This window comes from Kogia breviceps, chromosome 7, assembly GCF_026419965.1.
Source record: "Kogia breviceps isolate mKogBre1 chromosome 7, mKogBre1 haplotype 1, whole genome shotgun sequence".
NCBI classification, from domain to species: Eukaryota; Metazoa; Chordata; class Mammalia; order Artiodactyla; family Physeteridae; genus Kogia; species Kogia breviceps.
In genome coordinates, this window is record NC_081316.1 from 24346349 (window position 1) to 24468763 (window position 122415).

The following is a 122415-nucleotide window of genomic DNA, read 5'->3' on the forward strand; positions in this document are numbered from 1 at the left end:
ATAGGGAGGGTGGGGGGGAGACGCAAGAGGGAGGAGATATGGGGATATATGTGTATGTATAGCTGATTCACTTTGTTATAAAGCAGAAACTAACACACCATTGTAAAGCAATTATACTCCAATAAGGATGTTAAAAAAATTTTTTTTTAATTTGTTGTTTGACCTGCATCTAGGTGGAAGATCAGAAGATGTGCTTGTTCTGGCCTGACTCTCCTCAGGTCTACTCCCTACTCTTTTGCCCTCTCAGCCCCCCTTCCTTTCTGCTCTCTTCCACTTGGTCTGATGTCTGAGGGTGCGTGAGTTTCCTAGGCTCCTATGTCAGCCAGCTTCAGTGTGGATCAACCAGTGGGGGTGCCAGCAGGAGAGCGGAGGGAGGAAGTGAGAAGCCAGGGTATTTCTTCCCACTTTCTGCCCTGGGCATGCCTCCAGAGGCCACTTCGTTTCCTCCATGGTTCCAGCCCCCTGCAGACCAGCCCATCAGGAATTCTGGTAACATTACCTCCTCCTTTTCTTTCTTCAGCTTATACATACCAGGGAACTTCTGCTTTTGCTAACCTTTAAGTTACCTCATCATCCTTTATTTGGCTTTAAACATCTTCCAACATTGGGGTGGCCCATTTCCTACATTAAATTCCCTCTGTTGAAAACAGCTGAGTTTCTGTCTTCCTGGTTACTTTCCAACTGATACAGGAGGTAACTAGCCTCTCCTTTCCACCAGTCAATATTATAATTCTTTGTCTACCATGCCCATCAAGGAGTTTGTCCTTTTCACAGCCTGTTCATCTCGCTTAAGCCCACAGAATCCCTGAGATGTTGACAGATCAGGGATTACCACTTTCATTTTACAGAAGGGGGAACAGATCTAGAGATGCTAGAGATATATCAAAGTTGCACAGCTAGTTAACTAAACAGCAGAAGCTAGAATCCAGATGTCTTGTGAGCTGGTGGTAATCTCCCTATGGCACTCAGGCCCTTCTCTTTCTCTCCAACTCTTATTACCACTAGAAGACATTCTTTAGGGGTCAAAATAAGGATTCATTTGGGTCTCATTTGCACTTGATGAAAAGGTGCTATAGCTATGCAAATTACACACACAAACGAGTTCAAGGGAGTATTCATTTCTATTTTGGTCTTTATAAGAATATTTTGCATTTATGTCAACCAGGTTTGTCAGCATTCTGTAAATCCTAGAACAGTGTTTCACAAAGTCAGAATTATATGGGGGAGAGGGGTGTTTCTGATAAAATCTCAGATTCCTGCCCTCCCTCCCACTGAAATATAAAATCTGGGGAAGAGTACAGGGAAAGTGTATTTTCATCTAGCATTCCAGGTGAGGCTGATGAAAAACATTTTGAGGACCACTGTTCCATGAGATAGAAAGTTGTCATTGTTCACAGAAGAGAAGGAGAGATCAGCAAGGTGATGACAGGTCTGGTTTGTGGCCAATCTAAGACCCAGCCCCTCAGGCTTCCATCCCAGATAAGAGGTACCACTTATGACACCCTACTGTGTGTCCAGCTTAGTCTCAGACACTGCCTGGGTATGGATCCAGTTACTCTTCACAGCAACCCTATGAAGTAGCTGTCATAGCTCCTATTTTACACATGAGAAATCTGAGACCCAGATTAAATAAGTGCCACTGGGTCACCCAGCTATGACTCAAATTCCAATCAAGTTCTTCATGATTCCAAAGTCAGGCTCTTGTCTGTCCATGTCACCCTTCCCAGAATGGAGCCCATTTCATCTCCAAATTATCATGGGACAATTATACACTAAACTGGCTCTGTATGGGTCATCCTAATTCTATTCTCCATGGGGTCTGGGTTTCTTACTGCTCGTTCCTGAATGAGGCATCAGTGCAGCTGCAAAGAGGGCAGGTGAATGGCATCCAACGCCCCTCCTAAACCACCAGGTGATAGGAAGGGATCCTGGCAGGTGAGATGCCCAGTGGTCTCTTGATTGTCCTTCTCAAGTTTTTCCAGGGGCTTTTGGAAGCTCATCTACCCCTGCACTTGGCTCAGAAGCTTCTGATTTTGCCCCAAACTAGTAGGAAACAATCAGAAAGCCTGAAGCAGCAGATGCCTGCATTAATCTATCCACAGAGGCCCCAGGGGAAGCAGCCCAACTGTTGTTCTTATCACAAAATGTTTTAAAAATTAATAACATGAATGGGCAAGTGTGCAAGCACAGGGTGCTTGACATCTGGATGATCTTGCATCATCTGAGCTGCCTTTTCTATTTCCTAAGACATTGCTTTACATGTCTAGTCACCATTCTGTTGACATAGCTATTTGGATCAGCCAGGCTAATGAAACTGCCAGATAGAGACTGAGTAAGGTGGGGCAGGGCTGGGGGATTCTCAGATCAGGATGATCACTCAAAGGGTGCAGAGAGGGCTGCTGACCTGTAAGAAAATGTCTGATGCTTCCCCACAGCTTCAGTGTTCTCTCTTTATCCTTTCCAACAGCTGCCGGACCCCAACCTGCCCTGCTTAGTTTTATATGCACATCTCAGCAGACATTTGCCATATATATGAGACTGTCCTGGCTAGCTTTAGAAAGTAAAAGCCTGAGTTCAAATCCAAGGTCAATCACTTACTACCTGTGTCCCCTTGGACATGTTCAATAACCTCTCTGAGCCTCAGTTCACTCATTAGTAAAATGAAGACAATAATAGCATGTTAAACTTTTAGAAATGCTGAAGGAAAAACATTTTTTTAATTGTGTATGAAGCAGTTATCACAGCACCTAATTCAACAAATATATCTTGAGTGCCTTCTACGTGCCAGACACAGTTCAAGGCCCTGGAAACAATTGTGGTGAACACAAAACATAGTCCCTGCCCTCACAGAGCTTATAAACTAGTGGCAGAGACAGACAGCAAACAAACAGATACATTTACAATATACCATAGCTTGGCAAGAAGTGCTGTGAAGGAAAATAAAGCAGGAGGAGTTGGTAGAGAGAGGCAAAGGGTAGAGCAAATGATGTTATTGATGAGGTGGTCAGAGAAGATATCTCTGCAGAAGTGACATCTGATAAGAGGTGTGAATGAGAAGAAGGGATAAGACAGATGGATATTTGGGGCAAGAGCATTCCAGACAGAATGAAGAGCAAGGGCAAAGACCCTGAGACTGGAGCATGTTTCCTTATGTAGGGAAAAGCACAGAAGTGAGTGTGGCTTGCGAACCATGGGGAAGTTTAGGGAAGAAGTCAAAAGGCAAAAAATAACTGAGACATATGCAAATAAGCAGGTAGGTAGGTAGATAAGACTAAATTAATTTACTTTTCATAATATCTTCCTATCTTGGATTGAATAATGCTAGGTACTATGACAGACAAAAAGATGAACCAGACAGAGAATTTACCTTTGATGAACCTTGAACCATTAGTCTACTGGGGGAGAAAATACCTAAATAATTAGAAAAGAAAATAATAAATGTCATAAAAGAAGTATGGTAAGAAATATAGGAGCCTGAAAGAGAGAGTCTTTGCCTCTCATAGTCACTCTCATCACCAGAAACTTGGAGAGATTAATGAAAGAAATGACAGTTACATGAAGACTGTAAAACACACAGGGAACTCTACTCAATACTTTGTAATGGCCTATATGGGAAAAGAATCTAAAAAAAGAAAAAAAAGAGTGGTTATATGTATGTGTATAACGGATTCACTTTGCTGTACACCTGAAACTAGTACAACATTGTAAATCAACTATACTCCAATAAAAATTTAATAAATAAAAAATTTCAAAACCTGTAAAACAATGATGCTTGCCATGCTTAAAGAAATAAAAATTGAATTTAAAATATTTCAGCAATCAACTAGAATAAAATCATTGTAAATTTGAGAGAAGAATCAAATAGAAATTCTAGAATTCTAATATTTAAAAGCTGAATAACTTTTAAAATATTAAGTAAAAAAGTAAAAACTCAACAGATGGGTTTAATAACAAATTCAATAGAGGTAGATATGGAGAGAATTAGTGAACTGAAAGGTAGATCAGAAGAAATTACCAAGAATGAAGCAGAAAGAAACAAAATGATGGAAAGTACAAAAATGAGAAGAATACAGTGAGCAGATTTAACATGTTTTTTTCAGGAATAGTGGGAGGAGAAGTTAGAAAAAGGATAATAGAATAATGGCCTAAAAATATGGAAGTTAGGGGAAAAAAAGAGCAGAAGTTAATGAAATGAAAAAATTACAGTTAACCATATTAAAAAGGTCAAAATTTGGCTCTTTGAAATGACTGATAAAATTGATAAACCTTTGCTGTAACAGATCAAGACAAAGAAGGGGAAGGGCACAAATCAATAAAGTCAGTGCTGAAAAAAAAAATCATTACATATGCTGCAGACATTGGCAAGATAGTAAGATGATATTATGAACAACTCAATGTCAATAAATTTGAAAATTTACGTGAACTAGACAAATTCCGAGGAAAACACTACTTACCAAAACTAACAAAAGAAGAAATTTAAAAATCTTAATAACTCTGGAACTATTAAAATAATTGATATTTTGATTAAAAATAAACTTCTCATGACAAAAATGTTTCTGAAGGCTTCAAGCAAACTTGATGAACTATTTAAAGAAGACATAATGCCAAGCTTATACAAACGCTTCCAGAAAATAAAATTAAAAAGTGAGGACACTCTCCATTTTATTTTACAAGGCTAAAGTAATCTTGATACCAAAACTCAGCAAGAACAGTATGAGAAAAAAAATCACAGGCCAATTTTACTCATGAACATGTGAAAATATCCTAAATAAAATATTAACAAGCCAAAGCCAGCAACATATAAAAAGGAAACACATCCTATCCACCTTTGGCTTATTCCAGGGTGCAAGAGTAACTGTTGCTAACCAATGTAATTTGCCACCTTAACAGATGAAAGGAGGATGGAAACAACCCAAGTGCCCATCAACAGAGGATGTGGTATATATATACAATGAAATACTACTCAGCCATTAAAAAGAATGACATATTGCCATTTGCAGCAATGTGGATGGACCTAGAGAATATCATTCTTAGTGAAGTAAGTCAGACAGAGAAAGACAAATACTATATGGTGTCACTTATATGTGGAATCTAAAAAATAATGCAAGTGACTCAATATACAAAACAGAAACAAACTCACAGACATAGAAAACAAATTTATGGTTACTGAAGGGGAGAGGGAGTGAAGGAGAGACAAATTAGGAGTATGGGATTAACAGATAACAAACTATTATACATAAAATAGATAAGTAACAAGGATTTACTGTATAGCACAGGAGATTATATTCAATATCTCAGAATAACCTATAATGGAATATAATCTGAAATATATATATATAACTGAATAATTTTGCTGTACACCTAAAACTAACAAAATATTGTAAATCATCTATACTTCAATTAAAAGAAAAAGGGGAGGAATCATACAGTCATCTCAATGTAGGCAGAAAAAAGCATTCGTTAAATTCAATATCCATTCTTTATTAAAAATCATAGAAACTAGGGGCTTTGCTGCTGGCGCAGTGGTTGAGAGTCTGCCTGCTAATGCAGTGGACGCGGGTTCGTGCCCCAGTCCAGGAGGATTCCACATGCCACGGAACGTCTGGGCCCGTGAGCCATGGCCGCTGAGCCTGCGCGTCCGGAGCCTGTGCTCCACAATGGGAGAGGCCACAGCAGTGAGAGGCCCACATACAGAAAAAAAAAAAAAAGTCGTAGAAACTAGAAAAAGGGTAGCACTGAAATAATCTAGTAAAGAGTATCTACTATGAAACCTATATCAACTAATATATTTTAAAATGAAACTTGGATAGCAACAAAAAATAATGAAACTTGGAAAATATTCTTTTTGAGGTTGTGAAGGAACAAGGATGCTTACTGTCACGACATGTCCTGGAGGTCCCACACAGCAAAGCAAGGCAAAGAAATAAAAGACAGGAAGAAATAAAATTGTTATTATTTGTGGATTACATTATCACCTACATAGAAAATCCATGGGAATCTGCACATCATTTTTAGACTTTAAGAAAGTTCCACAGGTCCTGGATATAAAGTCAACACAGAAAAATGAATTAAATTTCTATTCACCAACCCCAATTTTTTATGTTGAAAAATAAATTTAAAGATAACATTTACATTAGCATTAATAAATAGGAAAACACCTAAAAATCTAACAAAACGTATGCAAGACCTCTGTGCAAAACATCCATTATTGAGAGAAGTTAAAGAAGACCTGGGTTAATGGAGAGAAATTTTATGTTACTGAATTGGAACACTCCAAATTTTAGATGTCAGTTCTCCCTTGAGAATTGTGCTATGGAATTAAATTGAGCTATGGATTCAATAAAATGTCACAACAGGATTTTTAAAGAACTTAACAAACACTTTCTAAAATTTATATGGAATTGCCAAGGTCCAAGACTAGCCAAGATCTTCTTAAGGAGGAAACCCAGGGTTGAAGGACTTGCTCTACCAGGTATTGAGTCTTACTACCACAGCAGAGTAATTAAGACTGTCATTTTCATTCAAAGGTATGGATGGAGGAAGATGTCACTAGTGTCTGCCAGTATCTGGGTGTCCTCTTCTTCCAGCCACGTGGCAGACAGCACTTCGGGGCCCCTTACAGGTGAGTATAACTCTCTGACTGGTTCTGGCAAATGAGCTGCAAGAGGAAGTGAATGATGGATGACGTTTTCATTCTGAGTCAGTGAAAAACTCAGCATGAAACCTCAGCATATCTTCTCTGGATGGAGAGTGCTCCCAGTGATGCAGCCAGTTCACTTCATTCAGGACAGTTGCCCTGATGCATCTCCTGCATCACCAGTGACCTGCTAGTGAAGAAGATATAACTTCAGTATGTTAAGCCATGAGATGTTGGGGTTGTTTGTTAGCAAAACAAAGCATAGACCATCTTATCTTGTCCAACATACAGACAGGCTAATGGAACACAAGAGCACCCAGAAAGATAGCCACCCACTATGCAATCTATTGTGTAGACAATTGATTTTTCAGCACAAAGTGAAATTGCAGAGTAGTAGAGAAAGAATGGTATTGGGACAACTGGATATCCATTTGGAGAAAAAAATAGAACTTGTCCCTACCTCACACCATACACAGAAATCAATTCCAGGTGGATTCCCAACGTTATTTGAAAGGCTACACTGTAGAAAGATTTTAGAAGAAAACATGGGTGGATTCTTCATAACTCAGGAAAAGATTTTCTGAATAAGAAACAACCAACTATGAATGAAAAGATAGTTAAATTGTGTTCTATTCAATTTCGCAAGAAAAAAAAGTTTTGTTAAAAAAGAAAATAGGGCTTCCCTGGTGGCGCAGTGGTTGAGAGTCTGCCTGCTGATGCAGGGGACACGGGTTTGTGCCCCGGTCCGGGAAGATCCCACATGCCACGGAGCGGCTGGGCCCGTGAGCCATGGCCGCTGAGCCTGCGCGTCTGGAGCCTGTGCTCCGCAACGGGAGAGGCCACAACAGTGAGAGGCCCATGTACCGCAAAAAAAAAGAAAAAAAGAAAATAGCAAAAGGGAATGCCTAAATGTTAATAATAGCTATCTCCAGGTGATTACATTATGGAGTGAATTTATTTTCCTATTTTGCTTACCTCTTTTTTCCAAATAGTCTATGATGAATATGGATCTCTTGTGTAATGAAAGAGAAAAAAAACAATAAAAATTTGTTACTTTTTGTTTGTGTGTTTACAATCAAGAAGAGGCAATCTGTAAGTTGAGGATATAGAATAAGAATTTTCCAGGCCTTACTCTCATTTGTTTGTTAAGCCAAAGGAACGAAATCCTAATGGCAGCGTATTGGGCAATGTGGCAGGTGGGTGCAAGAGGGTCACTGTGGCTTTTCTTACGACTCCATTTAGCTACTAGAACATTATCAAGGCAGCCTGATATCACTTTTTTTTGTACTTTAAATTTATTTTCTTTATTTTTACTTTATATTGGAGTATATTTGATTTACAATGTTGTGTTAGTTTCAGGTATACAACAAAGTGATTCAGTTATACATATATATGTATCTATTCTTTTTCAGATTCTTTTCCCATTTATGGTTACCAAAGGGGAAATGTGAAGGAGAGGGATAAATTAGGAGTTAGGGATTAACATATACACACTACTATATATAAAATAGATAATCAGTAAGAACCTACTTTATAGCACAGGGAATTCTGCTCAATATTCTGATATCACTTTTTTTTTTTTTTTTTTTTTTTGCAGTTTGCGGGCCTCTCACTGTTGTGGCCTCCCCCATTGCGGAGCACAGGCTCCGGATGCATAGGCTCAGCGGCCATGGCTCACGGGCCCAGCCGCTCCGCGGCACGTGGGATCCTCCCGGACCGGGGCACGAACCCGCGTCCCCTGCATCGGCAGGCGGACTCTCAACCACTGCGCCACCAGGGAAGCCCTGATATCACTTTTTACAAGCCTTTCTGATGTAGATTCACAATCCCTATTCCTGGAGGGAGGTGCCCTTGGGAGACCTCCTTCCTTCTCCCTCTTCCATTTCTGTCTCCCTTCTCTGATAGGAAATATGTTTTGACCCAAGTGTCTTTCACAGACTTTATCAGCCCTGGAGATGCAAGGCCTCTGGCTCCACCCCAGGTGACTGTCCATCTGGCTTCCCAGTGATGGACACTGGAGCCTCCCTCTTCTTTTGGTCATGCCACTCCAGGCTCTTTGTAAAATCTTTATTAGACACACATTTGACTCTGACCAGCCTGAATATAAAGACCTTTTAAGATCTAAAATGCATGTACAGATACTTATTTTCACTCTTGGTTTTTATAGTTTTACTGGCTCTCATTTATTCATTGAACATTTACTGGACATGGGCAGGAAATTCATCATAGACCACGGATCCTGAAGCCCTGGGAATTCACCTCCTATATTCTGGAGCCTGGCAAAACATAGAATGGGAACGTGAAGGATGAGGGTCACTCCAGAGACAAAGAGCCATCAACAGGAGGAAATGGCAGGGCCCTCGGGATAACTGGGCTTTAAATGGATGCAGAGATTCTAAAGTGCCTCACAATGGTCATGAAGAAGGTTCTGGAATAAGGGTGGGCAGCTCGTGGGAAGGGCATTAATAGCAACCACCTTCATCAGCATTATTGGTATTTACTGAACACATACTATGTTGCAGAAATTATGCCACGTGGGAATTCTCTGGTGGTGCAGTGTTTAAGAATCCACCTGCCAATGCAGGGGACACGGGTTTGAGCCCTGGTCCAGGAAGATCCCACATGTCACGAAGCAACTAAGCCCGTGTGCCACAACTACTGACCCTGCACCCTAGAGCCTGCGAGCCACAACTACTGAAGCCCGCACTCCTAGAGCCTGTGCTCTGCAACAAGAGAAGCCACTGCAATGAGAAACCTGCTCACTGCAACGAAGAAGAGTAGCCCCCGCTCGCCGCAACTAGAGAAAGCCTGCTCGCAGCAACGAAGACCCAACGCAGCCAATAAATAAATAAACAAATAAATTTATTTTTAAAAAAAACTTAGTACTGTGAATTACTTTTTTAAAAAAAGCAAAGAAATTATGCTACGTACTTTATATAATCATCTCATTTAATACTCACAGCAACCCTGGGACGTATATTATATTACCTTCATTTTGAAGATGAGGAAATTGAGACTAGTAGAGGTTAGGTAATTTGCCAGAAGTCCCATGGTTCCAAGGCGGTGGTGTTGAGCCAGGAATCCACATCTGTCTAATGGGAAATCCTTGCCTCTTTTTCTGACAGTAACTCCTGCTGGGGCACTGATTGTTATTCATCTATTTCAATTTCACACCCTTCTGAGGGAAAGCAAGAAGCTTGATTTCTGAAGGCCTTTTGTATTTGACATCAGTTTCTTTAGGACAGCTTCCTGTATTTGAGACATTGTCCCCTGAGAGGTGGGGCCAGAGCAGTGCCTGTGGCAACAGGCTGTCAGGAGACCCAAATGAGATCATGCATGCAAAACGCTTGGGACAGTGCAGTACAGAGGGGAGCCCTCCGTATACTGGCTTTCACCCCTATGTTGTTCCCTCAGGCCCCAGGACTGCCAGTTATCCTTGCCTTTGTAAACAGTGGAAAAGACTTCCAAACACAAAGATTCTAATGATTTCTTGGATTGTGGTGCCAACAACTTTCTTCAGGAGCATTTCTCGCCATCCCATGCATCCACATTCTGAGTGTCCTGTAGGTGTGACACTTGCCACCAAGTCCCTAAGCCCTGAGCTGGCTTGCTATCACTGAGCCTTCATTGCACAACAGGAAATGGGTGAGATAGTGATTGGTGCTCGGGTAAGAAACTCCAATAGTTTCTATATCAGATCCTATAAAAGACAATGTTAGGAAGCAAAACATGGAGGCTTAGATATCAAATCCGGAGGCAGGCAAATCAGAGTGGGAACGTTGATCTGCTCCTTCCAGCTGTGTGAACTTGGGCAGTTACTCAACCTCTCTGAGCCTCTATAACAACTAGATAGTAATAACTACCTCACAGCTTTGTTAGGGAGATTACTATATGATATAATGATGTCAGATGCCTAATACAGTCTGGTCCATAGGAAACAATGAACAAATAAATACTCGTTATTTTATTATTAAATGCAGACCAAAAACGTCAACAAACTCTACTATGAGATTTGTTTTTCAGGTTCATAAATAATTACCTTAAATGACTTTTCTTCCCTCCTGGATCAGTCTGCTGTTTGATGTCTTTGAACAAGTCGATCTGTTGTTCAGTGCCGTGTGCCTGGCGTGCAGAGATGCAGGGGCTTGACCAGCCAGAGGCCAACAGGCTTAACGAGCAGTGCTAGCTGAGCACACAAGAGACATTTGAAAAGTCTATTTGAAATGTTTAAGTAAAAAGAAATTTGGGGGCTTCCCTGATGGTGCAGTGGTTAAGAATCCACCTACCAATGCAGGGGCCATGGGTTCTAGCCCTGGGCCGGGAAGATCCCACTTGCCTCAGAGCAGCTAAGCCCCTGGGCCACAGCTACTGAGCCTGCGCTCTAGAGCTCACGAGCTACAACGACTGAGCCCGAGTGCCACAACTACTGAAGCCTGTGCACCTAGAGTCCAGCTCCGCAACAAGAGAAGCCACCGCAATGAGAAGCCTGTGCACCTCGATGAAGAGTAGCCCCCGCTCACTGCAACTAGAGAAAGCCTGAGTGCAGCAATGAAAACCCAACACAGCCAAAAATAAATAAATAAATAAATTTTTAAAAAGAAATTTGGCAAGCAGGCAGAATCAGGAGAACTGACTGGCTCGCTCAGGGCCTCAGTTTCCCTATCCGTATGAGAAGGGGGCTGGACTGCATGCTACTGTCTTGCACTTCTGACCTTCATAAGTAAAGCAGCCTGATTCAACGAGGATCATCCTACAGCCACTCGTGTGTGCATCAACTTCTAGTCCTGCACGGCCTAGGAAAACTTGGCATCTGAAGCCCTTCTCTGGGTGAAGGGCTCACACAAGCCCACAGTTAGGGCATATCTCCATTGCCCCCTAAGCCTCCCTAGGACCCACCAATTCCAGCATCTCTCAGTTCCCACCGTATGCAACCACAAAAGACAAAATTCCAACCGGAGTTCCCAGAAGTAGAGAGGAGAAATCTCTAAACAAGGGGTTTGTTGGTTTCCAGCATAAACTGCCCAAAGTGTTCAGAAGAAATTTCCTTCTTTCCTCGACAGCTTTGGAAAATCATTCTTTTGCATGTTCAGAGGAGAAAAAGCTAGCAACATACGAGAAACTTGACTGCCCCGGCCCACCCCGAGTGAAAACTTGTTTGGGGGCTAAGGAAACATCGCCACCTGGTGGAATGATATTAAAATAACCAGACAGAGTGATGGGTTTCTAGTCTCCAAATAGGTGGAGTCCCAGAAAGAGCTACAAGGGTCCTTAGAGGTTGGACCCAATTTCTTTACTTTACTGAGCAATGGAAATGTTGAACAGAGATGGTTTGTGAATGTTGAGGCCAGAACTCAGATCTACCGACCCTTTATGTGAATAATTATCTTTACCACCCCCTGCAACAGATAACTTACCTCATACTTTAGCCCCAAATGACTTAACAACTGAGGTTAGCACAGTCAGGATTATTTTCATCCTGCATGTTTCCTCTTGCTTCTTATCAACTTTATGGAGGCAGAAGAGGAAGACCAGAGGAGTTGCAACGGGCAACTGGCATAAAGAGAAGACAGCTCAGATACCAGGGGGAAAGTGCATAGATTGATTTGGGACCTGAGAATTCTGCTGTATATTTTATGTTTCTAACTGAGAAGTTAGTAATTGTAATGGAGCTTGAGTAATCTACTCATTCTTTTAACTGGGCCAGAAACAGATATAAGCTATAATAATGCAGGATGTTTTCACGTCTGTTTGGAATATTTGGGTCCTAAAGACAGTATGTTCAGTGAGTCGAGTATAGAAAGCCTCATTATTTATACAAAGTGTGAAAACCCATCATCGTGTGAATGGAGCCATCTTATTATAGGCACAGTTATTTCCATCTCTAATATTTGCCCATCACCTTGCAGTTCACTACATGCTTCAGTCTATTTTAAATGGTTTAATTTTTACAAGCACCCTATGGTGGGCATAAATGGTCATTACCGAGGAGAAAATAGAGGCTCAGAGAAGTTAAGCGATTTTCCTGTGATCACACAGCTACCGGTGGCAGCAAAGGGACTTGGAAGAAGGGAAGAAATTTAATATTTAACCTACAGTGAGGCAGGGGAGGTACACGTGCTTCCGACACTTCTGTCCATGGTTCCTCCGCTTAACAAGTAGAAAGACAGCATTCCTCCAGCCTGACCGCTACAGAAGCACCCAGTCTTCCCATGGCTACCACATCCTATTGTTATTTACTTGGCTGTGGAACACACTGGAGAGCCATATGACATACGTTTTCATTTAAAACTGACTTCGAGGAATTTTGCCAAATATCACAATCTCTCCTCTGTGAACAAGTAACATAGCATAATCCCTTACTATCCCAGAGGCTGCCAACTGGGGTCCACAGGACTGTCAGGCGGGCTTTCCACTCATTCACCACCTAAACCATTTCAAGTAACCCTATTGTAAATGCCCTGGCAAAGAGGGTTCTTTGTGCCCTATAAGTACAGCATCCCCTCTGCATGGTCCTCTCCCCTAAACATCAGGACCCAAAGCTCAGTCCTCAGACCACTTCTCCTCGGTGTCTAATCTCCCTCTATAAGTGGGATAATTTCGTCTCATGCCTTTAAATGCCACCTATATACTGATAATCCCTAAATTTATTCCCACCACCCCAGCCTCTCCCTCTGCTTTCCAGACTCATATATGCAGCTGTCTACTCAATACTTTAATGTCTAAGACATCAAACCCAGCATGTCCACATCCAAACTCTTGGTTTCCCCCAACCCAACACTCTCCTTTCACAACCTTTCCCATCTCAATGGAAATCTCTTGTATCTAATTTCTCAGGCCAAAACCTTTCAAGTCTTCCCTGGATTCCTCTCTTCCTCTCAGAATCCATGGCCCATCTGCCTTCACAGCACATCTAGAATCTGCTACTTCTCACCACCTCCATTGCTACCTTCACCTGGATTATTGCAATAACCTCTCACCTGGTCTTCCTACACAGCAACCAGAGTTATCTTTTTAAGATGTAAATCAGAGCTAACACCCCCTTGCTCCAAACCTTCCAAGGAATTTCCACCTTGCCCCATGGTTACTCCATAATCTAGCTCCACTCACCTCTCTAACCTGACCTCCTACCACCGTTCCCTTTCTGCCACTATCTTCTAGAAACGTAGGGATGTAAGAACAGGGGCTTCATTTTAGCCCATGATGTATGTAGCCCAGTGCCGAGACAAGGTCTGGATCATAAACGATACTCAATAAGTATCTGTTGAAACACAAATGCCTTCACCCTCTGTCTGGTTCATTCATTAATGCCATCAGTCCAGAGCCTGACCTAATTCCTTCCTACTGCATTTTCACTCTCTCTCATCTTACCCCGTGCTCCATGGCAAGGAGTCCTGGGATGCCCAGGGGCTTTGCATTAGCTCCTCTCACTCCAGCTCAAGGGCTGTTATGAGAGCACCCTTCCCTTCTCTTCAAGGTACCGTTTCTCAATGACTATCTTCCCATTGGCAGTTCCACCATCACAACACTTCAAGGTGCCAGACGGTAGAGCTGACTGGGGACCGAGAACCCACTGCTTCTGATGATACACCAGGAGTGCTCAAGTATCAGCCAAGACCATAAAGGCAGGAGCTGAAGGTGCTAGATAAGTATGGTTTCTTGATCCCTTTCCCCCGAAGTCTCTATAACACCTGCCTCACCTCAGCCACATCTGTGAGGTTTAAATAAAGAGGAAAGTGGGAGGGAGGGTAAGAACTAAAGCCAAGAGAGAAAAGAAAAAGTTTATCTTGAGAAATGAGCAGCAACACGGTGCACACGTGGACTGGGGTTACGTCCTTGGAGAAGACAGTCACCTCTTTGCTGAGAATGAGGGGCATTGACAGCCCAGAATTCCAAAGACACCCCTCACGCCTGAAATATGACCAGACATTCAAACTCTACAACCTCTGGCTCTAATAAGAATCCTTTTTTAAAATGCAAACACCCCCAGGCTTATTCAAACAGTCAACCGTTAATCATTTACAACTTATTGTAAATTGTTGTCCGCTGTTTGATATCAATTCTACTATGGAAATAAGAGTATTAACGGGAAAGGGATTGGGGCTGCGCAAGAACAAAACAGGTCTGGCAAAACAGTGAGGTCCCTGGTCAGCCAGAGGGTCATTAAAAGGACACGGGACACCTTGGGAACCAAGTGGGCTAGAAAGAAGGAAGGGGCTTTCTCCTAGAGAGAGAAAAACAGGCTGAAAAAAGAGATGTCTGGGCACTGAAGGGAAGCAATCATACCAGCTCATGATAACGGATCACTAAATGATCAAAGACTTTGCGAGCCCCTTGTTAAACACAACAATTAACAAAAATAAAATTATATAAATGTATAATTAAATACATTATATTTAGAAGCCAAGGTAGTGAATACTCAAAACTCATCTGTTCTTAATTATTTTACACATTTTCCTGTTACACGTGCTCTTGACGTTATTTACGTCTACTACAGCTGTAGTGTGAGGACAGTTTTCAGCAGCGTGTTCTGCACGTCTCCCCCCAACTCTGTATTTAGTGATGCGTTGGTAGATTGAATCAGCCATGATGAGAGGTTTTACACCACAGAAATCAGCAAACAGTATAGATCAAGGCTTGATTTATTCTTTTGTTGACTGCCTACACCTGGGGTTAGCAAACTATTTTGTTAAGGGCCAAATAGTAAATATTTTCGGCTTTGTGCCCATACAGCGCCTGTCTGATCTACTCACCTCTGCCGTCGTAGGGCACAAGCAGTCATAAACAATATGTAAAATCCATGGGCGGGGCTGTGTCCCAATAAACTTTATTTACACAAACAGGTTAGGGGCCAGATTTGGCCCTCAGAACATGGTTTACTGATCCCTGGTTAAGACTTTTTAAAAAGTGATGGAGAAATGTTAATAATGCAGATTAAAATTTAAAATGTGTCTATAGCCAATATGTATATGAATAGCACAAAAAATTGAGGAAATGTTCTTGCAATATTTAAAAACTATCATCCACTTCAGCAAAGTTGCCTATGTCATTGACCAATGATTGATGGCCCAACATACAGCTATGCTGTTTCACTTTCCTTTTACTTATTACATAAAGGAAAAACCAATCCACATTCATGTAGGAACTGCACTTGCTTATCAACTAGAATAATAGAGTGGCTACACTCTGGATACAAGAACCCAGAGCAAAAATCAACAAAGGCATTCTATAGAAAACCATTGGCTGTAAAGAATTTACAATAAAGAGTATTATATCGTTTGCAATCTGTAAATTGTGTTTATGCATTCTTTATGTCAATAAATATTTACCAGCACACCAGTGAACACCACTTCTTCCTGTACTTTAAACTATTCCGTTAAAGCCTGGGCCCAGTAACACAGGGTTTTACAACTTTGGAGAACAAATCATGTACCGTAAGCAACGTTTGTTCTTTTCCCCCAGTTCATCCCTGTCTCATCCTTCTGGAATCTCAGAGAAGGTCCCCAAGGGACACAGTCCAACTTCCCAAGTCATCCACAGGGACTGGTTAATCTAGAAGCCATGAGGTCTGCAGGGTCCTGCACTCCCTTCCCACGTTGAACCCCAAAGATTCCATTGGAAATGCATATTCTCAAGTTCCTACACACTCCTGGGAAAATACTATTTTCAAACCAAAATTGGATACATGTTCTGAAAATGGCTGTTCCACATGGAAACTAAGGATGTTGTAGGAAATTTTAGTCATGTGATCATATTCTTGGACTGCATAGCTTCTGGCTCCGTGACTAAGACATTCATTAATGAGATGGTTTTAAAACACTGACCAATAAATCCATGAAGATCAATTATTTAGGAGAATATTTAGACTTTTAAAAAATAAAATAATTTCAAATGTGTTACTATTGTTCCTGAGGAAGACAATGTCTGGCCAGGACAGAGAATCAGGCCAGTCTAAGAGGTGTGGTAAGTCTATTTAGGAAAATGTCCCTAGCTCCAGGGTCATGAAAGCTATTTCTGGGTATAGTGCAGTCAAACGGTCAAGAACTGTAGCTCTGGAATTATGATCCTAAGAACCGTGGAAGATTCTAGAGCTTCTGTAACTTCCTCATGTTAATTTTGTTTGGGGACTCTGTTTACATTCCTATGGCCTGTCTCAGGATATGTGTGCTCTTAAAGGCAGTGACTATGTTTTCTTCTGATCCCCTAAATGACTGACAGATTGCACAGCATAATGTAGGAGCTCTATCACTGCATAAGGGAGAAAGGGATTCCTCGTCAGCAGGTGACAACTTAGCATCCCCAACCACTGAACTGCAGCAGGAAGTGTGCAGGTGCCCTGCTCACAGTTGCACAGAGAAAAGAGCAGCTTTCAAGCATCAGAAAGAATACTGGCTTTGTCCCCTTAAGAGCTGGGTTCAGAGCTTGGCTCTGTTCTGTGTGACCTTGAGCAAACCTCTTCCCAAAGAGCTCCTGGATACCTCCACTTCTCCACCAGCACCCCTTTAACACAAGCAGCTGGCCCCTAGACTGTGATGTCTGGAAGAGCCTTTCTTTGGCTCGCCCCACGTCTACTCCTGTCCCCCCAATGCAGTGTCCCCACAACAACCAGAAGGAGTTTTGACACCCCAAATCTCACTCCATTCCATGGCTTTCCATGGATCCAAACTCTTCATTGCCTCCCCGCGACCTCAAAGATAATGTGCAGATTCCTTTCCAGAGTACACGGACCCTTCATGATCTGCTCCCTGCATTGGTCCCTGGCGGGCTTTCGGCCACACCATTCCACTCTTTGCTCTGGGCACACTGGCCTTTCAGCTCCTTGCTTATGTGAGCCCCTTCCGGTCTCCCAGGCTTGCCTGTGCTCTTCCTTCCCTCTCTCCCGTCCTCGCACCTCATTTCATCCAGTTCACTCTTACTAGCTTACAGACCTAATGTATTGCTTCCGGAAAACCAGCTCTGATTCCCCAGACTAGGACACAGCATCTCACATGTCTTTTCTCAAATGGATTTACTACACTATTTATAAAATTATTTGTTTCATGTCTGTCTTCCTTGTCTAGACTAGAGGCTCAAAGAGGCCAGGGACTTGTGGGTTTGCTGCCCACCCCCAAAGTATCCTCATCAGCTAGAACACAGTAGGTTCTCAGTAAATATGTTGAATGAATAGCTGGAAGAGCTTTATTCTTTGAAACTGTTTCCTCATTTACAAATGGCAATATTGTCCACTTCAAAGGACTGTCATGTGTATTACTTTAGATAACTCATGATATAGCATTCACAGGGTGTCCTGTATATAGTAGACACTTAATAAATGTTTGTTGAGTGACTATAAGCACTACAGCTTCTAAAGTAACACTTCTTTAAATGGTCATAGTAAGAAGAGTAGACTAGTAATTAGCACTTGTGAAGGTTTCTTTATTTGGTGATAATACAACTTTAACCTTGGTTATTGAGACTAAGCTATTATTAAGACAAGTGCTCTTGATTGGCACTTGTTGGGTGTGGACTATGGCTTTGTGTTGGACCAGGACATTCATAATGTTGCCCTGGGGAATGCACTCACCATGAGCTAGGGGATAGACAGAAAGGGGGCTGTCTATGGTTGGGAAGTGCAAGGAGAATCCTTATGTACACACAAAGACACAAGGATGCTTCCAGGCTGGTGACTTCAAAAGTCAGCCCAGGACTCGAAAAATATATCTTTCACTCTTTCTTAGAAAGTTCATAGGTGGTGAGTTCAAACAAAGCAAAGGAATAAACCCAAGAAACAGAAAGACGTGGAATTCAGGACACAAGTAATCCAACACAGGAAATGGGAGATTGGAATTCCTGGGAAGATGGAGGGAGGGGAGGTTGGGAGACCCAGAAGGGCAGTGGAGGCACCAGCAGGAATGGCCACTGGAGCAGGGTGGAGAGGACTGGGAGAGGTGTCAACAGGGGAAAGGTAGAGCTGACAGACTATCTGATGGGAGGATCTTATTGAGAGAAGAGTTAGAGAAAAGAATTGGGGGAAAATTTGGTGATAGGTATTTAGAAAACCAAGCAAAGGGAAAATGAGGTAATTGTGAACTCCGGGGTGAGGTAGGGGTGAGAGTGGAGGATGAGGAGTAGTAAAAGAAGGATTATGTGCTCCTAATACATAATGGGGCTCAGCTGTGAGACAAAGGAGGAGACGGGAAAAACACCTTTTGAGTGATTTATTTCCAGTTTTCTGTCTTTACCAACCAAAAATAAAAATTGTCCATCTTTATATTTTAAATTGGAGGAAAATAAAATCAACTTTTTACAAAATTTTTATTGGAGTCCAGTTGATTTACAATGTTTTGTTAGTATGAGGTGTACAGAAAAGTAAATCAGTTATACATATATATATATCCACTCTTTCTTAGATTTTTTTCTCATGTAAGCCTTTACAGAGTATTGTGTAGAGTTCCCTGTGCTGTACAGCCAGTTCTTATTAGCTATCTATTTCTATATATTAGTGTGAATATATCAGTCCCAATCTCCAAATTAAAATCAACTTTTTGAAACCTAAAAAAGAACATCAGACTTGAACAGGAAGAGAAATTGGAAAGCATGGCCTGGAGAGAATTTGTAGAAAGGGAAAGGAGATTTCCCTTTGGTGATGAATTTCCCTATGGTGATGGATTGAGTGCATGAGGATATGTTTGACCCAGAAGAACTTCTTCCTTTCTCCCACATCTCTATTCACCAGCACCTCATCCTTCTAACATTCAGGTCCCCCAAATTACAGGGCCCAGGGTGCTCTCCACACCCCCCCCCCACAGTCCCAGCACTGAGTCAGTGGGTAACGTGTGTGCATTTCCTTCGTTTCTGACACGTTGCCATCAACAGAAGTTACAGTGCACTTTGTGCCTGTGTAATTCTCCTTTACAGCACCCAGCTCAGGGCATGGGCAATTAGGTACTAAAAAAATCTAATGAAGATGCAACGGAAAGGTAATAAATCTGCAAGGTTAAACATGTGGATTGCTGAGTCTCCTAGACCTGGGTTGAATCCTAGTTCCACACCTACAAGCTGCTGGCTGCAGGACTCTGGGCAAAAACGTCCCTCTCTGAGTTTACCCATCTATAAAGAGGAGTGTAAAAGAGCCTCCATCACAGCGTTGTTGTGTAGATTAATTGAGATAATGCTGAGTGCCTGATGTCGTAAATGTCCAATAAATACCAACAATTTAAATTATCTGCACTTATTTGTGGTATGAATACAGGGAAATCCCCACAACTGATGAGTCTTGTCATGCATACCTTTGACACACTCCACATTAGCAAATATTTTTAACTAATATTTATTTTTTATTTTCAGAATTTTTGGAAACATAGTTAATGGTACTAAAAGGCTTACAAAAACAAAAACCATAGCAACAAAAAACAGAAAGCCCCTTCCTGTTCCCCTACTATCATCTTCCAAGTCCTGTTCCCAGAGGCAAACACTTCCACCTCTTTTAGCTTTTCTTTGGGTATTTGTATCCTTTTTTTTTTTTTTTTCGCTGTATGCAGGCCTCTCACTGTTGTGGCCTCTCCCGTTGTGGAGCACAGGCTGCGGACATGCAGACTCAGTGGCCATGGCTCATGGGCCTAGCCACTCCGCGGCATGTGGGATCTTCCTGGACCGAGGCATGAACCCGTGTCCCCTGCATCAGACTCTCAACCACTGCGCCACCAGGGAAGCCCTGTATCCATTTAAAAAAATAATTTCCCTACTTTAGGTTAAACCAACAATCAGCATTTGTATTTTAATGACTATGAACGTATTTATTTTTCACCCATTAGCCAAGTAGTACACTATGATTGCATTTCCTTTCTTGAAAGCTTTTTTGGTGTTGTTTTCTAGGAGTTAAGCATTGCCTTCTTTACTTTTCATTTGCTTGGTTTTCTTTGTATCTTTTATTATTTTTTACAAATGTTCCGACATATCTGTTATACACATTTTAAATACTACTTCTGAATGTTGAAGTTGATCAGCTATTCCTTTTGTTCCTTCCCCTAATGCTGTCCTTCTGGAGCTGTCCATCCTTGCCAGTCTGGACATGTTCTCAGGACCCCTCTGGCTGTGCCCTGTACTGTGTGGTGTCCCCGTTTTCCTGAACCCATTTCTTCCACTTTCTTGATTCATGTCCTTGTTCTGATGAAGTGCATCTTCCAATACTTTCTGAGACTGGGTGCACAGGAGGCAAAATTTTAGTCCTTATATGTCTGAGAGTATTCTAATTCCTCCCTCACATTGCATCACAATTGGTTGAACTCGATATAGAATTCGAGGTAAAAATCATTTTCTCTTAGAAATTTTAAGGTATTGCTCCTTTTCTTTCAGTGTTCAATATTTCTATAGAGAAGTCTGATGCCATTCTGAGTCTAAGTTTTTTGTATGTGACCCATTTCTCTCTCTGGAAGCTTTTAAGACCTTCTTGTCCTAGAATTTCATAAGGATGGGTTTCAAAGTGGTTTTATCCAAAATCCATTTCTGGGTACATGGTGGGTCTTTTCAATCTGGAAATCCATGGCCTTTTGTTCTGGACACTTTTCTTATAATATTTCTCTCTTCCTTTCCTGTATTCTCCTTCTGAAACTTCATTTGGTCACACACAGCATCCAGGGTTGATGCTCCATGTTTTTTTTTGAAATCTAAAGTTTTGTTGTTTAGACATGATCTTCTAACCTTCCATTTCATTTTTTATTTTTATTTTGTTGTACATGTTTTAAATTTCCAGGAATTATTTCCTCTTCTCTGATTAATATTTCTGTGGCAACTTGTACTTTTTTCAGAGCTCTATATCCTTCTTTCTCTCTCCAAAGGACAATAATCATAAGATTTTTGTTTTAAAACCCTATTTTTTCCCCTGACGTTTCTTTGCTATTTACACTACCAGATTCTTCTTCCTCTTTACTTATTTTATTCTCTTGTTCATGTTGGAAGTTTCATCAAAAGTGATCCTGGGGCTTCCCTGGTGGCGCAGTGGTTGAGAGTCCGCCTGCCGGTGCAGGGGACGCGGGTTCGTGCCCCGGTCCGGGAAGATCCCACATGCCGCAGAGCGGCTGGGCCCGTGAGCCATGGCCGCTGAGCCTGAGGGTCCGGAGCCTGTGCTCCGCAGCGGGAGAGGCCACAGCAGTGAGAGGCCCGCGTACCGCAAAAAAAAAAAAAAAAAAAAAAAAAAGTGATCCTGTCTTTCCATAATTAAGACTGAGGTACTGTGACAACTGATTAGAAGCTCTGGGTTCAAGGTCAGGCCTGACAGGTGGGCACCCCTGGAAACTGATCCAATAGTGAGCTGCCTTTTCACTGGGGAGCTCTCAAAAACAAGGATCTGGATGTTCTCTCTTGGACAAGTCAGTTTCTCTGGAAAGGACTCTACCAGTCTTCTGCTTGGGGGCAGGCTGCAGGTGCTGATCTAAGCCTGGCTGGGAGTGTTCCAGAAGAAGTCAGGGTCTCACGTATTGTCTTACCTTTCTTCCTCATTTTCAGGATGGGATCTCACCCTGCACTTGGCCATCTCTAGGTCTCCCAGTGCAGAGTAAGGGGACAGGCTACAAAGTCTCCTGAATGCTTGGCACGGGAAAAACAAAAAAAGACCTTGGCATCCAAATTCTCTATATTCTGAATTTCAACCAATTCCCCTGTTTATTGCTACTTACCATAGCACCTGTTATCGCTAAGCCTCAGCCTTTCTACAGTTCTGACCAGTAAAGTAGCTTCTTTCTCCACTGGTACCACCCTCCATCCCCACCCATTCCTCATTCCCTCTAAAACACTTGGGTTTTTTGCTTCCTCTGCTCTGGTAAGTCAATTGCTGTTTCTCCAAATGTTTTCCATATTCTAAAATTTGCTGAAATGTCTTTTCCAATGATATCTCCTCTTCCACCTTTCTCTTTGTCTTTGTTTTATTCTATTCCTTTCTTTAAACTGAGGTAAAATTGACATAACATAAAATTCATTTTAACTATTGTAGAGTGCACAGTCCAGTGGCAATTAGCACATTCACAATGGTGTGCAACGATCAGCTCTATCTAGTTCCAAAACATTTTCATCATCCCAAAAGGAAAGCTTGCACCCATTAAGCAGTCACTCCCTATTCCTCCTTCCTCCCAGCCCCTGGAAACCACCAACCTGCTTTGCATCCCTATGGATTCACCTATTTGGGATTTTTCAAACAAACAGAATCATACAATATGTGACCTTTTGTGACTGGCCTCTTTCACTTAGCATAATATTTTCAAGGTTCCTTGTTGTAGCTTATAACAATATTTTATCCCTTTTTATTCCTTCATTTTTTTGTCTTTTTTATATTTCCTTAAATAATATCCCTTTGAATGTATATACCAAACTTTTTTATCCATTCATCCGTTGATGGACATATTTCTATTTTTAAATTTCTTTCCCATCATGGGGTGGGGGGGTTAGAGTTGAGAAGGGAAGATGGTAAATGTGAGTGGTAACTCTGCCATGTTTAGCCAAAACAATGCTGCTAAGCATTGATGCAACTTCCATTCTATCAACTAGACAGGAGCTTGGCTTTCATTTTCACCTCTGTTTAAAAAGTAAGCTCTGAGACCAGTCCTTGTTAGAGTAACCATCAAAAGGCTGTAGTCCATCCATCAAAATCACAGGTACAAAATGTCTTCCTCTTCCCTGGCCTGGGATCTCTCAGCCAGCTGAGGAAACCCCCAAAAATGTTTGGGAAGGCAATCCCAAATTGTTTGGGATAGCATGACTGTTTGATGATTAGATAAGTGTGTTTTGACTCCAAGAATATTTAAAATTAAGTATAGAACTGATAAAGTATTTCAAATCCATAGAATAATATTTTTGTATACAAGAAGAATTCGTTTGTATAGCAGAAACTAACACACCATTGTAAAGCAATTATACTCCAGTAAAGATGTTAAAAAAAAAAAAAAAAAGAATTGTGAAATGGTGAGAATGAGTCCATTGTAACAGAGCATTTGCCTAGAAAGTCATTTGCTTAGAAAGTTGGTGCTGGTAGTTGATGGGGGATGGGAGGATACATCTTTTGACCCTGGGCATGAGGAGTGGAGAAAAAGTTGGTCTGCACAGAGAGAGAGAGAAATTAGAGACGAGCACCCATGGTGCCCCAGAGACTCCTATGTGACAGCACATATAAGTTCCTGATAGATTTGTAACTCCTGGCTCTAAACCCTTATTCAGTCAAGCAGTGCCCCCTACCTTTCTGTTCCAGGGGATTCCCCATTCATTCTTTAATAAAATTATCTTTTTCCTTTGGTTAAAAAAAAAAGAATTCATGTATAGTTGTTATATTAAGAACATATAATCTCATTCTACAGAATCATATACTCCATTCCCTAGAACTGGAGCCAGGTAATTCTAAAACTTGGGCAACATCCCATGTGGAGAATTGGTAGGAAGAGATAAGTATATATTCTTAGGTGTCATTGCTCATTTTCAGAATATCTTAGGTGGATACAAAGTAATCTATAGAAAAAAAATTAAAATAAAAGGTTATGGGGTTTCCCTGGTGGCACAGTGGTCAAGAATCCGCCTGCCAGTTCAGGGGACACCGGTTCCAGCCCTGGTCCGGGAAGATCCCACGTGCCGAGGAGCAACTAAGCCCGTGCGCCACGGCTACTGAGCCTGCGCTCTAGAGCCCACAAGCCACAAGCACTGAGCCCGTGTGCCACAACCACTGAGCCTGCGCTTTAGAGCCCGTGCTCCGCAACAAGAGAAGCCACCGCAATGAGAAGTCTGCGCACGGCCACGAAGAGTAGCTCCCGCTTTCCGCAACTAGAGAAAGCCCGCCCGCAGCAACGAAGACCCAACGCAGCCAAAAATAAATAAATAATTTTTTAAAAAAATGTTATGAGGTGCTACCGTAACGTAATTTGCTAAAGAGATTAATTCCCAAGTCAGTATCTGGAACAAAAGCGTTCAGTGTGCTTACATTGAAATGTTAACCTCAGACTCTTGAATTTCTTAAAAATATAAAATCTGAACCACTCCTGGAAAAGATGGGACATACTTCCCTAAAGCCCAGCCAACAAGGGTAATGGAAAAAAAACACAAGCCCCCAGAAAAAGAGCTTAAGGCAAATTCTCATTTCAATTCAGCCTTATATTTTGGCGCCACTGGGCATAGCACTAACCTTCCTTTGTTCTGATTTTGCAAAGGAGAAAGTTGTTCCTCTGTAAGCTTTCTTGGGATTCTGTGCCAACGGGGATTCAGCCCTTCCCAGGAGGCCTCTCAGATCACTTGGGAAGCAGAGCTGGTGGCAGATTTCCTGGACAAGTTTAATTCCAGGAGCCCCTGCCCGACCACGTTTGGGTACTGGCCCCAGGTTTGCACCACTACATGAGCTTGCTCCCTACCACATCTGCCCTCTCTCATGACAAGAAAGTCATGGGCACAACTTGATCAAGTCCAGAAAGAGCCATACTGTAGGTTTCTAGTTCTCTGCTCGCCGTCCTCAGGGGTTGAGAGGCAGGTTCCTTGAGGTGAGTACCAAATAGCCACTGGCAGAGGAATAGTCCTGCAGTGGGCTGAGTTCCAGTCCATCTCCTGGGCCTATGTGCAGGCAAGTGCAGCAGCAGGCTTGACAGAGACAGAGACAGGAACATGAGAGGTGGGCCCGGCAGCAAAACATCAAGGCAGAGAGGCCAGGAAGAGAAGACAGGGCAAAACAAGTTAATCGGCATATTTGTTGGGTGGTTAGGGGAAGGGTTCTTAGGAAAGACAAGTGCAAGTATTGATGGTGTAACTCCAGAAGGGATGGTAGAAAGGGCTTCCTCTCTGGTCATATTCATCACCCCCAATGTGACCATTCCCGTAACCATCATCATACCATCACCACCATCCCGTCATCCCTATATCATCGATACAAACAAAACGGAATGAGCGATGACCTGTACACTGTGCTGTTGATCACATCCAACATGACCATCCTGGTAAGTGTCATCATAGCATCAATATCAACACCGTCATCAGCACCACAGCCCTTGGATAAGTGTCGATGTGTGCATTATGCTGTGGTACTCTGTAAAAAGAGCAAGAAAAACCTAGACCCAGCCCGGCCCTCTAGGACTGCATTATCACTATTATTATTATTAGCCCAAATGAATCAAATGTTTACCATGTCCCAGGCACTGTGTAAGAATTAAACCTTACAAAACCCTGTAAGGTATTCATGCCCTCTTCTTACAGAGGAGAAGATCGATTTAGAGAGGTTAAGTGGTGTGTCCAAGATCACACAACTCAGGAGTAGTGGAGCCACTGGATATGACCCTGGATTTGAATCCCGGGTTTCCAGCTTTACGACTGACACCTCGCTATGCTATATATTGCCTTCCACAGCCTTCCCCGGTGGTCTTCAAATTGAGGTAAACACAAGAAGATCCACTGAGGGTAGCAGGAAAATATTAGAACTGCTATTCATTTTTACTTATCATTTCATCCTTTAGTTTCTATTTTATATGTGTTTTGTAACACACTTAATTTACCACCATAATAGAGTATAGGTACAACTTATAAATAAATAATTCATATATGGATACATGCTTCATTCTTTACTGATAGAAGTGTGAAGTCAAAAAAGCTTGGAGACCACCCACCTGGACAAAACTAACACGGCTAACGGCATAGTTAGGCAAATAGAAAATTAAATCAACTGGACCTGAGTGTACCTCTGGGGAAATGCATTCAATGCGTACAATTCTGAATCATGATCATAATTGTATTCTGCAGAATTAAAGTCTTGATTTCAACAAGAGACTAAAAATTAGGGCATATCCTCTTTAATGGCCCCTCTTTAAGTGTATCATACAAACTGAGTTCCTATTACTAATGCACCTGTTTTAGAAAGAGTAAACATGGATTAGTTGTCTAATACTTCAATTAAAGAGATATAGGATTAGTGGTCTAGTAAATGTTTTAATTAAAGAAATATCGTTTCATCCCTTTCTAGGTCTTCTTTGAAAATGTCCCCAATTTTTCTTCATTTAAAAAGCAGATGTAGGGCTTCCCTGGGGGGCGCAGTGGTTGAGAGCCCGCCTGCCGATGCAGGGAACGCGGGTTCGTGCCCCGGTCCGGGAAGATCCCACGTGCCGTGGAGTGGCTGGGCCCGTGAGCCATGGCCGCTGGGCCTGCGCGTCCGGAGCCTGTGCTCTGCAGCGGGAGAGGCCATAACAGTGAGAGGCCCGCGTACCGTGCAAAAAAATAAAATTAAATTAAATTAAAAGTAGATGTATACTTTTAAAGGGAATGTTTTTGTTTTGTTTTTTGCGGTACGCAGGCCTCTCACCGTCGTGGCCTCTCCCGTTGCGGAGCACAGGCTCCGGACGCGCAGGCTCAGCAACCATGGCTCACGGGCCCAGCCGCTCCGCGGCATGTGGGATCTTCCCGGACCGGGGCACGAACCCGCGTCCCATGCATAGGCAGGCGGACTCTCAACCACTGCGCCACCAGGGAAGCCTGGGAATGTTTATCTTTTAGAGATACATAGTACAATACTTGGGTGTGAAATGACACACGATGTGCTTCAAAATAATCTGGAGTCAAGGAGTGGATGGGGATCAGAAGAGACAGAATTGAATAAGAGTTGATGACTATTGAGGCTTGGAGTTGGATATCTAGGGTAGATTAGTTAGATCTGCCAACTTCTGTGTATGTTTTAGTTCCATAATAAATAGTCAAAATGTTTTTAAGGAGAGTTACAACTTGATTTTTTTCTATTGAGCACTGTCAGAGTCAACAACTCAGTTGAGAAAGGAGAATAATGATCAAATGTGGATTTCACAGAAATCATTATACGCCCTTTCATGTCTTCATGAAGTCATGACTTTGTCTAGTAAATGTGCATTCATCGTTTGCTATTGTGTTACAATCAACCTCACATGAGGATACAATTAAAAGGAAAAAACGTTAAAAAAAAATCATTGCATTAGCTGTGCAGGGAAAAACTCAGAAAAGAAACAAACTTCATGTATCATTGAAATGAATGTCCTTTGAAGACACTTTACAGCTGATATTGTTGGTGTGGGTAACAATGATAGGGCATTTCACACACAGATGATTGAGTTAGAATCTGGTTGGAATCTGAATGTCATCACTCAGGAGCAGCAAGCAGTTTGAAGGACCCCAGACGACATCTCGAGGGAAACACAGTGAGATGCAAACCAGAGTTCCCAGAGGGACAAGAACTGACAAATGGTGACCACTCTGCCATTGATATTAAACCACAGAGCAGCTCACCTGCGTGTTCATCAAATAATGCAGAGAAGGCAGGATATGACAGTGTTCACCATAGCCCATAGCTACCGAAAGATCAGGAAATCACTCCCGAAGGAAACACTCACCTGTTAGCCTTACCACACTGCTCCAGGAAACCAGAGCCATCCCTGCCAAGAGGCCTCGAGCAAGAGTTCTTCTGGTGTTCAGTTTCCAAGCCCTCTTCGATCCTTCGTGTTCTGAGTAAGAATTTCCACACTGAGGGCTCATTCCAATTACACCCCAAGATAGTATCAAAATGATAGGTAAAAATAGGCTTGGCTTTCTAGTTCAGCAGCCAAAGCACACAGTGCTACAGGGAGAGAATGGGCTGATTGGGATCTCTCGCCGTTGTGTCTTCCTGGAGAGCAGCTGAAGGCAGCTGGAGAAGTGTCATCAGACTGTGCTACCGAGAAAGCACTAGGGGAGAAGCACGGGCATGCTCATTGTGACCTGGGTTTTCCTGGGAAGGGAGAGGATGGGTCTACCTCTCCATGACATTTTTTTTTTTTAATAAACTTATTTATTTATTTTTGGCTGTGTTGGGTCTTCGTTGCTGCAAGCGGGCTTTCTCTAGTTGCAGAGAGCAGGGGCTACTCTTCATCACCGTGAGCTGGCTTCTCATCATGGTGGTTTTTCTTGTGTGGAGCACGGGCTCTAGGTGCGTGGGCTTCAGTAGTTGCGGCACATGGGCTCAGTAGTTGTGGCTCACGGGCTTAGTTGTTCCGCGGCATGTGGGATCTTCCTGGACCAGGGATTGAACCCGTGTCCCCTGCATTGGCAGACAGATTCTTAACCACTGTGCCACCAGGGAAGTCCTCCATGACATTTAAGACAGAACAAAAGAGGGTATGGATGAGCCAGGCTGACGTGAGAAAGATGAAGTTATTGGGCCCAACTGGTGGACTGTACAGTGGCAGAGCCCTGGAATCATGACAACTCCGAGATGGGAGAGATTTAAAATGTCACTAGTGTCAACCTCTGCCCTCAAGGAGAAGCCAGGGGATGGTTTAGAGCGGGGGGTATTTTAGACTCTCCATAACCTTCATTAACAAACCTCCAGGTTGTCCCAAATTAAATACACAATCTAAAGAGAAAACAGGACTTGCTCTGCACATGCTTCTTCAAGGAACACCTGTCATTCCTTATGAAGAGATCAACATCCTAAAACATGGCCTATCTAGGAATTTGGGAAGCACCCTTGCCCATCCCACTCTCCCAGACAGTTAACGCTTGAATTGACTCTACAAATGGTCAACATCCTTAGAGAAAAGGACCTCACAGCCCCCAGAGGAAGCCCACACCAGCAGTGAATAGCACCATCTGAAATTTTTTTTCCTGGCCATTTGGTAATAGAGATCATGAATATAAAAATGTTCTCATTCCTCTTAAGCGAGTAATTAGTTTCTTGAATCTGCACCGAGGAAGCGAGCCTCAATATAATCCACAACATTCTTTAAAATAGCAAATGACTGGAAACTATGGGAGGTTAATAACGGATGTAGCATCCACTCAATTTGATAATGTTCAGCCGTTAAAAATATGTTCATATAGAGAATGGAGCAATATGAAAAGATGCTTATAATGTAAAAATGTTAAGAAATCAGGATGCTGAAGTCCATATTCACTAGGCTCAATTTATAATTTTTAAGAAGACCTGTTCACAAAAATGGCTAGAAATGATTCCACTTACATGGGGCATCTAGAATAGTCCAATTCATAGATACAGAAATAGTGGTTATCAGGGGCTGGGGAAGAGCATAATGGGGGAGTTATTGGTTAATGGATACAAAGTTTCAGTTTGGGTTAAAGAAAAATTATGAAGATGAATGGTGGTGATGGTTGCACAAGAATGTGAATGTACTTTATGCCACTGAACTGTACACTTAAAAATGGTTAAAAAGGTAAATTTTATGTTATGTATATTTTACCACAGTTTTTTAAAGGCACAAGAATATGACTAGAAGGAAATAAACAAAAAATTAAGAGAAGCTGTATTTGAGTGGGAGAACTTTGTGTGGTTTTTTTTCTTATTTTGAGTTTTCTGTGTTCTTTAAATGTATACAAGGACAAGCAATGATAAGGAATTCACAGCCAAAGTTTTAAACAGGAATAGGGAGCAGGCTTCATCTCAAACGTCGAGGCTGACTGATGGAGGCTGCACAGAATGCTGCATTGAGAAGGATCTGGGGCTCCCGTCCCAGTGAGCAGGAAACGGGGTAAATGTGCTAAGGTGTGGGGAGGGGGCAGCCACTGGGCCAGGCATTTGCCAGTCCTGGCCCAAACTCTCATGGAAATTACTTTTCCAAAAAACAGAAGTTGCCTAGGCCACACGAGTCTTAGGCAAAATCAAGAGGAAGATGAAATTCAGCAAACCAAGCTTCCTTCTGACATTTCCCTTCTCCCAGTCTCTAAGCACCCAGATAACTGTTCTTTCACGAATATTTCGGAGCCTGCATTTCCTCCAGGGAACTCATGACAAACAATTTAAAGGATTCACACTTCAAAAGAAATCAAAATGTCCTTCTAAGGAGCTGAAGAGAGGAAATTGGGACCACTAGTCAAAGGGAAGAGCTGGGAGAAGGAATTCGGCTTACTCCTATCGGTGGTGATGAACTCTGGCTCCAACAGAAGGAAATGCCTGAATCTGAAGAAAGGGGGAATTAGTGTTTCCACTTCCTGATTCTACCAGCCCTAACTCTGACTTCCTTCCTCCGTTACAAGCATAAACACAAAGATCTTTCGCAAAATCTGGAGGAACTGAGTGGAGAGCCTCAGGATCTACAGAGACCTAAGTAGAAGCATCACATTGGGCCCAGAGAGAAGTCACGTGGTCTTTTTTTCTGGGTTTACTGCCTTCCTCCTAGAAGCTACAACTAATTCACCTAAACCTCCCCAGACCTAGGCTCCAGGTGCCAACAAGGATGGAAGGACAGAGAAGGAGACCCAAACAATGGAAGAAGAATGAATTCTGTGTAGCCAAAATGTAGGTATCAGCCTTCCAAGGGTTTTCCAGTTGTGTTCCATTTGACTTCATCCCACATAGAGAGATACCCCTCAAAACCTCTCTTCTTTCTCAAAGTCCCAAAGATTGCCATTCCAAAGCAGCTGGCATTAGGTCTCTGGCAGCCCTGCTCTGGCCTCAGAAGCCTACTGCACATGCAGGTACATCTGGGAGTGGGAGAAGGGAGACACAGCAGAAGAGGAGGGGGCCGGACAGCTAGAGGCCATCTTCCTTCCTTCATCAGGATAGAAGCTTGGAAAAAAGTCGGAAGAACTTAGACAAGCCTCTCCCTTTTCATGTCTGAGGGGGCACCAAGTCAGTCGAAGGTGAAACTCAAGCTCATTACTATGAAAACTAGATCAAACAACGGGGAGAACTCATCAGGGGAGAGCACCATCTCTGGTCTTGCCACACATGCTTACTTTATTCAGGAAATTGAGCCCAGGGTCCTTGATGACCCTCTACACCCCATTCGGAACCAAAGGAGTTTGGAGGCTACCCTTACAAACCTCTAGGTCCCTGGACCTACTTCTCTGCCCTCCAAGGTAAGCTAAGACATCTAGTAAGTGATAAGAAAAATGGATGAACCAATAGTTGACTCTAGGCCTTCAAGGCTGCATGGTCCACCCAGGGATAGACTTTTTTGTGTAAGACCTCAGCCGGTGACGGCAAAAGGCTAGTCCCCCTACCTTGCCATGGAGGCAGCTGATTTTATCAAGGCTTAGAGCTAAATCGGCCCCACCCAGGGATACTCTGTTACCCCTGAGCCGATCCTAATCCGCCCAGTCAGGACATGTTGCCTCTACTGGGCCATCCAACCCAGCTCTGCCCTTCCCAGCCTGGTTACTCCTCATCCCTGTACCCCCAGGGAGAGGACGACACGTACACAGCACAGGAGAATTGCACGGATTTTAGGTCAGGCCGATTCTGGTATAAATCACGGCTCAGTCATTTTTGGCTGAAAAACTCAGCAAGTCACTTAACCCCTCTGTGTCTGACACTGTAATAGGAGGATAATAACACCCACCTCACTGGCATTCTATTGGGTTGGCCAAAAAGTTCCTTTGGGGTTTTTCGTAAGATGTTAACTTAAGTGCCCAGAATAGTGCCTGACAAAATAGGAACTCAATACATGTATGTTGTGCAAATGAATAGGATCTTTGTAAGGACATCAATAAATAACTTATGTAAAGAGCCTGATTTGGGAGTAGATGCTCAGTAAATGGAAGTAGTGATTACTGTCTAGTTGATGACGTTGCTGAATATAATAGAGAGTAAAAGCCCCCGAGCCTGGCTTTTACAAATTCATGGGGTGCTTGGCTCGAATGTTAAGGGCCATTCTCCACCAGGCCCTCAGCTCCTGATGAAAGGTACTTTTTTCACATCCTCCCATGCAGTTGTTGGAGACTTTGCCCTGCTCTCCTGCTTGGCCTGGCCTGTCCTATTCCTACCTCCAACCCAGCTCTGACCCAAGCCTGACCCCAAAGCCTCTGCAGGACAACAGAGATCCCATCTGGCTGCCACGGGAACGGCTGTCTCATCTTCATGTAAAAGTCAGGACTTTCCTCTCCTTCCCCTCTTCTTGGCTCCTTCATTTGGCACCTGGACCACTATTCATTAGCCAGTCCTACTCAAAGGCCACGGCTCCTTCTTGGAAACTGCACAGACCTGAAAACAAGGGGCCCAAACCTCTCTGCCAACAGGGACATTGCACAATGCCAGCACTGTGTTCCAGGTGAAGGGAACCCAGTTTCAGAGAGGAGGGCAGGCACTCTCCCCTACACTTGGGGAGACCGCGTGGATGTTTAAGTGCCTCTCATTCAAAGGGACAGATTTGGTTTTGAAAACCTGAGTGTCCATCGACAGATGAATGGATAAAGAAGATGTGGCACATATATACAATGGAATATTACTCAGCCATAGAAAGAAACGAAATTGAGTTACTTGTAGTGAGGTGGATGGACCTAGAGTCTGACATACAGAGTGAAGTAAGTCAGAAAGAGAAAAACAAATACCGTATGCTAACACATATATGTGGAATTTTTTAAAATATGGTTGTGAAGAACCTAGGGGCAGGACAGGAATAAAGACACAGATGTAGAGAATGGACTTAAGGATACGGGGAGGGGAAAGGGTAAGATGAGATGAAGTGAGAGGGTGGCATGGACATATATACACTACCAGATGCAAAATAGTTAGCTAGTGGGAAGCAGCCACATAGCACAGGGAGATCAGCTCGGTGCTTTGTGACCACCTAGAGGGGTGGGATAGGGAGGGTGGGAGGGACACACAAGAGGGAGGGGATATGAGGTATAAGTATACATATAGCTGATTCACTTTGTTATACATCAGAAAGTAACACAACAATATAAAGCAATTATACTCCAATAAAAATGTTAAATAAAATAAATGAGAGTGTATTCAACATAAAGAAAAAAGAACTTCAGACAACCCTGGCTTCAACTTGGACGTGCCTCTCCATGCCCACCGTCACCACACCCACAGGACAATCTTTTTTCAGGGGATAATAGGTGGTTGCTATATTTGTATAATATGAACAGTGTCAGGAAGGAACCCACCCCAGAGATATGACCTCCTTGGATGCCTGGGATTCCACTATTAGTGATTCACTCCTTTGGGTTGAGCACCACCCACTCTCTGGCTGTGCTAGAAAACACAAATTCTCCTGGGAGAGGGTAACACATTAAGTTCCTAACACATGGAGTGAATAAGTTCATTAGACATTTTATTTCCTCCTGATAGGAGAGATATGAGGATGCTGGGCCCATTAGCCCATAGGATGCTGGGTCGGGGTGGGTATTGTAGGAATCAGAGAGGAGGGAGAGATTTGCAGTCAAACTTCATTAGCATCACCTAGAGTTAGGCCCACTTGCTCCACCAGAAAGCAGCTGGCTCTGGAGCTGTTGATTTTCATGAGTTACTTGCCAAAGGATCCAAAGAGACAACATACAAAGGATTAACTCTGTACCCCCATATGAAATCGGTATTTGACAAATTATTTCACCCTTCCTGTGAATGGAAAGATATATTTGTCTGGGGGGAGAGGGCTGGTCTGTGCCTGTCCCTCATCTTCTGGGAAAGACAGGTCAAAGAAATCAGGTTTCTCCTCTACTCCTTATTAGAGCATAGGCCCTCCTCTGCCCAACCAAGCCACTGGGCCCATGGATACTTCACCACTGCTGTGGAAGAGAGGACTGAGTACAGGTGTTTGAGAACTGCTCAATAGGGACCTGCTTTCTTCGTCCCAAGGCTGTGAGAGTTTGACTTTTTTTTTTTTTTTTTTTTTTTTGCGGTACGTGGGCCTCTCACTGTTGTGGCCTCTCCCATTGCAGAGCACAGGCTCCGGACAGGCAGGCTCAATGGCCATGGCTCACGGGCCCAGCCGCTCCGCGGCATGTGGGATCTTCCCGGACCAGGCTACGAACCCGTGTCCCCTGCATCAGCAGGCGGACTCTCAACCACTGCGCCACCAGGGAAGCCCCCAGAGGCTGTGAGAGTTCAAAGAGCCTCTTGCTTGGTGTTGATTCTGCTCTGCTTCCCAGCTCTGTAAATTCTCTCTTGTAGACCAGACCCTGCTCTGGGCCTCAAGAGGCTGACCTCTAGGGACTGCATTACCAGCCTCCTTTGCCCTCTGCCTTCAAGATACACTCAGCCAATGGGAGGTGCTGGCAGGAGATTGGGAAGCAGGAGAAGAGAGAGGCAAGCGATTTATTTCCCCCACTCCCTCCCTACTGGCCAGGGTTGTGGCAGTAGCTGAACCCCCTGAGCTATGGTCACATCCTGTAAGGCAGACTCTCTCCCATGGTTCCAGAGCCCACAGGGGTCATCTACCCAGGAGTGGAAAAGACTGCTCATTCTTGCTAGTCCCTGGGTGCACTGCCAACTCTTACTGGACATCATCCCTTTACTTCCCCTCCACCAGCATGCTTGTAAGGACCAAATGGGATTCCAGATGCAGTTTCTTCACCAATACTTGCTGAAAGATGAAATGCCCATGAGAAGAAGCTCCCCTTTGGGAGAAGCCATGTAGATCCGAATCAAAATCAACCTATGCTCAGCCAGTCCATTCCCAAGACTCCTGGGCTCACCCTGGATGTCCAGATTCACTTTCTCTATAAGCAGAAACACTTCCTCCTTCTGGAGCAGGTATTTTGAGGAAGATTTCTTCTCCTTTGGTTTCTTATGTTCATTTTCGTCACTTCTTTGATCAGTGGGAATTTCCCCTGGAAGTCTCCATGTTGGCTGAGCCAAGGAGTAGTCAATCAAAGATGGTACACTTTCTCAAAGAAGAACAAAAAAATACACAGAAGCAGGTTTGTCCTCTTTAGCCTCTTTCTTTTCTTTTCTTTTTTTTTTTTTTTTTTGTGGTACGCGGGCCTCTCACTGTTGTGGCCTCTCCCGTTGCGGAGCACAGGCTCCGGACGCGCAGGCTCAGCGGCCATGGCTCACGGGCCCAGCCACTCCGCGGCATGTGGGATCTTCCCGGACCGGGGCACGAACCCGTGTCCCCTGCATTGGCAGGCGGACTCCCAACCACTGCGCCACCAGGGAAGCCCATGTGTTGTCATTTTTAAGGCATTCTCAGAAACATTGCTCTCAGGATCATAATATGTTAGAGGGAAGAGATTGCAGCAATCACCCAGTGAGGAAATCTGGCTCAGAGAGGTTAAGCCACTCACCAAAGATCACACCACTTCCACATCTGTGTCCATCCCTCTTGATAATGATGCTTCTTCCAAGAGAACCCTGGGTTTTCTTAAAGCATCAGTTCATAACGTCACCTGACTTCCCCTCCCCCTTATTCACCACAATCCATTTCCAAAATTGAAATTAAGGCAGAGGTGGGGATGTTGACAAAGTGCAGGGTTCAAGACAATCAGTCTGGTTTGCTCTAACTGAGAAGTGGCTTTGAGCGAATAGAGGAGCTGGGGTTCAGGGGGCAGTTTGCAAGGAATGGAACAAGTCCAGCCCTCAGAATTGTCCTTTTCCTCTTTCTACCCCCTTGTCTGTAGACTACTATCTGGGCTCATCATAACAGATCATACAAAAGGCTTTCAATTCATTATATCATTTGAGCTGCTCAACAACCCTGAGGTAAGAAAAGATTACTATCACCATTTTAAGATGAGGAAATATCAGCTCAGGGAGGTTAAGTTACTTGTCCAAGTTCCCACAGCTAGTAAGAGGAGGAGACAAACTCCCAAGCCTTCTCGTATCAGGATCAGTTCTCCTTCTCCTGCACTGAGGCTTGTGGAGAGAAATGTGAGGGATATGGACTAGATGAAGCCAAAGTAGCCTTGGCATTGACCCAGCCTGCTCCAAGCCACAACCTCAGCCTCCACCACTGAGTTCTGTGGATGACTTAATTACTCTTTGTTAACACCAGCCAAGATGGCTGCCAAGTTCAAGAGGCAGCAGGTCGTTTTCTGCTTCTGACTGCCCGGGGCATCCTGGGAGTGGTAGCCAGGCTTTAGTGGTGGGGTCTGGAAGGAGAGTAGAGCTCCCTTCTGACCACAGAAAGCTGTAAGGCACATGGCCTGGCCACAGGACAGAGTTGGGACAACACTGTAACTCGGGGAGCTTACGGTGTGGTGACCAACACCATAAAGTCCCACTCGCGCTATAGGTCCAGAGGACACAAAGGAAGAAAAAAAGAGAGGGAAATAGAAGTGACGGGTAAATTCCATTTTACAACTCCTTTATCACTTAGCCTGGTTAATATAAAGGGTGGTACTCGGGTTCAAATCCCAGCAACATCATTTTCCGGCTCTTACCTGAATCTGTTTCCACATCTTCGTAGGGATGCTGGGCGGACCTGAGATGTTGTATGTGTACATATCTTTGAGCACTATATTCCAGGTACTCAGTACTATGTATTGATTGCCTCCTTTAATCCTAAGGGCTCTGTGAAGTAGAAACTGTTCTATCCCTATTTTACGATGAGGACAGTGTCTCAGCGAAGGTAATATGCCCAAAGCACACAGCCAAAAAGTGCTAGAACTGGGAGGATGAATGTCAGCTGATAGTAACAATTCTAATTCTAGCCTGCAAGCCCCTTGAAAGCAGACATCAAAACTTGGGTTTAGTTTTTTTAATTATGAAATATTTCAAGCAGAGGAAAGTGTATAATATGACAAATGCCTGGGTAGCAAACACTCAGCCTAAGAAATAAAATGTTAAAATTAAAGTCTCTGCACATCTCTCTAATCCTTTACCTCCTCACCCTCCCCAGAGAGAATGAGTCATTCATTCATTCAACAGTGTTTATTAACTACCCACTCCACCCCATGAGTGGCTTCTAGATGCTGAATTGTTTTAAGCATTTTCCTGGATGGAGAGTTCATCATTTACATCCCTGTTCTATACTTTTACCATATATTCAGATATTCATTAGCAATATTTGATATTTGTTTCATGGTGTGAAACTTTGTATAAACAGTAAAACATTTCTAAATCCTTCTGAAATATCATGTCTTGATCATCTTTTTTCTCTTTGAGAAAAAGAGAGACAGAGACAGAGAGAGACCATCCATATATTACATTAGTCATAGCAGTAACAATAAATGCATGAAGTTGAAGTGAAAAAACATATTCCTTCTTAAGAAAAGAAAAAAATAGGAGCTTCTTACTTTATCCTGAACCATCTCACTTCAAATGAGCTTATCAATAATTTGGTGAAGGTATAGGTGTTATGGGAGCTGATACTGCAACCTGTTCTAACCAAAATCCAAACTAAGATCACATTGGAAAGTGATAGTGATAATAACACAGCATTACATTTGTACAGTGTGTTGTCTTTTTTTTGTGTGTGTGGCACGCGGGCCTCTCACTGTTGTGGCCTCTCCCGTTGCGGAGCACAGGCTCCAGACGCGCAGGCTCAGCGGCCATGGCTAATGGGCCCAGCCGCTCCACGGCATGTGGGATCTTCCCGGACCAGAGCACGAACCCGTGTCCCCTGCATCGGCAGGCGGACTCCCAACCACTGCGCCACCAGGGAAGCCCGTGTGTTGTCATTTTTAAGGCATTCTCAGAAACATTGCTCTCAGGATCATAATATGTTAGAGGGAAGAGATTGCAGCAATCACCCAGTCCAGAGGGTTTCAGAGTTCATTTTACCAGCAGAATATATTTTTTCCAAACTAAATCTTACCTAGAATACCTCTGCTTTAAATGAGTGGAGAGTCCAGAGACTTTTCCCCAACTCAGCCTTCTCCTCACATCCTCTGATCCTTGAGACAACTGTGGAGACCTAAGGCTCTAGAGAAAGATCTTGATTACACACTTTACTTCACAAATAGAGACACCAAGGTGACCAAAAGGGGGAACAGAGCTTGCATCCACTGGTTCTCTACTATATGTCCAACGTGCATTTCTCATTTAATCCTGCCAGCAGAGGTACAAAAACACAACTAGCCCAAGATCATACAGTTGTATTTTAAAAGTCCACAGGACTGCCAATAAGTGCAAGGCAGAGTTAAGATTTAAAATCAATCTTGGGACTCCAAGCCCAGCAGCTCAAAACTTGGAGTCAGACACCCCACTACAGCCTCACTTGTCTTCACTACAGTCTAGCTGGACAGATATTTCTGAGTTTTTCTTTCAAAAGTAGGCTCAGTCCAAAGAGACATTTGTGACCTTATTGGATGCAGTTGGGTGACAATGTGGCTGCCCTGGAGGCCAAAATAGGTCAGGCCCTTGGCAAAGATGTGATATGGATAATCTGCCTAAAGCCCCCTTCTCCCCTTCCTTGGGCAGCCCCCTCCACTCCCTTCCAGCCCCCTGCCCTACATCCCCAAGACTCCATTGCTGATCTATAGGATCCACGGACACCAGTTTTCCTCTCCTTTCCCCAGTGCGTGGCATCAGTCCAACTCTCCCACACCTTGATCACCGCTCACTGAAAGAGCTCCAGTGTAATACAAGATTACTTATTGCCTTAACTTATGTTAAATATGCATATCATCAAAGTAGCACACAAAGGGTAATATTACTGGTAGAAATTTTAGGTGCCAGATTAGATCCGTGAGAGAGATTTTTATGGAGAAGGAAGTCTTTTTCTGATTCCCCAGTAATGCCACACAGATAACTAGATTATAGTTCCAAATCCTTTCATATGCAATGTGTTCAGATTGGCATTTGAGGATCCCTGGAGTCTTTCTTTTAGGGCCTTTCACAGAGGGAAAGGGAGATTTAGAGGCAGGCTCACCCTGACTTCGAAGACAAGTACCTCCTCTTTTTACCATGAGTGATAGCATGCATTCATCAAATATTCCATGTGCTCCCGTATATTTCCCAGTCTGCCTTCCAGCTAGGCTGGGGCCCTGTGACTAGCTCTGGCCACCGATCATGGGCCTAATTGACATGTGCCACTCCTGAGCTAAAGCAGTTAATGGCTGACATGTCTCTTCCATCTCTCTCTTCCCCTGCCTCAATGTCTTGAAGGTCATTTGTTCTAGATGGTGCATCTATAAGAAAGAGAAGGGCTAACCAGGCTGCACCAGACATTTGATGAGTGAGAAATTAATGTTTATTATATTGTCATTGAAATGTTAGGGTTGTTTACTACTGCAGCATAGCAGAGCTTATCCTGATGAAAATACACCATGTAAAATGACATTTGAACAGTGCTTGTGCTGAATAGGATTGTTGGCACTAATTCTCCATTCCCTGTAACTTAGGAGCTAGAAAAGAAAAATCTGCATTTCCCATACACCCTTGAAGGTATGGTTCTAGAAGCAAATTAGGTTTCCCCAATAATGCCCTTGTGTGAAGTAGCAATATGATTGAAACATGAGTGTTTAGAGGCATTTCAGCCACTGGACTCCTTATTCCAGGGTCCAAACATCGGCTTCATGGATGCCAGAGGCACTTGTGGTGAAAACAGCTGGGGCATCAGCTTTCTAATCTCTGGATCATAGGATGACTTTGAGATAGTGTAGTGGTACCCACCGGACTTCCACTCCTCCAGACCTTACAACAGTTCTGTAAGTTCTTAATCCCCTGAATTGAATCCATTTCTGCTTAAAATACTCAGTCTGTTTCCTTAACTGAACTCTGACTGAATCCATGTTACTTTAAAAAGTTTGAATCCCTTTGGGAAAAGATAATATGGCAACAAGGAAGATGATGTAGAGCATTCCAAAGACTCAAACAGGGGAAAAGGCAGATTCTTCAAGATCTCAGAAGTTTGGAGAAAAAAATATAGTAAGATGAATTTTCACAAAACCATGAGTTCATTTTAAAAACATACCATCAAATGATTTAATGCAAATTCTTCACTTTATAAATGAAAATGCAAAGGATGCCCAGAGAAACTAAGTACTTTCTCCAGGGTGGCACAGCCAGTAAAGGCAGAACTGTGGTTCAAATTGAGGTCCCCTGAATGCAGATCCTACTAACCACTTTCCAGACTCCATCAGGAGGCCTATCCACCAACCCAAATAGCCAAAGCAATATTAAGAAAGAAAAAGAAAGCTGAAGGCATCACACTTCTTGATTTCATATTATATTACAAGCTACAGTAATCAAAACAGTATGGTAGGGATTCCCTGGTGGCGCAGTGGTTGAGAATCCGCCTGCCGATGCAGGAGACACGGGTTCGTGCCCTGGTCCGGGAAGATCCCACATGCCGCGGAGCAACTGAGCCCGTGAGCCATGGCCGCTGAGCCTGTGCGTCCGGAGCCTGTGCTCCGCAACGGGAGAGGCCACAACAGTGAGAGGCCCGCATACCGCAAAAAAAAAAAAAAAAAAAAAAACAGTATGGTACTGGTATAAAAACAGATACATATACCAGTGGAACACAACACAAAGCCCAGATATACACCCATGCATATATAATCAACTAATCTTTGATCAGGGTACCAAAAATACACAAAGGGGACAGGATGGTCTCTTCAATAAATGGTACTGGGAAAACTGGATATCCACATGCAAAAGAATGAAAATGGTCCCCTGTCATACACCACTCACAAAAATTAACTCAAAATAGATTAAAGTCTTGAACGTAAGACCTGAAACCATTAAAACCCTATATGAAGTCATAGAGCAAAACTCCTTAACACTGGCATTGGCAATGATTTCTTGGATAGGATACCAAATGTTCAGGCAACAAAGGCAAAAATAAACAAGTGGGACTACATCAAACTAAAAAGTTTCTGCACAGTAAAAAAAAAAATCAACAAAATGAAAAGGCAACATATCAAACTGGAGAAAATATTTGCAAACCATATATCTAATACAAGTTGATATCCAAAATATATACGAACTCCTACCACTCAATAGGGAAAAAAAAAACAGAACAAAACAACAACGACAACAAATCTCACACACACCCACAATACTCTGATTTTTAAAATGCACAAAGGATCTGAAGGGACACTTTTCCAAAGAAGACATGGCTAACAGGTACATAACATCACTAATTATCAGGGAAATGCACATCAAAACCACAATGATATATCACCTCTCAAATGTTAAGAAGACTTTTATCAAAAAGACAAAAGGTAAGTGTTAGAAAGGACATGGGGAAAAGGAAACCCTTGTGCACTGTTGGTGAAGATGTTAACTGGTAGAGACATTATGAAAAAAATATGGGTTCTTCAAAAAATTAAAGATAGAGCTACCATATGATCCAAAACTCCCACTTCTGGGGATATATCTAAAGGAAATGAAATCAATATCTCAAAAAAGTATCTGTACTCCTGTGTTCATCGTAGTGTTACTCACAATAGCCAAGATAAGGAAACAATTTAAGTGTCTGTCAATGGATGCATGGATAAAAAAAGATATGTTATGTATATACAATGGAATATTATTCAGTCACGAGAAAGAAGGAAATCCTGCCATTTGCAACAACATGGATTTACCTAGAGGACATTATGCAAAGTGAAATTAGTCATATAGAGAAAAATAATGTATGATCTCACTTATATATGGAACCTTAAAAAAAAAAAATCAAACTCATAGAAACACACAGTAGAGTGGTGGTTACCAGGGACCTGGTAGGGGTGGGCACAGATGGGAAGAGGCTGGTCAAAGGTTACAAGCCTTCAGTTATACAATGAATAAGCTCTGGAGAGCTAATATACAGCATGGTAACTATAGTTAATAACACTGTGTTGCATAATTGAAGTTTGCTAAGAAAGTGGACCTCAAGTGTTCTCACCACACAAAAAAAAGTTACTATGTGAGGTGATGGATATGTAAATAAACAGAATCGTGGTAATCATTTCACAAAGTATGTATATGTCAAATCATCACGTTGTACACTTTAAACACATACAATTTTATTTGTCAGTTATACCTCATTAAGCTGAAAAATTTTTAGGTCCCCTGAGACTCTGACCACAGTTCCTTCTGTTGTTTAAGGCCAGCTTTGAGTCCTTTACCACTGGGGACCCACCTGAGTGTTAAAGAGGACCAGGTGTGCAATTGACACCTGCTCAGAGCAGAGGAGAGTCTGCCACACGCTCGCAGCACTTCGGATTGTGAAAGACATGCTTGAAATGAAATCTAATGATTGGTATTCGCTCCCATGGCAGGGTTTAGAAATATATACAGTCCTCATAAAGAGCAGCCATTGCAAACCAAAAGCCTGTTAAGTGCCTAGAGATTTTATTTCAGAGCTAACAACCTGAGTTCCTCAGATGTCTCCGGTAACGACGCCCCGCGTGACCTCGGGCCTCTAAGCTTAAACACCTTGTGCCTCATTTTCTCTGTCTGTAAAAGGGAGATAATGACACTAGCTGCTGGATCATATTGGAGATCCCCAGATCAAAGGGGCTCTGCCTGGACCAAACAAGATGATGACGGTGTTTACCATCATTAATGTTGTTATTATTATTGTTGTTTGGGGTGGCCTCGTTGCAGCCCAGGAAGTAGGCATGACTCCCAAGGCTGATTCAGCTCCAGGGCAGAATGAGGAGGCATTTTAGCGCTGCAGAAGCCATTGACAGAGAGACAGCCCACTTTGTCGACATTCCGTGATAGCATATTCCTAGGCTCCCCACAGGGTGACCCCATGTGGTCCCTTGAAGCTGAACCACACCTAGAACATCTCCAAGCGGTAAATACTTGTCTTTGGAGAAGGAAGCCAGTGAGGAAGCCCCCATCATTTCTTGCGTTATATTGTCCCCGTCATCACACAGCCAGCTAAAGAGCCCTGGGATCATACCCAGGAGGCTTTAGATTGAGTCCCAGTTTCACCAACTAGAACAGAGTGGCTTTGAACACGAGCCAGAATTTCTCAAGATATTCATTCCCTGATTATAAAATAAGGATGTTAAACTAAAGTAATCCCTTGGTCTCTTACTTCTGATATTTAGTTACCCTGAAAATCATGACAGAGGAGTCTGCCCATATAAGGCTTTGCCTGGCACATTTCTCCAGAGGCTGTTGGTCCCTTGCCCACACTCATGCAGTCATGGTCTAAGTCTAGGGCAAGGAAATATACTGAACTTGTTCTGAAATTTACCAGCACACCAGGGACTCAAAATAGAAAGCTAAATTCTAAGTACTGGTAGACACTTATTGTGATTTTCAACGTATGCTCATGCAAGACCATGGCCTGCCTTTATGTGACCTACGTACAAAAGGTGCCCCATTTGGGTGGATGAATTTGAAAAACGCCTCCTCTGGGTGCATGCTGCTCTGTGGACACATGGCTTATAACCAGACTATACTCTGTGCAGAGAGAAAGGTATCCCTATCCCCAGGTGGGTACTGTGCTGTGCAAGATCCCAAGTCTTGATGAGTAGAACATGAGCTGGATATCAACTCCCAAGTGCCTTGGCTAACACTTTTGTGCAGTATACACACTACATGACTGTACATGGCAGTCGCAGATCTGTTGACTCCTCAGGGTTCCCTGAGCCCTCTCACGAACCTCAGAGGGTTGATGGGTAACATCTTCCCCATCCCACCAACTGCTTGTACTTGCTTTACATGATATGGGCCATCCTTGAAATATTTTATCTGAACAAAATGGGACTTTAAAAAGCCTGATAGTCACTATGAATATATAACAAAGAAATAAATAAAAGGAGCTTTTCTTGGAGATATGCAAAGGCTCAAATCTAGAAAAAATATTTTCTTAGGTCATGATAATTTAGAGAAGTATGTATAGTTGGTAAGAATTTTCAGGCAACGTGAACTCAGGACTGCACAATTCCTTTCTTTTTTCCCCCCTCTTTCTCTAATTGGATGTACTTTCTGCCTGGGATCTCTATTCTGGCCAATGTAGAATTATTAGTCTAATTACTTTAAAATAAACTAAGTCAAAACCAGTGGTTTTTAACAACCATTTCAGCTCAGTGTGTGTGTGCACGTGTGTGTGTGATAGGAACATCACCCTTTGTACAGTGTAAGAAGGAAGTTACCTCACTGTCTGCATCTGCTTGGTCCCATGCTGGCCTCTGGTTTCAAGTGTAACACATCTCACCTGGTTCTTACTCACATCCCATGCTGGCAAATTTTCTGAGATGCAACTCCTCATCAGAGGCCTGAAGCATCACCCACCCTCCATCCTCTGCCAGGGGGGTCCACACGCATTTGGGCAAGGACCACTTGTAGGTGTCCCAGCTCTCATTTCTTGTTTTCTCTCTCTTCTTCTCCCCTCCCATTCTTTATCCTCCCCTTCCCTTCCCTGCCCCCCCTACCCTCCCTACCCTCCCTCTCCCTCTCTCCTTCTTTCTCTTCCCCTTCCATACACCAACTTGATGTCATTGAGACATTCAGATGCCCAACCCTCAGCACTCTGAGGCTTTGGGAAAATTGGAAGGCTGCCTCTACACCTTTTTTCTCCCCACTAGATACTACCATTTCTACTCTATGGCAGTCTTTCTATGGTGAACAGAGAACTTACCTTAAACTTGAAAACTCCCCAGACGGCTCATCAGGAATCTTGACACAGTCAAGGAGGACACAGTCAAGTCCTCTTGACTTCAAGGCATGTCCTATCATGCCCGTCCTCACCAAGGTTCATCTCACAGGGTGGCAAGAGGCACAAGGTAGGGCCACTTACAGTCACGTCTAAACCTCTGACTTCACTTCTACCTCTCTTCTTCCCCAAAATCAGAGGCTGGTGGTGAGGGAAGGAATTGGCTGATTACATCAACTTCCCAAATCTTCCATCTGAACCCTCAGCACTAGAACTTTAAATATCTGCCACCTTTGTTTGGGAGTTCCACCATGCCTTGAATGGAAAAAGGTCCTCAAGGTGTGAACAAGTTGAATATGGAGGGTGTCACAACACATGCATTAATGTGTCATATGTTATCCTGCTACAAGCTAGCACTAGTGGGATGCGGGGGTGGCTGAAGCTGGGACACACTTAGTGCTCTACAAATGAGAAAACTCTAGAGCAGAATGAGAGTCAAGCAATGGCAGTAGAATGACAAGCAGGAAGGGAAGGCACTGTAAAGATATTTATCAAAAGTACTTTTTAAAAAAACATGTGTCCCCTACAGCCCAGCAATTGCATCTCTAGGGGGTTAGCTTAAGGTAACTAGACAAGTGCACAATGATTATTTACAAAGATGTTCCATGCAGAATTGTTTACAATGAAAAAATTTGGAAATCATCTGCATGGTCAACAATAGGAAACAGATATGTAAATAACCTTGCTCTTGCAAAAGAATATTATGTAACCATTAAAAAGTGATGATCTAAACTATTTTTTGGAGTGGAAAGATATTAAGATATCTGAAAAAGCAGATTACTAAGCAAAATTGACAGCACCATCTCATTTTTAAAATATATATATTCTAGTGTGAGATGCTCTCTGTTTTACTTATATTTTCTAAATTTTCTACAAAAAACAAGTATTACTTTTTTAAAAATTTTATTTATTATTTATTTATTTTTGGCTGCATTGGATCTTTGCTGCTGCACGTGGGCTTTCTATAGTTGCTGTGAGTGGGGGCTACTCTTTGTTGTGGTGTGTGGGCTTCCCATTGCGGTGGCTTCTCTTGGTGTGGAGCACGGGCTCTAGGCACTTGGGCTTCAGTAGTTGCGGCACACAGGCTCAGTAGTTGTGGCCTACGGGCTCTAGAGCACAGGCTCAGTAGTTGTGGCACACGGGCCCAGTTGCTTCGTGGCATGTGGGATCTTCCCGGACCAGGGATCGAACCTCTGTCCCCTGCATTGGCAGGTGGACTCTCAACCACTGCGCCACCAGGGAAGCCCAGTATTGCTGTCTTAATAAAAGAAAGTAATGAAAAAAAATTTTGGTTGTATTCAGAAGATAAGCTGTGTGTTTGGAGGAAACAGAGAAAATCACTCCCAGGCAAAACAGAGAGTTGCCAGTGCTGGAACATTGTTGACAGGCCCAGTGTGCTCCCTTTGGGGGACAACTCTTCTGTGGCCCTGCCCTTCTCAAAGGGCACCAATCAGGTTCTTCACTGCAAACAACAGAGCCCACTGGGGCCAGTTTCAGCAGAATGGGAGTTTATTAACAGATATTGGGACTTCCACTTCTGGGAAGGTAGAGTAGATGTACTTCTTCCTATTCCTCCCACTAAGTACAACTAAAAACCATAGATGTTATATATATAATAATCATGAGAAAATTCTGAAAGATGAGGAGATAAAGGCAGACAGGCTGGGGACTTGGGACCCAAGGAGTGACATGGAGTTGAGTTCCCTGGGTTTTCTTTTTGTCTCATATATCCCACAGTGGGAGCTAAAGAAACCTGTAACCCAGAAATGCAAATAAGCATTTATTGTGGCAGATATTATTGTGACATTATTGTGACAGATAATAAAAACCTCTTCTCTCTAGCCAAGAACCAGGAAAGGATAGCAAGACAGAAAACTTTCAGACAATAACTGCTCTACTCCACCCAAACAACACAGAAAAAATTGTGCCTACCTGCACCCAAGCCAGCAAAGGCAAAAATGAGGAAGCCACACTTCCACCCTCACCAGGCTGAAATGAGGATCCCCAACCCTCCTGCCCGTGTGGTGTCAGAGAAGACCAAGCAATGGGCTGGAGTCTTCATTGCAACAAATGGTATCAAGCACCTGACGCACCGGGTGTCGGTAGAGCCCTGTGGGGAGCCTGAACTTCCACCTCCACCTACAATTATCATGCCACCCTGTCCCCTCCCCACTGGGGTGGTATTTGAGGAGGCCTAGGGAAGAGTCAGGACTTTGTCACTACCCAGAGGTAATGAGGCCACCTCCCTTGGCTTCAGTGGAAGACACGTGGTAAGAAGTAACAAGGCACGCCTACCCCTCCCAGCGAGGGTGATATCGGTGAAGGCCTAGTGGGGAACCAGAACTCCCTTCTCCACCATTGTAATGAGGAATCCCTATCCCACTCAGGTGTCAACAGAGGCCATGTGAGGACCTGGATTTCTACCCTCACCTGGCAAGAACAGGGCAGCACCTCTCCCTTCCCCTGCCAGAGCAGTGTCCAAAAAAGTCAGCTACAACAGAAGATGTGAATAAAATTCAGAGTACCACGCATAATAACAAAAATGTCCAGTTTCAGTAAACTATAACTCTTCATACTAAGAACCAAGAAAATTTCAACTTGAGTGTACAATCAATAGAGGCCAACACCAAAAAGATAGAGACATTAGAATTATCTGACAAAGATTTTCAAGCAAATATCATATGCACAATTCAATGTACAATTATGAACATGCTTGAACAAGTGAAAAAAATGGGAAGAAATAGAATGTTTCAGCAAATAAATAGAAGATATAAAAAAGAACCAAATGGAATTTTAGAACTGAAAAATATAATAACTGAAATAAAAAAACTCAGTGGAGGAGTTCAACAGTGGAATGGAAGGAACAAAGGAAAGAATCAGTGAACTTAAAGATAGAATGATAGAAATAACCCAGCATGAAAAACAGAGAAATAGACTAGAATGAGAAAATCAATAGAGCCCTGGGTGCCTGTGGAACAAAAGATCTAACATTCATGTCATCAGAGTCCCAGAAGCAGAGGAGAAAAGGGCAGGACTGGAAAAGTATTCAAAGAGATAGTGGCTAAAAACTTCCCAAATTTGGCAAAAGACCTAAACCTCAGATTCAAGAAGCTGAGCAGCAAGCCCCAACCAGGATAAACCCAAAGAAATCCATTCCAGACACATCATACTCCAACTTCTGAAAACAAAAGGCAAATTAAAAAATCTTTAAAGCAGCTAAAGAGAAACAACACCCTACCAATAAAAGGAAAAACAATTTACATCACAGTGGCTTTCTCATCAAAAATGTGGACACCAGAAGGGAGTGGCCAACATTATTCAAGTGTGGAAAGAAAAGAACTGTCCACTCAGAATCCAGCAGAAATATCCTTCAGGATTGAATGAGAAATCAAGACATTCTCAGATGAAGGAAACTAAGAGGATCTGTCACTGGCAGACCTGCCCAAAAATAATGACTAAAAGAAGTTCTTTAAACAGAAAGAAAATGAAAAAAGAAGGAATCTTGGGACATTAGGAAGAAAGAAAGAACATGAGGAGAGCAAAATTTGAGGTAAATACAACAGCCCTTCTTTTTTTCAGGTTTTTAAATTATGTTTGCTGGTTGAAGCAAAAATTATAACATTATCTTATGTGGTCCTAAATGTATTTGGAGGATATATATAAGGCGATTGTATTATAAATTGTGAAGGGTAAAGAGATTTACAGGGAGATAAGTTGCTACCCTTCATTTGAACCAATGAATGTCAATACCAGTAGACTGTGATGTTATGTACATATAATGTAATATCTAGAGCAACCACTCAAAGAGCTATCAGAGAGACTTAGTCGAAAATGTGACAGATAAGTCAAAATGAAATTCTAAAAAAATATTCAAGTAACCCACAGGAAAGCAGATAAAATAAAACAGAGAAACAAACAAAAAACAGAGAACAAACAGAAAAGAAGGAACAAATTGGTATACTTAAGGACTGTGATAACAATAACTACATTAAGTATAAATGGTCTAAATAGAGATTAAACAAGAAAAATCATCAGAGTGGATTAAAAACATGGCTCAACTATATGCTGTCTCACTTCAAATACAATCATATAGGTAGGTTGAAAGTAAAAAAAAGATGGGAGAGGATATGTCATGCAAACTTTAATCAAAAGAAAGAAGGTGGCTATATTGAAATCTGATAAAGTAAATTTCAGCAAAGAAAATTAGCAGAGGCAGAGAAGAACATTACACAATGATTTAAAGAGTGTCAATCCACTGGAAAGACATGGCAATCCTGAAAGGGTATGTACCAATCAATGGAGCTGCAAAATACATGAAGCAAATTGCCAATAAAACTTGAAAGGAGGACTAGACAAATCCAGAGTTATAGTTGGAGACATCAGCACCCCTCTCTCAACATCAATAGAACAAGTGGACAGAATATCAAAAATACAGACTAACTCAGCAACACCATCAACCAATGGAATCTAGTCAACATTTAGAGAACACTGCACCCAGCAACAGCAGAATGCATATTCAAGCATTCACAGGACAGGGACTTCCCTGGTGGCACAGTGGATGGGAATCCACCTGCCAGTGCAGGGCACGTGGGTTCAATTCCTGGTCTAGGAAGATCCCACATGCCGCAGAGCAACTAAGCCCATGCACCACAGCTACTGAGCCAGCTCTCTAGAGCCCGCAAGCCACAACTACTGAGACCGTGTGCTGCAACTAATGAGCCTGTGCTCTACAGCCCACAAGCCACGCTTACTGAAGTCCACATGTCTAGAGCCCGTGCTCCACAACAAGAGAAGCCACTGCAAGGAGAAGCCCGCGTACCGCAACAGAGAGTAGCCCCCGCTCGCCGTGACTAGAGCAAGGTCATGCACAGCAACAAAGACCCAATGCAGCCAAAAATAAATAAAAATTAAATCTTAAAGAAAAAAAAAAAGCATTCACAAGACATATACTAAGACAGACCATGTCCTGGGCCATTAAGCAAACCTTAGCAAATTGAAAAGACATTGAGTAGCTCACAAATCTCCTGGAGGGTCAGAGAGTCAGACATGCAAGCTCTACCACCAAGATCAACAAGAATACCGCTCCAGGCCCTCCGCAGGCCTGCCTCTGCAGAGATGTCTCCACCACTACCTGTACCGGCTGTAGAGACTCTGCCGAGACCCCAACCCCTGCTGCCCCTGAAAACGGATCTCTTGCAGTGCCACCTTCCTCAAATGACCACTTTCAAGGTCAAAGTCTACTTTGGGGGTGTCTCACTGATGGCAACTAAGTCACAACTCCCCACTCAGTTGCAAGTGTCAGGGTGGGGGTGGGGAAGGGCTGAGAAGGCAGGCATCTAGCTCTTGCTCTGGGACATTAAGACTCAGAATGCAGAAACAAACCTAAGAAAGGAAGCCAAAAAGCTAGGTGCCAAACATGGGAAACACCCACCACAGAATGGAGGGCTGCACCCCACCCTCCACTCCTGGCCCAGGATCTGGGCTCCTAGGCAGCAGGAAGGCCTGGGCTCTCCTGGAGGACTTAGCTGCTTTTTCAGCCTCCCTGGCACACAACCCCAGATCCGGACTCAATTCCTCACACAGGAGAACTCTTGGGTGGAATAAGTCAGCAGTTAAAATGAACTCATTGCAAACTTCACATTATCTCGCCTTTCAATCTTGCTTGAGTGAATTCTTATCTTCAGGTCAGGGTTGTTTTTCACTAGAAATGAATCAGATTCAAGCACAAAACCAGCTATCTGTCAGGAGGAGCAGGTAAGGGTGGGACACACGTGTGTACATGCACATTCACACATGACAGAGCTGTTCCTATGAAGCTGGGAGAAACAAGTGACTCACTGACACTCTGCTTACACTCTGCCCCAGATGAATAGCACAAGATCTCCCTGGTCCCAGATTTAAGAAATCACAGGCACACAGTGTGGGCAAGGAGAAAATAGCAATTAGAATTGCTCCCCTTGTCACCCAGATCATCCCAAGTTCTCACTCATTCTGAAGTCTTCAGGCTGCAGGACAAAGGGAAAGGTGGGTAGGAGAGAAGTGGGAGGTTACATGGGCAGTGGTTAAGAATTTCCAGTGTCAGGGTGACCTGGGCTCAAATCCTAGCTGGGCCACTTCTGACTGTGTGGCTTTGAGTGAATTAATTTCTGCACACTCAGATTGTTCAACCGCAAAAACAGGATAATCAGGGCTTCCTCTCAAAACTGTTAAGAGGATTAAGATGAGATGCTTTTTGTAAAGTGATTGGCACATAGTATGTGCTCAATAAATCACTGCTGCTCATGTTATTATTAAGGCAGATTTTTTTGTTGTTGTCATTGTGTTTTAAGTAGAGAATACTGTGGCCAGAAAGAATGCTACTCTATTTGCACCTTCTTAAAAGTGGATGGGCCTAGAGATTGTCATACTAAGTGAAGTAAGCCAGACAGAGAAAGACAAATCTCATATGATATCACTTATATGTGGACTCTAAAAAAATGATACAGATGAACTTATTTGCAAAACATAAATAGACTCACAGACATAGAAAACAAATTTATGATTACCAACAGGGATAGCAGGAGGTGGTGGGATGGAGATAAATTAGGAGTTTGGGCTTAACATATACACACTACTATGTATAAAATAGATGAAAAACAAAGACTTCCTGTATAGCACAGGTAACTATACACAGTATTTTGTAATAACCTATAAGGGAAAAGAATCTGAAAACAATAGACATATATGTCTGTATAACTGAATTACTTTGGTGTACAACTGAAACTAACACATTGTAAATCAACTATTCTTCAATAAACATTTAAAAAATTAAAAAACTTTTTTTGAAAAGTGAAGGGATTGAATTAAAGAAAAATCCAGAGTCTCCCTTCCCTGAAACGTAAGCCCCAGGTGCATAGTGATAGATATGACACAGCACGGAGCCCGGTGCTGGAATGCTAGCCCACTGTAGCTAAGCTCCCCTGGGGCAGAGTTGGGCTGGTGGCCTTGGTTGGCCAGAGACACACAAGGGTTCACCACCCACCCAAAACAGGATCCGGGTCCAGCTCCTGGATCCAGGTCTGGTGACACAGAGGTGGCCTGCAGAGGAGGGTGTGTCCTGAAACAAGGCAAGAAAGCACAGGAGACCCACTTGCTGTAAAGGGAGCTCCCTCCCCCCTCATTAAAGGAGGGCAGGGAAGGGCTTGGTAGGCCTGTGAGCCCAGCTGAGTAAGCAGGTCAGGGTAAACAAAGATCAAGTCCATGGAAACCTGCATGCAGAAAAGAGTAAGAGCTATTTCAAATTCACTCTGAAACTCCGCACACCAGGAACAACCGTTTCCTCAAAATGAAGTGAAAAGAGAAATCATTTCCCGGTGAAAGTCCCCCCACGGAACCCTTCTTGTGGCGGCTGCCAATGGGAAGCCAGGTCACGAGGCACAAAGACCACAACATCTGCTTCCAGCAAGTTCTGCCAAGTGGCATCTGGGTCTGACTGCACGGTTCAAATCCCACCTCCACAGTGACTAGCTGTGTGACCTTAGGCAAGTCGCTGAACTGATCCGTGCCAGTTTCCCATCTGCAAGGACGGAGCATAACAAGCCAGCCATGTAGGGGTGTCATGAGGATTAAATGAGATTAAGGTCTAGTGAGTCCTTGCAACAGTGTCCGGAACCTATTAAGCCCTTGGAACACAGTGTCAGTTTTAATTACTGCTATTAATATTAGTATCAGTGCCACTCTCCTCCCAACATGGCTGCCAAGGAAACAGCCTAGGAAACTCCCCCTTTCTGATTGCTGCAGGACCTAGGAAATAAGGACGAAATCCATAAGTGAAAGAATGAACTGAAAACACGCGGGTGACCTCATTTCTCAGAGTCAACAGGACACATTCAGGAAGGCCCAAGCAAAAGCAAAAGGGCAGCTGCCTCTCAGGCTGGACAGAACTTGTTTCAAAGTCCAGTTTCAAAACTTCCTCTGTGACATTGGGAATGTTGCTTAACTTCTCTGAGCTTCTGAATCCTCATTCCCAAAATAGGGATAAAAATCCATAAGACCTCCCTTGCAAATTGATTCCTGGGGGCTAAATAATGCACAAATGTACCCAAAGAGGGTTTGCACAGTGCCTAGCACACAATTGGTTCCTTTCCCCCTGCTCCCAGAATGAAACTCTGCAGCTTCTGGCTTAAACATCAAAAGCATGGCTATAAATACAACCTCCAAAGTATTAAAAAAAAAAAGTCTCCCCTACTCTCCATGCCATCTTTTCTCTCCTCTTGTCTGAATTCTAAGCAACACCTGGTAAAATAGTAATAGCTAACCCACTATTAACCTCTCACTGTGGGAGCCCTGAGTTGAAAATCCAGTTCCTTCAATAGCTGTGTGACATCGGACAAGTTTCTTTGCTTCTCTGGGCTTCAGTCTCCTCATTTATAAACTAGAGATAACTGATAACTAGGTTGCTGATTTAGTGCTATGGGTTCAATTACATGTTATATATAAAAGGACTTAACTTAGCACTTGGCACATCTGTGCAGGAGCCCCACATTTTACATCCATTATGTCATTTCATCCTCACAATAATCCTATATCCCCAGTGTTTCAGCCTGAAACTAAGGCTCAGAGAGGTTACGCCACTAACCCAAAGTCACACAGCTACCTTTCCCAGTGTAAATGGTGGTCTTCAGACTCGGGCTTTTGGTCAGGCACGTAGAGAAAAGGGCGAGGCTGCCTCTGTGGAGAGCAACTCCAGGAGACCCCAGTGCAAGCTTGGGGAGCCCTGGCTGCAGCTCTCTCCCTGCCAGCATCAGAGCAGCTCCTGGCTCTCAGGGAGGCCCACACACAATGAGGGGCCCCGGTTTCTCCAGGCGTCCGTGAATGTGGTTCATGTTCAGAAGCCGGTGCATGCCAGTTTCACAAGGAGATTGCTGGCAGGCCCCATGGCCTCTGTTACTAGAGACTGAATTGCCGGTGAAAGAAGCCCATTGTGTGTCCTTTGAATGAAGAATACCCCATTTAGAGAAAGAATTCAACTGGTTTTTCACAGAGAAAGAAGACAGGCCTAGTGAACAGAGAGAACAATGCTGATCATTCACTAGATTTTTACTTAACATCAAAGCCAGGTGCCCAACCAGGTGAAAGGCCACACAGCATGGGGTGGGCTCAAGCCACCCTGGTGTGTGAGGAGAAAGAGCAGTGGTTAAGGTGAAGGGACACAGAGGCACCAGGCCCAGCTCCTTCACTGTGCATCATGGCTAACTTAACTCCTGGCCCCTCCTAGATGAATCGGGGGTGGGCGGGGGCAGGGAAGTAGGCCAGTCCAAAGTTCTGCCATAGTGGGTCAGTGGTAAGCCTTGAGGGCCCTGGATGGCCTACACTCAGCTGGTTCCCAAACGTGGCTGCATGTTGAAATCACCTGGAGAGGTTTTAAAACTACTGATACTTGGTGCCATGGCCAGGGATCCTGATTTCATTGGTACAGGGCACTGCCCGGGCACTGACGATTTTTCAAAGCTCCCCGGGATGATTTTAAAGCACAGGCAAGAATGATTGGCTCCCTGATTGAGAACCAGTGAGCCCTAGGGGCAGAAACTGTTTTGTCCACAGTTGTATCTGGAGCTGAGCACAGGCCTGCGGTGCACTTGGTGCCCAATAAATATCTGTGGGATGAATGGGTGCACGGGCCGTTCCAAGCCATTTGAGAGAAGCCATCCAGTCCCGGCTTCAATGATGGCAGCTCTGTGTTTATCACTCTATCATCTATTGGGATTTGGCACAAGGTTTCTTTTACAAAAAAACCCCAAAACCACTGGACCATAAAATCTCTGAGAGTCTTTACGACTCCAGTGCACACCGATTCCAAGACCATAACTCCCTCTTGCCCTTTCTCAGATAAATGATCAGGGTGGACAAGTCCTGGGCAGGGTCCCCCTGAAGGCTGGTCTGCGTCCCATCTGCTGAAGCCGAGGACTTGGCTTGCCTTGGCAACCCCTCCCGCCTCTCCTGGCTGACCCCTTCCTCAGGTCTGTCTTCCCCAACATTCCATTCTTGTTCTTCTATCGCTTTATGAGCCTTCCCTGCGTGAGCTCAGCCACTCCCAAAGCTTTAACTCTCATTTGTAAGTTGGTGTCTCCAGATCAGTATCTCGAGCCCTGCCCTGTCATTCTGAGCTCTGCACTCAGCCATGCAAGTGGCTACTGAGCATCTCCACCTTGATTCCTTTAGGTACTTCAAATTTAACCCATCCCAGAAATGAACTCATTACCTTCCCCACCCAAACCTGCTCCTCCTCCTGCCTCTCCTATCTTGATGAACAGCATCACCTCCACCCGGCTGCCCAAACCAAGAGACCGGACTCTCCCCCTCTCTGTTGCCAGGATCACATGCCACCCTGAGAGTTTTATCTCTAACACAGCCATTGACTTCACCCTTCTCTTCTCCTTCTACTTTCTTCATCATCCACAGCACTTCCAGAGTATCTTTCTAAAACCCAGATCCAAACAAGTCACTAGGAACAAAGGTCTGGTTTGTTAGCAAGGTGGACAAGCTAGGAAGTGCACACCACGGTGCCAGCCACATCCCACCTTCCCCCCCTCCCGTCGCCTCCCTCCCACCTTTACATCCTGATCACCCTGGCTGACCTGAGACACTACTTACAATAACACATTTTCCACTCACTGTACCTCCTCTCTTGTGTGTTAGGTCCAGACCAGGGGCCTGAACGTATGATCTCTCACCCTCGTTGCCTTGCTCCTTGAATTAGTCATGGCAAACACTGTCTTATTCTTGAAGGCTCAGATAGAACTGGCTTTCAAAGCTTTGCCTCGGGCTTCCCTGGTGGCGCAGTGGTTGAGAGTCCGCCTGCCGATGCAGGGGACGCTGGTTCGTGCCCCGGTCCGGGAAGATCCCACGTGCCGCGGAGCGGCTGGGCCCGTGAGCCATGGCCGCTGAGCCTGTGCGTCCGGAGCCTGTGCTCTGCAACTGGAGAGGCCACAACAGTGAGAGGCCCGCGTACTGCAAAAAGAAAAAAAAAAAAGCTTTGCCTCATCCCTTGCAAGGCGTGCCTAATCAAGGAGCTTCTTAAATAGAAGACAACAAACACTTGGATAGATTTGTTATATGCTAAGCAGTTTTCTAAGCACCTTACACACTTTAAACTAATTTAATTCTCACAACAGCCAAGTGAGACAGGGACTATAATTATCCTCATTTTGCAAATGAGTAAACTGAGGTACGGAGAGGTGAAGCCCAGGATCTGGGACTTGAACTCCCTCAGAGGATGCTCTTAATCACTGCCTCCTAAGAATGTATATCCAGATACCCATTTTACTTGCCATAAGAAAGCCCTCACATTTTTTAGCTGATGACTCTTTTCTTCAAACAAAATCTTACACTGACACGTAACCTGTTGCACAGAAAATAGGGGGCTGAAGATGGTCAGTGGAGAGAATGTAACTCTCATGCTCCCCCATTCTAGCATCAATATTTGAGAGAATGCCAAGGAACCCCTAGGGCTCCAAAGAGAAGAGTTTGAAAAGCAATATCCCAAGACATCTTTTTTTTTTTTTTTTCCACCACGCCACCCGGCATGTGGGATCTAGTTCCCTGACCAGGGATCGAGACCATGCCCGCTACAATGGAAGAGCGGAGTCTTAACCACTGGACTGCCAGGGAAGTCCCCAAGACATCTTTTCTTTACCATTCTGTTGTTTATTGGCAAGATGCCCTCCATATCCAAAAGCAGTTATGAAATTGTGGGACTGTCTCCAGACCAGCAATGAAGTTTCTGTATTAGAACATCCAAGTAGCATCTTAATGAAGAGTCCTAGGCCATTTCCAGGTAGCTGAAGCTTATTTCATTAAAAACCCAGTTAACAGGTTTCAGAGCTTTTTTTTCTTACGTAGAGTATGCAAAGTATAATTTAGTCTTTCAGTAACGCAGGGCATTCCTTTTGAATGTCAGGTGTCGGGCAGTGTAAATATCCTGTGTGACGGAGGTAAAAGCTGCTTCCCCACACTCCAAACAAGTGTATCTATGAGCACCCAGTTGTGTGTTTTGTACTTTTTCTGTTTCCATCACCATCAGAGGGTCAGGTGTCATTTCTGCTTTCACATTCTTATCTCTAACTGTTTCTTCCCCACCGCTCCTAATCCGTTGTTTCCAATAGCTATGGACCTTCTAAAAATCGAACTTGTTATAATCATGCCCATGGTAGGAACATATATCTGGAAAGAAATAGGAACTGAGAGTTTTCCTCTTAGTAAAATGAATGATCTTTAGTACAATGACTTTGCTACTTTTCTAGTGAATTCTTATGAGATCCTTTTTCATCCTCTTCATTCATTTAACATTTACTAAGCCTGTTACGTACCAAAAAACTGGGCCGGGTGCTGAGGACAAAAATATGGATGAAGCATAGTCCCTGGCTTCAAGGACTTGCCAGTTTAGAAAAAGAGACAAGTAAACAGAAATAATGATAACACCATGATATAAGCCCTGCAACAATGGTATCTACAAAGCTCAAAAAAGCACTTCACTCTGCCTTGGGGCGTGGCAGCAGTCAGGGAAGTCTTCCCAGAGGAGGTGGCACGTGAGCCAATTCCTGAAGCGTCTATCATTAAGAGGTTGACCTATCTCAGCAGCACCAAAGACAAAGAAAATAGACTGGGAAGAGGGTTTATTGAACAAATGCAAAGACAAGGAAGGATGAGAAAACCCAGTGAGTCTTGGAGTTCCGAAGAATTCAGACAGGCTGAAGCATGAAGGAATAAGAATGGCAGCTTAAGGGGAAAAAAAAAAAGAAAAAAGAAAAAAAAGAAAGGGTGGTGAGTAAATTGCTCATATATTTTAAATGCTCGAAGGAAAGATAATGTAAACTTTTCAAGGCAGATTAATAATTGACTTTATCACACCCATATGTATTCAATGAGCCAAGTCAATTTGCTGCAGGGGAAAAAAAAAAATACTAACTAACATTGAGCAATTCCCATTTGCCAGACACTGCTGTAGTATTTCACACGTATAATCATTGAATTGCCCCAGCAGCCCTAGGAGGTGGGAATGAATATTACATTTACAGATGAGCAAACAAGCCAAGGAGGGATTAAGTGACATCCCAGGGATGCAGAGTAAGAAAGCAGTAGTCTGACTGCACCCATGGAAGCCTTAGCATTTTGGTTTCCTTGGAGTTGAAGCAGGTGAGCTGATAAGGTGCAGGGCTGAGAGTCTGAAGAAGAGAAGGAGATGGGAGAAGGAGAGAGAGAAAGAGCTAGAGCATGACTGAGGGAGAGAGGGAGGGAGAGGAGTACAGGGGTAGATGTGGAAGAGGAAAGGAGTTATGGCTGTCGTTCCCTGTGGGAGACCCTCTGAGCTAAGGTCTAGGACTGGAGGCCCCACTGTTCAGAAGACCCTTTGGCCCAAGCCACAGCAGGGTGGATGGATCCCAGGGTTCCCATGGGTGGGGCCTGTGGGCACCAGCCATGCAGGTGAGGGAGGAGGTGGCCAGGAGCCCCAGCAGTGCGCCTGGGACAAGCCTTCTACCTCCATACCCGGAAACAGTCAGAGCAGGTTGGACCAAAGGACCCTGGGCTGGGAGAGCCCTGGAGAGCAGCCAATGCGGACCCCTCATTTTATAGTTGATGAAACTAAGGGAGGCTAAGTGATGTGCCCACAGGTACCGAATGCTAGTGTGTGTGCCTTTTCTCTCTTTGCCTGCAATTACCCACCTGGTAAGGGTAGAGGTGGGACTAAAATCTGGGTCTCCTGATCTCCTAGAATTTAAACGTCTATCCTATTTAAACGTCCATCACTATCTCTTCCTTCCTACGGGGTCAATTGCTCAGCCGAGTTCTGAAAACTAGAGGTCTCAGGGACTCACCTGAAGAAAGGGCTAGGGCTTCAAGGGCAGGAGCAAAGGGGGTTAGAAGACATTGCTAGCATAATAAACCTTGGCCAGCTTCCTGAGAAACAGACATCTGTCTCTGAGTTACGTCCGTGCATACAAGGTGAATCGCAGTGGTCTTTCTCATTCTTTTCTTGAATAATATGGACTTCCCTGAGCAAAGGGAAGAGAGACTTCTGGAAAAAATAAGTGGGGAAAGCCTGGAAGCCAGAGAAGAACCTTTGGTAAAGAAATGTCACGATATTTGGTCAATGAATGGCTACCAGGGAGTCCTGAAAAACGTTCTTTGTACTGCGCTCGACACAATAGCCACACTGATGATATTTGAAAGCATATTCTAGTATTGCCTTGCTAGCTGTTAAAATTTGTTTGACAAAGAGACACTGTCCCCTACTGTCCCTGCCCCCCTGACTCGTATTCCTGGGAGCCCCTGGACTGCCCCATGAGCCAGTAACTAAAGTTGCTCTTCCAGCAAGGGGACCACCAGACTCCCCAGGATACGTTCTGATTGGCCAGCACTTGTGCAAGTACTCTTTGTTAAATAACTGAATATCCCCATTAGTTATAAAAAAAAAAAAAAACCTCTACAGTTCAGTTTGACTAAATTATGCAAAATGAATGCTGTACTCTGTAGTCTTTCCATCAACCAGGTGCATATACCTCCTGAGAATCCACTAAGGGTTAAACCCTGTCCTAAGCACCACAAAACAACAGAGACTAAAACCTGGCATGGGTCTGTGCAGTTTTCGTGGAGCTTTTAGTCTAGGAGGAAAAGTTCTACACTCAACTTCACACCATCATCAAATAAGACAACCTACATGCTCCATTATCCAATGGTTTTCAACAGGAGATGGTACAGCCCCCCTAAGGGGATTTTGGAAAGGAAGAGAAGTATTTTCCTTCTTTGTAATAACTGGGAGCTATTACCAGCTTTTAGTGGGAATGCAATGGACTATTCTGCAAAAAGAATGGTTGTTCTACCCCAAAAGCACTGAGATTTGAAAGAAAAAATTATAAGCAATCGACCTTGAACCACTGTCAGACAGAATGGTCTGCACGTTGAATCACAGCCTGCCAGAGTTTTATATGATGCTTATCATTGAATAATTGGGCATAATATAGGGGTCAAAAAGAGTTCAAGGAGGCAAGTTCTGGTTAGAAAATCCTACTCTACGGTGAGACAAAGTGTTGCATGAAACCAATGATCCTCCACCCAGAGTCAGCCACGGAGTTCTATATTCTGAACACAGTATCTGCAGGAGCAAAAAAAAAAAAAAAAAAGGAGAAAAGAAAGTGTTTACTGAAAACTATACTACCAAAGACTGTGTTTTAAATACTGAACTTCAGCCCAGTACATAAAGAGTTAAGTCCCTTGCTTGTTCCTTTTTTTAAAAAAAAATGAGCAGTGTACCTCCTAATCTTTGTGATTTCATTCCTTTCCAGCCAGAAAGCACTGTCTGAACCCACACACTACTCTCTAAAGCTTTCTTTACAGCCCCTCTGTTGCAGAAACTGAAGTATTATTTTCACCCTCGGCATTCTCCTAAAGTAAAGCAAAAATCTCTTGTGCTTGACCACAGGGCTGAGAGCTGGCAAAATAAATTCTAGTGAAGAAATCAATAGCCTAGAATGCTAATCCATTATTCAGCCAAAACTGCAAAATATTTTCCTGGTCTTACTCCTGATTCCCACAATGCGACTATGAGAGTGGTAGCTTATAGACAATAGACACATAGTAGATGGGTGGGGAATATCTGCTGAGTGAATGAATAAAATGATTTTTAAAAATGCAGTGGGGCTTCCCTGGTGGCGCAGTGGTTGAGAGTCCGCCTGCCGATGCAGGGGACGCTGGTTCGTGCCCCGGTCCAGGAAGATCCCACATGCTGCAGAGCAGCTGGGCCCGTGAGCCATGGCCGCTGAGCCTGCGCGTCCGGAGCCTGTGCTCCGCAATGGGAGAGGCCACAACACTGAGAGGCCCGCGTACCGCAAAAAAAAAAAAAAAATGCAGTGGGTCACAGCAAGACCCCGACACTGCTTAAAGTCACCAAGAAGTCAATTCCATTTGAGGCTCAGAGGCTGGAATCTAAAACTCCGGCCTGTTGCATTTACAAAAATAAGAGGAGGAAAGGATTTGGTTCATGGCATGCCGACCCCACGCTAGTGTTTTAATATTTTCTCTTGACAACTGACAAAATGGAATTTATACTTTCTAGATGTCTTTTCAAGTGTTAAAAGGAGCAAAAGACAGACAGTTGGCCCTAGTTAGATTGTAACTAATATCATGGAAAGATGCTCTCATTTCTTACAAACAAAGCTCCAAAGCTTTCTGTCATCGACATATCTTGTTCAATCAAAAGAGTCACAGTGCACATTCAATCTAAAGAAACACAATGAAGATGCTCTCTCTTTAAATGAGTCAACACAAATGTGTATCCTTCAACGGCTATGGAATTGACGGGCAGCTATATTTGATTGTTTAGGTGTTTTAAACATTGTTTGTTTCCAACATCTATGATGAAGCAGTTTCAGGAAATTTTTATTTTATTTTGCACCTCCTTGTGTTTTCATATTATGGGGACAAAGTGTAAATCTACCTTTGAGAGAGACATCCGAAATGCTTAGATAAACAAGCTTGCATCTGTAAAAGAGGAATTAGAGAGGGAGAGAATTGAATACATGCCAGTAGTTAAAACACAAGAGAAAAGTCCATTGCCCTTTAAATTGAAACAGAAGGAAAGACATGAAGGAAAGCCTTGAGTAAAATTAAATAAATGCTGAAAGTATACTCAGAAACAAAAAATGACTAAATAACTAAATAAAAAATAAAACTCTGGCCTGTCTCCTATTAGATATTCAATAGATTTTTATTGATTAATAATAATAATAACAGGTAACTTATGTACCAAAAACTGTTCTAAACGCCGTACCTGGATCATTTTATTTAATCATCACATAAACGCTGAAAAGTAGGACTCATCATTATCTCCACTGTCCAAATAAGGAGCGTAAGATAATGAGAAATGTAATTACATGCCAAAGGTCACTCAGCTAATAAGGGATAGGGCAGGTTACCAATCCTGGTCTTGTGTCTCAAGAGTTTAGCTGCCCGGCTCTCTGGAGGGTAAGGAGATGAGTTACTGACTTCCCATTCGTTGGTGCCCATAGGATTTCAATATGTCCCACTGGGCAGTTTTTAGAGGCTATCTCAGAGAAATAGGAGTTGAAGAAGCTGCTTCTGAAACCTGGAGCATCACCACGAAATACTCAAGGAGCACAGTGCCAGGCATTGTGCTGAAAACTCATGAAACAAAGTGTGTATAAAGAGTTCCAGAAGCTCTAAGCCTGTAGAAACCAGACAGGCCTGAGTGAGGAAGTCAGGTCAGAGATGGATTCATGAATAAGCTGGCATTTGACAGCCTGGGAAGGAGATGGGGATTTGGAGACAGGAGAGACACGTAGGGAAGAACACACCATCACTTCCCAAGAAAAGAAAGAAGAGTGATCTGCCTGGAAGGAAGAATTTGATCCTTCTGGCAACTCATTCCTGCTTTTCAGACCCAGGAGCCAGGTCTAAACACACTAAAAGTAATCGTCGGCTCAGCCCAGAGCCAGATCTCGGGAGGAATTCTTAAGAAGGCACTCCCAGGGTGATAGGAAAGAGCCTGTGTCTGGCTGCCATGATGAGAGGAGTTTTGCTTGTGCTAAGAACCCAAGGGGCAAGAGTGGGTGTGCACAGGGCTCGGATCAAAGGAGGCTACTCCTCGGCCCCTTTGAGTTTAGAGGATTATACAACAGAAGCCCATACATCTCTGCAGAGGTTCAGCTTTCACGGGATCCTTTAATCGTTTCAAACTGGCACTGAGTCCCATCTTATTTATTCATGTGTATTCTAGAGTTTCTCACACAGCAACTCCCCTGAAGTCCCCAGGCAAACCTGGGGCTCTGCTCAAGATGAGTCACTCAGGAGCTCCAAGTGGGTTCCCTGGGTTAGGTCAGTTCTGCCCTCAGCTAGAGATGCTGGGAACAGGGGTAGGGGGTTTATCCTTGAGCTCGGACAGGCTGGGAAACTTCACGGGTCACGGATGGAGGAGGGAGGAAATACCCAAAGAGGGTGCCTAGATCATCAAAGGGCTGGCATTAGGGGTGTGCTCATTAATAGCAACTGATGGATAAAACTTCTTAAGGATATTCTTAGGGAAGTAAGATTAGCAATATCCTTGGATTTTTATAGTAGTGAAGAATTTTCAAAGGCTAGTCTCGTAGACTGTGTGCTGCCGAGGATATTGTCCATTATATCAGTTATGACTCTTCTGATGCATGTGACAGAAACCCAACATGAACTAACTTAAAAAATAGGAAGGGGAGATTATTGGTTTATCTAACTGAAAACTCTAAAGGGAGTTCAGGCATGGCTGGATCAAGGGCTCAAACAGTCATCAGGATTCGGTTTCTCTCTGTGTCAGCTCTGCTTCCTTAAGTGAGTTTCTCACTCTTGAACAGTCTGCTACCATGATGGACCCTCAGAAGCTCCAGGTTTCCACCTTCCCAGCTTCAAATCCAGGAGAAAGAAATTCTTTTCAATAGCTTCAAGAAAGATCCTGAGATTAAGTCTCTTCTCGGCCTGTTGGCTGATTTCCAAAAGCAAACGTTTCAAAAAGTCACATGGTATCATTTCCACTATAGTCATGGTCCCACCTAGATTCAGGGGGAGAGAAATAGACCCCAAGTCTCTATGGGAGCAATGTCAAGATTACATTATAAAATGTGTATGTGTGCTGAGATATCATGTTGAGCCATCTCTAGAAAATACAGTCTGCGGGGAACTGGTAAGCACATTGAAATTTGAGAAGCCCAGCACAACACCAATTTTAGGCTCATTACTTATTTGATACTTTGCTTTCCCAAGTTCCTAGTGTGTTCCTCAACCAAAGAATCAATACATTTGTATCAAAATCAAGCATTTGTATCATATACATAATAAGAAAACATAGAATATTTTCTAAGTAATGTCCTATTTTCACTCATCTGGTTACCAGTAAATAGTCATAGAGTCTCTATTATAGTCAAGGCATGGTCGTAGGTGCCAGGCATAGAGTGGTAGATAGAATGACATGGGCCCTGGTTTTGTGAGGCATCCCCTTTTTCTTAAGGTGTCAAGGATCTAGAGCCTCTTCATGGCCATCCCAAAGGGTCCTGGACGTCTCCCAACACAGATCCTTGAAATTCTCCAAAGAACCTGAGGAGGGCTCCACTTTTCTGAAACCTCCGAAATTCTTTGCAGGACTAGCCTTAGTCCCCGCAGAGGATTTTGGTCAAAAAGGGACCCAAATATCTGTCATCACATGATGAAGACATCTGAGGGAAAGTCACAGGCAGAAGCAAATCCTGATGTGAGGCTGTGATGGAATCTTTCCTGTCCTCTGAGAGGACAGAGGCTGTGACAGATACCACATCCCCATCACCAGCCACCCTCTTAAATGTTCTCACCCAGGAGGTGCTTGCCCTTGGGGAAAGGCAGGCACCTGAAGAAAATGACTAAGTGAGGACTCATCCAGATGTATATGATCAACCCCAATGCAAAATGTATAAGAAAGAAGATGCATTGGTTTTTCATAACTTAAAGGTCCAAGGGCACCTGGATTCAGGAATGCTGGATCCTGGAGCTCAAACACTGTCTCACTACCTTCAGATTGCTCTCTCTCTCTCTATCCATCCAGCCCCATCACTTTCCAACTCTCAGATATATTCCTGTTTGCACCTTAGCCTTCTTCCCTATCCGTAACCTGACTTCCTCCATACGCTCAGGAAAAATGGCCCTAAGAAGCACAGAGTTCATTGTCTTTACTGTTCCTCATCCCAAAGGAACAGAGACCCTGCCTTTCTCAGGATCCATACTTGTGCCTAGTGAGAAATCTGATTGGCCCTGATTGGGGCATATGCCCCCTCCTGGACCTGTCTCAAGGCCCAGGAAGCTGGAAACCTTCAACTGGTCAGCCTGGGGAAGGGCAGAGCCATGATTGGAGCAGGGGAGGGGCGACTTTACCAAAGGAAAACTGAGTGGCTGTTATCGAAAGAAGAGCAAAGGAGTGCAGGTCAGGCAAAAATAACTAGAATCCCCATATGACCCCCTGGGCCAAAGGCAAGAACCTAAGGGCTAAGTGTATGTCCTCCGAGGACCAAGATTTCATTGCAAATGGCAGTTTCATGAACCCCTCCTCCTATATCTCATCCCAATATGCCCACATCCTACCCAGCTTGCCCGCCTTAATCCAAACGCCACCACCTCTGCAAGGCCTCACCTCATTTTCCCAGATCAAGAGTGGTCACCCCATCCACAATTATCAAGCACTTACCAAGTACAGTGCTAAGCACTTAGCTTATTTTATCTCAGCTAATCTTCACATCTCCACAAGATAAGCACTAGTATTGCCTCCATACTAGTTTGCTAGGGCTGCCATAACAAAGTACCCCAAACTGTGTGGCTTAAACAACAGAAATGTATCCTCTTACAGTTCTGGAGGCTAGAAGTCTAAAATCAAGATGTCAGATTGGTTTCTTCTGAGGGCTAAGAGGGAGAACCTGTTCCATGCCTCTCCCCTAGCCTCCGGTAGCCCCAGCATTCCTTGGCCAGTAGATGGCATTCTCCTTGTATCTCCACATGATCTTCCCCCACACGTGTCTGTTTCCGTACCCCAATTTCTCCTTTTTATAAGGACACCAGTCATACTGGATCAGGGCCCACTGTAATAACCTCATCTTAACTTGGTCATCAGCAAAGACTTGTTTCAAATAAGGTCACATTCACAAGTACTGGGGGCTAGGACTTCAACATCTTTGGGGACTTAATTCAACCCATAAAATATACCTTTTTATTTTTCATATGAGGAAACTGAGTCTTAGAGGGTTACGTGCCAGGGTTACATACCTCTGAAGGCAGCCTATATGCTAATGTCTGGGATCTGAACAACTTCACTCTGTCTCTCTACTCATCCTTCTCCAGAAATTTCATCCCTCCTTAGGACACTCTGTGGGGCGCGGCAAAGCGTTGCCGCAAAGCAGGGTAGAAAAAGCTGAGTCATCCATCCTGTAGCCAGTGCGCATGCGTTGAGATATGCTAACAAGGTTTTAGAGCAGTAACCAGTCCGAAGGCGACGTGTAATTATGCCTTCGATATGAACCAATCAGAGACTTGCACAGTATCCCGAATCTTATATAGGCAGCTGCCGTTACGGCTGCGGGGTCTTCCTTCCATCTTTCTCTAACCAAGCTGTACTCCAATAAAGTGTGATACGAGAAGAATCTAGCGTGTGGCGACTGTTATTCTGCTGGTCAGACGCAGCTCGCCATAACACTCAACACTGTTTACTTTGTAACCACTATTCTAGGGATTTGTGTGTAAGTTTGAACCACACTTCTAGACTCTAAGCTCCTTAGAAACAGGAGTTTATCATATTTATTTCTATTTGCCCAGCCCACATAGCAAGGACTTAATCAATATCACCCAGAAGAATAGAGATGGACACCGAGTTCAGGGGCAAAAGCTGACCACTGTTCTTCATAGATGATTTCATTTATGAACAAGCTAAGTCTTATATAGAAGAGTTCATTTTTTAGAAACACATTTTCATTGGTCCCTTTGGCTTCCTTCATTAATTCTTTCAACAAATTTTTAATAAGCCCCTCCTATAAGTCAGGCACAGTGCTAGGCACTGAGAAAACAGATAAATCAGACAGAGTCCACAGCCTCTTAGAGCTTAGAACATGGTGGACAAGACAGATAAATCAATAAATCATTGTAATACGATGTCTCGAAGTACAGGCTGTCTTGATGTCAGGAGTTCTTAGAAAAGTAATGAAGGCAGGCAAGGTAGGACTTGCACAACTTCTAAGAAATTGGAGAAGAGACACTACAAGCCAGAGATCATCTTAAAATAGTAAGTTTTAATATAAGAGAACACAGCAAATAATCTCCCCATTCCTGCTGCTGCAGAGAGCCAAACTGAACAAACAATGTATTAGAAACTCTGCCCTAAAGCTAGCTTTGGTCTCAACCAGTAAGCCGGAGAAAAACCTCACATGGGTTCCAAATCCAGGCAGACCTGGATTTTGTTTATTTGGGGTTTTTTTGGTTTGTTTTTTAACATCTTTATTGGAGTATAATTGCTTTACAATGGTGTGTTAGTTTCTGCTTTACAACAAAGTGAATCAGTTATACATATACATATGTTCCCATATCTCTTCCCTCTTGCGTCTCCCTCCCTCCCACCCTCCCTATCCCACCCCTCTAGGTGGTCACAAATCACCGGAGCGGATCTCTCTGTGCTATGCGGCTGCTTCCCACTAGCTATCTATTTTACGTTTGGTAGTATATATAGGTCCATGCCACTCTCTCACTTTGTCCCAGCTTACCCTTCCCCCTCCCCATATCCTCAAGTCCATTCTCTAGTAGGTCTGTGTCTTTATTCCCGTCTTATCCCTAGGTTCTTCAAGACCTTTTTTTTTTTTCTTAGATTCCATATATATGTGTTAGCATACGGTATTTGTTTTTCTCTTTCTGACTTACTTCACTCTGTATGATAGACTCCAGGTCTATCCACCTCACTACAAATAACACAGTTTCATTTCTTTTTATGGCTGAATAATATTCCATTGTATATATGTGCCACATCTTCTTTATCCATTCATCTGTTGATGGACACTTAGGTTGCTTCCATGACCTGGGTTTAAATCCAGGCTCTGCTACCCCTGACCTATGCCCAGCTAGGCAAACCTCTTAACTTCTAAAGTGGTTGTGGGGATTTAGTGAAACAAAGATGCCAAGCACATCCTGTAGTAGTCAAGGCTCCAGAAATGTAATGAAAGAGGTTCTGGACACACCAGACCTGGGTTTGAATTCCAGCTCTGCTCTCACACCACCCTGGGAAGCTAGTAGACCTCAGTAAGCCTCAGTTCCTACATATGTAAAATAAGGAAAATCATCATCTACCTCCTAGAGTTGTGACGATTCATGAGATGGGCATATAAAGCACTTAGCACAGTCCCTGACATGTAAATGTGAGCAGCTGTGCTATTACTCCTGTCTACATGGCCCTTGGTCTCCATTTTACCCTCTGTTCTTTTTCCACCTTCTTGTCTAGGGCTCCTAAAAGAACTCTTTTTAAATATACATAACATAAAATTTCCCATTTTAACCATTTTTAGGTGCACAGCTCAATGGCAGTAAGCCTATTCACATTGTTGTGCAACAATCACCACTATCCATCTCCAGAATTTTTTCATCTTCCCAGACTGAAACTCTGCACCCATTAAATGAGAATTCCTCCTTCCATTCCTCCCTACCATCCCTGGCAACCACTGTTCTACTTTCTGTTGCTATGAATTTGACTATTTTAGGTACCTCATATAAGCGGAATCCTACCGTATTTGTCCTTTTGTGACTGGCTTATTTCACTTAGCATAATGTCCTCAAGGTTCATCTTCATGTTTCACGGTTGTAGCACGGGTCCGAATTTCATTCCCTGACCGTTTCTTCTTAAGTTCAAGTCCATCTCTTGGTCCCTCCTTCAATTTATGTCACCCTCCCCTGAAAATGGAAACACAATAATTCATAGGACAGTGCCTACATTAAACAACAAGAACAACAACACAGAGAAGGTATTTTCCTGATTACAAATGTAATGCATATTCTTTCCTAAGCCATATTTAGTGATAGATCCAAATTCTGAAGTCCACATTGTCACCCATTGCCCTCTTGAGGAGACATGGTGTTTCGTGCAAAAAAAAAAAAAAAAAAAAAAAATGGTTCGGTTCTGTTAAGCTTTGCATCACATCGGGTGGGGCAACAGGCAGCCTCTAAACAATGTTTACTCCAGTCAACACCGTTGAATAGCCGTAAATCTAGGTTCACCGGGTCACCTATCCTTCTCTGAATCCAAAGTTGAAAACACTCTCCTGCTCTTCGGGTGGTAAATCTTTCCTTAATCCTATTCATTATGGGTTTCGAAGCCACTCCCTCATGCTAATAAGTTTGGCCTGCTCTGCTACCCCACCTCACCCCACCAACCCCAGGGACTCCTGACAGCCACTGTTCCCTGGCTGGGCTTTGAGAGGCTCACTCCAGGTGGTGCCCTACCCTACCCCACCCCCAGTTGCTACTATCAAAAAGATCTGCAGGGGTGTCTGTAACAGTGGAAAACTGGAAATAACCCAAACAACAAACACAAGGATACTAGTTAAGTAAATTATAGCACATGCATAAGATGGAAGCCATTAAACTAATGCTAAAAAAACAAGACATGCAAAAGCTTTTAAGTTTAATTCGGTCCCATTTATTTATTTTTGGTTTTGTTTCTTTGGCTTTAGGAGAAAGAGCCAAGAAACATTATTGCTACGATATATGTCAAATAGTGTTCTGCCTATGTTCTCTTCCAGGAGTTTTATGGTTTCAGGTCTTAAGTCTTTAATCCATAATCTCTGAGTTTATACAACAGATACAAACCTTGTTGTATCTGTTGTATATAAAAATACACAAAACTATTCTGAGAAAATGTTCTGATTTCATTCTTCTGCTTGTAGCTGTGCATTTTTCCAAGCACCACTTATTTTTTTTTCTCATTATGAAAAACATATTTATTTTTAAAAATTTTATTATAGTTGCTTTACAGTGTTGTGTTAGTTTCTACTGCACAGCAAAGTGAATCAGCTATACGTATACCTATATCCCTTCTTTTTTGGATTTCCTTCCCATTTAGTCACCACAGAGCACTGAGTAGAGTTCCCTGTGCTACACAGTAGGTTCTCATTAGTTATCTATTGTATACATAGTATCAATAGTGTATATATGTCAATCCCAATCTCTCAATTCATCCCACCCCACCTCCCTTTCCTCCTTGGTATCCATACGTTTGTTCTCTATGTCTGTGTCTCTATTTCTGCTTTGTAAATAAGATCTTCTATACAAATTTTTCAGATTCCACATATAAGCATTAATATACAATATTTGTTTTTCTCTTTCTGACTTATTTCACACTGTATGACAGTCTCTAGGTCCATCCACATCTCTACAAATGACCCAATTTCGTTCCTTTTTATGGCTGAGTAATATTCCATTGTATATATGTACCACATCTTTTTATCCATTCCTCTGCTGATGGACATTTAGGTTGTTTCCATGTCCTGGCTATTGTACATAGTACAAACATCACTTATTACAAGATTATCTTTTCTCCATTGTATATTCTTTCCCCCTGTCATAAATTAATTGACTGTAAATGGGTGGGTTTATCTCTGGACTTTCTATTCTGTTCCATTGATTTATATGTCTGTTTTTGTGCCAGTACCATGCTGTTTTGATTGCTATACATTGTAGCATATTTTGAAGTCAGGGAGTGTGATTCCTCCAGCTTTGTTCATTTTTCTCAAGATTGCTTTGGCAATTCTGGGTCTTTTGTGGTTCCATAGAAATTTGGGGATTATTTGTTCTAGTTCTGTGAAAAATGTCATGGGTATTTTGATAGATTGCTTTGGGTAGTATGGACATTTTAACAATATTAATTCTTCCAATCCATCAACATAGGTATCTTTCCATTTCTTTGGATCATCTTCAATTTCCTTCACCAATGTTTTATAGTTTTCAGAGTATAGGTCTTTCATTTCCTTGGTTAAGTTTATTCCTAGGTATTTTATTCTTTCCAATGCAATTTTAAATAAAATTGTTTTGTTGTTTTCTCTTTCTGATAATTCACTATTAGTGTATAGAAAAGCAACAGATGTCTGTATATTAATCTGATACACAGTTGGTAGGAATGTAAATTGGTACAGCCACTATGGAAAATGGTAGGGAGGTTCCTCAAAAAACTAAAGTTGGGGGCTTCCCTGGTGGTGCAGTGGTTGAGAGTCTGCCCGCCGATGCAGGGGACACGGGTTCGTGCCCCAGTCTGGCAGAATCCCACATGCCGCGGAGCGGCTGGGCCCGTGAGCCATGGCCGCTGAGCCCGCGCGTTTGGAGACTGTGCTCTGCAACTGGAGAGGCCACAACAGTGAGAGGCCCGCATACAGCAAACAAAATAAATAAAAAATAAAATAATAAATAAATAAATAAAAGAACAATAAGACATGGAAAGATGTTCAGAATAATCCCACTGTGTGTGTGTGTGTGTGTGTGAGAGAGAGAGTGTGTGTGTGTGTCCCTTAACTACAGAATTACCTAACTGTGGAATTAACATGACTTCTCTTTTTGGGGGGATTTCCCTGAACTTTCTGCAAAGAATACATATTACTTTGTATATTTAATTCCTAGAGCCGCCATAACAAATAACCACAAACTTTGTGGCTTACAACAACAGAAATCTATTGTCTCACAGTTCTGGAAGCCAGAAGTCTGGAAGCCAGAAGTGTTGGCAGGGCCATTCTCCCTCCAAAGGTTCCCTGGAAGGCAGGCCTCTTCCAGCTTCAAGTGGCTGTCATCATCTCTTGGCTTGAGTCCACATGACCCCAATCCCTGCCTCTACCTTCTCGCCTTCTCCTCTTCTGTGTGTCTGGCCCTAAAAGCCCCCTCTCTTATAAGGATACATGTGATTATATTTAGGGTCTACTCGGAAAATCCAGGATAAACTCTTCCTCTCAAGATCCTTAACCTAATCACATTTTATTCACTCTTAACCATATAATGTAATAATCACAGCTCCAGAGATTAGGAGGTGGACATATTTGAGGGGAGCTACCTTTCGGCCCATTATACTTTATAATCAACAAAAAGAAATCTTATGTTTTCCTTTTAGATACTCACTACTTTATGCATTGCTTTAGCCAAGAGCCCAGTGCCGGACTCAGGATGGAAACAAGTAAATATTTGTTGAAGGGACGAATAAACTGCCCGGAGTAGGAACCGTGTTCAGGATGAGAAATTATAGATGGCTTCTTTCCTTTTATTTTTTTCTTTGTTATGTTTTCTTACTATAATTTTCAGATGCCATTAAAAGTTATTTCCTTCTTTCTTTACCCATACTCAAATAGTTGTACCTCCAAATCTAGGAAGCTAAAACCTTCCTCTAGCTCCATATCAGAGTACAGAAGGGGGTTCCATCCTAGGAGGCTGAATAAGTGAAGAAACCCCACCCCCTCAGTCCCCTCCTACAGCGGTTTCTTTCCTACAGCCACCCCAAGGCAGCACGGAGCCAGAGACTGACATGTTAAGAGAGGCTGTCTCCTGTCATTTTGCCCTTTTTCCTCCTGGCACACGGAACATTGGTGGGATCCACATCCGGAGACTGGACACGTGAGAGTCTTTATGGTACCTAGTCTTCTACCTGAGAATTCCTTCAGTTCTACACATCGCTTAATCCCATTTTAGCTAATAACACGGAACAAGATCTAGCTCAGGAATAGCAAATAGATGTGTCTGTGCTCTCTCTCTCTCTGTCTCTCACACACACACAACACACACACGCATGGAAAACACTGCTAATAGGTTGCGGCACACTCTTTACACACAACATCAGGATCTTTCTAAACACAACTCCTCAGGCAGTCATAGCCATCAGTCCAATTTGGCATATGAGAGAAAAGCCATATTTCATTCCTCATCTAGCCCGTGTTGGAGAATACATCTTTATCATCAACAAACGTTTACTGAACTTCTAATGTGCACAAAGGCTTGCAATCTAGGTGTGGCTTCAGGAAAGCTACAAAAAAAGAGATACAAGACAATGCCAGGTAGCCTGTGCTAAAGGCCAAATCCATGATGAATCAACTTGTTGGAGGGATTTAGATGTTGGTGGAGACGCATGAGGGCTCCGAGAAGGCTGCTGGAGAAAATTAGACTGTAGAGAACCATTGAAGGAAAACCAGGATCTACATAAGTGAAAAAACATGGAGAGAGAAATCCCAACTTAAAGAAAAATGTGATCTAGAGCTCAGGGACAGACAGGAATGCATGGGGAACAGAGAGCCAACCCACTTAGCTAACACCAAGGTCATTCAGGTGACATTCAGCTCAAATGTCACTTCCTTTGTGAGGCCTTTACTGACCAGTCCCATGAAAACAGGGATTTGTTTTTCTTCACGGCCACCCAGACTGTGAGTTCTATAGGACAGGGACCTTGTTTGTTCACCTCTGTGTTCCCAGCACCTAGAAGAGAGCCTGACACATAGTAGGTGCTCAGAAAATATTTACTGGATAAGTGAATGAACCAAGGGTTCTTGTAGGGGAAATTGCACACGCTCCACATGGAGAGATACGTGTACTCAATCGCTATTGCCTTTGAATAGCAAACTAAGGACGTTGGCTTATGGAAAAGTATTCTGAAGCGTTTCCCATCCACCGCCATCAAATGTATTAGGTCAAAAACAGGAATTCTAGATTCAATGCATTTTTGGATCACTGGGCTAAACGAAGTTGAGCAAGTTTGTTTTCTGTAGTTCTTTCTTTCACCTCTACCACATCATTGTGGATATTCACATGTTCCCAAAGTATTAACCCATAGCACGCTTCTCTTTTTTTTCTTTTCTTTCTTTTTTTCTTTAAATGCATCATGCTGAATTTACTGTTTCCTTGGAGACAGTTTGGAAAAAGGAGCTGTGGAAGCTCTAAAGGTGCTGGAGTGGGAGGTTTATGCATCTGCAATGATATTTTCAGAGGATTAACGTGGAAGAATGGATTAGGAGAGGAGAGAGGCTTAAAACAGGGAACCCAGTTTGGGGATTATAGCAGGAGTCATTCCCTCAATCGTATGCCACAAATAGGATGTGCAAGACACTAGACAATAAGGATAAAGCGGTAAACAAAACAAAGACTACCTCACCTAGACAGAGTGAGCATATGTTCTGATTTGTCCAGGACGGGCCCAATTTTTGCCTGTGGTCCCCACACAATTAGTAAATAATGCCATATTTATTCTCAAAATTGCCCTGGTTTGGATAGTAAATTAAATCGTCCCTCAATCCGTGGAGCTTACATTATGCAAGAGACCATAAGGCTAGCCCACATGGGACCTGTGTGTAAATTAGAAACAGAATCCCCCTCTGGGTAGCCACAGCCCACAGGTGCACAGCTGGTCAGGTAGATGCCCCCCTAGTGCAAATTGAAAAAAGGCACCTTTAGGGAAGATGTAGGCTCTTCCGGGACACTCAGAAGGCAGAGCTCAGGCTGGATGTCTACCTCCTTTAGCTTATCTCATGCAGGCGTTTGCAAGCTAGGTGCAGATTCAGGAATGATTTTAAAAAAGAGGCACAAGGTCATGCCTGGCCCAACCCTTGTGCAGTGAGCAACCGCACAACACTGGTTGATGTCTGGAGATAATCATCAAACAAATAAAAGTAAATGCAATGTGAAGTAGTGGAAAGTACTGTGAAGAAAACTAACATGAAGCGAGGGGACTGAGAGTGAGGCGCAGCCATAGTGTATACTCCAGCAGGCCTCACCGGCGTCTCAGTCTATGGAGATGGCGCCCCCTGGGGTTGAGCAACTTGGCCACCCTTGCAGGAGGGGCCATGTTGGAAGGCGTCCTCTGCGTGGAGGTGGTAGGTCATTTGACACTGACCGTAAAGGAACAGGCATAGACAGGAGAGAAACGGCAGGGTGGCCGGCTTCGGGAAGGACTTTGAGGAATGAGTGTTAAAGATGACTTCAGGCTTTCATGCCTGAGGGACTCGGGAAATGCTAGCACCGCTCGAATCTGCTCAGTTTACTGAGCCTGCCATGAGTGCGTGGTGCAGGGAACACCCCAGGGAAAGAGGCGCAGTCCCTTCTCTTGGGGAGCTGACCGTCGCCATGCGGACTTCCCAAGCTGTCGGTGGAACACTAGCTCGGGATGCTAATAGGTGTCACTAGAAAAAGGTGCTCGAGTTTGGGAAATGCTGGGTTCAGCAATATTAAACAGGCTTCTTTACTAGAAGACTTCTCGGAGCTTTTAACAGATTCACATGCTTTGTGAATCCGAAGCAGGGGACATAGACAGCAGCCTGTCCCCAATTAGCTGCCCAGAGACATTTTGCTTCACACAATGTCTCGGGAGACCAGGGTTCCCTTGGGTGGTGGGGGCAGGGGGAGGGGAGGGGGGAGGGTTCTGTGCTGTATACAAATGCCGAATGGGCCAGAAGAGAAAGCAGAGGCAGAACGGGGCTGTGCGGGAGGCAGAGCTGGCCGAGATAAGGGAGCCCCGAGGAGGACAGAGGCGCCACATCTGCTGGGGCCCACGGCTGCCGCGGGGCACTGGCAACCTCTGAGTCAGCCCCCCTCAGGGCCAGGTTTAGCCTCTGACAGGCTAAAGCAGTTGTGTGACCTCCCTGGGCCTCCACTTACCCTTCCATAAAATGGGGATAAAGCCATTGCCCTCCCTCTCCTGGGTGGCACGAGGCACTGCTAAGTCCTGGTTGGCAGGGTGCTGAAGGGCTGGCGAGCTCAGTCTGACACATTTCTCCGCGTCTCCTCTGGCTGGGAGAGGGAGCAGGCGTCTCTCTTTTTCCTAGCTCCCGACAAAACAGGAGACTTGCCTGACCTTCGTTCGGCTCGCACCTGGGCATTGTGGAGGTGGGAGGGCCACCTGCCACCTGCCATTCTGGGGCCCTGGTGCGTGTGGGAGGCTGCTCGGGGCTGGGGCACCCAGAGGGGGTGTCACCAGCCTGGAGGCAGCCATGCAGTAGCCTTCTTGCTGAGGAGGGGTCTGCCCAACCGGGGCCTTCTCTGGGCTGAGTGATGACCACGTCGGAGGACCAGAGCCCGGCCCAGCCCCGTGGGACAAGGGAGCAGAGGTGGGTGCTGTGTATCCGATTGCGCAGGGAGAGGGAGGGGCGCCTGTTGGGAGAGGAGATGGTGGCGTCCGTGGGCAGAGCTAGCCTTGCCCCAGTCCTTCCACCAGGGACGAAAAGGGGGTGCAGAGGAAACTTTGAGGTTCCTGCATATCCACGGAGCCTGCAAACCAGCCTCCATCGCCACTCCTAAGGGGTAAGACAAGCCTCCTCATAAAGCATGACGGCCTTTTGTAGCTATGTTTTCCTCTTTAGATTAGCTGTGAGATTCATTTTTACCCAAAATCATCCAGATGGGAAATACTCGGGAGCCAGCAGAGCAGCACGTGGCACGCTCAAGTCGAGGCCAGAGTCGCTTGGAACAGCTCTGTCTGGCCCTGAGTAGAAGGATGGAAAAGGAGTAGTTGTTGGATCTCCCTGGCTAGTTTTCAAGTGCCAGTGTGCTCATCTGCAGAATGGGATCATAACAATGATAAGCTCCTTCAGTTGGCTGGTGTCAGAACTCATTCCTGTGTGCTGGGCATTCTCCTGTGATCCAGGGGTTCTTTTTTTTTTAACATCTTTATTGGAGTATAATTGCTTTACAATGTTGTGTTAGTTTCTGCTGTATCACAAAGTGAATCAGCTATATGTATACGTATATCCCCATATACTCTCCTTCTTGCATCTCCCTCCCACCCTCCCTATCCCACCCCTCTAGGTGGTCACAGAACACGGAGCTGATCTCCCTGTGCCATGCGGCTGCTTCCCGCTAGCTATCTATTTTGCATCTGGTAGTGTATATATGTCCGTGCCACTCTCTCACTTCGTCCCAGCTTCGCCTTCCCCCTCCCCGTGTCCTCAAGTCCATTCTCTGCGTCTGCGTCTTTATTCCTACTTCCTTGTTTGTACTGACATGCCTTCGGCTCAGCGGAAAAGCATCCCATTGGATAGTGGGCTCTTGCTTTCATCCTTAGCTAAATTCAACTGCTCTAAAATGTGGGAGAGAGCTGAGATCCAAGAAGATGGTGATCCACACCTCCAGGCCCATGGCATTGAATGCCAGTTGAAAATCAAGATCTCTTAATTTCTGGAAATGGAGTGGTGGGGGTCTAGTCCCAGGGTAGGGACTAGTTTAGAGAATGATGTCAAGAGCCTGTCTCGCTCAATTTCTAGCCCCTACTTTCTTTTAAAGCCATCACTGTCTTTAGCACTAGCGTGTCACCAAGTGACTTGTCAACGTCAGAGGAGCCATGCAAAGAATCTTCCACTCATCGTTAACCTCATTCCGGCATATAATTAGCCTAAAAGTCCTCCTCGCTGCCTCCATTTAGTGTTACATGATAGAGAATAAGATATTTTCAGGACACTGTGAACACTTTAAAGAGTTAATTATGGCTCACAGGAAGAGTCCATCCCCAGGAGCCCAAGATCCAAGAATTAAACCGTTTCCTCTCCAGTGTCAGACTTCCAGACGGCGTTCACGGCCACTTCCTCCAAGAAACTTGAGATTGACATTGGTTTGAAAGTAGAACCACCAGAGTGTGCAGTGACAGGTTGGAGAAAGTAGTTTGATTCGGCCCTTCCTCCTACTCTGGGCCATGTGTTTTTAGAGATACCATCTGTACAGTGTCGGAGAGAAAAGAGAACCAAGGAGAGCTGGAATTCTACTTACCCTCCTAGTTCCATGGGGCGAATCCAGCTAAAGCCATTTGTAATCTCTGAGCTGGAGAGACCAACAGTGTGTCCAGAGTTCAAAGGGAGTTCAGCCCTAATCTGGACATTACAATCTGAGCCAATCTAACCATGCAGGCTCTGAGGACATTATTATCAGTCAAGTGTAATTATAGATAAAATACTTTTATTAATCACCTTCCTAAGGAGACTGTGTTTATCTGATGGCTGTGCATGGCATGGGGGCATCTTTGCTGTGTGTGGTGGGTCTCTGGGGAGAACAGGGTATCTGGGGGAGAGCATGGCAGATATAGGAGCGAGTGTGTCTGGGAACTGTGTCTAAGGGTCATGCAGGCTCTGTACACGAGGGATGGTAGAATTCCGCCTAGTCTCCCCTATACCTTGGATCTGTCATAATTCTTTTCCCCCCAAAAATAGACTTTTCTATATTTGTACTTAGCTAGGGTCTATGGAGCTCCCATCTGCCAATTCCACCTGCAGGTGCCCTTTTTTATTTATTTAGTTTTTTAAACGAGAGTATAGTTGCTTTACAATGTTTGTTAGTTTCTGTTGTACAACGAAGTGAGTCAGCTATATATATACATTTATCCCCTCCCTCTAGAACCTCCCTCCCTCCCCCCCCAGTCCACGCATCTAGGTCACCACAGAGCACTGAGCTGATCTCCCTGTGCTATACCACAGGTTCCCACTAACTCTCTTTTTCACACATGCTAGTGTATATATGTCAGTCCTAATCTCCCAGTTTGTCCCACCCTCCCCTTCCCCCACCGTGTCCACATGTCTGTTCTACGTCTGTGTCTCTATTCCTGCCCAGCAAATAGGTTCATCTGTACCATTTTTCTATACTCCACGTATATGCGTTAATATACGATACTTGTTTTTCTCTTTCTGACTTACTTCACTCAGTATGACAGACTCTAGGTCCATCCACATCTCTACAAAGGACCTTATTTCGTTCCTTTTTTATGGCTGAGGAATATTCCACTGTATATATGTACCACATCTTCTTTAGCCATTCGTCTGTCGATGGACATTTAGGTTGGTTCCATGTCCTGGCTATTGTAAATAGTGCTGCAATGAACATTGGGGTACACGTGTCTTTTTGAATTATGGTTTTCTCAGAGTATATGCCCAGTTTTATTTTTAGGTTTTTAATGAACATCCCTACTGTTCTTCCAGATGCCCTCTTTAGCCACTCACTGTCTGCCACATTTTCAAATCTTACCTCCAGATCTATCTTGGCTTGTCTTAAACGTCCATCACCTTAAACTAGTTTGTCAGTTGCAAGGGATCCTGAAAGGGGAGTGCTCCTTCCGAATATTGTTTGGCCTGACCGGAAGTCAACTCCACTCACCTCTGGTCAGGATAAATGAAACTCCTTTTCATTTCATGAAAAGATCATCCAGAAAGTCTCCAGTTCTGATTTAAACTTGATTAAATCAGTGGTCAGGTGGGTGTCAGGTAACACTTCAAGGCTAGGTTCCCCCTACAGTGAGGGCTAAGCAACTTCCCAGAGACTGTGAACCAGGCACGTAGCCAGCCTGGTCATCTCCACCCTTCCCCCCAGTCTACTGGCAGCGGTAGATATTTGGACAGCCTCTCTCAGCACAGCCATGGTCTGTTGGCCAATTGTGCAACTCACTACTTGCTTTGGCTGGAATACTTGACCCCAGTTGATTATTTCCTCCCTTGGAAGGCCTTGTGCAAAATCTGTCTTCTGCCTTAGTGCAGGGGTGCCACCTGAACTTTGCCCAAAGTGACAGCTGCAGCCTGGGGTGGATATAACCCCCAAATCAAAAAGACCCAGTGCCTGTTTCCCTCCCATAGAGGCAGGTGGCATTCACATTCTCCTCTGGGTACTGCAGAAGGGCTGAACTTACCAAAGCTCACACACAGGGTTTGTGCAGAAATATGTTAAACTGGGCCAGCTGGGATCTCTATGGCCAAGTGGCAGACCTGGTGGCCACTCTATAAAGTGAGTTGTTGGGATTTCTAGGGCCTCTTTGCTCCCAGAAGGGCACACTGGAGCTCAGGATAAAAACAGTTTGGATGAGGAAATGAACATCTTATAAAAGTATTGCTCCATTTAAGATAATTAATAACTGTTGGCCAAATATGGTGGCCTTCTCCTAACTCCCAAGGTTGATCCCCTTTTGATAGATACCAAATAAGAGACTGAAAATGAACCAATGGATGGATGAATATCTACTAGGTGCCAGATGCACATACCTGTATTATTTGAATTAATCTAGTGAATAACTAATATTACTCTCATTTTGTTGATTAGGAAATTGAGGGTTGCATAAGTTTAATAACAACAGCAGTAGCAATAATAATAATATAGTAAGTAGTATAGCCATCATTTATTGACTATTTAATAAATGCCAGGCATTGAGCTAAGTACTTCTTGTTTTATATTATCCATTTAATCCTCACCAGAACTCTATGAAGTAACAGTGTATTTATCCAAGCTTTTAGATGAGGAAACTGTGTCTTAGGGAGATAATTATCACTGGCTACCAAGTGATAGCACTAAGCTTTGAACCCATATATAACAGATTCAAAACCCAGTACTCTTTCTTGCACTTGTTTTTCCTTTGCTACCTTCTCATCTGGCTTTTGCTCTTAACAATACCACAGTTGTCTGTCTAGTTATTGTATCACTTGAAAATGTTCAGCCAATTTGCACAGCAAAGGAAACCATAAACAAAATGAAAAGACAACTCACAGAATGGGAGAAAATATTTGTAAATGATGCAACCAACAAGGGATTAATCTCCAAAATATACAAGCAGCTCATGCAGCTCAATATCAAAAAACAAAAATAACCCAATCAAAAAAAGGGGCAGAAGACCTAAATAGACATTTCTCCAAAGAAGACATATAGATGGCCAAGAGGCACATGAAAAGATGTTCAACATCACTTATTATTAGATAAATGTAAATCAAAACTACAATGAGGTATCACCTCACAACGGTCAGAATGGCCATCATCAGAAATCCACAAACAATAAATGCTGGAGAGGGTGTGGATAAAAGGGAACCCTCTTACACTGTGGGTGGGAATGTAAATTGGTACAGCCACTATAGAGAACAGTATGGAGGTTCCTTAAAAAACTAAAAATAGAATTACCATATGACCCAGCAATCCCACTACTGGGCATATACCCAGAGAAAACTGTAATTTGAAAAGATACATGCACACACACACCCATGGTCATTGTCGCACTATTTACAATAGCCAAGACATGGAAGCAGTCTAAATGTCCATAGACAGAGGAATGAATAAAGAAGATGTGGTATATATATATATACAATGGAATATTACTCAGTCATAAAGAAGAATGAAATAATGTCATTTGCAGCAACATGGAGGGACCTAGAGATTATCATCTAAGTGAAGTCAGACAGAGAAAGACAAATATCAGATGATATCACTTATATGTGAAATCTAAAAACACGATGCAAATGGACTTATTTACAAAACAGAAACAGACTCACAGACTTAAAAAATAAACCTATGGTTACCAAAGGGGAAAGGTGGAGGGGGGAGGGATAAATTAGGAGTTTGGGATTAACGTATACACACTACTGTGTATAAAATAGATAACCAACAAGAACCTACAGTATAGCACAGGGAACTCTACTCAATATTCTGCAATAACCTAAAGGGGAAAAGAATTTGGAGAAAAAAAAAAATATATATATATATATATATAACTGAATCACTGTGCTGTACACCCAAAACTAACACAGCATTGTAAATCAACTATACTCCAATATAAAATAAAAATCAAAAAAAGAAAAGAAAATGTTCAGCCAAGTCCCATATCTCACTGGTTCTTTGGAACCAGAGGGATAACTGTTGACTCAGAATGAAACTGAATCCTACTGATCTGCTTTTGTACTTTGAGAGGAATTAAAACATCATTTCATGAAAAGAGATGAGGGCAAGTGGTGTCCAGGACCAAAGAAGACACCTCTTTTCTCTTTAACTCCAACAGCTCAGTGATAACTTCCCCCAATGCGGACCCTAGACAAACACCTTGGGGAGTGGCAAGTTCCACATTGGAACTTCCCTGAGTTTGCAAGTTCAAGGCACAGACAAGTCAGTGTTGATGTGGACTTCTCGGTGATGCTGGGCAGCTTCCCAAATTTGAGGGCTCTCCCCTCAAATTTGTAAGTGCTCATAAGTACCAGGAATTGTTGGATTTCAGTTAGGATATGATGACAAACTCTGGAATAAAACGATAAATCAGAAAAGTTCATGAGAGTGAAAGACTGAAATTTTGTAAAAAGCACAGTGCCTGAGTCCTTACACCATTCTGTGTTTATAGACAAGACTGTTTCTCTAAATGTGTTTCCAGCAAAACCAAACTCAGCAAAATTCAGTGTGTAATTTAGACCTTTGTACTTTGTAATGGTAAATTAAGTTATGGGAGATCGTAGAAGATTACAAGGAAACAACCAAAGAAAACAATGTTAGTTCAAAGTTAGTGGAAGAAGAAAACCCAGTAACAACCTCTGTAAGAAAGAACAGTGCAATCCTGGAAAAATACATAGGTGAAGAGTAAGAGAAAAATCAAAATTGTTGACGAAGTATCCTTGCCGACCTGCACAAATTTACCCCTGAAGAGCAGACAAGATCTGAGGCCTCCTCAAACTTAAAGTCCTCGTCAATTATGATCCCCCTTGTTCATAGGGGCTGGTGTGCCAGACAGCACGATTCAGACCTCCAGGGCCGCCACATGGTGACATGTGTTAGACTCAAGCCAACCTTCCACAAGCTCCTGGTCTATCACATACATGTTCTCTCCACACCCCTGCATGTTTCCTCTTGTTTGAAAGAGGCTGTCCTTCTGGTCATCCCAGACATCACAGAGAACTGTGGGCCATGTCCTGAGCTTTAAATTAAGAAATCCTAGGATTCAACTCTGGCTCTGCTACTTGTTAGCTGTATGACCTTGAGCAAATTACTGAAGCTCTTTGAGACTCAGTTTCCCCTTCTGTAAAATGGGGATAATAACAGCCTCAACTCCTACAGTTGTTGTACTTGGCATATGATAAGCAAACACTTTTAGCAAGTCATTCCAATTTTTCACTGCCCAGCTCAAATGCCACATCCCGCAAGAAGCTTTTTCTGACTGTTCCAGCCGTTAATGTCCTCCCACTTCCTCAGGTCCTACAGTCCCTAACTCAGAATTTGGCTTGGACTATATACGCCCTCTAAATGTTTCCTCTTGAATTCTTTGCTAAAGTGTCTATTACTTGAAGGCTACAACTGGGCCTCACTTTTTTGTATTCCTGAAAATACTGGCCTATTATATATATTTTAATTGCTATATTTACCGAGTCCACATTTTAACTTTTCTGAAATCAGGATAAGCTGTATAATCTATCTGCACATTTAACATAATGTTTTCTCCCCACAATGACCTAAATCAATGTTGTATATTATAATCAACAGCATCTCGGAAATAAGATTTGGTTGACTAATGAGAGTAGATCTACATGGATCTGCTACAAATTTCCCCTGGCACCCCTCCTCACCCTTCAGCCTCCATCCTCATGGCCACCCCCACCCACAGTCCCTTGACCAAAGACATGCCTTTGGATGACAACTGGCCGAAGTGAGGAGTTTAGTGTGGAGACATGGATATCCGTGTGGAAACACACTTTATGAAACTACATGTGTGATCACTCCCACTGACAGGCGAGGAAACTGAGGTTCAGATAAGTTTACCCAGCAAGTCCAATGTCAGCTCAACTACAGGAAGATTAAGTCTTCAATGATTGACTGATTGATTATCTAATGATAGCCTGTTATTAATGTGGTTCCTGAATTAACCAAGCAAAGGACCCATGGCTGCAGGGACTGGTCCATTCAATACCAGTCAGCAGCAGCACAATCAGCACTACACCATACTCCAACCAACACCATGGACTGGCCACAGGAGTCAGTGGTGGCATCCGTTCCTCAAATTGTCACCCCCAACAATTCTCTCAGGAAGCAAGCTCTCATGCCTGCCAGGGGACTGATGTTTGGTAGGAAAGCAACTAAAGAAAATACTGTCTTATAGCCATTATTTCTTCAGATTCATTTGGGCTAACCCAAAACATAGAAAATCTGATTAGGTTGGCTTCCAGTATCTTTACAGGAAGAAGGGAGACTAAAAATACAGTCATGCAATTGTGTCTGCTGTTCCATAAACATTATCATAATTCAACCTTATAGTGACAAAATCAGTATTCTTAACCTCATTTTCATTATGCTTCTGTCAGCCATTGACTTTGCTATTGTTTAACCTCCACGATGCCTTCTGTGCTGGAAATCACACAAAGATCCATTACTTCCATGAGGCTCATAGCCAAGGAGGGATTATCAGGGGAGCTACCTCACTGCCGCTATCTGCTGAACTGGGGCTCCTGGGTAGGAAAATGGACAGCATGTACAGCTAAAGGATGAGTTGAATATAGGAAACTGGGCAAAGACACCCAAAGAAGAAATAAAGCAAATACAAAATCAACCAACAAGAATTGCTGTAGCACTTATTTGTGCTTAAGTCCATGCTAGGTGTTTTAGGGGACAATAGGTTTATAACCCTTGTCCTTGCTTTCAAGGATCCTGCCAGCAACCTGGGAGGCCTAAGAAAATTGATATCTCCTCAACTTAGATTCTGCCTCCTAGAGGTACCAAATGATAGCATAATGGGGAAGATTGTGGACTCTGGTGTCATCTTCCTAGGCTCAAATCTTACCTGCAGTTCCACCAGCTGTGTGATATTGAGTAAGTTACTTGAACTTTCTATGCCTGTTTCCTCATTAGTAAATTTTAGATAATAATAATAGTACCTACCTCAGAGGAATGATGCAAAGGTTAAATGATTTAATACATGTAGCATGCCTAGGCAGTTCCTGGCACCTGGTAAATGCCAGATAAATGCTAGCGATTGTGACTATTCATTGCAGAAGGGCAACATTACCTTACTTGGTATGGTAAACTTCAAAAGTCGGCGATCTCAATTAACATCTGCATTTCTCTCCATAGACCATAGTAGTCACCACGCGGTAAGAACTTTCTGTGCACCAGGAATCACAGTAAATACTTCCAGATGAGAAATTGAGGCCCTAAAAAGTTGTTGCTTCACCTAATAACTCCCAGGTGGCAGGTGCCAGGAGTTGGTTATCATATACACCTACTGAAAGAAAACTTTTCATTCTTAAATATTTAAACCAGTAGAGCATAGAAAATGTAATTTCTCCAACAGACTATTTTCTAAAAAATAGTTTTAGGATAATAGAGACAGGGATCCTAATCCAAAGCTCATACACTGCACCATCACCCCGAAAATCTGTCCTGCTAACAGCATCATCTGTCAATTTACCTAAGTGTATTTTTTAACTCACTTTCGTTTTCAGCCTGTGCTGCCTCTTGGGGTGGTGGTGGGGGTAGCAGATTGGGGGAGAGAAAAATGACTAAAGAAATGTTGGCCCAGCTTAAATGGGGGTAGGGTCTAGGAAAAGCATTGAACCCATTACATCTAGTAAAAGGAATTGGGTAGGAACCTCCAGCCTTATGTCAGGTGACTTGTCTTTTAATTCACTTCCATGGTACATGCACGTATATTGAGCGACTTCTTTGTCCCAAGAACCGTACCAGACACCAGGGAATCAATGAGGTACCAGAATTTCTACTCTACACTGAGAGGTAGACTATGTCAGCAACAGCCATGAGACTCAGGGATCTTGAACCAACAGAGGGGGAAGGACCCCCTCTGAGGCCAGTGCTGAAGCCAGAGCAAATGGAGAGACGCCAACTTGAGCTCCTGTGTCTACATTGTGGTTTTAACACTGGGAAGCCCTGAGTTCAACCCAGGCTTGATCACTGCCCAGCTGGGTGACACCCAGCAAGCCTGGCACCTCTGGTTCTTCATCTTAAAAAGAAGGTAGTGATAGCTACTTCCCAGGATTACTGTGAAAAATAACCAAGGTACAGCAGGTGAGCAATTCTAGCACAATGCTTGGCATATGGTAGATGCTCTATGTGTGATTCCCTGTTCCCTGCCCCCACGCAGCCACCCCAGGAGCACCTAGAGACTGGTTAGCATGGTAGTTAAGAGAATGGGCTCTGGAGGCAGAAAATACTGCTCTGCCACTTACTAGCTGTGTGACCATGGGCAAGTTATTTCACCTCTCTGTGCCTCAGTTCCTTTACCTGTAAAATGGGGATAATAAGTAATACTCTCATCAGAGACTTGTGAGAATTTAAGGCAGTGAATGCACTAAAATATAAGAAGAGGCATATGAAAATTTTCAAGCGTTCATTTGAGCAAACATCGACTCCAATCAGGCATCGCCAAACTGGAAGTGGTTAGGTGTTTAAGAGCACTCCACCAGCAAGAGTCAGGGGAATGGTTTTAATAGTACAGATGCGGAAGCAAAGCAAGGAAACTATTTGATTGGCTGTAGCTTAAGCAGTTGCTTTATTTGGGAAATCCTAGTCTGCTGTCTGTGATTGGTTGTTTTTAATTTCATTTTTTCGGATACGAGCACATTTACAATCAACTCTGGCTTAGGTTTCGGTTTGCTTGCTTGGGTTATCCAGGCACTAAAGCCACCACAGTCAAATGGCCTCCTTGTTTAATTACTTTAACAAATGTCACAGCAGCCCATAGATAACAGAGCACACACTAGGGCTCTCACCACTTCCCAGCTTTGAACTCATTTAATTCACCCAGCACCCTATAAGGGATGCATTCTTTTTCCCTCAGTTTACAGATGAGGAAACTGGGATGTAAGGGTAATAAATAAGCTTCCCAGACTTACCCAGCCAGCAAGTGGAAAGCCAGGATTCAAACCTATGAAGTCTGCCTCCAGAATCCAGGCTTAGTCACTCTGTGGCTCTTGTAAGCCTAATTCGTGTTACCTGTTATTGCTACGTGGTTGAGACAGCAGAAGGAGGATGGGCTGGAAAGTCTAAAATACGTCATTCCTTCTCCTGCCCCCTTCTGACATTCAAATACAGGTTTTATGAGCTTAGTGTTTGATACCATCCAAGATCTCCACTCCAATCAAATTTAGATTCAATGTGATAGTTAGACTTCATTAGAGTCAAATTCCTCTTTTATTTTGGTTTTATCTTAATCACCCCTTTAATCCACTAGTCCAGAAGCCAGTAATTCCCCACAAAGGCGCCCAGATACGCAGTATTACACATTCAGGACCGTGAGACAAACAGAGTTTGTTGTCATCACATTCATTGCCAGAAACTTTTCACTCTGAAATAGTTGCACCAAGACAGCATAGAAACAAATATAATTTCTCCAAAAGATTCTTTTCTAAAAACAATAGCAGAACAAGATGTTTTCCATGAAAACCTCTCTGCTGAGAAGAACATATGTGTGCGGATACAAACACAAGAAGACTTTCCAAAACTACTGACAAGATAGGAAAGTACCCAACGGTGAGAAACATGGTGTGTTTGACCATCCCGGTCCCCTAGATGCTGAGGAGGAAGAAGCAAATCACAGGATTTTAGAGCTCAGAGGAATCTCAATGACCACCTAATCCAGTTCTCTGCAAACTCTTTTGTAAGTGCAGATTCTTTTGTTCAAGAGAAATCTCATCCTGAAGATTTGTATAAAAGCTGAGATGCTCTTACTGAATCAGGGAGGAACAGCCCAGAACCTAACCCACTCTGCTTTCATCCTCTCACCACCAGCAGCTCTTATGAGGGCTCCAGGGAACCCCTGGGGTTCCTCAGAACACAGTTTGAAAATCACTATTCTAACCCAACCTCTTCCTTTTACCATCAGGGGAAATGAAGCCCAGAGAAGCTCCCTGACTTGCCTGAGGTTACACAGCAAGTCAGCAGCCTAGGGCAATCCCCTTATCTTCCTTCAACACTTTTTCCATGATGACACCTGAGTCCTCTAATGAACTACCTTTTGTTTCTCCAGACTGTATGTGTGTTTGTATTTGTATGTTTGCACCCGTCCCCAGTGTTCCCAAGAAAACCTAACAGACCAGTCCCTGCTTCCACTCTAAAGCTTGGAGTCTGCTATTTGGACATAAGGTGTTGGCTGCCCAGGAGAGCTGGAAGCACAGGGCAGAAAGGCAGAGAGTTTTCAATGCTGTCCTGCAGGCAACCAGGAGACACTCTATTTTCAGCCTAAGTTGGGTTGAGTTTCTGCTCTTACAGGGAAGCAGGTAGTTCTCAGCAAGACACCTGAGAGCTGACATCCAAGTCAGACCCCAGCCTAGAAGCTGTGGACACCTGACTGAACCGCTAAACCTCTTCGTTTCCCCATCCGTAAGGGGGAGAGGAAGGGAGAAAGCCACCACATGGTGTGTTACGTCCAAAGAGGTTAGAAGTTGACTAGTTCACGTGTCCGATGGCCGGTTATGCTTTGTGTGAAACAGTAGAAGTAAGGCCCAACATTGTTTCTACAAGCTGGCTGTTCCCTTCATCTGCTCGGAAGGCATGAGGTCGGAGGAAGTGGTGGAGAGGGGCTTTCTGATTACCGTGCTCCATCAAAGAAAACGCTATGATCACAGCGAAACAAAGGGCTCATTCAGTACTTCACTTGCAGGACCTCATATGACCCCCAGCGCACCCAGGGGGTAGGTCCTGTTATTTGCATTAGAGCTAGTTAACTTATTAACTAGCTAGTTGAGTGGTTCAGGGTGACACGACTAGAAAATGATGCACCTAGAATTTGAAGTCAGTCATCTAGCTGCCAAGTCTGTGTTCTTAACCACTGCCCCATCCTACCCTTCCACCTTGCCAAGCTGCGTGGGTGCGGGGCGGGGGGAGGATGACGGGATATCCAAATTCACCAGACTCTGTCAGCCCAGGAGGAGGGCGGCAGACATGGGCACCACAGCTGGATTCCCGGGGTTTCCCTTCCAGCTTGCTCTAAAGAGAGTTCCCAGCAAACGCAGGATCCCAGAAAGCTCCCAGAGGCAAGAATTCTCAGCTTGTTTACTGATCCCCCCGGGTTGCAGTGGGAGGGGGCGGGGGTGTGTGTGTGAGCTGGGCACAAAGGCAGGATAAAGGTAAACTTTCTGCGTGTGGGAACCATTCCCCCCTCCAAGGAGCCGTGCCACACTGTATGTCACCGTCATCAAAGGGGCTGTGCATAAACCTGAAAAACCAAACGGACCTGTCTGTAGGTGTTACTTATATCACAAGGCTACAGGTGCCTTTATTTCCACTGTACGCGGGTGCTGGGAGCGCCTGCCTTCTCTTGCCTTGAAAACCTCCTCTTTGGACCCAGCACCGCTGTCATCAAGTAAGCACCTTTTCTTTGCTCTTTTGGATGAATTGTAAGGGGTGTCAGGGCTTAGAGGCTCCGGCTGGGGCCTGGGTCTGGGGGTCTGTCCCCCGCTCCAGACTGCCCGCCCTCCTGCCATGTCCATCAGTCACAGTGCCTCCCGGGAGCTGTTTGAGTGGGATTTAACTGCTTGCCTGAGAGAGACATTTTTGCATCCTCAGGCTGTGTAGCCAGCCACCCACTACTGCCGTGGTAGCCCCCACTGCCTCTGGATCACTTGATTAAACCAAGGGGAACTAACTGAGAGAGAATGCATACAGGCACTCTGTTCTCTACCCTTCCTCAAGCTAACTTTAGGAAGGGAAGCTGGATTTTACACCAAAAAATATTCAGCTTCAAGGAAAGCCCGCCTCCTCCTGCCTAAACGCCTCCTTTTCCCATCGGCCTGCTCATGGACCACCCCCCTTGAAACAGAGAAGATAGCTGCCTTATTACAGATTAGGGTGTTTTTCAGGAGATTGGCTTACATAAGTTCTGCCCTCTCACACCACCTCCATATAGAATGCTTCCAGAAAAGCAATGGTTAGGGTTTTTCCACTGTATTTATTCTCAGACCTCTGCAAAGACTCTGCAGTCTGTGGTGGTCTTGTGCATTCGCCCCCTGCTGGCAGCCACCAGTAGCACATGCTCCCTTCTCCAGCTGGAGCTGGGGACCCACGTTCATTTGGATGGGCTAAGAATTTTACAAACTGGAAAGGTTATCAGAGATCATTAGGGACAACCTCTTCGCTTTACAGATGAGGAAACTGAGGCCTAGGAAGGTAAAGTGATTTAGGGAGACGGCTTCATGTTTTAGTCTAAAGACACAGGGAGAAGGGTTGTTTGCCCCTCTGAGTGAAAGCTTAAATCTTTTGTCCCCATGTTCTCTGTGAGAATGTTTTTCATGATTCAAGGTGCTGTTGACCAGAGTTTTCACAGATTGGTTTTCTTCTTTTCAAAGAAGTCACCTGGGTAGCAACCTTTTAGATATATTGACAATGATTGATTTTCTTTCCCCCCGGCTGGGACAGGAATAGACATATGTATTATGCCTACTCATCTACATATATTATCAGATTTGGTTAAATCCTTGGGCTATCCTGAGTATTGTGTTTAAAATCCCCATTTTAGAGATGAAGCATTTTAAAGATGAGCTCAGAGAGGGTCATGGATTTTTACATAACACACTTTGTATGAAAAAAAAAAAGAATAAAAAATACAATTTCCGCAGGCTGAGCAGTAAGAAATGTGTCCCTTGCCTTGTGGGTGGCAGAGGTGGGATTTAAACCCCAGCGGATTTAACCCAGACCAAAGGTGATGAGCTTTGTACTGAAGCCCACAGTAAACTCTACGGTGTACCTCCTCTGAGTCTTTGCTGAATCTTTAGAGAAACAACGAAACACAAACTAACTAGCAAACTCCCTACACAAGCCAAAGAAAGATGAGGAATCACTTGGCAAGATGTCAGCAAGGCAGTTCTCGCAGCTCCTCTGGTTTCTCCCAGAACAAACACTCAAGCAGCCAACCCACAATCCTTTAGGAGCAAGTATTGAAATAGTCCAGTGGGTTTTCCTCCATGTGTCCCTTCTTAGGGAGGTCCAAACGGTGGGCAGTGGACCCTGCCTTGCCCACAGGGCTTGGGACCTGATGGACGCTGGAATATCGCTGAGGCTTTAGAGGACAAAAAGCTTTATTTTTCCCAGTGAGACTGCCCAGGTGGTGGGCTCAGGGAAGGCCCTCCCCGGCCCCCTTCTCCATGGTTTATACCCTCACAGCCTTGTTCTGTCCAGTGATGTATTAGCGCATAAACAGCCAATGTGGAGGTGCTTCACTGGGTGGATTTTTGGTCGCATGCCCGAAGCGAGGTTGATGATCTCTGCCAGGGTCAGGAAGGGATTTTCCTCCTCTGGCCAACTGGCCAAGGCTGGGTGGTTTCCTGCTTCTCCTCTCTCTGGAAGGCTGAGCAGAGGTGCCATGGACGCCACACCTGTGACTGCTGCCTCTGACTCGGGTGAGGGCAGGAAGCCCACAAGCCCGTCTCTCTGACTGTGTGGACCCTCCCCGTGCACCTTGGTGAGTGATCCGACTCTCAGATGGGATAGGCAGCCTCTGCAGGCACTGGGGACCTGAGCGCCCACGCCGTCCCCAAAGGTCCAGCCCGCGTTTCTCGCGCACGGAAGAGAACCCACTTGATTCCTCCCCCTAGTGTGGCACGTGCTTGACCCTTGCCTACTTATTAGGCAGCTAGAATGTGGAGTACACTTCGGGGAAACTGATTCCAACTGCCGTGGGTCTGTGGATGGGCAGTGAGTGAGGGTCCAGAGTACTTAAGGTGCCTGGCGAGCCCAGGCAAAGAATGTCCAGAGTCCACAGTGGGCATGGGAGGAAAGGGAGAAGAGAAAATTGGGGGGATTTGGAGAGCTAAAAGTTTCATCTCTGTAGTGATTGACTTGTACTCCAGTTTGGTGAGCTTACTTGACTGCACCATCCAACTATACCACCGTATATATGCACGTGCGTACGCGTGCACACGTGTGGATGTGTCGGCCCGCTCCAGTGGGTTCCTGCGGAAAGTCACGCAGCTGGGGCCTGTCTCGGAGTCCACCTCATCGGTGTGTCCATTTAGCAGATGAAGAACTGAGGCTCGGTGAGGAGCAAGAGGCAGAATCATGACTCCCAGCCCAGTGCTCTTTCTGTGAGGACAAACCAGCCAGCCCCTCAAAAAACAAAAATGTGTGGTTAGAACAGCAGGCCTAGGACCCTCCCTAGACATCCCTTCTTGTCCTGCTGCTGATTCTAGTTCTAACCCAGTGCTTCTCAACCTTTTTTTTCATTATCACCCCCTCTAGGGAGCCTTTTTAGATCATTGTTTCTTAATCGTACCCCTTCCGTGAAATGTTAATATCACAGATTTACTGTTTATCATTTACGTACTATGGCCTTTTGGAGGAGGGTCATAAAGGATTATAATGGCTAAGATAATTCTGACCCTCAAGAACCAATTTTTTTCCCCTCCAGGGTCACTGTCCCCTCCCACTGGGATTACATATTCTAACTTCAGGCCTGGGCTTACAAATCACTGGGCATCAACGTCTTCACTGAGAAGAGGGTCCTCAAATAGCTGTTCTCCCCCACCACCCTGTTGCACCTACATTAAAGAAATCTTAAGGGCTAAAATGTTCAATTATTAAAAGGACCATAGAGGGCCTAAGAAGCTGGGCTGCTGAATACAAAGCAGCCATTATTCCTGAACTTTCACACCTAGAGTCCACTGGCTAAGTGGCCAAGGTCTCTTGTGGAGAATCCAGAGTTAATAACACCCCGTCCTCCCACTGCAATAGCAAAAAAAAAAAAGCTACTGCCTTTTAGAAAACACATCTTTCCACAAAGCAAAAGATAATTACAGAAGAAAAATGCATGTTGTACACCTGAAGACAGCCCTTTAAGAAAACTTGATGGATATAATTTGCCATAGAAGAACCACCAAAGGGAATCAGATACAGACGGTGCTGTGTACAGCCCTGGAGAGATTACAGAGCAAGCGAGTGGGCTGGTGCGAAAAGAAGAAAAAAAAAGAAGTCTTTAAAGGAGGTAAATATCATACTGGTTAAAAATATTCCTAATTTTTATATGATCAAATTCAATTCACCAAATGACTTTTGAGAGCTTTGCTAGGCAGAGATGAGGAAGAGTGCACTCCTACGGTCACGTTATGTATCTGGAGGGTTCCTAATTGACACCGAAGACCTGCTAACTGCTTTCTGTTTTCCTCACGTGGAGGCCACCTCTCCTTTCTCCAAGCCCAGCCGTGAAGGTCATGTCAGAGGCCTGCCATCCTCTTGCTCCGTTCTCTGAGCCTCCGGCCTAGAGGGGCAGAGGGCATTTTTACCTTGAGCCCTCACTTAGGAGAACTTCTCTGGGGTCATGTCCAGAAAGCAGACAGGGCTTTGGGCTCCAGGGGCCCTTCCCTCCTTCATAATCTTCCACCCCTATCCCTCTTCATCCAGCCACCTGCTCTGGATATAAAACCAATCAATCCGTGGGAAAATTAGAGTCCAAACCCAGGCAGCCTTGACTTCTGTTTGATATGGCTCGCAGCGGGAGATCTAAGAATGTGATAATCCGCTGGGCACGTTAACCCTCTCCGGGCACCAGGAAGGAGGCTTCCTAGTGCGGTCTGGTGAACCTCTGATGACACCCAGAGAGGGTGCCTACATGTGACAATTTGAACTCAGTTATTTATCTATGTCTGGAGCACAGTTCTCATGCACATCTGATAGTGATGATGATAGATAGATAGACTTGCAAACATCCCCAAAGAAATGATCTTTGGTTCTGGAACCACACAATCCCCGCCCCTCTCGGTACAGAGGTCCTATTTGGCGTGTAAGTGAACCTGCGATGCATCTGTGAACAGATGAGGCTGTGACTGTTTTTAGAAAGGGAATCAGATGGGTTGAAAAAAAACTTAAGAATTCTGTATACCATAACGCTGTGCGACTTTGACAAAGTTACACAAATGTCCTGGGCCTTAACTTTCTCAGCTGTAAAATGGGTGTGGGGAAAGATTAGACCATCTCCGTACTTTCCAACATGCGGTACTCTGACCACTCATGATATGTGAGATAAATCTGGTCAGGGGTAGGCAAACTTTTTCTTAAAGCACTAGATAGTAAATATTTTAGGATTTGCAGGCCTAAAGGCAAAAGTCAAGTACATTATGTGTGTACTTATATAACCATTTAATATGTAACCACTTAAAAATGTAAAATCATTTTTAGCTGTGGGCCATTCAACAATAGGTAGTGGGCTAGATTGTGCCTGTAGGTTGTAGTTTGTGAACCTCTGATCTAGGCGGTGCACGGATGACTAATTTTTATTTCAATGCTTATGTCTTTATGTGTATGTATGTTAAATGAATACCGACTCTCCATTTATAGTGGTGATGTAAAGTTTTCCTTTTAAATAAATGTGGTTATGTTAAAATAAAAAGGGAAGTGATTTTTTTAATATATTAAGGAAGTTATCATGGTGGCAGGCGAATGACTAAAGTTTGGGAAAAACTGGACGAGATGATTAGTAAGATCCTGACCATCCAAAATTCCATGCACTTAATAACCTGGAATCTAGTCTTTGCTTTGACACTTCCCAGCTGTGTGATTTTTGAGCTGCTGTGTCCCCTTTGCAGAAGGGAGTAGAACCACGCTATCTCATCAACATTATTGCGATAATCATAATAGAAGTTAGATTTTTCTAATTCACCAAACATGAATTCATTTTTTTCTGAATTGTGGGAATATGGGAAACAGCAAAAGGAAACTTGAAAGATGAGACTGGTGTGGGCAAGGATGCTTATGAGTAGAAGCCCCAGCCCATTTTTTTCTATCCCCTTTCCAGCCTCGACCAGTTATCTTCTCCTAAAGCTTCCCACTCGCCAGCATGCGCAGCAATTAGGTTCATGACTTCTTAAACAGACCCACCTGCGTTGTCACCCAAACTCCTGCACCTGCCACCTGGGAGCTCTGCAGTGTGTTACCTGGAATCTCAGAGCGCCCATCCCTCATCTATAAAAACAGAACCCACACCAGAAACTGTCTCAGAGTGGTTGCCCTGGGGACACCATGAATAATGAATGTAAACTGCTCAGCCCAGAGCCCTCAGTGAAGCAAGTGTGTTACAACTATCACAGGTCTTCACTCTCTTATCCAAAACCCTGAGGCAAGACGTGCTGAAGAATTCAGAATTCTTCAGGTACTAAGAAGGTGACACAGGGTATATACGGCAGAGCAGAGAATACCCCTCTCAAGGTATTGGCTGCTAGGACTGCTTAAATGCATTAATATCTCTGCAGTGTATCATATGAATATTCATCAAGTAGAACAAATAAAACTATAGCTATAGGTATAAAACTACATAGCGTATCTATAGTTGTATATGTTTGATAAATGTATGGTATTATTTAGTTTATACGCATATATAGAAGTATAGATATAGTATATATTATAATTATATATAAAAATTTTATAACATCAATTCAGGACTGTTTTTGCTGGGAAATAAGTCAGAACCACACCACACACATACACACACACACACACACACACACACACACTCATACGCACAAATATACTTTCAGTTTCAGAGCTTTTGGATTTCAGAATTGTGGATTAGTATGTGTTATGGGCATATGTATGTGGGCAAAATATGTTTGTGGGCATATTCATTTATAATAATTCTTACCCTGTTTTCAGAAGTATATATATATATATATATTTTTTGGCCATGCACCATGCGGCATGCGGGTCTTAGTTCCCCAACCAGGGATCAAACCCCCGCCCCCTGCAGTGGAAGCGTGGAGTCTTAACCACTGGACTGCCAGGGAAGTCCCAGAAGTATATTTTTAGACATTATAATCCAGAGTTCAGGTGTCAGGTGTGAGAGAGTAGGAAAAGTAAAGACAGAACATTATTATATAATAAAAGCCTTCATCCTCAAATCCCAGCTTTGCCACTTACTGGCCATGTTACCTGAACAATTGTCTCAACCTCTCTGCCTCAGTTTTCTCATCTGTAAAATGGGGATATACACACAAACCTCACAGAATGTGGCAAGGATTAAAAAATGTCACCGTGGAAAGCACTTAGAGGGGTGCCTGGCTCCTGGGAGACTGCATGTTTGTAAGCGTTTGCTGTCATTACTAAAAACCACGTGTCGCCCTGCTGGGGGCTACTACAGTGTGGCTTTCTTCCTTCATCCGCCTCCTCACAGCCTCTCCTGCCGTTACAGGGTGATGTTGGACTCAGTGACACACAGCACCTTCCTGCCCAACGCGTCCTTCTGCGACCCCCTGATGTCGTGGACTGACCTGTTCAGCAATGAAGAGTATTATCCTGCCTTTGAGCATCAGACAGGTGTGTACATCTGGAGAAGCTCATCTGAGCTGGGACAGACTGGGGCAGGAGGTGGTGCTGGCCTCAGGCGGGTGACAGTGCCAAGCTGGGGGCCTGAAAATGCCAGTTCTCACCAGTGTTAAGGGCAGAGGGTCACAGGAGACCCAGGTGGGAGGAAGGGTCGCTTCTGCAGAGAGAAAAGCACTGGAATCCTCGCCCCAACCTTTTCCCAGCTCTGTGGGCTTGGGGAACTCCACTAACCTCTCTGAGCCTTATTTTGCTAATGGGTAAAAGGGAGATGATAACACCAATCTCTTGGAGTTATTATATTTAAACAATGTAATAGAAAGAAACCCTTAGCCTGAAGCCTAGTACGCTGTGATTGTTTGATCATTGTGTCTTTAGCCAACATTTGCTAACTACTAGCTATGCCCCAGACCCTGTACCAAACACCTGTCTCTTCCTTATAGAAGCCCTAGGAGAAATTACTAATTATTATTCCCATTTTATAGATGAAGAAACTGAGACACAGAGAAGTTACATGACCTGCCCAAAGTCTCACAGTTAGTTAAGTTTCATGCAAGTTGACTTGAGCATCTGCACTCTTAACTGTCTTACATGGTCATCTTATAAATGACGTAACACTGTGATTATTGGTATTAATATTACAGATAGTCTCGAGCTTCTATTTCCTTATCTCTAAAGCAGGGATGAGAGAATTACTGTGAGGATTAAGGGAGCCAAACTGTGAAATATATAGCCTGACACCAAGCAAGTGCTCAGTAAACAGGAGTCCCCTTGCTGCCCCCCAGGCTGCCCTCCCCACACTTCCTCCTCTCCCAGCCCAGTTTTCTCCCCCTAAGAAGGAAGCACGCGGCCTTGTGCAAGCCCCATGCCAAAGGGAGGCCAGCTGAGCTTTGCCCCAGAAACCCTCTGTGTGCCTCTGTCCCCAGGTGCTTGGGTGACTACACATCAGAGCAAGCCTGGCTGACTGCTAGCACGGCAGGTGCACGCCCCGCGGAGGGTGATGCAAGCACTAATCAAGCCCTCAGGCCTCACCACCCAGCCTTGACCCCGTGTGCTCCGGCCCAGCGGGACCCACACTCAGGGTCTGGAGGCCAGCAGCCTCCAGAAGAGGCCAAGCCTCTGAGGACACTGTGAAATGTCCATCTCAAGGAGCCCCTGCCTCCAGGCCAGAGACCAGTGTTGCACAGACAGACCTGAGACACATACTTACAAATCGAGTCCCACACCGTCCCCCAACCCCACACACGACACACCTGTACATATGACATCACTCACTCTCACCAGGGTCCAGATAATTGCACATGGACCGGCGTCATCCAGCCGCACCTTGTAATTCTCCTTCAGGCCTCAGGAGCAGCTTGTTTCCCAGAAAGACAATGAGGAATGTACTCTATCTCGCCTACACTCAGTATTTGGTCGAGAGGCTAAATTTGAAGGAGGAAAACGAAGGCTTTCGAGTCCCTGTCCCTTCCCTCCCCCATGTGTCCCACGATGGTGGAGCCCAGCTCCTGTCCCTTCTCTCCATCCATGCATAGCCCAGAGCTGCCATCCTGGGCACCTCCTCTTCCGGCCTCGTCTACCAGGGGGCATCAGAGCAGGACGGGGGCGGGGGTGGCCTCAGCCGCCTATCCCGTACAATGTTCCAGGAGCTTCTGTAGTTGTCAAGAGCTTGGACTTTGGAGCCAGGTGCCCTAAATATGAAGAGCAGCTCTGCTGTTTAATAACTGCAACATCTTACCCTCTCATGCCTTAGTTTTCTCATCTCTGAAGTGGAGATAGCAGTACTGCCTATCTCGCAGACTTGTGAGAGTGAAATGAGTTAATAGGTGTGAAGTATCTGGGACATGGCAGGCACACAGCAAGCACACACAAGTGTGTAAAAATGAAGGATGAGTTTCAGTTTGGGATGAAGAAAAAGTTCTGGAGATGGATAGTGGTGATGTTTGCGCAACAATGTGAATATACTTAATGCCACTGAACTGTGCATTTAAAAAGTACGGACCCTGGGCTTCCCTGGTGGCGCAGTGGTTGAGAATCCGCCTGCCAATGCAGGGGACACGGGTTTGTGCCCCGGTCCGGGAAGATCCCACATGCCACAGAGCGGCTAGGCCCGTGAGCCATGGCCACTGAGCCTGTGCGTCCAGAGCCTGTGCTCCGCAACGGGAGAGGCCACAACAGTGAGAGGCCCGCATACCACAAAAAAAAAAAAAAAAAAAAAAAGTACGGACCCAGCTTTCTCCTGTCTGAGGCCTCTGCATTTCCATCAGTGTAATGAGGGATTGGACCAGGTCCTTGCTAGGATCCCTTCCTGAAGCGTCTCTGATTCCTGCATCAGGCAACATCACAGAGGTAGACTTCCTCCCCCACCACCCATTGGGGAGACTAGAAATTCCCACCAAGATGTGAAGACAAAATATCCTCCGAGAGTGGCCCAGCTTCCTGACATTCCCCGAGGGAGGAGCCAGGCTTTGGGCTTGCCCTCTGACCCTCTGGATTTCAGAAGGAGCTGAGTATCTCTGAGCTCATAAAGGTCAAGTTTGGGTGTGAAAATTTAGTCTCAAATGAGGACCCGGGCTCCCTGAGTCCCATTGGTGGGAGGAATGCCCTGCAGTGCCTTCTGTCTTTTTGTCAACCCGAGAGGTGACACATGGGTCTGAGTGTCTGCAAAAACCTTCTCTGAGAGGGATGCGTCAGGGGACAGCCAGGTCCTCCTCCAGACACTGCTCTGCCATCTGTCCTAAGGTCCCTGCCCACCTCCCAAGAAATTCCAGCTTGAATTCAGGGTTGTCCCAATGGCAGCTTCCTGTTTGCGTCTGAGGTCAAGGGCTGGTGCTGACATCCACCAGCCCCATGACCTTGGGCAGGTTTTCCCCGAACATCTCTGAAATATGCTCTCCTCAGCTGAAACGGCATCCACCTCCCAGCGTTGGGAGGATTGACTGAGATGCCACATATAACGCGTGTAGCAAAGCACCTGGCACTTGGCAAGTGGTCACTGTAGCCAGGACACCTCACGACTCCCAGGTGGTGGAAAAACAGCTTTCTCTCTGCTCGCTTCACTTTTCATATTGAACAAGAGCAGCCCAGGTCTCCATCTCAGCCTTTCCAATTCAGAATGTTGGCAGCTTAGACACTTGGAGACCAAAGGGAGAGAAAGGGAGAAAGAAATGATGTACCCACTGGATAAATGATGTCCGTGAGAGTGTAGGGAGGAATGCGCAACCTAGTTGAGATAACCAGCTGTTTACTGCCTCTTAACTGGCTTTAGCAGAGGGCAGCTGAATCTGTGTCCGACGTGTGTTAAGTGCACAGCATCTGGCCTCTCTTAGAAGCAGCACTTCTGCGAGGCTCCACGGCAGGCTGGCAAGTGAGCAGTCTCAGGCTGAAAAATGTTCTAGAATATCATGAGCTAACCCTGGCCTTCCCTTCAGCTTTAAATCAAGTAAAGAATTACAGATAGTGGAAAATTTTATCAAAGAGGCATGTAGGAGGGAAGTGCATAAATTTCACAAGCATGTGATATTTTGAAGAGATTATTTCTCCAATCAGGTTCCAGTAGCCAAGCATCTGACAAGCCATGGAGTATCCTGATCTCACCCCTACGCTCTGGAACTCCATCCTGGCCTTCACACACCCACACACCCCTCCCCTGATTGCCAAGGTGGCCAGGCCAACAATCAGCAGGCCTTGGCTTTCGGATCTTCCTTATACTTTGCGGCAGAGGTTTTCTAGGTTGAGGCAGCTCTAGGGTTTCCCAGGAGGTCCCTCGGGGATCTGCAGTGACAGCTGAGAAGGACAAGCTTTAGGTCCCCCTCTCCACCCCCTCCCTCGCTTTGATTCGGAAGATAGTACAGCATAGTGGTTATTAAGGCTTGGCTGCAGGAACTGGAATCTGCCTACATGACCTCCTCCTCGCTCAGCCACTTACTCGTTGTGTGACCTCAAGAAGGGATTTCACCACTCTGTGCCTTACTTCCATCATTTACTTTGTAAAATAAGCTACGTGATCTAGGACCTCATAGCATCATGTTGAGGATGACATGAGAAAACTCAAGGCGTGTAGCATGGTAACTGGCACGTATTAAGTGCTCAACAAATATGTTAGCAATGGGAGATTTTACTTGAAGACAGAACTGTTTCTTAAAAAAGAAAAAATGGTGCAAAACCCTGATCTTGGGTATTAACAACCAGATGTTCAGGAAGAGAGACATCTGGGTCTCACAGGGGCTTTTCTTAGGCAAGATTCCTGTTCAGGGTATAGAAGTTTGAGATCAGATATGACAGAGAGCCTAGGAACTTCTAAATCGAAACCAGATAATGAAATACAAAATCACTGGAAAGCCTAAGGTGAGCCCCGTGGCGGCAGTCACACCCCAGGACACCCCCAAGGAGAGACCTCACCATCAGCCACCTCTGGCCTCCCCACACGCATCCAAGCCTTCGGGCAGCAGTGGCCCCAGGACAGCTAGGGCTTGGTCCTCTCTGCCCCTTTCTAACCACACTCCCACGGCCTCGGCTCTTTGCTGATACCCAGCCAGCCCTTCTCGTCTCTTCTCCACCCAGTTTCTTACACTGCTCTGGGCTTTTTTTTTTTCCATCTCATGGTCTAAATCATTTCACAGGCTTGGAAGGAAAGCCAAGAAGGACTATTGGATGGGGCTAGACCAGCTCAGGAGGGAAACCTAGAAGCAATATGTCATTTCAGATCTCTCCTCATAAAGTCCTTCCTTTCAGTGACAAAGTCACAATCGATGGTGCCCGGTGCTATCCAGTCCACTCACTGGCTTCTTCAGCGCTGCTCCAGGCAAAAGACTTTCCCAATTCCCAATGTTAAAAAAAATATGCTAATCATGGTCCAGTCCGTCTAACTCAGGCCTCCTCTGACCCAGACTGTCTGCCTCGCTCTCACTGAGTTTTGAGTTTCTTTGTTCTGTTTGTGCCTCAGCTAGACTGAGGACCCGGTGGAGATGGCCTCATTTCCCTGAGAACAAATGTCATCCCCAAATAATAACTAATTACAAGTGACATATGGAAAGCTTCCTGTCGTTCAGATAACTGGGCTAAGTTCTTTACATGCATCATTTCTCTTCCATTTCGTAGCAAACTCCCTAAGAGGTAGGCACTATTATTCCTGTTTTGTAGATGAAGGAGGCTGAGGTCCAGAGAGGTTAGGAAACTTTGTTAGGATTGCACAGCTAAGAAGTTGAGGAAACTCAATTAACATAGTGGTATGAGTAGCCCCGATATTAACAAATATAAATGGGTGGTATTTAATGGGCACTTACTACCTGCCTTTCCACGTATCGATTCACTTCATCTTTTTAACAGCGTTATGGGGTACGTCCTAGTATTCCCATTTTGCTGATGAGTCCTAGGAGGCAGGACCACTAAGTGTGAGATCACACACCCTTTCAGCTTTTAGGGGGAATCCAACAAACAGGAGCCCTGGTTTCAAGTTCTAGAGCAGTGATTTTCAAGGAGCCTTCTGGGGCTAAGGAGGGGAAGCCATTTAGTACCTTCTCCTAACTCCCAGCAAAGCAGCACTGCTTTTTTCCAGAGAAGTTTCCATTTGAAGAAAATACTATTCGACTAAAAAAGTTTAAAAGCCGTAGCATGCCCGCTGTAAACAACAGTCTTGAAGGAGACAACCATCCAGAAGCTTGTGAAGTTCTTCCTCACAAAGTCACTGCCAGGAGTGAGCCAGCCTGTGGAAGAGTTTTGACTGACCCTCAGAGTGGTTTTTAAACATTAAATAAGTCAGCACTTAAAAATCATGAGATTTCACATAACCATCTGGGCTTGGCAACACAAGGCCCACCTTCCTGCCTGGCAACAGCCAGTCGGAGCTGGGCCACCGCTGTCCCCTCGGCATGAACTTGCCCATTCCCACTGTCCCCATCGGGGGCCACTTTGGGCATGGACGTAACCTGCTGACCCTGTGGGAATCTGCGTGTGCCAGCCAGCTCCAAAACTGAAGGCCTCTCTCCAAATTTCACTGCATCCCAGGTTATGGCATCGGTTGAGAGCATTTCCCCCCAGAATTGCTGAAAACTCCATTTAGCCCCTTAATTCTTCTTCCCAGTGCAGCTAGCCCTTAAACAAGTGTTTAAGGACCTACTTCCGACTTCAAAGGAGCTGGCCAAGGCTGCTGTTTAATCGTGGCCTGCGGACCTTTGGATTAAGTCTACCAGGTACAGGACTTCATCCTTACCCAGCTGGTTAACATAGGCAGAAGAGGGCCTCATAGCTCAGCTTCTCCAAAAAGCCTAAGTTATTTTGTGAATAGTAGGCACACGATGCAACCTGTTAAAGATAATATATTCTCTGGGTGTCTCCCCCTGTCTTTTCTTTTCCCTGAGTTCATCTCTTCTGAGTAGTGAAAGGGTCTCCGTGTCATTCAAACACTGTCATCATCAGTCTCTCTATCCTCCTCCTGATTTTTCAAACCTAGATTATATGCGTACATAATATATATGTAATATATATCAATCAATACACATAATATGTAAAATATATAACAATCCATACACATACTACATAAATATTTATATAAACTATGTGCCTATATTTTAATATATTTATATATATACACCTTCATCGGAATTCTTGAGTCAGTCTTCCAGACGTGTGTCCTGTCTGGTCCTTGTCAACCAAGAAGAGCGAGGCAAAGGTGATGCAAACTTCCCACGTCCAAAGGTGGAAGAGCTGGTGGAGGCTTAGCCCCCTTACCGACCAGCCGCGTGGGCTGAGTCACGTAACCTCTCAGCACTTCAGTTTCCTCCCTGTGAAGTGAAGATAGTAAGTGTCAGTCCCCTGGCTGGTAAATTCACCTCCGGAACACCCACAGGGGGCTAGGCGGCTCCCCGCCCCGCTGACTCAGGGTGAAGAGGCAGAGCTGGCCACGCCCCTGTGGGACAGCAAGCCTCCCTGAGAGGGGCAGTGAGCTGGGTCTTGAGGACGTGCAGCAATTACTTAGAGGACAGGTGGGGATCGCACCCTAGGTGACCAGAGGCGCCTGTGCAAAGACCTTGAGCTGGGGGCGATGCTGCGGGAGGGCTGGGGGCCGTGGTGAGGAGGAGGGAGCAGGCCTTCCTCACCCGTGTGGGATCAGGACCGTGGAAGCACACCACAGCCAGAAGACTTCCCTCCACGCTGGCGCTTCGCCCTCTGCTCGTGCTCGGGAAGGACTCCGCTGGCGAGGAGAGCCTGCCGTGCTTGGCCCTGGCTCTGGCCTCCCTGGGGGGCGGGTAGGAGCCACACGAAGCCTGCTCTGCAGGGAAGCTGCCGAGCCGAGGGGATGGAGGCTGCACCAGCGACACCTTCCCAGGGTCAGTGACACTCCTCCGAATCCCTTAGGCCCCCGCTGGCCTCCAGAAACAACATGGCCGTGGCCGTCTCCCAGAGCCAAAGAAAATGACTTGGGGGTGGAAGAGAGAAGGGGAGGGGCTCGGAGACTTGGCGCATGCTCTCCGTGGAAAGAAATGAAGTGTGCCCTGCAAGGGCAGCACCCCGATAGGCATCTCTGGCGGGGCTCAGCTCGGGACCCAGGGAGGAAGAATTTCAAGGCTCATAAACATCTCTCGTGGGAATACCAGGGAAGTGGAGGCCCCGGGTTTACTCCAGCCAGAACTAGGCACGTGAAAGCACAGGCCAGATGGGGGAAGGGCCGCCAGGTGTTCCCAGGAGACCCTGGCACCCCCCGCGGCTGATGGGGGCCCCTCCTCATCCAGCAGGTAGAGGCCACAACATCAGACGCCACCATCCTGGCCGGATATCAACTCTTTGACCCACATATATATAGAATTCTGATTAAAATCCTAAATTTAAACAAACCTGAGATCTGGGACCTGGGACCCTTTGTGGCAATGCTGGCACCTGGACAAACGTGTCCTCCAACAACAAAATACCCACGAAAAACATCATGAGGGACTTCATATAACTGCAGACATGTGCAGTTGGGGCAAATGATGAACAATAAGACACAAAAAGGCCAAAACCCAACCGCCACTTCTGAGGTGCCGTAGTAAAAGCAGGGTCCTGAGCGTGATACCTGCACTCAGCTCCACCAAGGGGGTGGCAGGCCGCCTAAGCCGCCCCTCCTGCCTGACCCACCAATTTGCCCCACCCTCCCCCCGTTTAAGGGACCAGGTTGACCGTCCTCAGAGATCAAGCAAAGGTATCTGTTTCTTGTTCTAACTCCCTCGTGCTGTAGCCCAAGTCCCAAGAAAGCCTTGCCTGAATTCCTCGTCTGGTCTCTTATCAATTTCTATTGATTAAAGAGTCCAAGGACTCGAGTCTACAGCAAACCTAGTGTTCAAATTTGACCTCAGTCCACTTCACGGTGGGAAAAGAGATTTCTGGAAGGCCTCCACGTTTTAGGGGGAAATCCGAGGAAGTAGAGCTGATGTAGATCCGGGCACATAGCAGCCTGGCCAATACACAGGGGGTGCTTAGGGGCAGAGAAGCCATCTCCCGCCTGGGATTAGAAGCGCCACAGTTCCTTTGGGGACAGGGGCAGCCAATGCAGCATTTAAAAGGGGAATCATAACAGCCTCGCTGCCGTGCGCTGTGGAGTGTACCTCGTGAGAGACACTTTCTGTTGTCCACACAGCCTGAGCCAGTCACCCCTGCCTGCCTCTGCTCCCTGCCTTTCTCCTCAGCCCTTCTCCTTCTCTCTGGCTCCGTGTCTGCCTCCACTGTCTGCTCTCTTCTCTGTGCTGACCTCTGAGGACCAGCATGATGGAACGGAAAGAGTAATGGCTTTCAAGTTCAGACTGGGGTTCACATCCCACCTCTACCCCACACTGGCTGTGGGATCTTGGGCAAGACTTCCATGGCCCTCAGGCTCCTCATCTGTGACCTCCTGGGGGACAGGGACCAAGCCTCCCATTCATCATGAATTATCAGCTCAAAATTTGTTGCTTCACAAATAGAAGGTGTTCAGTGGTAATCTTCTAGGCTCTGTTCTAAGTACCCTAAATACTTTTACATGTATTAACTCCTTTAATCCACAGACCAACCCTATGATGTAGGTGCTATCATTGTCCCCATTTTACAGATGAGGAAACTGAAGCTTTTTGAATGAATGAATGAGTGCAATGGCAATGGCAAGAATTGTTTATGTCAAAGTACCTGACCGAGGACCTAGTACCTCACATCTTCCATAGCAGATCTGCCACCCTTTCGGTTTCTCCTGGCATTGGGACAGTCTGTTGAGCACCCATCTCTGCCCCTGGGTTAGGCACAGCCTCCTCTCAGCCTCCCAGACAGGATGGCACACACCTCTGTCTGGGGCGTAGGGGCCTTCACTGAAGGAGTGAAGGGAATCTACCCTCTGGATAGAAATTCCTCAAAGCAACACCCAAAACACAAGAACAATACAACCAACGCTTCCACCTCCCCCTTCCCCTGGAGGAGCCTGCTCTGGTCATCCAAGGTCTGCCAGATGCTTGGGCAACATTTCAGCCGCCCAAGGCCCTCAGCACAAGATGGCCAGGGGCAGCACCCAAACCTATAGCCAGTGCTGGGCAGCTTTGCATAACAGCAGAGGGAATCAGATCAGCCTCGGATGGTGCCTGGCACACCACAGGCATTTGTTTTGGTTGACCAAAAATTTCGTTGAGGTTTTTCTGTAAGATGGTGTGGAAAAACCCAAATGAACTTTTTGGCCAACCCAATAATAAGTATTGAATTGATTGATAATTTTCTATGCACCATATAGTCTATAGGCGTTAACCACAAATTCCAGAACAGCCCTGTGAGTGGAGCATATTATCCCCATTTTACAGGTGAGGAAACTGAGGCTTAAAGGTCTATGGATCTTGCCCAAGTAGAAAGCAGCAGAACCAGGATTTGAACCCAGGCCTGTCAGGCTCTAAAGGCTATGCTCTTGATGCCCTGTTGTCTGAAACCAAATACTTGAAGGGACTTTTTCTTTCCTTCTCCCCTAGTTCCCCCCTTTCAAGGCTCTCCCTAGCCAGGACCAAGTCTCTCGCCCCGTCATTCCCTCTTCTGCCAGTAAGGCCACTTGTAGGATCCAGTCCCCTCTGGTTTTCACCGCAGGACAGAAGGTGACCAGGACCCCAGCAGAACAACCCAGGGCTGGAGGCCCCTTCAACTCATAGGACAGAGGATAAGGATGTTAGTAAAACTAGAGCCTCCTTCGAGGGACTTCTAATCCTCTCCCGGCTGTCATCCCTCACTTGTCTCTTCCTGGTGCAGCCTGTGACTCCTACTGGACGTCTGTCCACCCTGAGTACTGGACGAAGCGCCACGTCTGGGAATGGCTCCAGTTCTGCTGCAACCAGTATAAGCTGGATGCCAACTGCATCTCCTTCTGCCACTTCAACATCAGCGGCCTGCAGCTGTGCAGTATGACTCAGGAGGAGTTCATCGAGGCAGCTGGTGTCTGCGGGCAGTACCTGTACTTCATCCTCCAGAACATGCGCTCGCAAGGTCAGTGCCAAGAGGGCTGGGCTTTGAGGACAGGGGCCCGGTATTGGGACCAAATGACCTCTGGGGTCCTTCCCTACCATATGACTCACATGGCGAAATTTTATTAGCTGCAACTCTCTGTTAAACCAAATCCCCTGCTAACCAGACCTTTCTGTACCCAGAAGCTCTAGCATGCTAGAATCAGAGATTGGAGGTAAAAACAGAGTGAGTTACAAGGAAGCACGCTGAGTACATATTTTTTTAAAAAAAAAAGAAGAAGAAAGAAAGAAAAAGAAAACTAAAACACGTTCAAGGACCGCCCAGGAACCAGGCTGATACAACAAACTAATATGTTCATAAAGATTGTTAACCATAAAGGGTGGACAAAAAGAGACTTCTGCTTGACATTTTATTAAGCAGAAGGAGAAGAAAATTCACTAGACCCTTTCCCTTCCCTGTTTCCAGAGGAGTCCGACTAATTACCATTTCCTTTTATCACATTCCTAAGGGTCAAGGATCGAATGGCTGCAAGGTGGCCCCAGTAGCATTATTTAACACCAACATGCCCTGCAAGAGTAGAATGTTGCTGGACAGGTCGTTTAAACCCGGAAGCATTTTTTGAGAACACACAATTCTGTATCCCCATATAACAGAGAAAGGAACTGAGGTCCTGAATGGTTAAGTGACTTCTCCTAGGTCGACAGGGCTGATTCATGGCAAGTCAGTACAAAGCAAGGACTGTGAGAGATCAGAAAGAACTTTGTTCCAACCCTGGCTCTCACACTTCGGAGCCGCGGGACCTCTGGCAAATGGCTTAACCTCTCTGAATCTCCACTGTCTCGCCTCTGTGGTGGGGTTATGATACACACCTCCCCGGGCTTCTTGACAGGATTCAGTGAAACATTATCTGGCACAGCAAATAAGGACGCAAATACAATCAATGGCAACTGTTTTTTGTCATCATGAATATAACCAAGAGGCAGAAATGTTAAAAAATAAACACATCTCAGCTCAATTTTAAGAAAGACCTTTCTAAAAGTTAACACCTTCTTTTAAAAAGGCAGCTTCAGGGGACTTGCCTGGTGGTCCAGTGGTTAAAACTTCGCCTTCCAATGCAGGGGGCATGGGATCGATCCCTGGTGGCGGAGCTAGGATCCCACGTGCTTCGCGGCCAAGAAACCGAAACATAAAGCAGAGGCACTATTGTAACAAATTCAATTAAAACTTTTAAAAAATGGTCCCCATCAAAAAAATCTTTAATTAATTAATTAAAAGGCGGCTTCAGAAGATACCTAAGGTAGGAAACTCCCCATCACTGGAGATAAGCAAGCAGTCTAATAGCTCCCTGCTTGATGGCGGTGCCGTGGCACGGATTGCTATTTGGGCGGACACCCACAGAGTACCTTCCAGCTCTATGATTCTTTGCCCTCCCCTTGTTCTCCCCCATCACGGGTGCCTGAGAGCAGGAAAGCTAAGGATGCGGGCTCTCAGGCACTGCTTGGTTTCTGCCCTGGGAGCCATAGCCCCCTGGGGTGAGGAAGGGACAAACAGACCTGCTGTCCACTGTTATCCAGTCTCTGCTTGATTATGTCCAGTGACAGTGACCTGCCAGGAGCCGTGGCCTCCACTCAGCGGCCTTCCCTGAAAGGAGGCAAGTCTGAGCAAATCACAGAAGCTCAGGGAGGAGCTGGGGGCTCCATTCAGAACCATCCCAAGGGGACAGCCTTGCACGAGAACCCCAGGGCCACAGAGATGAGTATTGCATCCTAAGAAAGGATTCAGCTTGGTACCGCCAGCCTCGGCAGAACGTCAAGTCAATCACGTTTGGTCTCCAGGCCCAGCAGTCCCTGTGCTGGGATCTCCTGCCTCGGGCACTTCCCTCCCTGGCAACTGTTACATCAAAAAATACCTATCCCTGGTCCCATTACGTCAAAGTCTGTGCAGAAGAAATAAGCTAAAAACCAACTGTTTTTTAAGCAGGCCACAGGTTGCCTCTTCTTATTCTAAGGAATCCCTGGAGTCACAAAGCTACCTCCAATGGTGGACTTTTAAGGGCTCTGGCAGAAAATGACACAGAACAAGTTTTAGCAGGGAGAAGAGTTAAAGGGGGCTCTAGGCCCAGCGTGCTGCCTGGCTCAGCAGGTGTTGCAGTAGGACTGAAGGGCCCTGAAGCATGAGGACCCTGGTCGCTGGAAGGCGACGTCGGCCGGAGAGGTGGAGGGCAGAGGAGGCTCTCCCAGCACAGGAGAGGAAGATCCCCCGTCACCCCCTCCTGTTCTCAGGAAGAGGGAGGAGAGTGCGTGGCTGACTAGAATCCATCATTCCTAGAACCAACGGCCCTAGGAATCAAGTCGCAACTCTGCCCTGTTCCTGTCTTCTCAGTAAATGGAAACTAGTCCTCACATTGGACACCAAGTTAGAAAGCAGATGTCCTCTGGCCTGTGCTGCTACATGAAAATGTGATCTGAAACTCTTGATTCGCCCCACTCTTCAGAGACCACCAAGGCCCCGACCGTCTCCAGACTCCTTTAAATACTCATGTCGGGTTCTGCATTTCTTGCAGCCTCCAATGTCCATTTTTCTCTTTGACCCGCATGTAACAGGCGTTCAGATCCCCAAGGAATTAGAGATCACGTCCCAGATCATAGACTCCGAGAGCCAACAGGGAGGGCGGGGGTGTTTCTGTCACAGGTTGCCAGTGAGGATCACGAGCCCGGAGACAGGGCGACTGGGCAAGTCTACACAGGGGTCAGAGGTTCAGCCCAGCTCAGAGCCCAGGCCTCCTGATCCCAAGCCAGAACTCACCCCCAGTACCCACTCAGAAAAGCCTAGAAGCTGCTGGGATGCGTGGCCCAGGGCTCTCTCCAGGTGGCCTTTAAAAACAAGGAGATTGAGGAATTCCTCGGCTGTCCAGCAGTTAGGACCCGGTGCTTTCACTGCTGGGGCCTGGTTCGATCCCTGATCAGGGAACTAAGATCCCACAAGCCTCGCAGGGCAGCCAAAAAAAAAAAAAAAAAACCAAGGAGATGACATCTCTCAGAGGTGGCTTCAGGGCGGCCCTATAAAGGCCAGGTGGTGTCCGAGGTTCCTTCTGAAATAAAAGTACCCTGCAGAGGGGCACGGTGGCTCCCCTTCTCCCCAGTACCTCCCCTCCCGGCCTGGCTGGGGAAACCAGGATTGTATGCCATGGTTTGTGGATTTCTTTTTCTTTCCCAGGTTACTCCATTTTTAATGACCCTGAAGAGACCAAGGCCACCATCAAAGACTGTAAGTAACTGAGTTCAAGCTGCCCAAGGCCGTGTTGAGGCTATGGTTGGGCACATAGGCTTGAATGATGTTCCTGTGGGACCGCACTCAATGTCTGATGACCTGAAGCAATAAAGGCTAGGAGAAGATGGCAGGAGAAACGCGGTGGACAGAGCAAGTCTGTGGCTTCCTTAACCTCCCCCAGACTCAGTTTCCTTGTCTATAAAATGGTGGGACACTCACTGGGTTGTGACGAGTTCAGGTAACAGTACATACAAAGTGCCTGGCCTGTGCCAGCAGCGTAGATGCTCCAAATACTGGTACCCTTTAGCAATAATAATCATAATTACTAACCATTAGAGGCCTTGTGGTTGATAATGTCTACATAGAATCTGAGCTCACTAAGCAGGTCACATTTATAATTGTAAGGTAATGGAGGATCTCAGATGGCCTTGTTGATTCTGAAAATTAACACTCACGGTTTCACTTCTGCAGATGGAGAAGGTTTAAGAAAGGGAACTTTGGAGCTTTCTTTTTTTTTTTTTTTTTTGCGGTACACGGGCCTCTCACTGTTGTGGCCTCTCCCGTTGCGGAGCACAGGCTTCAGACGCGCAGGCCCAGTGGCCATGGCTCACGGGCCCAGCCGCTCCGCGGCATGTGGGATCCTCCCGGACCGGGGCACGAACCCATGTCCCCTGCATCGGCAGGCGGACTCTCAACCACTGCGCCACCAGGGAAGCCCTGGAGCTTTCATTTTTTAAAGATGATGATGACTGCTCTTAGTTACTGAGACCCACGCCAAGGTCCTGGCTCAGGGGCCTGGCCAACTAGGACAAAGTAGCATCCTGGGGCTTCAAGCCGTGTTCCCATTCATCTTAAATAGCTATAAGATTAATAGCTACTGTTAGTGTTTGTGAAGCCCTTACTATGTGCCCAGCACGGTGCCAGGCCAAGTATTCTACCTACATTAACTTATTTAATCCTCATGATAACTTTGCTAGATAGTAATGTTATCTCCATTTGCATCTGCGGAAACTGGAGGTGCTGTAACTCACAAGTCACAAGTCAATGCCGAGCTGAGATTCCAACTCATCTTCTCAAAGTCTATGCTCTTATACGCAGTGTTCTTCACCACGTGCCCACAGGTGCACATACACATGCACGCACGCTCCCAGACCCTGCTGTTCACTCTGCTGCCCGCTCAGTTGAGACCTAAGACTCAGGACTCCTCTGGGTCTGGGCCCAGCTCCACAATGGTTCAGAGAACAGGAGATTTTCAACTTAGTACCTGCTGAAGGGGCCCAGGCCCGACAAGCTAGGAAAGCATCAGAACTGGGCCAAGTGAAGTACCCCAGCCCCTCTGCATTTGATCTCTCCTCTTCACACCCTCCCCACCTCCACTGCAGAAGCACCAGAGGACAAAGCCTACGGGCCTGGCTTTGCTGCTGGGTATGTCCTGCTCCTGGCACGGGGTGCAGTCTCTACGGCTGAACTGCTAGCATCGTGGGGACGTGCGTGTGATGAGCTCGATTCAGAAACTGCCACGCCAGCCTCCACCCAGCTTCTGGAGGACAGCAGACCATGATTTCAATCAACGACTGAGAACATATCCTTTGGCCACATTTTAACAGTCTCCAGTTTCAAGGCAACCAAACCTCTCCAAATGCCACAGACAGCAGAGAGCCGGGACCATGTCCCCACTCGCCCTGCGGGAGGCACAGCCCATCTGCAGAGGCACATTGAAGATGAATGGGAGCTGCCCCCCAGAACACTGTGGACCTCCGTAGAGAAGTTTGGGGGGGGGTGGTCAGGGTACTGCTGCTGCCGCCACCTCAGACTGACCTTGGGGACGTTTGGATCTGGGAAGCTGCCTCAACGTGGCCACGCACTGATGGCTTCAGCCCCTCTGCCCCCACTAACACCCTCACCCCACCACCCGCCAAGCGAGGCCGCCAGCCGAGCCGAGCCGTGACTACCCTCAAAGCCACCGCTGAGGACTAGGAACAGATAAAAGAGGGTCATTTGTCTCTGGCAAGACCCACAAGGGGAAACTCCCACCATCCCCACAGCCCTGCCTCGAGCTGACCCACCCCGTGTTCATCTCATCAAGCCAAATCTCTTCCATCCAAAGCGCGCGGAGAAAGCATCAGAATTAAAAGGGTGACTCTTCTACTTCTTGCCATTTGGGCATTTCAGAGAAAGCTTGTTGTCTAGTCACCAGTGAATAATTCGCCTGTGTTTGTCTTGACGACTCCGTTTGTTTTCTCTCTTCTTCAAAGATTATATTAAAACAGTGGCCAGGTCTTCTCTGCAGGTGATTTTGGATCAGATAGGAGGGCAGAGCCCTTTCTCGGTCTTGATCAACCGGCCGTCAGCCCTGCTCGCCTGCTCACCTGCATTCACCTGTCTCTACCTGGCGGCATCCCCACCGTCAGCTGATCTCACCTGAGCATTCATCGTGGCTTGGCCCGTGTGCATGGGCCCGTTTTCCCACATCAATACACTTCCAGGCTGTAATGTAGGAAAGGGTGGAGGAGAGGCCGAAGGGACCCCGAGAGTTGAAGTCACGCATTCGTGTCATTGTTTGTTCCAGAGAATGCTGCACGGCAGTTATTAGGGCTGAGGGCCCTGAGGCCGGACTGTTCACATGCGATCTCAGCTCCGACGTCGGGCAGGCACATGACCTGGCTCGTGCTCCCCAGACATCGTCAGGGTTCGCTCCGTTCTGCTCAGGCATCTTCTTGTCCGAGAGCTTTCTCTGTTCGCTCTTATTACAATTGCAACATCGCTCAGCCTCTTCACCATGACCTCTATTCTCCCACCCTGCTGCATTCCTCTCCATGGCATTTATCACCAACCGAAATAAGCCGTGTTTGTTCACTGGATGTTCCTTCCCACTTGGGTGCAAGTCCCCTGAGAGGAGAGCCTGGGACCTGTTTCGTGATGTCCCTCCCGTGCCTGTGCCTCAGCACTCATGAGTCCATGAGTGAAGGACCTCCAGGGAGACGCCCAGCCACTCGACACCTCTGTTTTCTTATACGTAAAATGGGAGAGTAAGAAACGTGCATCATAAGGGTGGGCGAGGTTGGGTGAGCACCTGGCAGTAGCAAACACTCAGCAAGCTTTAATAATTATTCTTTAAGTATCTATTGAACACCTGCCATGAAAGACATGCTGAAGCAGGAAGTGTGAACCTCTGCTCTGAAACGGAACTGCTCTGGGTTCAAGTCCTGGCTCCACCTCTCTGGATGAAATTCTTAAACTCTGTGGGCTTCGGTTGCTCCTCCATAAATGGAAATAGCGATTATACTACACAGGGTCGTGGCAGGTATTAAATGAGATGTGAAGCCCTTACGAGCACTTGGCACTTGGTAAGCACTCCATTAATATCAGCTGTCAGTACACATGAACAACGGACGAGATGGACCTCTACAGTAGAGGTAGAAAGGGACCCATTCTGGAACACTGAGGAACACGCAGGTGCTATGGGACAGAGAGGGCTCTAACCCAGAGGGTGAGTTCCGAGAAGACTTCCCGACGAGGTTTTGTGAGAGTGGGGTCAGCTGGGTGGAAGTGGGGGGCGGGAAGCATGTGCAAAGGAAGCAGGAGAAAGTCGAGCCCCACTGGGACCATCTGACCCAAAGGAGAGACAAAGTTAGGGAGCAGCAAGAGATAAGCCTGGAGAACTGGATGGAGGTCCACGTGGGAAAGGCCTGACTAACGTGGCAGCCTCTGCACGGGAGACCACAGGGTACCACTGCGGGATATCACACCAGGGAGTGACAAGACCCACTGGCACTGAGACAGGCCACCCTGGGCAGTGGTGTGGTACACAGGACACCATTGCCTCCATGGACAGCATACTTATTTTGTCATTCAGTAGGTATAGCATCATGTCCCTACAGCAGAGAAGGTGAGTATAGTGCAGTGCAGTATGCTGGCTGCTCCATGATACTTACTGAGCACCTACTATATGCCCAGCACTGTGCTAGGTGCTGCGGGATACAGGTGGGAACACAAATCCCTGCCCTCTAGTCGGGAAAGTCAACCAGTGGGAAAAATTAAGAAATATATAACATGTTCCATGGTGATGAATATGACAGCCAAAAAGAAAACTAGCACATGGAGTGTTGAGTAGGATGAGCGTGTACAATTCCAGCTCAGGCAGTCAGAGAAGGCCTCGCTGAGAAGGTGACTGTGAGCAAAGATGGAGATGAGGGCGTGAGCCCCTGGACATCCAAGGGAAGAGTGCTGAGGACAAAGGGAGCAAGTGCCCCAAGGCTGGATGTGCCCGTGAGTTTCAGAAGGAGCCAGGAGGCTAGGGTGGCTGGAGCGGACTGAGCAAGTGGATGTGGGCGGCAGGGAGGGGTGATCTGGTACCACCTTTTATTTGTTTGTTTGTTTATTTATTTATTTATTGCGTTACGCGGGCCTCTCACTGTTGTGGCCTCTCCCGTTGCGGAGCACAGGCTCCGGACGCGCAGGCTCAGTGGCCACGGCTCACAGGCCCAGCCGCTCCGCGGCATGTGGGATCCTCCCGGACCCGGGCACGAACCCGCGTCCCCTGCATCGGCAGGCGGACTCTCAACCACTGCGCCACCAGGGAAGCCCCACCTTTTATTTTTTAATCAGATACACTTTGCAGCAACGTGAGTGTCTCAGACTTACAGCGTGATTCCTAATTTACCTCGGCCTTGAGTTCACACCTTGCTTTCTGCTCTTCATAAGCTCTACTCTCTTTGCTTTTACCTGTGTCCCTTCTAGTCTGGTCTCCACACACTAGCCAGAGGGATCTTCTTAAAAAGTAGAGCTTGTTAAAAAGTCCTAAGTCTTCGCTTTACTCTTTGAATAACATCCCACGTCCTCATTCTGTTCCTACGTGACCTGCCGGCAGCCCGGTGCCCCTACCGCCGCGCCTGGGCCCCCCACAGGCCTGCCTGGTCGCCACCCTTGGCTTTGCACATGATGCTCCTTCCCTCTGGAACACCCTCCCACCTCCTGACATCAGCGTGAGTGTCTCTCTTCCAGGAGGCTCGCCCTGGCCACCCCATCTACAGCAGGTGCTTTCCTCTGCCTCCTTCTCTAAGGCCTCCTTCCTTCATAACACTTAACGCAATGGCGATTTGTGTTTCACTTGTGTTTTCCTTGCCCAATAGTCCTTAACCTCCAGGTGAGCAGGGACCAAGTCTGTCTTGTTCACTTTCTATCTCCAGCTCAGAGCCCGGAACCTGGCACACAGTAGGGCCCCACTGTTGAATACAAACGCTCCTTAAACCTACTAATTATTCCCAAAGAGCCCAGCACGCTGTCTCCTACCACAAAGGTGTTCAATTAATAGTTGCCCATTTGGTGTGATTTGAGGTCGGAATGTGGCCTCCGGCTTCCTTCCTACAGCTGTAAATCATTGTGTTGCAGACGCTGTTTCCAGTTGCTTGAAAACAAGTGGCATCAAAAGTCAAGACTGTCACAGTCATAATCGAACAAGTAAGTGTAAGAGATGCCATTTGTCACTGCTAATTTCTTAAAACCATTCATGAGACAAAGTAATCTACTTTAATAAGCTTTGAGACTCAGTGTTTGAGTGAGTCCCGTTATTTCCCAAAGAACATAGCAGAGAAATTGATGATTACCATTTTAAGTGTTATCAAAATCCAATTTCTTTCTTTTGACTTGGAAATGATATTAGGAGCATTCAAGTAATGTTCTAACCATGTTAAATTTCTGAATAAGGGTTTGTTTCTCCTGGTCTACTGTGAATCCTTCTCACTGAAGTACTCAGGGATGATACTAAAGAAACCCCATGAGTTGGCAATTCTGGTAGCTTTCCCAGAACTAAGATCTACCCAGGACAGGGTCGAGCCTGCTGGGCTTGGTTCTAACCATTTAACATGTATTAAATCATAATCCTCTAACCTGTGCTATGAGGTAGGTACTCTTATGTTGACTTACAAAAAATGCACAACATGGAAGTTGCGAGTTAAGTTTTTGGGGGGCAAATTGAGGAACTGGGAGACAGCGGTTCAGAGAACTCTGAGAAACTGCTCCAAGGAGGCGAGGGGAGGAGCCAGGAGATACAGGAGTTTTGCAGCAAAGAGCAGGTAATCGGAACGTCAGAATATTATTGATTTTTGTTGTTTGTTTTCCTAACATCTTCATTGGAGTAGAATTGCTTTACAATGGTGTGTTACTTTCTGCTTTATTACTGGGCGTATCCCCTTAGAACACCATAATTCAGAAAGAGTCATGTACCACAATGTTCACTGCAGCACTATTTACAATAGCCAGGATGTGGAAGCAACCAAGTGTCCATCGACAGATGAGTCGATAAAGAAGATGTGGCACATATATACAATGGAATATTACTCAGCCATAAAAAGGAACGAAACTGAGTTATTTGTAGTGAGGTGGATGGACCTAGAGTCTGTCATAAAGATTATTGTTACTTAAAGTCAACCAAATGTCTCAAGTTAAGGAATTCAGCACTTTTTTAGGTATGAGAAGATGCAAGAGTCTGGGCTCAGTGAAATCATTCCTTTGATATGCACCTCAGCTCTCTGGGGCCAGTATCCTGTATTTTCACATCCTGAGTTACCTCAGGGCTCACCGCAGGGAATAGCTGCAGTCTGGTGGCTGCTAGACGGCAGGGATCCTTTTCAGCCCTGAGCCGCCTCAGGGCTCACCAGCTCACGTTGGAAGGTTGCAATGATTGATGACTGTGACATCTTTTGTTTATCGATATGGCAGGAAATATTCCATTTGTAAATATTCCATTTATCACTTACTAACCCATTTTAGAGAGAAGATAACTAGCGAGATTTGGTTACAGAGCTAGAAGAGGTGAATTCAGGACCCAAACCCAGCCAGTCAGGCTCCAGAGCCAGTCTTAACTACGATACAATGGAACAAGAGAAATACCAGTTTTTCATGCAAAACATAATTGTAGGATTAGTCCAGCCAGACAGTTGTAGCTATGGGATCTCAGTACAACCATACTGCTTTTCAGAAAGAAGAAAGAAAACATCATTCGACTGTCATTTCATTAATTCCGTAGAATTAGTTGGTAGTTCCATAGAGCAGGGAAAGTTCGTGAGCCAGTGTTGCTGGTCGATGTAAATCGGATGTCTCTGTTTGTGTTTTGTAATTACCTTAGTAGAAGAGGACATTTCACAGCTAGGTATGGTTCCAAGTAGGACATTTCACAGCTAGGTATGGTTCCAAGTAGAAGAGGACATTTCATAGCTAGGTATGGTCCCAAGTAGAGCGCTCGGTCATCACTTTGGGAAATAACTCCATGAAGGAGCACTTCTCACGGGTTCACGAGAAGTTGTACAACTCTTCAGTTTTTCTGTTTTAATTTTCAGCTAACCTTTTTTCCTTCCCTAAAGGCCTCCAGAGCTCTCACCTATGGGAATTTGTGCGAGACCTGCTTCTGTCTCCTGAGGAAAACTGTGGCATTCTGGAATGGGAAGATAGGGAACAAGGTATTTTTCGGGTGGTTAAATCAGAAGCCCTGGCAAAGATGTGGGGACAAAGGAAGAGAAATGACAGAATGACGTATGAAAAGTTGAGCAGAGCTCTGAGGTAAGTGAACAGCACGAAATGCCATGAGCCTTCAGGCAGTTATATCAAAAGTGTCATGAGACAACACTTTGGCTCTTAGGTACAGGCGGGATTAGGGTTTGTAAACTGACACGCCGTCCTTTCCATTCTTGGCAGTGTTCCTCAGGGATCACTCTGAAGCCAGGCTACCAGATACACACACACACACACACACACACACACACACACACACACACACACACACACACACGTTTTGAACCCGATGTGGTGAGGTTCGCTCTTCAAGATGACTGGGAAAAGTTTATATGTAAGTTGATAAGAGGGTGTGAAAATACCAGGGTAACCAAAGACCAGCCTGTCACCCGCGAGGAGAGAGGAGCGTGTTTATGCGCTGCTGTTTTCCCAGGGTACGAACCCTCCTCACGTTCCTCTTCTGCTGTCTTTCACAGGTACTACTATAAAACAGGAATTCTGGAACGGGTCGACCGAAGATTAGTATACAAATTTGGAAAAAACGCACACGGGTGGCAGGAAGACAAGCTATGATCTGCTCCATCATCAAGCTCATTTTATGGATTTCTGTCTTTTAAAACAATAGATTGCAATAGACATTGAAAGTTCACTTTTTTAAAAGCCTGCAAACGTGCTGATAAAATTTCTCCACATCTCAGCTTACATTTGGATTCAGAGTTGTTGTTGTCTACTTGGGGGTGATGACAGCAACCCTTAAGAAATTCCTTTTTTTTTTTTTACCCGAGGGGAGGAGGGGATGATCTTTTGTGGTACCCTGATCAAACATCACTTCCCTAATGAAGAGTTGCAGAACCACAATGCCCTGTGCCATTGGTGCAGCTCAGAGAAAAAGGATCCAATTCTCCCATTAGAGGCTCATCCAGTGCTCCCATTCCAAAGGCTCAAAAGTTTTCACATAGTTAACTGTGGCAGCTCACAAAGCAAAAAAAAAGTGATTAGTTTGTAGTTCATATAGTAGGACGGGGTGAGATGTGGGTAAGACAAACATACTGTAGACTTTAAATTGTTAAAGTCAAATTCCATAGAAAAGTTTCTTAATTAGTAAAGGAGCTAAGCCATCAAGCTGGTACATAATTGGATTTAGCATAGGTTAATAGCGAGTTTCTTAAGCAGAACATCTTTTTAGCCACTCAGCAAAACTCCCACGGCCATCCTTCTGGATTAACACAAAATTAGGCACATTCTTAATTCTTGCTGAGTGTATTCTCCCTCTTCTCCTAGGTGGGAGGCATCAGATGTGCAAAGAGTCGACAGACGCTTACATCAATTTCCAAATCACCTCTGTTTCTATGATTCAAGTTCTCAACACGATAAAATCGTAATTCATTGATTCTGTCTGTAGGCAAGACGTTACACCTTTATAGAACTGGGAATGTCTTGATGGCTCTGTAACGGCCAATTACATTATGAGCCTCTCGTTTTGTCTTCTCAGCCGATGAGTACGCAAGCTCTAAAATGCATATTTCCTTGACAAAATTAGAGACGGTGGATTTACACCAGTGAATGTTCACAAGTTAAAGTATGCACTGACATTTTCTCATCAGTCACTGGTAGGTGAGCCATTAGTGACCTCCAGCTGGGTGGACTGCCCCTAGAACTCCTTCCCCAGAGCAGGAAGCCTCATGTGATGAGGCACTGAACGACAATACAGGCTGAGGGCCCTCCATCTTAGAGTTTCTCGTCAAAAGTAACTTGTTTTTAAAAAATGTGAATGACTGTAAAATAGTCTATTTTTTAGATTCATGTGTTTTCCAGGTGGATACAGTTTGTAAACAATGTGAATAAAATATTTAACATGTTACACTGCCTCCATATTGTTCAATTTAGCAAGGCCGACTCAGCAAACATTGACAGCCTATAAAACCTTTGATGACCCTTCCATTTCCTAGCATTTAGGAGATGGAGATTCCCAGAGAGCCCCAAAAGATGCAAGAAATATATGAAGTGATCCTCTCCACCACCTTTCCATCCTAAGACAGAGGTCTTCTCACAAGATGGAAGGCATGGTCCAGTGGGTCCTACAGCTATGTTTTTGTTTGGTGTGCACACACACACACACACACACACACACACACACATTTTTTTTTTTTTTTGCTTGTGTTTTGAGGTTTTGTTTTGTTCCTTATTTTGAATTAGTTGCCTTATTTAAAAATCAGGAGATTTACAGACAAATCCAGATTACCAATTTCTTTTTGAAAATCAGATCTGGTACTACCAGTTTCTCAGTGTCTGCCACAGTAATTTCCTGAACCTGAGTGGAAGAATATTTGGTCACAACTTCATGCTGCCTCAGACGCTGAACTTTGTTCTTGTACTGTTGTGGTTGGTTTGAAGGTTTTCTTTGTTTTTTTTCTTTTTAATGCAATGTTTAAAGGTTACACTCCATTTACAGTTATTACAAACTATTAGCTATATTCCCCATACTGTACAGTACATCCTTGTGGCCTATTTTACACCCAATAGTGTGTGCCTCCCCTCCCCCACCCCTATTTTGCCCCTCCCCCACCAGCAACCACTAGTTTGTTCTCCATATCTCTGAGTCTGCTTCTTTTTAGTTATATTCACTACTTGGTTGTATTATTTAGATTCCACATATAAGGATATCATACAGTATTTGTCATTCTCTGACTTACTTCACTAAGGATAATGACCTCTAAGTCCATCCATGTGGCTGCTAATGGCAAAATTTCATTCTCTTTTATGGCTGAGTAGTATTCCATTGTATATATGTACCATATCTTCTATATCCATTCGTCTATCAGTGGACACTTAGGTTGCTTCCATATCTTGGCAATTGTAAATAATGCTGCTTTCAACATTGCGGTGCATGTATCTCTTTTTTTTAACATCTTTATTGGAGTATAATTGCTTTACAATGTTGTGTTAGTTTCTGCTATATAACAAAGTGAACCAACTATATACATACATATATCCCCATATACCCTCCCTCTTGCATCTCCCTCCCACCCTCCTTATCCCATCCCTCTGGGTGGACACAAAGCACCAAGCTGATCTCCCTGTGCTATACAGCTGCTTCCCACTAGCGATCTATTTCACATTTGGTAGTGTATATATGTCCATGCCACTCTCTCACTTCGTCCCAGCTTACCCTTCCCCCTACCCATGTCCTCAAGTGCATTCTCTACATCTGCATCTTTATTCTTGTCCTGCCCCTAGGTTCCTCAGAACCATTTTTTTAAAGATTCCATATATATGTGTTAGCATACAGTATTTGTTCTTTTTCTGACTTACTTCACTCCATATGATAGAGTCTAGGTCCATCCACCTCACTACAAAAAACTCAGCTTTGTTTCTTTTTATGGCTGAGTAATATTCCATTGTATATATGTGCCATATCTTCTTTATCCATTCATCTGTCGATGGACACTTAGGTTGCTTCCATGTCCTGGCTACTGTAAATAGTGCTGCAATGAATACTGTGGTACATGACTCTTTTTGAATTATGGTTTTCTCAGGGTATATGTCCAGTAGTGGGATTGCTGGGTCATATGGTAGTTCTATTTTTAGTTTTGTAAGGAACTTCCATACTGTTCTCCATAGTGGCTATATCAATTTACATTCCCACCAACAGTGCAAGAGGGTTCCTTTTTCTCCACACCCTCTCCAGCATTCATTGATTGTAGATTTTTTGATGATGGCCATTCTGACTGGTGTGAAGTGATACCTCATTGTAGTTTTGAATTGCATTTCTCTAATGATTAGTGATGTTGAGCATCCTTTCATGTGTTGTTGGCAATCTGTATATCTTCTTTGTAGAAATGTCTGTTTAGGTCTTCTGCTCATTTTTGGATCGGGTTGTTTATTTTTTTGATATTGAGCTGCATGTGCTGCTTGTATAATTTGGAGATTAATCCTTTGTCAGTTGCTTAGTTTGCAAATATTTTGTCCCATTCTGAGGGTTGTCTTTTCATCTTGTTTATGGTTTCCTTTGCTGTGCAAGAGCTTTTAAGTTTCATTAGGTGACATTTGTTTATTTTTGGTTTTATTTCCATTTCTCTAGGAAGTGGGTCAAAAAGGATCTTGCTGTGATTTATGTCATAGAGTGTTCTGCCTATGTTTTCCTCTAAGAGTTTTATACTGTCTGGCCTTACATTTAGGTCTTTAATCCATTTTTAGTTCATTTTTGTGTATGGTGTTAGGGAGTGTTCAAATTTCATTCTTTTACATGTAGCTGTCCAGTTTTCCCAGCACCACTTATTGAAGAGAATGACTTTTCTCCATTGTATACTCTTGCCTCCTTTATCAAAGATAAGGTGGCCATATGTGCATGGGTTTATCTCTGGGCTTTCTATCCTGTTCCATTGATCTATATTTCTGTTTTTGTGCCAGTATCATACTGTCTTGATCACTGTAGCTTTGTAGTATAGTCTGAAGTCAGGGTGCCTGATTCCTCCAGCTCCGTTTTTCTTTCTCAAAATCACTTTGGCTATTCATGGTCTTTTGTATTTCCATACAAACTGTGAAATTTCTTGTTCTCGTTCTGTGAAAAATGCCATTGGTAGTTTGATAGGGATTGCATTGAATCCGTAGATTGCTTTGGGTAGTATAGTCATTTTCACAATGTTGATTCTTCCAATCCAAGAACATGGTATATCTCTCCATCTGTTTGTATCATCTTTAACTTCTTTCATCAGTGTCATTGTTTTCTGCATACAGGTTTTTTGTCTCCTTAGGTAAGTTTATTACTAGGTATTTTATTCTTTTTGTTGCAATGGTAAATGGGAGTGTTTCCTTAATTTCTCTTTCAGATTTTTTATCATTAGTGTATAGGAATGCAAGAGATTTCTGTACATTAATTTTGTATCCTGCTACTCTACCAAATTCATTGATTAACTCTAGGAGTATTCTGGTAGCATCTTTAGGATTCTCTATGTATAGTATCATGTCATCTGCAAACAGTGACAATTTTATTTCTTCTTTTCTGATTTGGATTACTCTTATTTCTTTTCCTTCTCTGATTGCTGTGGCTAGAACTTCCAAAACTATGTTGAATAATAGTGGTGAGAGTGGGCAACCTTGTCCTGTTCCTGATCTTAGAGGAAATGGTTTCAGTTTTTAACCATTGAGAACGATGTTGGCTGTGGGTTTGTCATATATGGCCTTTATTATGTTGAGGTAGGTTCCCTCTATACCTATTTTCTGCAGAATTTTTATCATAAATGAGTGTTGAATTTTATCAAAAGCTTTTTCTGCATTTATTGTCATATCATTTTTATCCTTCAGTTTGTTAATATGGTGTATCACATTGATTGGTTTGCATATATTGAGGAATCCTTGCATTCCTGGGATAAACCCCACTTGATCATGGTGTTTGATCCTTTTAATGCACTGTTGGATTCTGTTTGCTAGTAGTTTGTTGAGGATTTTTGCAACTATGTTCATCAGTAATATTGGTCTGTAGTTTTCTTTTTTTGTGACATTTTCATCTGGTTTTGGTATCAGGGTGATGGTGGCCTCATAAAATGAGTTTCGGAGTGTTCCTCCCTCTGCTATATTTTGGAAGAGTTTGAGAAGGATCAGTGTTAGCCTTTCTTTAAATGTTTGATAGAAATCACCTGTGAAGCCATCTGGTCCTGGGCTTTTGTTTGGTGGAAGATTTTTAATCACAGTTTCAATTTCAGTTCTTGTGTTTGGTCTGTTTATATTTTCTAGTTCTTCCTGGTTCAGTCCTGGAAGGTTGTTCTTTTCTAAGAATTTGTCCATTTCTTCCAGGTTGTCCATTTTATTGACATATAGTTGCTTGTA

At 44.6% G+C, this 122415-nt stretch overlaps 1 protein-coding gene across 3 annotated transcripts; it reads left to right on the forward strand.

The window, feature by feature from the left end:
- The first annotated feature begins 75133 nt into the window (after positions 1-75133).
- Positions 75134-118449, forward strand: ELF5 (E74 like ETS transcription factor 5). Of its 3 annotated transcripts, none has more exons than XM_059069735.2 (7): positions 75134-75473; positions 95246-95370; positions 105598-105831; positions 109027-109077; positions 114472-114540; positions 116442-116637; positions 117066-118449. In XM_059069735.2, exons 1-7 carry the CDS (start codon positions 75418-75420, stop codon positions 117160-117162), a joined length of 828 nt encoding a protein of 275 aa, XP_058925718.1. In that variant the 5' UTR covers positions 75134-75417; the 3' UTR covers positions 117163-118449. The 3 variants fall into 3 exon arrangements, with proteins under 3 accessions (XP_058925718.1, XP_058925720.1, XP_066895539.1); XM_059069737.2 differs by lacking the exon at positions 75134-75473 and adding an exon at positions 88358-88438 and having other exon boundaries at positions 117066-117250; XM_067039438.1 differs by lacking the exon at positions 75134-75473 and adding an exon at positions 89988-90532 and having other exon boundaries at positions 117066-117289.
- The last annotated feature ends 3966 nt before the right edge of the window (positions 118450-122415 follow it).

Coding starts and splice junctions, on each gene's coding strand:
- ELF5 (XM_059069735.2), top strand. CDS start 75,418: ATGACCACGTCGGAGGACCAGAGCCCGGCCCAGCCCCGTGGGACAAGG. Junction 95,371..105,597: donor TGCCTTTGAGCATCAGACAG/GTGTGTACATCT, acceptor TTCCTGGTGCAG/CCTGTGACTCCTACTGGACG. Junction 109,078..114,471: donor CAAGGCCACCATCAAAGACT/GTAAGTAACTGA, acceptor ATTGTGTTGCAG/ACGCTGTTTCCAGTTGCTTG.